Genomic DNA, 118,916 nt, shown 5'->3' with positions numbered 1-118,916 from the left:
AATGTCTGATATGTGTGCGTTTAATAATTCAGAGCATAGCCGGGGTCGTGTCTAAGATGTGTTGTGAAGGTATCGTCCTCAGGGAGGAGAGATGCAGCATTGGAGCAGCCGGTAAAATCAAATCAATGCAGTAGTGACTAATAAACCACTCAGTGGTCTAATAAAGGCATAGCAGCATCATGACTGTATGGAACGGAGCGTGTTATCATTCTCCAGGGTTTGAGTGCTTGTCTGTTGCAAATGATAAAGCAAAAAAAAGAAATGTGCTGAAGAGGCAGATAGTGACACTTTGTGTTTTGGTGGTTTTACAACTGCATAGCATCTCGGTCAACGTCAGTGGAGGAGTGACGCTTAGGAGGAGATGGCATGAAGATGTTAGTTCCAGCACTGATTACCCTCGGTAGCCATGAGAGGGGGAGGGGCTCCATATGCCGCCCAAAAGCAGAACTAACTTATTCTATTTGAGAGGCCGTTTGGGGAGGAGCAGAGACAGTACTGGAGGGATGGAGAGAGTGTGTGTGTGCAGGGCAAGTGTGTTTTCTGCTATTTTCTTGATGTTTTGAACTGTACCTTTTTCTCTTTTCTTAGTTTCACTCGAGCCAACAAGGATATTGAAAATTGAGTGTCTGTGAATGAGATGATCAGAGCAGAAGAGAGTTTGAGTTTAGCAGTGAACATGTCAGGTGGGACGTACAGTAGAGTCTGCACTTTGTGCACAAATAGATGCTGCAGCTACAGCGTGGGCACTGTAGAGCTGGAAACCTCCTTAAATTATCCTATATGTCTGGGTCAAATTGATAAGTGTACTGTGCATCATGAAAATATGCTGTAATACAGTAGAGCACTGTCTAAAATATAGTTTACTTAAAAGCCTTATGAGGCAGCAGCCTTGAAAACGATATTGTGACGTTAACAAACAGTCATGTCAGTAGTGCAAAAAGTGGTTAAACAGGTGACAAAATAAACTATTGGCTATCATTGCCTACTGTAATAATATAATTAATTATATACATATGTTGTCGCGTATGAAAATCGAATTCAACATTATAATTGTAATTGGACTACTTAATCACTAAAAGCAAATTGTTTAAACGTCTGCCTGTGCATGGGAAGGATTCGATCCCAAGCTTTTTGATCACGGTAACAGTGATCACTACAACGATAAACAATGATGAAATAATATTGAAAATGATAGTTTCATTTAAATCCTATATTATACAACTGTTGAATATGCAATAACCATTTTTTTCTGCACAAACATGTCAGCAGTGGAATTTGTGTTTAGATTCCTCAGAACAAACCCAAATGAGAGAACAATGGGCCTCATGCCAGCAGGGCTCGAACAAGCGGTTTAGGAGAACTTGCCTTAGTCCAGTTCCTCATATTTTAAATTTAGCATTCCAGACCTGTTGTGGGAGTCATGTGCAAAATACTCTGCTGTAATAAAATAATAGGTTTTCACTAATGGATTGTATAGTTCATTATTTGAAGCAAGTAGCATTAAAAAAAAATCCCTCATTAATTACACTTCATAATTATATTGACATTAGCCTGTTTGACTCTGCAATTTAACTCGAATTGAGTAAAACGTTTAGCTATTGATGCTATTGTACAACACTGCAATATGAATATGAACATCTCGCGGTGCAAAACGACTTCAATGAGGCAACTAACTGAAGGTTCCTTTGTCTCTGTTCACGATGAGGTCAGTGGGAGGAACCAGGAGTCACGGAGGCCTTAACGCGTCCGATGTTGGCAGACACACATGGAGGGTTCTTCACATGCAGGTTTCCGCACGTCGCTGTCCAGGTGTACGTCCTCCGTTGTAAAGCCTGACAATGCAACTCCACCCACAACGAATAACCGACCCACGTCTCCTTTATCCCAGCAGCATCAACAGCTCTGCTTCTCTTTCTCCCACTTGAGCGGGCACCTTAATTCCACTGCTGACGCTCCTAAAACGTAGAGATTTCCCTTTTATGGACCTCCGAAAGGCGGGACTACAACCTCTAAACCTGCAAAGTTGTCTTTTGTATGGGTATATGGTTTAATTATGCTCTTTTGAAAGCGCACGCTCAGTTACGCACAGGTGGCAATCAGCGTGTTTCAGCTGGTGATTACACATGAAGTCAGATGCGTTTGCTGAATCTGATGTGGCTTACCCCCGATCAGAAGAAAGTAAGAGAAATGTAGGATGAAGACGAGAGAATGCCGTATGTCATAATCTTCGTGAAAACTGGTTGTCATCAGCAATAAACTCAACTAGTGCTAGCCAATCAGAGGCACAGTAGGGCGGGTCTTTGCAGAATGCAGGTCTGGGGGAAAAAAATCTTTTATGACATGGTATGCTATTTCAAGACATACTATACAAATATATACACACTTTTTAGGAATATTTGTATGGCTATAATATGACATTTTATTATGAAATCTTTCTGACATGTAGTTTGACATTTTATACCAAAATGTCTTCAAAATGCAAACATTGAAACAGTCTGTAAAGAGAATGAGACAAGGTGATGTAGTTATCATCAAATATGAGTTTATTTTCATTTTTTATAAATCATTCTTACAAAATTGGCATTTATCTATTTCATTTGTGACCTCTATAAAAGTCTTCTGTTAATTACAAGGTAGGAGGGAGGAGAAGGCATCAGGACAGCTGGGCGTGGCCGAGTCTTTACCGATCGGCAGTCGTGTCTGCCGATCGGTAAAGCCGAGCGGCCGATTCACTGATAAATAATCCCAAACAGGAAGTGGTCATACGTTGTTGCCTCAGCAACCGTGTCCAAACACAAAGAGGAAAGCGGGGCGTTTATAATACGGGAAATGGAAGCGGTGACTCATCCAGTGTATGAAAGGCGGGGCTGTCCGGGGGCCCCTGTGTACGAAGGGCCCCTGCTGCCCGTCTACTGGAATGAACAAGTCTGGGACAGACGGTGCTCGGCATGTTGATAAAAAGGCACAAATCAAGAACAGACTAGTTTACAGCACACACGCCATCGCCACTATAAACACCAAACTGCCCGGCATATTTGGGGTAAACCTCAAAGCACGCAATGATAACTTGCATAATGTTCCCGCCCCCACGATCAAATGACAGACGTGACGAGCGGTTTAGAAGCAGATGATAGAGGGGTTTTTTTCCCCGGCGGCCCAAATCCCATCCACCGCGCTCGCTCTCGGGTTCTGGACTCGATGACGTAAATCGTGCGGCGCGCCAACGGAGAGAGAGCTCCTCCTGCCAAGCCGCCTGACCTGAAAGCTGGCTTTTTGAAAGAGGCAATTTAAACACAACTGTGTCACAGCCTCAGACCCATTATTGTAATGCATGTGGGGGGAGAGATGTTACAGCTGAAGCTGAAAACGTTTCCATCTGGTTCAGAGGACCCATCTGCTTATTATTTTCCGCGTGTCAGTCGGCGGAGTCTTTATTGGGACTTTGCAATTTGACTCCCGCGGAGAGCCGAGATTGTGCATCCCAATCCAATTCTAGACCACTGGTGTATGCAATCTCTTAGAGTTAAAACCCCAACTTTATGACTGTTACGTCTCTCGCAGGGGAGCGATGTGTTCTCTCTCCCCGGAAAGGCAACGCAGAGTGAAAACATAACTATGAGCTGTGTATCGGCATCTTTTGTGGATTAATGTGCACAGCGTGTAGAAAATAAACTGAATAAATACCATTACCTCCCCTCAGCGATGCGGGATCAGTCTTATGTTCTCGGATCGTACACTGTCTTGTTTTTCTCAAAAAAATAAATATATGCCTATGTATGTACAGTGCTGAGAGAGTGGCGGGGATTTGAAATGGGCTGGTGTTGTTTTTCCATGAAGTATCTGCAGGGCTCGGGGACGTGGTTGTCTTGAGATGACACACACACACACACACAGATTCAAACGCTCACACATTAAAGGCTTGATATGGATTCAAACAATATGGTTCTCTGCCGATGAAACCGATGCAGACCGAGGGAGGAGCATGTCTTGTTCCAGGAAGCACGTACACTTGTGACTCTCCCGGCAAACAAATAACACTCCGGACTTGGAAGCCCCGTAACGTAAATACGAGCGCGATATTTAAAGCGATGACGTGAGGAGACAAACTCGATAATCCCGCTGCTGCGTTTGATATGTGCGTCGGTGGCGTTTGGATTATGATGACGCGCCGAAGCGTGAACCGCACCTTCGTCCGGACTGAAAAAGGCTTTTTTTTTGCGATACATTTTATAGAAACTGTTTGCGGAACAAAATGAGAACAAATCAATGACAGAAAGAATACAACTTGAAACTAAAAAACGGAAATGAATGTGTGACACTGATATTGAAAATGGCGAAGACAGCTACTGATCAACACACACACACACACACACACTCACACACACACACTGAACAGCTTTGGCTGAGGCATTATGCTGAATGCCTGCTCGACAGAAAGGCCACTAAAAGCATGCTGCTTCTTTTAAGTGTCTGCAAACTAAACTATGAGGGAGCTGCCTGAGCTCTCGGCCCGCATGCCGCATGCAGACCACACGCCGATCAGGTCAAGTTTGAGAGTCATTTTATAATTTTTTTCCTGATCCGGTTGTCCAATACCAGGAAGATCATATAAGGTGCAAAAAGTCAGGATGGTTGGACGTAGGACACGATGGCGATGGGAGCAGCCGCTTGAGTGACAGGCAATCAGGGGAGGGCGCGTGCGAGCGCGTCCTCCCAAGGCCGGCGTTGAGCCTCCGCAATACAATGGTCCTTAATGTTGGCGTCCCATCAGCGGGCCTGTCTCCTGGGAATAAAACAGCACTCCGGATGAAATGGAGCCACCTAATTGAGGCCCGGACGTATATCTCTCGGCCTGACAAATGGAGGAGAAAACCTTCTGTCATGTTAACGGCTCTGAGGTCCTCTGATGTGTCACCGGAGGAAAGAAAGGACCGACGTGCTCGAATATTTCAACGCGGGGAGCATCCCGGCATCTCAAACTGATGGAGGCAACGTGATGTGCAATAACAAAATGATAAAGGCAGACCCTGATGTCAGAATGGCACTGATGCGCTCAGCGTACAAAAATAAAAAGATCTCTCTACAAGCACTACTTTGAAATGACGCTGGACGCCGGTCACTAAAGACCTGCTATGGACTGAAATTCTATTCCATTTCCTCTCTGCCAGGATAGTGCTGCGGGGCCATGCAGGAGGAAATAAATGGGCAGAAATGAGTTTGGGTTAGAATGCAACGTTCTGCTCCATTTCATCCAGAAATGTTCATTTTGCTCATTCCAACAGAGGGGAAATGTACTCCGCTGGAGCTTATGGTTGGATGAGCCAACTTTTTAAGGCTCTGTACACACAACACACACACGCACACACACAGTACAGACAGTTTAAAGGGGGAAATAAAAGATGATGAAAGTAAGTGAAAAAAAACAAGATGAGAAAAGTACAACTGCCTCGCCGAGTATGAGAGGAAAATGGGATGTGAAACAAGAAGTTTTTGTTCAAACTTATCTCAGTGATAACAGGGATGCAGATAGCCGTATCAGCACATCAAGGAAGCAGCCGAGGAAAGGAAAGACAGGATGTTTTCAGGCTCAAGGATGTGTGTTTATAGCCGAGAAATAATGGCTGCTTTGCTATAAAAACCTTGTCAGGCCACTATAACAACAGACTGGACACTGTTTACCTCGGCTGCCTTGAGAACGGAAATATTAAAGTGATGACGCTCTTCCTCCCGGAGAGGACAAGCGGTCAACAGCGACACCGGAGCTGATTTGTACAGAAATCAAATCAACCAAAGAACAGGGTCTCCTGGGCTATAAAGCAGGGGTTTTGGTCGTCCGGTATTACGTCCTGATGCGGACTGGGGAGGGTTGCTAGGGGCGCCCGGTAGGATTTATGACGGGCGGGGCGGGGTGGGGGTTGCCAGGTTTGCGATCGTGGACGCCTTCCCTCTTCTACCGTCCTGCACATGTGCCGAGAGAGCAGGAAAAGTCGGCGTCGTCCGCATTCGTGTCGTACAAAAAAATATTCTATCCAAGAGTTCTCGTCGTCAGTAGTGTGTGCTGTGTACACAGCAACTGTTTGGCACGTCCATCAGTTCGTGTAACCCCTCTTTGTCTGTCTGTGTTTGCGGGTTTTCTGTTTTCATTTTCCATATCCAAACACCATCTGCTTGTTTCCTATTCGTCCCGCGGCAAGTCCTGGCGGCGGCGGCGGCGTCCCGCTCGTCCTTCTGCTCTCCACAGAGTCTCTCTCTCGCGCCTCCCCCTGCGCGGGGTCTCCCCCGAGGGGGCGCCGGTCCTGTCAGAGTCTCTCGATGTCCCTGTATTTCTTGCGGAGAATGGAGACCTGGTCCTTGAACAGGATGGGGTCCAGTCTCATCTGGGAGTGGACCAGCGGCATGGCGCCAAACCAGCTGGCGAACTTGTTCATGCAGGTTTGCCGCTGGGCAAAGTGGTCCGGGTCGGCCCAGCGAGAAGCTCTCGAAGACTGTGGGGAAGACAGGGAAAAACAATTTGAGTGTCTTTATCGACGTGATTAATTACTGCTTTAGATCAGGGATTCACACTTTCCCCCATTTCACACACTAAGTACATGGAAAGATTGCGAGTGGCTCAATTCAATTGAAAAAAAGAAGATTTTTGTATGTCGTCCAATATGTTTAGGAGGAAAACAGACGTGTAACTAGGAGCTGATCTTTAGAAAATGGTTTGTCACATTGATCATTGAACAGTTGAAATGATGAGCAAAAAAAACGGGATAACCAGCTGATGTAATGAAGGTAAAAGCGATGGATCAACAGCTGAAAGAACTACCTAAAGGTAGTGAATAAAAAAAATCCAATAATGAGCTCAAAGCAATGGATAACTGTTACCTTATCGACCTCAACACAAAACATTCGACTGTGGGAGACAACATTCTCCACGTTTAGGTACTACTACAAAGATAGTAATTGTAGTGAACTTTTTTGTAAACGTGACAAGTGGTGCTGATGAGAGTGGGATGTCTGGGTGCGCCGCACATGAACCTCAGCTTTCCATCATTAGCAGCAAAAGGGCTGTTCTCCTCATATGAAAAAGAGCGACAATAACAATCATCTGCCGTCTTCCTTCATTCCATCATAGTCACAGTTCAGATACTGTGACAAGAGAAAACCATTAGTGAAGGACGGCTGACATTTATGCTCCTCAATAAATCATCAGCTGGGTCATATTCTGTGTTTGAGGGAACACGATGACGTAAGCCAAGAAGAAGCGACACAACTCCTCGCGGCGCTTGTGCGTCTCTGCCGTACAGTAAGTGGCTTGTCCTGTTTACCCGCGGGTTGGCACCAAAGAACCTTAGGAGAATAATTCATGTTCATAAGGCAGCGAGAGCTGAAAGGCCGTGACACACGCTGATGATGGGGAGGAAACAATGCATGAATCACAGTTTTTATGAAAAGGAGGATGCAATCCAAGGGGATTATAAAATGAGTCTAAGTCTGTTACGAGTTCAGCCATGTCCTGGAATGTGATTTTATTTAATGCAAAGCAATTCTCTCAACTGGGAGATGTGGTTTTTGGTGTAGCAGCCAATGAGTCACCTCAAGTCAAGAAATACATTTTTTAAATTCAAAACTGACACGAGAAGGCTTCAGTTTGCTCCTACCTGTCCCATCATGGTCTCCTTGTACTGTTTCTTCTGCGTGACCTTGATGGGCGGCAACTTGGTGACAGCGGAGACCAGGAAGTTCATCAGGATGTCCTCGCAGTTGGCCAGCTGGTCCACCATGCCCTTCAGACTGGTGGGTAAGTAATTGGTGTACAGGTGATGGTAATACCTGCCAGAGAGGGAGAGAGACAAGAGTTAGAATGCAGGAGTGGATCAGAAAATGAGAATAAATAAAAGATCAGGATTAGTCTAGCTGGTGAGGCGTTTTCCTCATTTCCGTTTCTTTCTTCCCGATTGCACACAACAAAGTGCTGAGTATGTGTACAAACGTTTAGATTTTCAGTTTTTGGATTAATGCCTGAAAAAAGGCAAATGCACAGTGGAGGTGAATAACCCCTCGGTCTCAGGCCTTTATAGGTGGATGAAGAAGAGTAGCACCACACATTTCAGACACCTTTACAGGCTGAAGCCTTTCGGGCAGAACTCCGAGTTCATCACCAGACTGATGGCTCAGGTTCCAGGATGGATTGAACGACCGAGTTATTGAAAGTGATTAAGCGTTTTGGCTGCTGTGATTGGCTGACTCCGAGCTTAATGGACTGCTCCCATCACGGCTGAGTGAAGCCATATTAAAGCTGACAGGGCTGTTGTAAAACTAAACGCAGGAACTATGAAACGGCGTGGAGCAGACAAATTGACTTATTTTTTTGGCGAGGAGGGGGATAAAACATACCCTGTGTCAAAACACTGATTTCCTGAGGCTGTGCAACACTGAACAAGGCGGAACACTTTCATAATCTGCAGATGTCGGCATCAAAAGTGTTGTATCAAAAGGCAGACGACTGAACACCGGAGAGCAGAGCGATCACACATGAAGTAACACACATGAAAGCCAAAGGGCCGCGCGGAGCAGAGGACGGCGGCGGGCACCTGTGGTAAATGGCGGCCCCGGTCAGCACCATCGAGTAATCGTTGGTCCATTTGGAGGTGTAGCCCCAGCGCTCCTTGTTGCTGTCCCAGAAGTGGCTGCGAGCCGGGTAGCCCACGATGCGTTCAGGGAAACTCTGCCAGACCGTGAAGGCGAAATCCACCTGGACAGACGCAAAACAGATTTTTAGCATATTAGGATATCACTTCCCAATAAAAATGCAAACAAAACACTGTTATGAGTTGTGACTAATGTATTCATTTATATAACTCATTTGCTAATGCTTTATTTCAATTATAAGCAATTCACTTGTGGTTGCCAGGTTGTGAAAAATCCTTTTTACATGGTGTTCATCCTGGGCCGAATGAAATGAATGGATGGGCTTTTTACAGTCCTGCAACAGCCACAGGCAGTTTTTATTTCATTTTCAGAGCATTGGATTTATTGATTGCTGTCGAGAAGAAATGACAATTTCAACAAATATAACAAAAGTGTTTCTAAAACACCATATTACCACAGCTTTCAGAAAACTATTTAAAGTGTTTAGACATTACTTTGACCCATCGGCACCAAAATCTATTTCTCAACAACTTATTCACTTTCATAATTAACTCTATAAATGACTTGATGGCTTATTAGAAAGTGTGAAACTCACAGGTGTTTATTAATGGCCAACCTCTACAACTGCATTATCACCAAATTGGATAAACACCAGCCAACTTAAAGATTGCTCTGATTAATGGCTTATAACTGATATACAAAGCATTAGCAAGTGATGTATTAGCCATTAATAAAAGCTTTATTACAACACAATTTGAAAAATGGGAGTATAAAACATGGGAGTATTCCTGCAGGTATTACTCCCACACACTGTCCTTTTATCTGTAATTAACTTGTATTGATGAATACAACATTTCGTTCCTCAAAGTTCATGGCAAATAAAAGGACAGTGTGATGCAATCCCCTCTTCTCTTGCTGATGGATATTTCCTCCCACGAGACACTGAACACACACACACACACACACACACACACACACACACACACACACACACACACACACACACACACACACACACACACACACACACACACACACACTGAGCCTTCACAGTTTACACTTAAACATGACATATTTCCTTTGAAATGTGGAGAAATCAAGTTTTGTTGAGATTAATGTTCTATTTAAAGGCATACATCGTGTTCGGGGGGAAAGAAAGAAAGAATCCAGAAGGGAAAGAAAGCGACAACAGGGAGAGCCGACAAAGGAAGTGCACACGCAAACAAATACAACAGAGGCGAAACCTCATCAAACACAAGCCGTCTGTCCCGAGCAGCTGCCTGCAGCAAACTTCTGTGGCGGCGATCAAAGCGTTCAATCAAATAATTAGATGAAAACATCAAAAAGGCGTCAGCTGCTCCACAAACAGCCCTCTCTGCATTACACGGCGTATTACCAGCCTATCACACTGAGAGAGCGCTTATATTAATGACACTTGTGTCAAATACAGCCGTAAAGCACAATATACATCAGGTGGATCTTCTCTTCCTGCCAGAATTCAGGCTTACAAACGAATCCCAAGAGGGAAGAGAAGTCGGACTCCCTTTGGCTTTCCAGGCAGGAGGAAAGATAGTTACACAGTAATAGGGGAGAAAAAAAAAATCAAAAGGAAGTATTGCTGGGGAAAAAATGGGCATGTTGGACAAATAACAAACAAAACATGGAAAATCATTTTGAGGGAGCTGGATGCCAGTTAACTGTAATTTATTGTGAATGTGAAATTGGCATTTCACTTAAGGGTGAAAACAATCTGAGGCGGAAGAAGAAAACGCTCATTTAGAGAGAAAGGAAGACTGTCAGGAATCGGCGATGGTATTTTTGCCTGAATTTTTTGTTTAGTTAAATCAGTGCTGGCATTGATGCTCTATAACTTGTTTATGTTCATGATCCAACAAGTCTTCATGGATGAAACACGGGTCGCTTTTTTTTGGAGGCTGGATTCTCTTCTCCCAGCGCCAGCTCTGCCGCGCCATCTTGATCCTCCGCACAAACGGCCTTTACGAGATCTAATTCTACACTGTTCAAAGCAGCATCTGGCTTCCCGTGGTGCTGCGCCAAAAAACGTGTGCCCGGGAAGAAGAAGAAAAAAAAACAGGAACAGTCTCGACAGCGTGAGGAACAAAAAAGCACACAACAGTGCTGCTCTCGTGTCGGGGATTCGGGAGGTACGGTGAAGGCAGGTGCCAAAACATGAGGGGGGAAGAGAGAGAGAGAGAGGTAGGTAGAGAGAGAGAGAGAGAGAGAGAGATGGAAAAAAAAGTAAGGCGCAGGGAATAAAAGTTGGAGTAGTTTAAGTGATTTGAGAATAGAGCTGTGGAGCGATAACTTGAAATCACCAGGGGGCCAAACAGAAAGAGAGATTACAAAAAAATGGAGAGAAAATGCAATCACAGCTTTTGGGACAGAGAGAGCGTTTGGATCTTTGTTTTGTCTCAAGAGGACCCGACTATCGGGACAGGGAAGAGGCAGCTAGAAAGAAAGAGAGAAATGTTATTATATTACAAAATACCTCTGTGGTGGACAGCACCGTGTCTTCGTCCAGGCTGAGGACGGCGTCGGTCACGATGGTGTCGTAGGGCAAGAACCGGCTGCTCATCACCTGCACGGGGACACACGGACCACAAAGGGTTAATAAGCACACCATTAAAGATGAAAATATTGGATTCCCTTCTTCACACGGCATTAATTTGTAATCATTTGGTCGCCTGAAACATTAAAAAAGCCAGAGGGAGCAAATGTAGATCTGAAAGTTGTCGGAAAAAAGGAAGAAAAGAAGAAAAAATAAACCTTCCTGTACATGATGTCCCATTTTTATTTATTTGTTCTACAAACTAACAGTGCAGAGGAGTTTATTCACACAGATGACAGCTTCCACTTAGTGTTTCCATGGAAACATTAATGACTCCATCTCATCCTAAATTTGTAGGTTGTTTTGAGGGTTTTGTTCCAAGTAAAAAAAAGAAGGTATTCAACACCTTGGAACCGATGCATTTTCAACAACAACCACTTTGATCCTGCTCATGATTTTGAAATAAATCCGTCAGCCTTCCATTTCCTGCCACTTATTCGGTTTCAAGTCGCGGTGGGCAGCAGACCGAGCGAGGTAGTCAGAAAAGCTTCTCCCTGGGCGCCTGGAGACGTTCCCAGGCAAGACGGGATGCTGGATGTAACTCCTTCTGGCATGTCCCGGGTCTCTCCTGGATCTCATCCCACTTGGATGTGCTAAAAAAACAAACCCCAAAAACCTCAGAAGAGAGTCAACAGGGAGGCATCCGAAGAGCGCTTTACCCTCCAGGTCAACGTTCACACACCGACGGCCTTTGGAAGTGGTTTTGGGGTTCAGCATCTTGCCCGAGGACCCTATGACGCGCTCACAGGAGGAGCTGGGGATCTTTTGACTGAAAGCCTGAGTCACGGTCGCCCGAAAACCAAAACCAACAAGCTGTAAACACAACACTGGCAGTATCCCCTTCAACGTGGATATGGCAAACATAGAGAAGACACGGAGCAGCATTGCCAATTACTTGGATTCCTGTTTGCTTCCACCTGACAAATGTTACGTCCAATATTCTGTTCAGCTCTGTTTTTTGGCCTCGACCAACTCCTGGGGGAAATATCTTTAAATGCCATGTTCGCCGGCTCCCAGCTCACTCTTTCTGTCGTTTGGTGCCGGTAGGCGGCGAGCAGTCACTTCATCGGGGGCCAAAAATGACACGGGGGGGAAAGCGGCGAGCGTGAATCCAAGCGGTGAAATTGTGGGACAGAAAATCAAAAACAATGAGCAGGAAGACGCTAAACTGAGATAATCACTTGGTCATCAATCACTCGCCCGTCCTTTTGCATAAAAGTCGTCATGACACCCATAGTTGATGATCTTGATATAGATGCTCAGCCACTCTGAGGATGAACCCCGACCCCCACGTCTTCCAGTCGCTCACGAGTGTGACATCAGATCCACGGGTAGAGCTTCACCTTGAGATACATTTTGAGAATAAAAAAACTCTTTTACGCTTTAATGTCTCCAGTAGACATCCTATACATTTTTAATGACGCCTTACAAATTCATGGGAGACAAAAAGCCATCCCACCAACAAACAGCAGCAGCGCACGGAGTAGAAGAGAAAAGCCAATATTCTACGCTTTACTGCCGCCCCACATTGTTTTCAAAAGTGATGGAGTGCTGATACAAGTTTCCATTACGGCTGCAGGGTCGTCTTTCTCTTTTAAAATCAATAACGGCACATAAATGCAGCCAGACACATGCCGCCGGAGTCACATGTCTCTCTCTCTCTAGATGTATATAGATATATGTGGCACACATTTACCTTTCCTCTCCACCTCTGTGCATGTATTTAACAGCAAACGAAACCAAACTGTGTAATACATAACGGCCCTTGAATATTTACTGGAAGCAAAGAGAGGGATGGTGGCCGGGGCCTGGTGGGTGGCTTTGTGGGTTTGTGGGTGGGTAGACCAACATCTTGAGGGTATTTAGATGGGAAGTCTTTTGGTCTGTTGCCGTGATGAAAAGCGCTCGGATGAGAAAACAGCAGCTTCTCGCCGAGAGGAAGTCGCTCCAACTCAAACAGCCTCCCACACGAGCGAGAAGCGGCTGGCGGCGCTTTACTGGACGCAGACGCACATCCACACACGGTATGCAAATACACAAACTAACAGCCTGTTAGTCTGTTATTCAACACGGGTCACGAAGGTCAGGCCTTTGAGAGAATACTTGTTCCGTTAGAAAAAAGGTCCAATTACATTTACATTCCACAATAGTCAGTGTCGACCCCCTTCCTGGATAAACACCTGGCATTGAGAGTGCCTCACTCTCAACGGGTCTCCATCACTCCTCCAGCCGAGGCCAGCAACAAACAGCGAGAGCATGACGTCACCGGCGGGCTGTGTAAAGCCCGTTATCCATTCCGGTGCTGCAACTAATGATTCCTCTTTATTATCGACCAACCTTTTAGTGTGGGAAATGTCATGAAGTATCGAAAAATGCCCAAGGCCATGTCTCAGATTGCTTATTTAACACGGCTGACAGTCCAAGAACTCAAAGATTCAATGAAGTAACAACCTGGAAGAGTATTCCTCTAAATAAAGTTGTTGCACATTGAGTGGCGGGTTTTCCCCCATCGCCCAGCAGCGGTTGGTCCGCCAGAGATGGGAGGCGAACTGACAACTGAGCCAACTGACGCTCTCTTCGGCTCGCTTACTGGTTTTCCCCGGCCTCTGCTGGAAAACGGTTACGAAGGTCAAACAAACGTAGACAAGAGCGACGACTACAGAGGATGAAACATAAGAAAACAAGTGCAAGAAAGATGAAATAAATAATATTACAGCCATTGTGTAACAGAGAACAAGACGAAGATCTCTGAGGCTGCAGCTTTGAGTATCGGATCAAACGGCGAGAGTCGAATCACAAATGTGAGACAATTGATTTTAAAAACATGCTTAAATAAACTGCCGTCGTGACTGCCTTCAGTGTTTGTGAGTCGACTGTTGCTGTGGATGTGGATGTTGCAGACCGTGGCGAAAGAATGAAGACGTTGTTTTGTAACTCATCATTTTTTAAGGTCACCACCGGGGAAGAATTCACCGCTTTCCCGTTGCATGATTTATGTTTCCTGTGCCAGGTGTCCACGATACAACACTTACTCACAGGTATAGGATGGGAAGGAGTGAGAGAAAAGCAGCTAATCCTTACAATTACACAAGCTCAAGCCTGACAAATGACAGATAAATGATTCATTTGTTATTGTTTCATCACTAATCTGTCCGGATTCAGGAATGAAGAAAACATTGTCTGGTTTTTTTTGTGCCATTGTCGGTCGTAAGGCTCCTGATTATGATTTGGATTTATTTCCTTTACAAATCTTAATAAAAAAAAGAAAACAGTTTGAACTTACAGTAGATGTTTAACACTATAAATAGGCAACATCATTTGAAAAGAAAATGTATTTAATACTAAATTATCATCATGCTTTTTCCTCCCCCGCTCCCCGAAACCCATCCAGAGGCAAGAGGCAGAACGTTGGGCTGACACATATTCCTAAGCGGGGCGGAGGAGCCGAGGTGTGTGAGTGCCAGTCGCATTTACAGAAGAAGAAAAGAGGAGCGAAAATGAGAGGAGAGCACCTCCCTCTCATTCCCATCGTCAGCGTTACTGCTGCGATGTCCTGCGGGCAAAGAGAGAGAAGCCAAACAAGCCCCGTCTCTGTGCTCCATGTTTCCCACGTTGTCTTTCCACAGAACGCGCCAGGGAGAATACCAGCGAAGAAGAGGTGGAGCGCGAGAACCAGACAGGACACAGGAGGGGAGAAAGTGACGAACAGAAGAAAACAAGGGAGGGAGAGAGAGAGAGGATGAGAGGCTGGTGTTTCCAAACCCCAGATGGTTTGTAATGTTAGAAGTGCGACATATTAGCCCGGGGCTTCCTGGTGCTCTCCAGGAATGTGAGCTCTTACAGCCGGAAATCTGCCTCCAGCGCTTCACCTCCTCTCTAAAGGACAGCGGCCGAGGAGGCAGGAGAGAGGACGAGCGACAGTTTGCGTAAACTATATCAACGTGCTGCTTTCTTTGGGGCCACGGAGACGGTGACAAAAGGAAGGATAGGTGTTCTTCCATGTTCTTTTCAAACTGTCAACAAATCCCCAAACTGAAAACAGACGGGCACAGTAGTTTGTTTTTAAGATAACTTTTACTCAAGCTGGAGTGAGTAGTGCATTTGTGAGGGACTATTTTCAGCCGCGGATTAATACCCATTTGGTGCGTTGGTGAGAATTCGTGGCAGCAAGATGATTGAGAGTAACTCAAACTACTGTACACTCAATTGTGTACTGGCAGTCGATGTTGAAGAAGACAAGAAGAAGAATACATCAGGCCCTATCAGTGCATGCTGTGTGTCTTGTCATGTGCAGATAAATACGCAGCTAGTTCGGGTAGCTGGCACGTTTTCCCTGGAAATAAATCCCAATAATGTTAGCAACAAACGTGGTCTGAGTGGTCTTATTGTTTAGGCGGATTCTGGCAGGTATTTGAAAAGATGTTTGAAAAATTGAAGTGTATACGGTAATAATTAGACGACCCGAGCCAAAAAGGCTTCTTGTTAACTCTCTTTAGACTCACTTCATTAAACAGGCCTTTGTGGCGCCTTCTGCTGTAAAGTGTTTGTGATTTTGTGCGTTTTTAAAGTCTGATGTTGCTTGTGTTTTATTGTTTGTCTCTTCACCCTTTTTATGATCATACATAAATATATATATATAAAAAAAGAAAGAACGTTCTATTCTTCTTCTGATCTTGTCACGACACTAAATCAACTGAACTTACAATTTTCACTTCACTGTTTCGCAGAGTGGATCTTGTTAAACAGACTCTCACCCAGGTTTGTTATGTCACCCTGCATGAAGCAAGAGGACACATTATCCTTTACGGCCAACGTCGTCTGAGCAGCGGAAGATATTAAAGAGGAATAAGCGAGGACGGGAAATAAGCTCAGGGTCGCTGCTGAGGCTGAGGACATGTCCTCTCTATTTTGTCCCTGGGAATTTGGGAATGTTTTGATAATATAGTGTTGTACAAATTATACACATGGCGGGTTTTCTGTATCTACTATTTTAGTATGTGCAAAACTAAAATATTTTAGGTCAACAATAAATTTAAATATCAAGGATGCAGCTTTTTTTAAATTCCCGGCAGCGTGGAGAGAGAAGTTAGGTCTTCATGTTTGGGAATAAAAATACACAGAAAATAAAGTTGAAATGTTGACTGAAGAAATAAAATATATCTACATCATTTTAAAGATTAGGGAGGAAGGGTGCATTGGAAGGAGTTTAAACTCAGTATGACCTCCTTATTTCTACATTCCTGGCCACAGTCCCGGGGAGAGTATACAAAAAATATAAAATAAAGAGGAGAAAGGAGACGACGATGCAGTGATAGAGAAGCAAAAAAGAAGAAGATGAGAGGAAGAGGAAAGTATGAAGCGGGGGAAGAAGAGAGGATCTGTGAGTGAGGAAGGGGATGAAAGAGAGAGGGGATAAGCAAGAGAGAGGCAGGAAAAAAGGCAAAAGGGATGAAAACTCTCTCTCTCTCTCTGTGTGTCACTTCCTCTGTAGGGTGGAGGAACACAGCTTGGCTCGCCACAGTCAACAGAGAACCCGCCGCAACCACAACAAACCACAGGCTTCCTGGCACACACACACACACACACACACACACACACACACACACACACACACACACACACACACACACACACACACACACACACACACACACGCACGCTAAGCCTGTTCTGCTCGCTTTTCACTGACACACAGTTACACACAGAGACTTCCCGCTGTGATTGACAGCTTGGGAGAAACCACTCAGAGCCACGGGGGGAGGTAAACCATAAACTCAGCCTACCGCCGGGTGACTGACACTGATGTGAGAACCACTTCCTCTGATTGGCAGGTGAAGTTAAGTCCTTGCGTGCGTGTGTGTGTGTGTGTGTGTGTGTGTGTGTGTGGGGGGGCATCGGATGAGTCTGATGTCTCGGAATACAGATGAACGACCAGATCCTGTTTACTTTTCCTCCAAAAAAACAACCTCAAACCTGAGCTTGGACATGGTAAAAAAAAACTAAAAAACATGCTTGCAACGGCAAATAACCCTCCCGTGTCCACGTCCGCCCATTGACTTTGACAAGCAGAGGTCATGGGGAGGTCAAGAGAAACACAGCCACCTCTTCCAACAGGGCAGAGTCTTCAGCCTAATCAGGTTGTCATAATAAAAGCCACGAGTCTCGCTCATCTGGCTGGAGGCGGAACTTAACACCTGTGACTCGAGTGATGGTGTCAAAGGCACAGAGGGGAAGAAAACTAGATATCTCAAGACTGACGTGCTAAGAACACTTTTATATGCACATCTCATGTCATATTTACACAACCTTTTTCCCTGTGTCCTTGAAAATAATTTGTGAAAAACATTTGTGAAGGAAGTAATAATAATTTTAGAGCCTAAACGCTGTCGTTGTTTTATGATTGCAAAGTGACAATCTTTGGGTTTGTCATTGTTAGTCAAACTAAACCAGCTTTTTAAGAAGATATCACCCTGGACTCTGTGAATTAAAATAGGCATTTGTCCCTTTCTCATTTGCCGTTTGTTCTTTACTTACTGAAAAACGAAAGAAACAAGTCGCAGTTGAGACCAATATGCGCTATAAATATCCACAATAAATAATGATAATCCCTTTTTTCCTTTTCGGCACCATTTAATTTACACGTTGAGGAGAATATTCATAGCATAATGAAAATAATCTTTAGTTTCATCCCTAATAAACAAATATAGATCTTGTAATTATGCCTTTCAAATGGCTGCGTGGATGTGAGGTGTGTGAGTTATTAAACACAGAAAAAATCATCCAACCTAAGCATAATCAAATCAATGCTGTATCTCATCTTTATTATGCATTTGCCTGTTCAGAACGAGCCAAATGATTGACCTGTGATGTTGCTGTGATACACACATCTTCACTCTCAACACTGTGCTTCCTCGGGTCCTGAATAAAGTTGCGTCACACTCTCAAGTCGCAGCAACCTTCGGTTTTGCAGAGTGAAGCTAATGCGGGAGCGTCTTAAAACGTGCATTCTCTCCACTGACCAGCAGGGGGCGACTCCACCGGTTGCAAAAAGAAGTCAGATTGTATAGAAGTCTATGAGAAGATGACTACTGCTCTACTCTACGCTTCTTATATACAGTCTGGGTGCTACGCGCTTATCTCATCTTCGCTATGATGCTGACCGCTGAGTGCTTGTTAATTCAAAGTTTCTTAATATCGCTGGGTTCAAATTGCACCAAATTCGAAAAAAAAAACAGATTCAGAAATGGACACAGTGTTTCCATTTCCTTTCTAGATATATTGTCACAGCTTATTTCTCCGGAGACGTTTTGTCACTTTCTTCTGTTAATTTGATATTTAGTTCTGATTAAAGTAAAATATAAACAGCAATTCATTTATTAAAATGCACCCTGCAACTACGCACATGCACTTATCCATTATTGCCTCCTTATCCTCCCTAACAATATGCATAAGCCGTGCTCCTAACGACGCCATTCCTATTACTGAGCTTTAATTGAAACCGCACAAACTGTCCTTTAATGGAATCAGCGCGGCACAAATCAAAACTCACTCACTCCCAGGCACTTGAAATGAAAAGTGCCCATGTACAGCAGCCGTACAGTGAAGAGAGAATAGGAACAAGATGAGCTGCGGCGTTAGAAATGACAGGGACATCTTTGGAGGACATTGCTCACCTTATTCTCTCCCTCGATCACGATGACGGGCACTGAGGTGACGGGCCAGCGGTGCTTGGCCGGCAGAGGCTTGTCACAGTTCCACAGGACGATGATCTGAAAACACAGAAGTGAGACATTAGCGCCTGCAAAATGACTCATTTGAACACATGACCCTACCGGACTAATTTCCCCCTCACCCACAGGCCGATTCAAGGGGTTAAAGAGCCGGACGAGCAATGAGGGGAATAAAAATGTCTTCAATTACGGCCCCAGAGTGGTTCGGACGACTCGGCCCGTCACACTGTCAGGTTCCATTTCTCACGATGACATGTCGCTGAACATCCCATCTCAAGCGCTACACAACCAGATTATGTTTTTACATGAAGGACTCATGTCTGATATGGCTTGGACATGCAGGTCAGCCAACAGCGATATGGGGACCTCATACATGTTTGATGAGGAACACACGCAGATCCACACACGCAACACACAAACATTTACTTTGCTGTATCTCGGCCTGATCTCATGCATCTTTAATTGCAACAAAACAGGGTTATGTGAGAGAGAGATAACAGACTGGGCATCTTTTCAGCTTAATGGTCAATACATTTTCCTTTTCATTACTCGTGGTTTGTCCTCGTCTAATGTTATATAATACTCTAAAGTGTACATTGACGTGGGCAGTCTAGTATTCATGCAGAAATCTATCTGAAGAAGACGAAGACAGATCGTATACATCAAGTGGAACCTTCACAGCACACGAAAAGAAAAGAAAACATTACAAATAGCTGGTGAAAAATGTATTTCCAAAGATGTATTAGTTCGCCGTTTTTTTCCTGAGCTTTGCCTGGAGCTGTAACACCACCATCTGCCGTGCGCTTTTACTTCCAGTTCATCCGTTTCTGTTGGGCACGCAGCTTTCGGGGGGGAAGGTCGTGCTGCTCAAAACCACGCTCCAAGTTCTGTATGCACTCTGGCGATTTTTCAGCAGACTTATTTATTCAGAAAAAGAAAAACATCTGATCCATAAAATATCGGTCGATAAATGATGACATAAACTGAGACACAAACAAACACAAACAAACAATGGCCAAAGCACACAAACTAATTTGAATGCATCCAAAGGAACTGGCTTGCCTGAACCTGAGGGCAACAAATGCCCGATTGGTGATAAGCAATGTGATAGGAAGTCATCGTCAGCATCCCATCGTGTTCGGTTGCTGTGTGTAGCTAACATCTGAAATGTCCTTGAACAAATTAATCCATCCCAGTTGCAGAGCAGAGCTGTAGCCGACACTGCGCGCAGACGTCCCCGACCACAAGCATTTCCCTGCAGGGATCAATAAAGTGTCACATGATGTCATTAGCCGCGTCGCGCCCAGCAGCCCTCTAGGGACCCTGCACCCCTGACTGGACCTGGCAAATTATGAGGTGGGAGCCATTTGGATGTCTGTGTGCGATGACACTGCAGCTGAGTGGAAATATATATATATATATATATATATATCTATACGACACCGGTCCTGAAAAGAGATGACACCCAGCTGTTTGATGGATGGGCACAAATGATCTTCTCATGTTAAACACAGTTTAACCCAAAAAATTAAAATAAGGAAAACAGGCTCAGGTTCATGAGGCTGAATCAGCCCGAGAAAGTGTTTTTCATTGCACTATTACAACAGGTACAGTCTGAATCTCTGCACACACACACACACACACACACACACACACACACACACACACACACACACACACACACACACACACACACACACACACACACACACAGGGCTCTGTTCCTTGATTAGAAAGACAGATGGTGTCTCTGTCAGCCCACCAGGCCTCTCAGGGTGCCGACGGTGCGCATGTCGCATGTGCGCGGCTGGAGGAGAAGCGGTGAAGACGGCGTGGATCGGTGGCCGTGTCAGAGCTCGCTCCAAAGCTTTCTTGCATCCAATTTAGCCTCCTCCGCCCCCTGAGTTCTTTCATTCTCCCCCCCTCCATTCATTTATTTATATCCCTCTCCTCAGCAACCTCTCTCTCTCTCTCTCTCTCTCTGTCCTCTTTTCTGTCCGCCGAGTGGAAGAAACCCGCTCACCCCCTCTCCCCGACTCTCTACTTTCGAGTGCACAGCCCGAAAGAGTACAAACAAGCAGCGCCCACCATAAAGATGAAGAAGGAGGCGAGGTTGTCGTGAAGTTAATTCTCGACCTTGAAACGGTAATGCACCAAACTATCTGCACCCGAGCTCTACTTATTTGCTTGTTCTGGAGCAGTCCTTTTTTTATGTCAAGAAAAAACTGTCAAGATCAATAACTTTGTTCAATCATGCGCGCCATTTTATTCAAGCAACGTTCTTGTGAGGCTGCTTGTGTTTGGTCAACGTTCAAAGGGCAATTACAAGTCACCTGTCTGGAGGAGCTTTTTTGATTTTTTATCTGAGAAAATAACCCTGAGGACGTCATAAGTGATGTCATCGTGGTGGGGGTGCAAACATAAGGCGGAAAGTTACGAACAAAAAAGCGTAGAATTTGAAAGACGTGCACATTTATCCGGCAGGAACGGCATTATGGGAAATGTAGGATTCAGTCTCCCTTTAGCATTTGAGAAATTCAGCTGCTGAAAATAACCCGAATGACATCATAGTGATATCAGGAAGGAAAGGTCTAACAAATATATTCTGCTGAATTGCATTATGGGAAATGTCTGATCCACTGTCCCTTTAATATTTAAGAAACTTGTTTTGCCTCATGCAGGAAGCGACATGAGGCGACAGATTCAATTAGTTCTAAACCCATTGATGTCTGGGGTTCACCAGAGATTTAACGAGTGGTCGAGAGCCAGAACATCCTGTTGTGACAGGCCACCAATTGTTTGTCGAGACACACAGAAAATGAAGAGAAATGATCTGTGTGTTGCACGAGGCCTGTGATGTTCACGTCACACAAAATAAGATATGCAACCACGTGGTTTATTTTTTTTGTGGCAAACGTCATCAAAACATTTCAAATAATAACCAGCCGTACACGGGACACCAACACACACACTGTACCAACATCCTGCCTACGCAGACACACACATATATATATATATATATATATATATATATATATATATATATATATATATATATATATATATATTCCATTGCTCAAACAATCGCACCTCCCTGTCGTGCAACACACAATCGCAGACCTGCACTCACACGGAAACTCGTACCGCCCACGCGGAATAAAAACCTGCTTACTCATGCACCTACGAAACAAACAAAAACACACATACACACACACACACAAACACACACGCGCATACTCAACCACACGAAAAATCCGCCATCGGGGAGCAAATTCCATTTCATTTCCCGTGCTGGTAAGGAGCAAGCAGGGGAATCAATACATGCCGTCTCCAGCTGTGCTGAAGGGGGTTTCGCTGCCATGGAGACAGATGTAGCACTGCTACAAATTGCTGCTCTAATTCAATCCACCCGAGTTAACACACACACGCACACAAACTCTCTCACACACACACACACACACACACAAGGATGGAAGGTGAACACCGTTGTTTGTTTGTGGAGTCACAAGATGGAGATCAGTGGAGGGCTCTGCAGTGAACACACACACACACACACACACACACACACACACACACACACACACACACACACACACACAATAAATAAGTCCATTACCTGTGCACAGTACTGGGACTTGGCCACAGCTACCAGGAGCTTGAGTATGGGCTGGGACTGGGACACCAGGGGCGAGACGGCGTGGATGACCGCTGTGAACTTGGGGTAGGGTTTGATACCTGAAACACAACAGAAAGACGGTCACTCTCAAATGCAGCGTCACAAATCCACAACAACAAGGCCCGGCCGGGCGGCGGCGAGCCGACAGCCAGCCGCCAGCGTCATTTTTAGGCGTCGGAAGAGAAGAAAGGAGACGGAGAACTGAAGGCTCTCATTTACAAACGCCGTGCATATATCTATTTTCAGTTAAAGATCTTCCTTGAAACGAGTCTGTCAGCGGTTCACAAAAATATAGATGATATAATTGCACGGGATGTGCGTTTTTCAAGCCCGTCTTAAAATATTCAACGACGTTAATGTGTTTTGAAAATGCCAAATCTCCTTGATCGCTGGGTATTTCATTTTGGAAACTCTTCAACTGTGTCTGGAGCTCACTGAGCAGACAACTAAGTGCTGATTTTAAATTCAGCCCGACTTGGAGGAGAGTAATTGAGGCTGAAAATGAGCAGGAAGTAAGATATTGAGAAAGACGGATCATAGAGGACGTTCAACTTTTCCTAATTTAAATCTAATCTAACCGAACCAACAAAGCGTGGCGCGGAGGAGACGCCATTAAAGGAGTCTCCTCTCTCTCGCCACCGAGCAACTTTTCATGAGGAGGGATATGCGCACTCTTAAAACTCGCCCCGTGATTCGTGATGGGAAAAGTTATGAGTGCGCAGAGTTTTTCAAACCCCTGAGATGTGAATTTGTAACAAACTCATAAACAGACTTCCATGAAACATTGAACGAAACCTGGAGCCGAATTACTGTCGTGCAGCTTATTTTAAATTTTGGATGTGCATGCTGTTTTCTGTCCTCGGCACATGATTCTCAGGGGCTGTTTTTGTCATCGCATCCTGTATCAGCTCATTACGCAGCTCACACGCTAAAGATTCACAGCAACACAAAAGGCCATTAAATACTCTCAATGATACTGGCCAAAAGTATGCGGACACGCCTGTTTTACATATTTGTTTTTGTTGTTAATTTTAGGATGTGTTGTTGAAAATCGAATAATAACTGACATATTAGACCAGTGATTTCCAACCTATTTGGCTTGTGACTACTCACAATGCTCTGCTACCATCATCACAAGCTACGCTGAAGCCACGTTTGAAACAGCTGCTGCATTTTGAAATTCAGAAATTGAAATCACGAAAAATGGCTCTATGTTAGTGTAATAATCATCCGCTTCTGACATGATAATTAAAAGAGGTTTCCACTGTCCTGTTATTTACATATATTATTACACATTGACACATATTGTATTCACCCAAAAGTTTTTTCACTCAACTGTGTGACATCTTTACTTAAACCTGCTTTTACTGCAGGATGTTATTAATGTAACACAAATAACTGACAAATAAAAACAAGACGCAAAAGCACCCCCAAAAAAATCCATCGTCTTTCTACCTCGAAATGAAAAGTCTATTTAACTGAAGCGGCAAAAACAAACCCTGCTTGTGCGTTTGTTAATACGCCCGGCGAGTTTGAGCGTCTCGTTATTGGCTCTTGGAGAACAAGACGCCATTTTTATTTTTATTTTTACTCAATTACCCATCAGCGACAAGCCAGCCGTGTTTAATTGCGTCCTCTTTGACAAACAAATAAACTTGCCGGTGCTGTAATTCCGCGCCTGTCACCGAGCCCATCCATTTCCACATCAGCCCCTCCACTCCGGTGCTCCATCAACTGACTGCGCGTTCGCACTATCGCCGTCTCCGCGTGTTTGAGTGTGTGTGTGTTTTGGATGATGATGGAGTGAAGTAGTGAGGGATGGAGAGGCTCCCGGGTCACAGATAAGTGGCGGTGGTGGGTGGGAGGAGGGGAGGAAACTCCGCGCTGCTGAACCGTAGCGGGGAGGAATTGGTCTCGCCACAGCGGCAGCACCGGTAGCAACGCGGACTCAAAACCTCCCAATGATGGACGGGCCGGTGTGTCAGCGCGACCGACACAAACATCCGTCAAAGGCCCGTTCCTCCACTCCGCCGGCTGCCGGTCCCGCTGGAGGAGGGCAGTAGATCAGACGAGCGCCGAATGCACAGCTTGACCAAAATCTACTTAAAAGTCTTTCGGACTTGGACCCTTCACCCTTTGTGGATACAGTTCATCACCACACAGGTGTGTTGAAGCTTTACGCGGCAGCCACTTTGCTGCGCTCCAGTGTGGTTGGTGTGTGTGTGTGTGTGTGCTACTGACCCAGTGTAGCGTAGTAGAAGGGGAAGTCTCCCAGGTATCCGGAGTACTGCGGCAGGGCGAAGAGCCCCCCGGGGTGGCTGTTCCACATCAGGCTGCTCCTGGAGCCGTGCTGCAACACGCGGTCCTGGATGATCTGCAACAGCAAGGAAACAGAAGAGGAGCCCACATTAGACGAGGAATAAACTCCTCATCAAGGCTGTTTCCAGCTGGTAGCCACCCTTCCAGATGAACTGCAAATTATTTGCTAAAATATAAATAGGAAGATTGGATTGAATGGACAACTAGTTATGGGAAATATGAACATGAACTCACAACCTTCTGTGTTCTACTTTGTACATCTATTCTTGCTTGTCCTTTAAAAGCGATTCAGCTTCTGAAGTTTCATCCTTGTTTTTCTGTTACAAGGTTTTGTTTGATTTTCCTTTCCTGGATCTGAGGGTAGAGTTGGTCTTTATGTTGGAACATTTCAGTTAGGTAATCTTTATTGTCCCACTAGGGGACATTTGTTTTGCAGCCAGAGTTCACATGAAAACGGAATATAAAAAGACAAAAATCAATGACACGTCAGCAACAACAAAAGAAACAAGAGCGAGAGCAAAGACATGAACATGTGTAACAAGTACACACACGAAATAGTGCAGATGTGCAAATATGCAAGTGTGCATTGGGGAAAGTAAAGAGCCCTGAAACAACGTCCTGGGGGCAAAAGGTCCTGGCAGTACAAAATAGCATGAGGCCTTCGGAGGACCTGCCTGCTGGAAATGTTTGAAATCTGGACAGATGTTGATAACCAAACTAAGCAATTATATAAACATTTTAAAACAGATTCAATGACACATCTGTAAACAAAGGCTTTCAAAGCGCAGTTTAACATCGAGAAATAAACCCAAAATGTTTGCAGCCGGCATTGACTTCCTGAAGTTAATCCTCATGTTCTTTGTTTGAAAAACAATGCGACGGAGGAAAGAACCACTAAATCATCCAGCACACGTCCACGACCCAGTTTGAGACAAACTTGTGATTTTGGACGACACAAATAAACTTGACCTTTGGGGTTTTGGGGGTACTGCAAGAGAAGCGTAACAACTGAATGGACAAAACTAAACCAGTAGAGGCCGAACTATCCTGACTCATGTTCCCCAAAACACTGGATTGGACACGTTTCAATAATGCAACCAACAGCCTCCATTTTTTTGTTGTTGCTGGTTTTCATTGGTTTTTCATTCAAAGCTTCATTAAAAAGTACCGAGTGCTGCATATCATGCTGAATCACAGAGGGATGCACATAAGAGGACATCCGCGATGTTCCTTAATCACGTTCCCGATTAAACGGACGCTGACAAGCTGCGGCTGACGATCCGCGTTGCTTTGACAGCCGCAAAGAAAGAAAAGAAAAGGGACACACTGTCCGTTGCCGGGATCAAACTCGTGTCATTTTAATTACAGCAGGGTCTCCGGATTCTTCCGGCCTGCCTCCCCTTCGCCAGGCTTCCTTTTTTTCTTCTTCTCCAAAGCAGCTCGTTAAAACGAACACAAAAACTACCTTTGAACAAATAACATTTCAGTCTGATCTCGGAGGACTCGTAGCAGGCGGGAGTTGAGGGGGGTATTAAGGATTTGATCAATGAGCCTTGTAATCACACCTAAAAAATAATTTAAAAAACACATTTCACACTGCGAAATTGAGTTTTCACACACAAACACCAAGACGCAGAGAGTCATAAATGTGAACGAATATCCACACGGCTAATGTTCCAATAACCCCCATTTCCATTCAGAACGGCATTCATTGTGCAATTTCAAACCCAGTCGGTGTATTAGAGCAGGTGGAGAACTGTTCTGAAAGTGAGTCTGCGGGCATCGCATGAAGTTAGAGCGCTGGCTGAGCTTCCACAATGTTTGGCTTTGTATCGCCTGAATAGCAGCTATTGATCGTGTCAAGAGTGAGTCGCTGTGGCGCGAAGCGGAGCTGAAATAAATCTATGTTATTGTGTAATATTTCATCCGCAGACAAAACCAGACTGATAGAGGCTTTTTTTCTTCTTCTTCTTTTGTATTTTATTTTTTGAGTAAACAGATCAGCAAGCCAAAGGCATTGGTGCCGGTCTCACACAGACAGACGGAGGAAAGAAGAAAACGCAAAGTCAGTATTTAAGCACACCGATCCTTTCTGTGCCCCAAATAGAGCGGTCAGTCACACCCCGCCCCCCCGAGGACAAACAGAGGAAGGAGATATTGCCTCCGTGCCCTTGAGCCATGCTAAATTGCCGCAGTAAAAAAAAAAAAAAGCGACACAGGTTTGCGATCGTGTTTTATGGCCACGATTTGAAGCTCAAAAAGGATGTGAGAGGAAGAAAGCAAGAAGGAGAGGGGGGCGGCTGAGCAGCCAGCGGCTTTTCCAATTGTTAAAAGTTAATAACATAGCCGGAAGGGAGGAGGGGAGGGGGGCTACTGTAAATATATTGACAAAGCAACATAAAAATTCATCACAGGGAGGTGTAGATATGTGAATATAAAAAAAAAAACAGCACTGGGTGAGTTGTTGTTTTTTTCGTCCCTGAGGGCAGTCAATAACCATTTGCCTCAGACGAAGAGATTAACTCGGAATCCGTTAACATCTCTATAAAAAACACCGCCTGCCACCTTAAAAACCCGCAGCCCCCTTTGCGCCTTATGAGGGGCAATTTTGCTCGCTCGGCTGCGGCTCCTCCCCCGTCGGCGGCCCTCAGTCGGGACATGATGGACGACTCAATCTCCCCTCCGAACAGCCACAATCAACCAATTAGAGCATGATAGATAAATCCCGCTTCTCCGGGAGCACATTGTGAGCTCGGCTTTAATAGGTGCACCGGCAGCACCGGGCCCTCGGCTGGATTGACCTTGTGATTGGTCGAAATGCGGCCGCTTCCTGACAGGAAACACTGCATGATTGGTTGAACTTGTGTTTCCCCGCTTGCTCGCACGCTCACGCACACACACACACACACACACACACACACACACACACACACACACACACAGTAGTACGGATGTAGGGAGTCAATAAAAAAATAAAATAAAAAAAAGCATGAGTTTGTGAACGTGCTCGAGGAGATTCAATCTGTCAAGATATATGGATTGTGTGCGTGTTTTGAATGTGTGTGTGTGTGTGTGTGTGTGTGCATCATCACAGATCTGCAGTGAGAAGGAGGAGGAGGAGGAGGGGGGGGGGGTGCTGGCTCGACAGGATGAATAAACCATGTCGCTCGTTATCTCGGGGGCTGCAACGGCAACACCATTTACATATGCCACCCCTTCTCTTCATCACCCTTTTTTACCCCCCTCCCCCCCCTTTATTTTTATACAGGACAGTCAGTCAGGATTAAGCGTTTAGCCCTCCGCCTGTATTCAACACACACACACACACACACTCTGAGTCACAAGCTTTCGCCGTGTCACCTTGCTCTTTAGCGCAGAGTGACAGCGCGTCAGCAAGGTTATGCTCGGGGTGGCGCCATGTGTATCTGGGCTGAAACACCTCGACATATGGAGATGTGTTTCTGACTCGGCGTGTGTGTGTGTCAGTGTGTGTGATAGTGCAGAGTGAGACGGGGGCTGGATAACAAACGGACCCGAGCCGGCTGTGTGTGGGGGAAGTGGAACTCAGATGTGAGATGTGGTGACGCGGCAAGAGGGGAAATGAAATGCCTGACGGGACGCTTGGGTGACATTTGGGATTAGATGGATGAGGGGGGGGGGGTATGCAGTCACATCTTCCCTAAACTAGAACACTAGTCACGAAACACTTTTTGTGGTTCCGTCGTTCGCCCCCGAGAACTGCAGCCGCAGTCGAACCACTAATGCTCACAAAGTCAGACTCGCTGAGGAACCAAAGCGGTGAACTATGGGGACTTGAAACGTGCTGCCGGGGCAGTTTGAGACTTGAGAAACTTCACAAAAGCTTCCAGGAAAACGATACGTTACCATTGGAATCCGCTGGAACGGATCCCAGCCTCTGTTCTCAGGACCAAAGGTTTACAGTCAACTTTCAAGCCGACTGGAGGCGGGTGTTTAAAACTCATGAAACTGGATTTTTTTTTTTTGTCACTGGTTTGGATCGATCCCCCAAACTAGCTGGCAAAATATACATTCACATACATACAAGGTACTTAGTTTCTTCAACTAATACCACTAGCACCATTATAATACAACTGCTGCTGCGACCATGAATGAGGATGTTTATATCCAACATGTTTATATTCAACAGTAGCATACAAGAAGCTGTGCTAATATAGTGTTTTACGCACTTTGAGTCAAGAACAAAACTAAATCAATAAAAAGCACTTTTTGATCATCTGTGATACATGTGCATAAATGTCCCTTCTTGCTCTCCGTAAACGACATCCACCCCTCGTTTGTGTGTGTGTGTGTGTGTGTGTGTGTGTGTGTGTGTGTGTGTGTGTGTGTGTGTGTGTGTGTTGCTTTTAGCCTTGTACCAAAGAGAATGAAGCAACGACTGCAGAGCCTCTGCAGCCCTCTGAGAGAAAGATTGATGATGGACGACAAGCAGAGTTGGGAGGCAGAGACGCCAAAACGGCTTGAAAAAAATTCTCACCTCTAGCGTGGTCAGCACTATCTTTTCCACGGAGGAGAAGTAGGCCTCCCAGAGGAACTGAGTCTGCTGTCTGAGGGACAGGATCTTATCCTGGTGGATGGAGCGCACCGTGGTCGGGATCTGCAAAGGACAAAACAGCAGCCGGTCATCACTCAGTACTGATCCGGGGCCCTGAAGGAATCAAATTGGCCCCGTGTAAAACTCCTCAACAGGCAAAGCACATTAAAGGAGGAGACAGCAGATTGTAACCGCAACTATATCCAAGTAATTTAGGTCGAGTCTGAGTCTCAAAGCAATTCTTGAGTCCTTGAGAGAGTCGGGTTATAATAAATAAACTGAAACTCAGTTAACGTTTTCAGTCTTTGTACTAAGCTAAGCTAACTGGCTTATATTTAATAAACTTTGAGGGATTTACGAAAACTATCAGTCATCAAACAGCATTAGGGGAGGAAAGCTAAAAAGCTGCAGCAGCCTTTGGTGAATGCTTGTGTACTTCTGTTTGAAGAGCTGTGTAGTTTAATCTGTGTGTGAGTTTATTTGTCATAGTAAAGGAGGGATAAATGGCAAATAAACACATTTTATCCTCACTTTAGTTAATACTGCCATATCCTGCAAACTAGGAGGGAAATGTTATTGGCGAATAAAATATACTATATGTGCTGCATCCTCCACATTTATTTTTCCTGTTTAAAAAAAAAAAAGAGTATATGCTTTGGATGTACAGTCCATATATCCCACATTTAGTGAAAAACAAACATTAATTCATGTCTTGTGTGTTGTCGTACTGCTTTAAAATACAGAAACCCACAGACGTACCGAGGATGGCTCAGGCACTCTGCTGCTGCACGGAGTTATAATACTCAATGTCAAACAATATTATTACACACTTCATTCAAATTAAGATTTAATGGGCATATCATTACTTTCCCCCCCCCATGAAGTTCAAGCAATTCCAGCCAAATCCATTTGCTCATTCTATTTATTTGCCCTCTCATATAACAACGTGAGTCTTTGAGTGGCCATATTTCAAGACTTGGTACGCCGCTCGCATTTCGTTCAGTCGTCGAGAACTCCTCTCCAAAAACAAAACAAATAAGGATTTGGTGAAATTTAAGGGAGTGTGTGCTCAGGACATCTACAGTTCCTCTGTCGGGTTGAGTTCTCAGGTTGTCGTGTGTGGGCGTGGTCATCCGGCCCTCACCTGCAGCAGGAGCCTCTCATCGCCGATCACTGCGGCTGTGTTCCAGTCGATGATCTCGGAGAAGGGCAGCTCCCAACCGTTACTCAGCATCACCGGCACACACGCAGCCTGAGACACACACACACACACACACACACACACACACACACACACACACACACACACACACACACACACAGAGAGAAAGGGAGAGAGAGGGTCAAGTTTGGACCAGATTCTTTACAAACACAATCAGAGCTGCGGCTAAATCATGCCTGCTTTGCTAAATATTGATCCGGATAATGAACGCTGCACTGTATAGTAATTGATCCGTCTGTGTTTGTCTGTGACCCTTTGTGTTAATGCCTACTCTCCCCCCATTGGGCAAAGATTGGATTTTCTTTGGTTTTCAAGCTTCCTTGGTGGGATGTGGATACATCACACATAAAATCAATACAGAGGCGTGTAGCAGCGACATGCGCAGCAGAAGGCCCTTTATCGTCTTCATAGATGCCAACTTTATCGGCCTCAGACTCGATGCTGTTTCACAGTGGAAATCTCATCAAAGTGCTGAACTTTAACCGAGAGGGAGAAGCAGCTCCCGATAGTGATCATACTACATCAGAACAAGCCGTAAACACTAACATATTATCACCATTTATGTCGCAAATGGGTTAGTGAACATGACAAGCTGCCCGCTTCCAAAAACAATTAATCATAGCATTAAAAACACTAAAGTCTCAGGCCTAAAAACCCAAACAATTAACTAAAATGCTGCCTGGCTTTTTAGTACGTTGGAAAAATCTGCAAAGAAATTGTAATAGAGTAGAGCTGAGACTGTCTGTTGGAAACTCTGGTAGTCCATCACTTCATTTGACTCATTGTTTATATACAGTATATATATATATATATATATATATATATATATATATATATATATATATATATATAAAAAAATTAATTAGTGCTGCTTTAATTTAGAAAAACAATGCAGCCGTAGAGCACAAATATGAGCTCAAATGGAACAGAAACATGCATACGTGTTGCTTTGATCATAGTTACAAAACAGGAGATGCAACATGAGCGGAACACGCTGCGGCTCACCATCAGATAAACATAAATAAGCTTGAACGTACAATCTAGATAAGCAGGCGGCGCACAGCCACGAGAGAGAGTGTGAGAGAGAGAGAGAGAGTGAGAGAGAGAGAGAGCGAGTGAGAGAGAGTTAATGAGAGAGAGAGAGAGAGAGAGGAATTCAGTCTAACAATGACTGATACAGTTCTGAAAGAACAACAGCGCCGTTTCACACGGAGCAGAACCTTCTGGACTTTTATAAACCAGGAAACATTTTTTCCCTCGGCTGTAACTTTGGATCCACAACTCAAACATGCACAAAAAGAATTTCCTAATCATATCCGTTTCTGATTCTCTTTGAGTTTATTTGATTTAGAAAGAAAATGTTTAAATCACTAATGAGCTTAAATATAAATATATATATATATATATATATATATATATATATATATATATATATATATATATATATATATATATATATATATATATATATATATATATATATATAAACACACTCTGTCTATTCAAATTGTTTTGACTTTATCTTCATTTCTATATATACATATTTTTAGAAAGTGTATAAATAGATGTATCAAAATAAATACAAAATGAAAAGATGAAAAGATGGGAGGCAGTGAGGCTGAATGTGGCCTTTGGCAAAGGAGTGGCAGAGGGATGAGAGGAGAGGTAGAGGGAACAGCTGGCGAGTGTGTGTGCGTGTGTGTGTGTCCGTGGTGGGAGTTTGACGTAATGACGGCCCCGTCACTCCCAGGTCATAAAGGTGTCAGCTAAACCAGAGCTGGCCCCTCGAGCTCTGCTGCCTGACTCCTCCACACACACACACACACACACACACACACACACACACACACACACACACACACACACACACACACACACACACACACAGAGTTGACCTCTATTAGCAATTGCTTTCTCATGCGACGACCAAAGCCTGTAAATACTCTCTCTCTGTCTTCCTGTAAATGGTGCGAGTCGATGGATGGAGTGAGTCAGAGAAATGGAGAAAGAGGAGTGAAGTGTGCTGGAGTGTGTGTGTGTGTGTGTGTGTGTGTGTGATAGTGAGATAAGCGCACTTATGTGTGTGCACTCTGTGGACGGTAAGGAGAGGTAAAGGACAGTGCAGTGGTAATGCGGAAGAGCTCAGTGCAGTTATAGAAATGGATGAACGGAGGGGAAAGAGGGGGGGAAAGAAACGAGGAGAAAAGTGTGTCGATTTCAAGAGGTTTTGAGAGAAGTGGAGTGACTCCAGATGGGAGGAATTCACCTCACAGGTTATTATGGTCATACCGTACGGTGAGTGCGTTACGGTACATTATGTGCAGCGATTTTAACTTAATGTGCACTTAACCTTGACTAACTGTTACACTTGGGAAAGAGATCTCACGATTCTACCTCTGTAAACCATTTTAATATTCCCACGTCACTGCGACAATGTTTTTTTTATTATTATTTAAAAAACCGTGGCTAGATGTGATTTTGCTATTATTCTTAAAGATAAACTACTAATAAATTAATCTGCTGTGCTTTTATACGCCTGCATACTGTGTCAGTTCACCGAGTCTGTTTAAAAAGTGTGAGACAGAGCTGCAACAGTTATGAGCCCAGAATAAGCCCCGTTCTTTTATTATCAATTATTTCCATCTGAGCCCTTTGGGACCCCAAAAGAAGATTTTTTTTCCCTCTTGGTCTGGACCAAATGAACTAAGCAACAGGTGTGAAACGCACCCGGAGAGCGTCACATCGAATATTTTGCAAATATTTATGAACTGTGTCTAATAAGTGCTAGCAGGCTACCCAGCTGGGAACATGATTGGGTTCATCAGTAACAATAGCTCCTTCAGTTTATTTAGATTTTTCCCCACTCCAGGGCCAGTCACTGTGCTTTTCCCTTGCTCCCAAAGCATCATCCCATCATTGAAGCTACATAGAAACTAGGCAATGATAGTTGTTTCTCTGCAAAACGTGTCACAATAAAATTCTAAAAATAAACAAAAACAGTTTGGAGGCAGGACAAATCCTCTTAGCGAAGGTCTTGCTTGTTTATGTAAATTACACTAGTAGTCTGAGAAGTATGGCGGTAATGATTTAGTGATCCTTTAATGCGAGAAGTAGCCGAGCTAAAACAAGTGCTAAGTGGAAGCTTTGAGTGTGGAAAAGGATCCTTTTTTTCTCTCTTCCTGGTTATATATCACCGGTGGGCATATGCAGTGCTTTCTCATAATGGTTTGTGTGTGTGTGTGTGTGTGTGTGTGTGTGTTTATGTGCTACTTTGTTTACCTGCAGCGCCTCGAGGAAGCGAAAGGAGCCTAGCCGTCTGCCGCGGGGCACCAAACAGAAGGTGGAGTTGTGGAGCATCTCCTTGTAGTCGTACCTGCAAAGACACACACACACACACACACACACACACACACACACACACACACACACACACGAGTGGATGAGTTCACTGGCATGAGCGGGAACATGTTATTTACTGCAACACTCTCGGAAAAAGAAAAGTATGTAATTACAGGAGTGCCTACAGCACATGCATCCCAGTAACTTCTTGTAATGAGCTATATAATTGAGTAGTATATCACAGTTGAAGGAAATCCCCGTGAAGTTTCTCTGCCCCGTACGCACACGTATGTGCGTACAATGCACACGGCTTTGCACACATTCACGGGGCAATTCGTTTTGTATGACACACCAAACCAGCAGAGACGAACACACACACACACACACACACACACACACACACACACACACACACACACACACACACACACACACACAGACACACAAACTAGAACCGGAAATGTGGTCTTTGCAGTGTTTACAACAAACACAGTTTTTGGGGGATAATGTTCCCCTTCACCTTCGTTTTTCTCATCCAAATGTGTTCGGGCAAGCCGGGGTTTGTTGGCAACCTGTCTCCTTTCCCTCCAATATCAATCCGACTTCTTCTTTCTTCTTCTTTCTATTTTTTTTGGCAGCACTGCCACATCTCAGTGATTAACGTGTTCACTACGGACAGAAACGATGGCCAAAACTAACACATGTGATCCAAATGGTCTCCTTTACTTTCCGACCAACGAGCCTCTCCATCCATACAACGCCCCCCTCCTCCTCTTCCTATCTCATAAACCATACGCTCCATTTGCACACCGCCTCTTCTTTACTTGCTACCTCTCTCGACCCCTCTATCTCCTAAAGCAGGAGGCCGATGCTCCATCCCTCCCTCTCCCAGCTCTCCAGTGAGGTGTGTCTTATTGCTCTCCACACAGGCTGATCAACCCTGCCAGGGGTAATGAGCTGAGAGTGACACCTGCTTCCACCACACAGCTGGCTCTGTGTGTATGTGTGTGTGTGTGTGTGTGTGACAGAGAGAGAGACAGTGTGTATCAGTGCATCGGCCTGTTTGCACACGCGCTGCTTTTCCTGCGCGTTTTTACAGTGCGCTTGTGCTGCTAAATACGAGCAGTGGAGCCGCGTACGTCTGTAATAAAGCGGTTCCTTTCTCCTCCACTGCGCCAACCGAAAGTCACCGAACGCTTCAATCTCACGGGTTCTGTCGATTCTTTTTTTCCTCTTTTACTTCAGTCCTCTTCCGTCTTCATTTCGTCTCGCCCTCACGCTCACGCTGATGCAGCGCCGTGTGGATTATTCTGCCCTATATCTCCCTCACACAGACGCACAGAGCCGATAAATGCCACCTGAAAAGCTAAGGTGGCAGCTGACAGTGCAGAGCCAGGCATTACGGTGTTGCTGTGTTGTGACGTCTGATTCTCTTCTACTTTTTACATGTTTTCTCTTATAAGTGGTTTTCTAAAAAAAATTAGAGAAAAAGGGAGCAGATCTGTTTGAGTTGATTTTATGTCACCGTGCACCCGAAAGTTATGTTTTTGGCTGCGAGGAGACACCGATCACAACAACTTAGAGCAAACTAAGTCTGCTTGCGACAACGGGCTCAGAAAATATGTTTCGCTGTCGAAGAAAAGGAAGAAGAATCGGGAGAAAGCATAAATGAAAAAACAACATTTAAAAATATATGCTGCTATTGCCATTTTAGAGAGAATACAATATACATATATATATATATATTTATTTATTTTATTATTATTAATGATACATATTAAACAACAATAAAATAAACTAATGACTCAGCAATGTTTTTTTTTGCATGGAAAATTATAATGAGCCCTAAGGGTTGTCCAGGTTGGGGGTTAAGAGACTGGTGAGGCAGGAAATCATTTCTCATTTAGCCATCGTCTATTCAAGGGGAAGGTTACAGAACACACACACACACACAGACACACACACACACACACACACACACAGACACACACACACACAGCTGTATTGATGATGCCGTGGATGTACTGCTTGTACAGAAGTGTGACAGCGAATGCTGATGCTGCCTTCGGTGTGTGTGTGTGTGTGTGAATATGGGCCAAGCTGACGGGGCAGAGCTGGAGGCAACACACACACACACACACACACACACACACACACACACACTTTGTGGTGATGGTGATTGCTGATGTTGCTGGCGAGATGCCGCCTCGTCTCTTCTTCAGCGGTGCTCTAATGAAGTGCGGGGAGACTTGACAGCCTGTGATCAAAATCCCACCCTCATTCACACCTACATGCATAACGTTCTGTGCGGCGCATAACGCGAGCGTTGTACGCAAACAAGCACACACACACACACACACACACAGGCATGCTCGCAGACACACACACGCGCGCGCGCAGGGGCAAACAAGCGACAGCTGCACGCCCTCACATTGGCGTTCCGTCACCTGTCGATGGAGACGGAGGAGCTTTCTTAGCACATATTTCCACACCAGCTGTCTGCCTGGACGGTATCTGTTTGGGTGAGCGTGTGCATGCGTGTGTGTGTGTGCGTGTGTGTGTGTATATGCATGCATGCAACAGCCCACAAAACAGGCCGGCATCTGATTGCAGTGAATATCAATGTGTGGATTTAACATGCAGCAGCCCTGAGAAAAAAAAGAAAGAGAACATTTTATCCAAACACAGCGCTTCCGTGTGTGTGCAAGATCTTCTGTCGTCTGCTTGCTTAGCGCTAATCTTTTATTATCTTCTATTATCTATTTGACCTTTTGTTTATATATAAATATTTAGGTATGTCTTATACGCATGGCAGGGAAGTAAAATAAAGGCACCTGAGCAGATCCACGGTTCACAGGAAGAAGATTTTGGCTCCCACATGACTCACCCCGCTGTGCATCCTGATCCTGACTCGGATTGTGCCTTCAAGAGAGGGCTTCTCTTTAAACGAGGGCGTTACTGAGATTTGAATGACTGGAGGACGTCCTTTGTCCTGTGAACCAACCTTTACCTCCCTCCCTCTGTAAAGTGCCAACCTCCTGCTGTTTTTGCACTTTACACTGGCTTCAAGGGACCACAGCTAGCTCTCGCTATCTTCCTAATTCTTTGCCCTCTACCTTCACTTCTCCTCCTTTTTCTGCCCCCATCCAACAACAGCTCCTTTATGTCCTTGTGACCTTGAGCTGGCGCGGTGGGAACCGCAGCCGAGCTGCGAGAGCCTGCGGGCTGTGATTGTTTGGTTCCTATTATTTTTCCTTGCATGTATATGTGTGTGTGTGTGTGTGTGTGTGTGTGTGTGTGTGTGTGTGTGTGTGTGTGTGAGAGAGAGATAACAACAGTGAGAGCTGGGTGAGAAAGAAACCGAGCGAGTGTGTGACCGGGGGAATGGCTGAACTTAAACGGCAGAAAAACAAAGTCAGCGTGCAGAAAATATGAAGCGGGCAGAAAGTGGGCGGGGCCCCCTGGAATAAAGCAGCAAGGGGGTGGGGGGCTGTGTGTGTATCACTCGTGGTTTTGCATGCACAAAACGGGGGCGACGTCCGATACGAATTTAAGTACATGGGATCAGCGCTTCATCTGCACAATCAAGGGGGTAAGCGGGGGAACGAGAGTATTCAGATTCTTTAACCGGTACGTATGAGTAGTAATACCATGATGAAGAATGACTGAATTGACCCTTCCCCCTTAGTTACCATTGGTGCGTCTGTCAAGCTTCCCGCTCCAGGATGACACACGTGAAGTTTACGGTGAAGACGGACAATATTTGATTTGGGTCCTCTCGGGAGTTCAAACTTTCATCTGTGGTTCCCGTTTTAACGTTTCCTGCCAAAAGGCGTCATAAATAATGCATCTAATGTCTAAAAAAAGGAGAGAAAAAAGTCTGCATCCTCAACAGCCGATGATGCATGTGGAGGACCGGCCCAGTTGCCAGAAAGTGTGTTGTTCATTTAAGCTCCTGTTACTGTTGTTGCATTCCATCATTGTGCTATTCTTTCACACAGACCATGATCCTTTTTTCCCGAACTGTAACCGAGTCATTTTGTTGCATTTGTTTCACTTAAACAAGATGCAAAAATGGAGGGTGAGGCCCAAACGATGAGTTTGTGAAATGTAATGCAACCTCAGGTGAGTTTCGCTGGGGTTGCTAAAAAAATGGAAAATTAAATAAATGTCCCCTTGAACTCTGATGCAATCATGGCTCTAACACAGTGATCCTGATGAAAGGCTTTCTGCAACGTCACATACGCAAGCGTACGAATGACGTCCTCGGCCTCGTTAGTAACGCTACTGCGTTACAACTGTGGGCTGCAGACTACTTAGCGTGCTGACAGTTGTGGCTTAAGTCAGAGCAGACGAACCCACTGTTTTCACCAAAAAGAAGAAGAAAAAAAGAGCAATATCGGCCTGTGACTTGTAGTGGAGCATGAAGCACAAAGTGGCACGAAATTAGTAAATGTATTTAGTCGAGGCCGCCCAGACTCCCAAAGGTGAGCACTTGGTGGGCTGCCACCTGGACTCTGTGGTGCCGTGTGGGCACCCAGCAGGCGCCTGAGCATGCAGCCTCGGGGGGTGATGAAAACACGAAACCAGCCTCAGTGTCTTCCAGGGAGCAGAGACAAGGGATCCAATTTACTGCTTATTGAGACTGGTGTTACATTAGCCTCCTGGACCTCTCTCCTGTCTCCCTCTGCCACCGCCTCACTAATTTCTTTGCCTTCCAAGATGGGTTTCGGAGTGTGTGTGTGTGTGTGTGTGTGTGTGTGTGTGTGTGTGTGTGTGTGTGTGTGAGAATGGTTGTCTGGAGGTTTGCTGATGGCTGGAACAAAATCCAGTTTTTGTTGTTGTTGCACTACATTGTAGTAGGGTTTGTAGTGTGCAAGTGTGCTCTTGATGATTTGTGAAAGAAAAGAAAAAACCCTAGTAAAAAAACCATCAAATTATACATGTTTGGGGGATAAAAGACAGCTCTGATTTCCTCTCGCCACGTCCCTCTGCACACCCGGACGAGAGTGAACCTCGAGATGTTGTGTCTCTGCATAGAAAAGATTATAAAAATGATTTATCGTCACGGGTGTCGCGCCACAGATGTGCTCATTTGTCTCGTAACTATCTCCCGAACAGACTAAGGACAGATTCCAGCAGTAATTAAACAGAAGCCTCGTCCTCCCCATAAACACGAGTGTCTAAGCTGAAGCATATTGTTTCGCCCGCTCCCGTGAGAGTGCGACAGATGTGTAAGCTAAGAGGGCTTGTGGGCAAAAAAATCCATATCCAACATTGAGTGTGTTTGGTATGGGGGGAGAGTGTGTGTGTGTGTGTGTGTGTGTGTGGGTGGGGGCGATACGAGGTGCACACACGTGCATACAGCGCATTTATGAGTGGAATCAGTAGCGTGTGACTGGAAAGTGTGTGTGCTAGTGTCCCCTAATTTTCATTTTATTTGATCCCATCTTCCTCCACCTCCTCCTCCACAACGCCTGCTGTACACGCTGAAACTAATTCATTAGCTTAATTAGCGCTCATTAGCCAGCTTATGCTAGCTCCGATCAGCATTCTGGCATGGAGTGACCCAGAGGCCCGCCTCGGCGAACAAACACAGGCTTTCTGAGGGTTCGAACCCATGATGACCCTGAGGTCCGTCCATGTGACTGCACTCAAGAGGACTGTGAGGAGCTTAGCCCGACCAAAGGCCATCATAGTCCTGTGTCGATCGGTGGGTAGCCGAGATTATAAAACGCAGCCGAGTGAGGAAAACGACGCCATGGCGGCTGGTTCGACTTGAGGAGCAGACCACATTTAAAGAGTTAAATGTATAAAAAAAGTGCAGTACAGAAGCTACGAGCCAGCTGAGGACAAATATATCTCTGGAGCTGTGATGGGCATTGGATAAAAGTGTCCACATATGGGACGGTTTATTGTAACGTGACAGCACAGCTGCGCTGGGACAGCACTTCTAGTGAATTTGTGGGTTTCTGAAAAGTGAAGCCATCGCCTCAAACCTTCAGTAAAATAGACCATAAAGCTATGCTTTAGGGCGGGGCTACCTGGTGATTGACAAGTCGCTACCGTTACTAGAGTCATATACAACGTCTCTTGTTCACTCCTGCGGACTACAAATATGGTCACTTCCTATTCACTGTTGCAAAAAGCCAATATGGCGATGGCAAAGAAATGCCGAACTCGAGGCTTCAAAGCGGCAATCCAATGGGCAACGGCACGACGACCACTTCCCCTTCCACTTCTATACAGTCTTTGTGTTCCAGGCCGCGACAACACAGAGTTAGACAATTAACGTAAATCACAAAATCTAATTATTTCTAAATCAGGATTATCAAACACAAAAGTCATATAATTTCTCTCTGGAAACCTAAGAAGAGCTATGAAACCATCCCATAATAGAGACATAAAGCAAACCCATCCAGATGCAATGCAATCTGAACAATATTAGCCAGATGAGAGCGCATCACAGGTGGACAGCTGTTGGCACAGGTGTGGCTGCAAACAACAACAACAACAACAACAAACCGAGGATGCGCTGGGATCTGCGACGCCTACACAAGCGGAAGCGTACTCCGGCGAAACGGTTAGCGGCAACAGTTGCAGGCCTCTAATGCCGTGTTCACACCGGACGCGGCGCGAATTTGCGGCGCGACCAGATTACATGTTAAGTCAATGCACAGACGCGTTAGGTTGCGAAAAAGCAGATTTTTCGCCGGGCGTCGAGATAGAGGCCAAACGGCCTTGCGAATATTCGCAACTCAGCTTTTCCGCTGGCGTTGAAATATTTCAACTCCAGCGAATAATTTGCATGACGCGGAGTTGCGAAAGCCAATCAGGGTTGAGAAGCTCCGCCCGGCATCACCGCCGTTACTGAATGAAACTGCTGGTCCGCTGAAGGAGCGCTGGAAGCGGCTTCATTCAGACACTCGTCCTGGAGGAGTTGGAGCTGTGTGCGACTACGGATAATGTTATGAACCCAGACACGGGGCGGTTGATGTTCCGACGTGTGTGGGACTTCCTCAACAAGTATAAAGCAGAACTAGTGGCTATTTACCTGGTGGATGAAGGAAATAGTAAATGCTTTCAAGACACAGAGATAAGCCCCGCCCCCTTTCCCCGGCAATGAGTTGCGATAAAACGTGATTAACCACATAGCGAATTTTTCACCTGCGGCGCGATATAGGCGAAGTGGCGTTGTGAAAATTCGCAACTGTTTTGGTGTGAACACGGCATAAGAGGTTGTTTTGAGGGTAAAAAAGTAACTGCATTGATCCCCCTCCCACGGAGGGAGCGTAATTAAGCGCCGATGACAGCCTGTGATGTGTTTGTTTTACTCTGATTGGGAGCTTTTCCGGGGGACAGAGTGCGGCGGCATTATGTGGCTATTTTTCATAATGAGCTGTGAAGTGAAAAGCCACGGCATCCGAGAGGGGTTCCCATATTGGGGGGGGGGGGGGGGGGGGGGAGTCCATGTCGAGATATCCGCGTGTGAGATCTGAACAGGGGCTTAATATGACAGTTCTTTCTGCCCCATCAAGAACCATTTCTAGAGGGGAATCTCTGACTGATAGGTCTGTGGTAATACATCTGTTATTATCTCTCTCTCTCTCTCTCTCTCTCTCCCTCCCTCCCCTTTCAGTTTCAAAAACCAGGAATCGTGAATCTTTCCAGCTTGACACAGAGGCCCTCTTCTACGCCGGTGACCCGCAAGCCCGCCGTCACGGCTAATGTACACCAAGCCTCGTCGCGCTGCCGACAATAAATGGGCCACACTTGTTGGGAGTTTCGCTCCGGAGAGTCCCGGCAGCTGGAATTCAAAAGTGAGACCTTTTTTTTTTTGAAATTCCAGAGATGTCACGGTAGTTTGCATAGCCGCGCTGGATCTCCATTACTATTCAAATGAGGAGCGGGGCAGTAAGTATCGCTGCAGGTGGGAGGTGCGAACTGCGTAAGCCTGAACAACAACAACAAAACACGTCCGCCGATAAAGATGGGGCTCATGTTCATGCAGAGTCACACCCGGTTCGCTCGCGCAAACTTCTGAATCAGTTCAAGTCAGCAGCCTGTTCGTTCCCTCCGGCTACCGCCACCCCCCCTCCGCCCCCACACGTGTAAGCCTGAATATTTTACAAATACCCTGATAACAAGAAGTCTTCCTGCCGCGATACTAATTCACTATGACGGCTTTATCCTTGCAATCTTTTCAATTTGTCCTCTCTGATTTTCCCCCCACTGCCAAGAGATGGAGGCGAGTTACATTTAGTGTCGGTGCCCCCCCCCCCCCCGACTAGCACACGCACTCAGCTCCAGAGGATGGAGGTGAGGTCGACTTCAAACCAGGCGACATCTATTCCAAACACTTTTCCGATGATTTTTTTTCATTGGCAGCTAGAATCTCGCTTCGCACTTCCAGCCGGTTGATTGGCGCCTCGCTGTGTGATCTTGCAGATGAGGGGTCCGGGCTCCGTGGATGTTCACTGGAGACCAGCTGTGCCTCGCTCCGCACTTCCAGATGGCCCCCGGGACGCCTCACTGTGCCTGTGCATCGTATGTGTGTGTTGTAGGTCCCATACGTGCGAGACAGTCTCAGATTTGAGACATGTCAGCACATGTTCTGCGGTGGCCTCTTTTTTCCTTTTTCTTTTTTTTTGAAACACTGACACATTTTGTCATCAGAGCAACTGAAACGAGAGCGCGGAGGAGGCCGGAGTTACCCCTCACGAGATGTCCTTTCATCTCACACACTCACACACACACACACACACACACACACACACACACACACACACACGCACACACACACACAGGAGAGGGAGAGAGAGGAATGTTTGAATTTGTTCCGTCCACATTACGGTCGCTGCAGGCTCTTTCATGACGAATCATTCTCCAAAATCTCAAAGAGTCTGAATAACACACTCTCTCTCATAACTCAAAACAAAGACACACACACTCTTGCAAATGCACATCTAGACGCTCTTGAATCCACGTTAATATGCATGTACGCACACACACACACACTTCATTTTCAAAGCACCACCGACCATTATCGGGGTCCCATCTGGCAGTAAAGACCAGCCCCAGTCTCTCCTCCAATAGGTGAGTCCAGACTTAATCTCCTCTAATTTCTTGTCTGCGACCACATTCTAATGTATTCCCTCTGAAGACTCCTCTAAATCAAAAATATGAAACCCGGCCACATGGGACCCTCAGCACACCGCCACCATCAGCACAGTGACTGGATTTTCCCCGTGAATGTGAGTCATAATGTACATCTGTTTGTCTTTCAGTTCTACAAGATTTCAAGTTGGAAAGTTAGAAGTGGCTCCAGACAATGACACATTGAACTAAAACAGACATTTAAGTTCTAATCCCACGTTATGCTCGGTATTTTATACATATGTTTTGCATTGTTCACGCTAAACATGTCAAAAGGTATTAAACGCTGACATGATTTTATCCAATGGACTCATTCATTAGTCCTGCCCCTTTTCACTCTGGGCTCCAATAACAGTTGCTATACGCTAGCTAGCTAGCTAGCTAACGCGACATCAAGAGGAGCCTCACATGAGGTCAGCCGGATTTGCTTCCTCCTTATTTCTGTGGTAACGTTGAACAAATTCGGCAGAGGACAGATGGTTGCTGACATATTGTTACAGGAAACGGTCACGGTTAACGCTTTGTTTTAACGCTTTTTACACCACAAAGAGACTTCATTCAACTAGCTGACGCTGGCCATCGCATGAAACATAATTTATATGCTGCTCGTGTAGCAATGTATCATAGCTATTATTTTGACAGCGAAAGTCCACTGTTGACCTTGGACAAAGAAAATAATACAAATCTGAACTCAAGGTCCACTTTGTAGCTTTTCCATGACTTAAAACCAAATTTCCATGACCAAACATTTTGGGTACATGAAAAATACATGAAAAAGTGAGAAAATGTAGTATTTAAACTAACAATAAGAATTCCAAAGCATACATTAAACCTTAAATGACCCGAATGAATGAGAGACAATAGTTTGATTAAAAGAATAAACATTTATATAGATGCCTGTATGTCTGCCTGCTTATATTTTGAGCATCTTTCTTTTAAAAGCATTTCAATTATTTTAAACTCAGCGTAAATGAACGTCATGAACATGTGAATATAACAAATTTCCATGATTTTTCCAAAACTTTTGGGATTTTATTTTTCCCAAGGACTTTTCCAGGCCTGGAAATAACCATTTTAAAAATCCATGACTTTTCCAGGTTTTCCATGACTGTAAGAACCCTGTGATGGGAAAGAAGAGCCCCTCTTCCCAGAACACGTAAATGTCATAAGCAGCTTCTTAATACATGTGTGTATAGGATGGGTTTCTATTGTCTCTTTCCACCCATAATCATAAAAACCCCAAAACCAAAACAGCACGCTTTGGTTTGCATCTGTTATTGGCACGTTGTACAGGAACCGTATCTCAGTTATAATCCCTGTTCATTTAAAATGGATCCCCCCCCCCCCCCACACACACACACACACACATTTATGCACGATCATATGAGAGTGAGTTTGACATCAACATCAAACAGCAGGGTATGTCGACGCTGGAGAGCAGCGTGATGTCGGAGACAGTCGGTGCTCCCGGGGTGAGAACGAGTGGGAGAGCGAAAGAGAGGGAGTACAGCTGTCAATCACGGGCGGAGCGCAGCGAGCAAAGCGATACGCTACCCGGTGTGTTCATCAGCACCGCGTGTGTCAGTCACACCCCGAGATCCCATTGATTGTCTGTCGGCACTCATCTGAGAAAGTGTGTGAGTGTGTCTGTGTGTTTGTAACGCACGTGTGTGAGAAAGTAAAAGTATATAAAAGCATGTTTGGCCTTGAGAGAAATGTCGTGGGAAGTGGGGTACAAAGGACAAGAAATATAATGAGGGAGAGAGAGACTGAGAAAGAGCGGACTCAACGTCCACAATGATGCAATTATGATTCAATTTAAATTACTGCATCAATTATGCAAACATATTCAAAAGTCATGTCAAATATTGATAGGCTCTTCAACTTCTCCAACTGTATTCATTAAGGAGCCCAAACTTAACCTGGACTCTCTCATTAATCATGGATGAGTGTCAGCTGGAGGTCTGCATTCAAATTCAGACAATCATCCAGAGCCTCTGTACCAGCCAGGGCCTCTATGCTCTCTCTCTCTCTCTCGCTATATATATATATATATATGTGTGTGTCCAAACTTGTCTGCCTATCTGTATGTGAGCTGCCACCGGCTGACCCGTCACATATATGATAGGCTGTACCCGGTGTCGGTCGAGGAAAACAAAATATGGTGAATTGAATTCCATGTATTATACGAAAAAGGGGCAGGTGTAAAAATGCGAAACTAGCTAGTCCTGATGTCAAACCTCGTGCTGAGGATCGTTCCTGTGAGCCTCCATCGCCCATGGGCTGTAAAGCCGAGTCGCTAGCATGGACGTCACATCAGCAAAGCCTCGCATTCAGGATGAAATAAGAAACACTTGGCACAAAGTAGCTGTAAAATACCTGAATAACACACAATCTAATATGAGCTAAAGTAAAACAAGCTTTCTAATATGAGAAGACTTAGCATCTTACTTAGTATTCAATGGTTTTGACAGTGGGCGTTTTTCCACACTTGATTCTACGGACATGTTTTGGCCATTTTTTAAGGGGGGGATTGCAAGCTCCAATTACACCCTGCATTCATTATTGATTTATTCTCTTTGATCTCTCATTTGCTTGTCTAACAAAAAGGTAAAAGTATTAAATATGAATGTAAAAATTGCAATATAATAACAAATACTAAAATAACTAGAAATATAAGCAGCTTCAGTACCAATATACTGATATGATAATGATGATGATAATAATAATAATAAGGCATTAGCCTGTGTGTGTCTGAATTCTTTGTTGTCTGTCTACATTCCTTTGTATCTCTGTTATGTCACCACAGGGAATGGCCCCTTAGGCTACAACCGCTGCATCTGTGTCATAAGGAACACTTCTGAAGGGCCAACCTGGTCTCATATGACTGAATTTCGGCTCCGAAGCTGGGTGGGGTCACGGCGCTCGGGTCAAAGGTCGCTGCGGTCCACACCCTGATGAACAAAAGGGAGGACTAAGCCCTTTCAGTGAGGGTCTTGGTGGCTTAGATTTAGGCTGACTGGGGGAGTCATGCTGTCTGTGTGTGTCTGTCTGGCCGATTGTGTTCTCAACACAGGGGTTATATGTCATTTGTGTGCGCAGCGGGTGCACACACACATATATATATATATATATATATATATATATACACACATATACACACCTTTGCCTTACGATATACAGCGTATATATCTCTGTCTGAGAGCAAATTGGTGAGAGTTCACGTCCGTGTCAGACCGCATATGTTTGTGTCTGTTGTAACTGTGATGATGAACCCAAAAGCGCAAACCCATTGCCCCTTACTGCAGGCTTCCCCCGGAGCGCTGCACTTGGCTGGTGTGTGTGTGTGTGTGTGTGTGTGTGTGTACAGGGAACAGCTGTTCTCCAGTGCTTCAAGGGGAGGTCAGGGGGAGACATGGACGAGCTACAGCTGTGGCCTCGGGGCTTGTGGGAACTGTGGCTTGAACAACGTGGGAGAGGAGGAGGAGGCGGCGGCGGCGAGAGGAAGGACGAGAGATGAGCAGATGAGAGGAGATTCAACAGGGGGTGGGGGGGATTTATTTGCAAGATGAGACAGCCAAACGAAGCTGCAAAGAAAAGAAAAAGGAAGAAGAAAACAAACGAGCATGGAGGACTAAACAAGAGCCGGTATAAAAGAGGCGACAGAAGAAAGGGAGACGTCCCTCTGTGCTCATGTCGTCCGGAGCAACTAAAGCCACAGAGACCAGCAGGCGGCGTGGACCCAGCGGCATGTTTTGGCCACGAGGTCAGCTCAGCGAGACACGGGACGAGAAGCACGTACGAGGAGGGCTCTTCTCCAACAAGCTAATCCAGACTCATCAACCCACAGCTACTTAGCATTCCAAGCAAAGCCCTCGCGTTTAAGGAAATGAATCACGCCCGTGAGCCCGTAAACAAGTTGACTTTGCCGGTTACGGAGTCGTCCCGCATAAAGACCCGCTGCTGGAGATAACGCTTATTTCGGGACAGCACATAATGTGATAAGTCGGAGAAATCACTTTATAGTTGTGCACAGACAATCATGAGCTGCGGTTGAGAGCAGAGGCCCCGCTCCAACAGAGAGAAACTGGCGGCAAGGGAAAGGAGGGGGCCCGACAGTGAAAACTAATAAGCCTCGTGCAACGGGAGAGAAATGGGCTCATCTCTCCGAGGCACCGAGAAAAACTATTGGAGCACTTGTACACCGTTTCCAAGCACAAAAAAACAAAAGGAAACCCGCCTCATCTAAGCTGAAAGCCAACACTAAATCCCTTCTGCCTGACAGATTCGGCAAAAGAATAATATCTGCAGCAAGAATAATATTTGCGGCCTGCATTATAGAGGCAAATGAAGTTTATCGAGAAAAAGATGGAACTGGGCCAAAAGCCAATTAAATTTTTTTTGTGGAACCCTTAAAAAAAAGAAAAAAAAGAAATAAGAGAGAGAGACAAAGTTGTTCAAGGTGCTACTTAAAATCCTCTCTGGAAACTCTCTCATCCTCTCCCTTGCAAGTCTCAATTAAACACTGCCGATTGCCATCTGTGAGGCAACTGAACCCAGAATCATTAAAAGTCTGCAAAGATTAAAAGCAGACGTGGCCGTTGAGAAGGAAAAAAATTAAAATAGGGAGAGAAAAAGTAACAAAAGGGTGAAAAAAAAGAAGAAGAAAAAATAGGAGGAGAGTGTTAGAGGTGACCCTCACGGCAAAAGTTTTTACTGAGCTTTTGGTATTAAGCGAAACCGTTTGAGCTCTGAAGATGTAACGGATAACGAAAGGCATGCAAAGGCTGTAGAAAAGGAAGCCGTGTCTTTCTCTTCGACTGCTCTGTGCATGCGAGCGAGAAGTGTGGCTTCCTGGGTTAGATTCAATAAATAATATCCTAGCAACATCACGTATCAGAGGGCAGGTTGTTCCTGTGTGTGAGAGAGAGCGTGTACGCGGGTCGGTCTTTAAGCCAACGGGTCACGTCTCTGTGACACCAGAGCGCTCCAGAGGCTCGTGCACATGTACCCGATGTACTGTCAAAGCCGCGGCATGTGTGTTTGGCAGGACGGCGCTGCACCGGCGCCAAAGAGATTTCCTCTGCCTTCGCTGTGCCCGGGGTGTCAACAAAGTTCAACAAGGCAACTCGTCCTTTTTTTTACTTTATGTAGCCTGGAATTAACAGGGGAAAAAAAGCTACTTCAACAAAACCAGGGGAGGGTGTGTACAAAATAAAATATATGACAATAGGGGATTCTTGTTAAGCGTCAAGTGTGTCTTACCGTCCACTCCTGTGGCACAACTGACAGCCGATCATGTCGCGTCTCAGTGTGGACATGCAGCTAAAATTATTTTCACCAGCGCTTTATTTTCTCAATTAATCAATCAATTTTGGGGCCTGTATTTGAAATGTCAACAAATATTGGAAAAAATGCGTAAGTACAACCGGACGCTGAATGGGTCATTTTTAGGCGACTAACGGGTTGCAATCCGCTTTCATGAGCTGAAAGTAGCGTGAAAGGGTTAAAGTTGCATCCCAGACTGGATAACATCGTGGAAATGACCCGTCAATCAAAAAGGTAGCCACGCCTCTATTGTGCCTTGTATTGAACGCTGCCTCTATTGTACTCTAAATGGATCGTCATTTACTAAATGAACATCATGCTGTATTGAAGAAGACTTGAAACTAGAGATTGAGACCATAAACTCATGTTTCCAATGTTAATAAATCAAGGGAGAAGTCGGGTCATTTTCTAAACAATCAGACTAAGTCTCCCCTGATGGGCATTAGGAAGAATGCAACTTGAAGGCACTCATATATTGGCTTGACTCTTCTGAACCAGATGTTGCCAGCTGGTCCAAAACCCGAAATTAGTTCATTAAATTATCACAGAAAGAAAATTCTCACAAATGAGGAGGTTAACGTTTAGCCTAATTGCTTGGAAAATGCCTGAAAGGATGGATCGATAATCTAAATTGCGGCCTACTGTCATACTATCACAGAAGTAGTGCTTAACCCTCACGAGCAGGTTTGATTCACCACATGTGAAAGTGTGCTCTCATAAATGCCTCAGCACATGGTATGCAGTGCAAACCAGTCATTGTATTGTGAAGAAAAAAAGTTATTTGATTACTATCCCGGTCCTTCTGCTTCTCACATAAATCCTAATTTTCGTTTGCAAAACTCAACGGAATCCTGAGAGAAGTTCATGTCCTTTGAACAAAAGCAGCATTCTTATCAAAAGCCCTCTTTTCTAATATAATATGGACGAGAGGACAAGAATGAACATGAAGAGGCAGCTCCGCGGCAAAAGTCACTGACTTTGACGCTCGAAGTCGAGCGATACATGCCGGAGTACGTCTGAGCCGTGGGACATTCCTCCGCATTCCTCCCTAATCCCCGAGTCCTTTTCTGACTTCTCCGAATGATGTCTCACTTTCTGCACGTCTCCTCGAGCGCCGTCCTCAGGGTGAGCATTTCCTTCCGCGTGGCTGCCTTTATTTATATCTGTCTGTCTGTCTCTTGGGGTCGACATGAAGACAACAGTGGTGAACAGTAACAAAAGAAGAGGCAAGAAACATTTTTGACAGAGATGAATAGGTGCGTCCCGTCCAGAGAAAATAAGCCACAAAACCCCACTCTTGCCTCGTAGCTCGATGTTCACACGTGTCTCACACGTCGATCACTCCTCGCTCGATGTGGGCGCCATTTTTATTTTTTATGCCAGGCACAAATGGAGTTGTATCCGGACACAATCTGCGTACCAGGACAAATGTTATGTGGGGTGTAAAGGAGGAAGGGAATGTCTGCGGTGCAGCGAAGCAGAGCGGCCGGCCTTCATCCCCCGCGTACCTGTAACAGAGGGATATTGTTGCAACAGAACCGTGACTTCGGTTACCGAGCATTCCTGCCTCTTCATTACAAAAGACGGAGAGCGTTAAAGGGGGTAACGTGAGGCGGGAGAGAGAGAGGACACGAAATAACAAGGTGCGGAAAGGAGCGAACAGGGGGAGGGAGGGGAGGGAATATTAGCGCCGATTACGACCGTGACTCTCTCCACTCAATGGGACGCCGGACGCAGCGGGTATGTGTAGTCAGTCCCACCGCTCTGGCAATGGCACTATTTCTACCTCATGAAAAGTCTCAACAATCCCACCGCTGCTGCTGCTGCTTTAACCGCCCGCGTCAGAAACACACACACACACACACGGTTTGATAGGTGTTATCCGTGGCCCGTGGGCAACAATGTCGATAATGTGCACACACGTATGGGACATGGGGGGATGATAATTCAGCAAATCATTTCATGAAACTCACAATCACACACATTTCCTTATTCCTTGTTCCATCCACACACACACGTGAGGGGAGAGTTACTTTTTGAAGAGCCGGGACACCATTTAATCCCACAGTATTGGATTCATCGCCGACCGAGAGTCCAATTACCAGAGCGATAAATGCTAATGGCGGCGCTAATCATAACAGTAGCGTCACGCTTTAAAAGCGCTAGCTAGGAACTCGGCGCCCGGTTGGTCCCGGCAACAGCGCCGCGCAATTACAAGTGAGCACATAAAGCGGGGCGGCTCCAGCTGATTTAATCTGTTTTCACAACAACTCCTGCCTCTCCACTCATCACTTCCTCCCCACCAAGACATGCTGCCTCGGGTTTGTTTCATCTCTACTCTTAATAGTCAACTTAAACCTTCATTTGGGATTTTTCTCGGCTACAAAACAAGCTGTGAACAACATTGACATATTACATCGCCCGATAAGGCCAACGGCGTTAGCAAAGAGAGAGTTTTTACACATGCAGCCAGTTTGTTAGCAGAGCATCGCCTTTCTCGTTACACATACTAATCTGACCTATCGTTGATATTAAAATATGGATTACTGCAGCTTTTAAGTTATAATCTAGTTATAATAAAATATTTGTTTGTGTGTCCCGCGCACTATTCAGGAAATGATGCACGCATGTACAGGGCTCAACAATAACTTTAAAAAGTGGTTGCCAGCCTGGCAGAAGTGCAGCTGTCCCTCAAAATAAATGAGCCCAGCAAGTCACTGGTTGCTTGATCGTCCGCTCTTCAAATGTTGGGCTTCTGGACCTTCTGTGCCGATTCCCACCACAGATCCATCGGGGCTTTGGCATTGAGGTCTTTGGACAAGCTGATGTTGGCGTCACATGAGGGGACCCATAGCCTCATCATCAGCATCTCCATTTTTAGAGATGACCTCTAGCTGGATTCGGCTCCGACAGCTGAATCCCCTCTCGTGTACACAGCTGGAGAGACCTGGAGCGCCAACACCACAGCATGTGGGCAGTGGATGTAGTTATTTTTGGGGTGCGAGCTTTGGTGTGGGCCGTCCCTATTTATTTATTTTTATGTTAAAAGCCAAAGGCCAAAAATTGGTTGCCAATTTCTCAAAATGGTTGCCAATGGCAACCTGGCAACAGTTACCGTTGAGGTCTACTTTGTCAGTCAGACAAAGACAAATATCACCAAGATCTAAAGTGAAACATAAACTCACAAACAGACTAAAATTGATCAATCCGACTTTCAATTTCTAGCTCAAACTCAAACTAACTAAACCAATAAGCTCGTGTTTGGTCGAAGTTCTGAATGAGACGGAATAAAACATAGTAGAGTTCTGTGAGTGTTGATTGATTTGTTGCTTGTTTTGGCACTTTTTAGGAAGAAGAGAGTGAATCTCAACAAAATTAATAAAACAGCTACTTAAATCTTAGTAGCCGTCTGGTCATCAATCCAGCCTGGATATCTCTGGCTCACCTCCCATCCTTAAAGCTAACTGGGTCATCTGTGGGAGGAGGCATGCTGCATCTCCCAGGACTCACACATGCACACACACACACGTGCTTTCAGTCGGAGTAGTTCAAAGGAGGGCAATAAAACATTTACAGCTTGGTCAAGGCTTTTTTTTCTCTTCCCCTCATCTTCACTTTCAATCTGCTTCTTCGCCTTGTTTTGCATCTTCCCTTCTCCCTCGGCCCCCCCTCCCTGCATGTGTGTGTGTGTGTGTGTGTGTGTGTGTGTGTGTGTGTGTGTGTGTGTGTGTGTGTGTGTGTGTGTGTGTGTGTGCCGCAGTTACGAGCCGTGGACTTCTCTCGGAGTCTCGTCCCTTTCTGTCTCTTGGCTCTGCGGACGACCCTGGGTTAAACACATTTAATTAGCGCTCACGGGATCTACACGCCCCCGCCGACTGGCAGCTGAGAGCTGAGCCCCTTGGACCGACCAGCTTGTGTGTGCGTGTGTGTGTGTGTGTGTGTGTGTGTGTGTGTGTGTGTGTGTGTGTATATATACTGTGTATGTGGGTTTGTTTGCTTTACAAGTTGAGATGGTACAGTAGTAGACGATGATCAAATATCTAATGGGCGCACACACTTTCCTCTGGCTTGATAATTACTCCGGTCTGGGCCGAGGTCTTGTGGTGCCGACACGCACACACACATAAGTTTGTGTGAGATGAGCAGCCCTCTCCTCAAACGCGAGGCCTGCTTCCTTCCTCATATTAAAACCGAGTCACAGTGGAAGCCACTCGCTTTGAAACCCGCCGCTTCTGCCGAGTTTGTGCCGCCCAAGACCCGCCAAGGTTCCCCACACAGCGTGGGTCAGGGGTGTCAATATGTATACACGAGCGCATGGTGGCCTTTCATGTTATTTCATACAGTGAGAGCGAACAGTTATCTGGTGAGGCACATTCAATATGCTTACAGAGAATATTCAAGGAGGCGGGGGCTTCGGGGTGCCTGCGCTGCCGGCTAATGAGCGGCGCGCGGTGAGACGGACTACAGAGGTCCTCGGAGGCACAGCGGAGCACAGCGTGGCAGGTCGGAGCCCTGTTTTTTTTCCCAGGCAGGTGGGTGGAAACAGAATTCCACAGTAGGAGAAAAAATAAGAAATATGAAAAGCACCTCCAGTGATTTTTACACACGAAGTTCAACGTATTCATAAGTGTTTGACCACGAGGCTGAGCCTGAGCCGCAAGAGGTCGATGAAAGATGCAGTCAGGCTGCATTATGGGAATCGTAGGAGTCAGCTTTCTTTTGGTGGGGAGCGGGTTGATTAACCCGTAAAAGGGTCTAAAATGTGTGATATTTTGGCTCTGTTGTTTTGAGTTTAACCTAAAAAGTTCAATAGCCAAAAGGAAAGTTTACAATTTAACATATAATAATGAAAGGCGGTTTCAATGGAGCAGTTCTTTCAAGACATTGAAACTCTCCCTTGTAATGTGTAACAAATTACATAGTTTCCCAGTAGATTATTGAGAAATAATTGACCACAGAAACTAAAGTGTTGCCAACACATGGAACAAGCTAAGAAGAAGACGGGAAGACATTCAGTCGTTGTGGTGGCAAGAAACCAATGAACAGCGTGTTATAGATAATAATGAGTGGAGGTTCTTGGTAGAACAGAGCAGATTTTTCCCCTGCGGGTTATGAGACAAAAACAGGAACTTTGGTTTGACAAAAAACAACTGTTTTGTAGAAGAACAAGAAGAAAATACAGCAGCAATTTGTGTCTTGAAATCTGAATAAAACTTTAAGGTTGCTATTTTTTTTTGCCTTTTTCTGGAACAACTAGAGCAGCAAAACAAATCACCCTCACTTGGTTTCAAAATGAGAAAAGAGCAATTTACCAGACAAGATGAGAGAAAATAAAGCTGTGGCGCTCTGTTTGAAAGCTGATGCAATCTACCTTGCAGTGGAACATCTGGGGAAATAAAAAGGTCACACAGATTTATATTTAGATGTCGCAGAGGGAGAAATATGCCTATATGCCTCTCCAGTCTGCTCCGCACCCACAAGCTAACACTGGCCCCGCTATGAAGATGCAAATTAATGTAGCGTTAATGGCAGCACACTGTACAGCTGATGGCTGCCAGTTTGGTTTCTGTAGGCCGTCTGACATCAGCAAATGGTACACTCTGTCTTTACTTTGAGTTATCGCACATGTGCTGTTTTCGGGGTTACAGGACATCGTTTATGTGAAGAAAAACTATTCTGGACGGCCACAAAGCACTTCAGTGTCTTTCTTGCCGACAGTTAGAGGAGGAGAGTGACATCGCTCTCGTGTCTAGACGCTAAATATGAAGCCAACGCCTGCAGCCGGTTAGCATAGCGTAGCTTAGCACAAGGATGATGGTTATGACAAGATGACACACTGGCACGGCTCAAACAAGTGAGGTGTACCGCGCTAATTAGCCAGTTTAGCTTGGATTGGCTGGTCGGCCTTTGTGCTAAGCTAAGCCAACTGGCGGCTGGCTGGAGCTTCGCATGAACCGCGGTGAAGTTAAAAGTGCCATCAATCTTCAAAAGTGTTTAAGGGCAGATTTATCCTCAAATGAAAAAGCTGTATAATATGTTCCGCTGCGGCAGCTTTCGCACATTAAACACATCTAAGGTGTATTCATTAAAGCTTCCTCCTATTTAAAGCTCCCCCTAGTATTTTATTTATTTTACTACTGAGTGCTCCATTTTCCAAATCGTCCATCTTTGATGTAACATTACCCTTTCCCTGTGAGCTGAGGGTAATGCTAGCTTAGGAACCGATAAGTGACATTAAAGCCTTGTTTAGCTGTAGGTACACGAACATTAGCTGATGGCGCCGCCTGCCGCTAATGTCTTCCCCCTTGCTATGGAAGCTGAGATCTCATCCGTCTTCTTTATGACTATTTGTGTTGGAAATCCAACTCCCTTGAGGATGAGAGAGAGAGGGAGAGAGAGAGGGGAAATATATTGCAAATATGCAGGAGGAAAACGAGACTAACACCACGGGGACTAGGCTGAGGAGAAAGCCAGGGAACATTTCAGGCAAATACAGGATTAATTAGGGTGCATGAAACCACCCGAGGGCGCCCCTCGCTTCCCCCTCCTCTGCTCCGAGAGGCTTAGAAGGTCTCCGCCGCTATCTCTCCAGCAAAGGCCTTGTAGACAGACCGTGATTAATGCTCAACACTTGCCATTGGGCCTCTTTTCTGCTTAAGATCCGGGAAGGGGGGCAAACTGTTAACCTGTGATTGAGCTGCGCTGATTCCCCTCTATAAAGCCAAAGAAGGTATTCCACCTCCCGAGCTCCTTTGGGCGAAGCAACGACATCGGTTGATATCAGTCAGGGGACTCAGGCGGAGCGCTAACCCCGACGGGGGCACCGTGTCAGGCTGTCGTTTATGGGGCGGGAAGGCTCTCCGCTGACAGACGGGGGAGGCACCGTCTTACTGGCTCCATGGGGGGATGAGAGTATACTGGTACTGCAGAGGAAATTAATCTGTTTCAATATTTGTACGCCGCTGTGTGCTGTTGTATATGGACACCTGAGGAGCTGTAGAGGATATTGGCCGATGCTGATTCGGTGTAGCTCAGCCTCGAGTTTATTACAAAGCACCATGGCATAAAGAAATGTATAATGAGATGCTTTTTTTTATTTTTATGGAGAGCCCAGAGTCCTCGCAGAATACAATGAATAACAAACAGGATTTTAAAAATGCAGCAAAGATGTTGTTATTTGTTTTTTAAATAAAGTGCACCTGTTCTTTAACATGTGGCTTGAGCAGCAAGCCGGTCACACGAGATGTGATCTGATCTTTTACAGCACAGTGTACATCTGCAATCAAAAGTACAAAAGTATTTGCATCAAAATACACTTTAATAAGTACCAAAATGTTTTTGTTCTCATTATGCAGATGGCCCATTTAAAAAAATATATAAATCATGATACTGGATTAGCATTAGTAATGCATGACGTTGTAATGATGACAAGGCTTAATGATGTAATGATGTTGCAGCTGGTAAAGCTGGAGCTAATTTTCAAATACTTTTTGGTAGTTTAATCCATATATCTCTGAGCAAATGTATATCTTATATTAATCATTTTAATCTGAAACCAATTGAAGCTTTAAAATAAACGAAACCATTTGCAATATTGTCCTCCAAAGTGTAGTAAAGAATAAGAAAAACATTAAAATTGTCAACTGAGGCTATAGGTACTTGAGTAAATGTACTCGGTTATATTCCACCACTGCAGTTAGCGGATGGTTTGCATGAGGTGATGAAGCAACAAGGGAAGTGATTATCGCATATTCATGTATATGAAACAGATTAGGTGGTAATCCAATTACATGGTAATTCCGTTTGGAAATGAATTCACTCGCTAATCAACTTAAATGCGGCTTACACGCGACGAGAAGACGTTGACTGACATCAGTGACACGCAAGGGGTTAAAAACTAGTTTCACCATATGACGTAAACCCTGTATTAAGAGCTCCCCAAGGGTCCTCCTGCAGTCACTGTATTTGCTTAATTGAGAACACGCAGTATAAGAATACGACCACGGAGCTCATTTGTCAGCGCGTCCCTTTATGTAAAAGTTTTACAGCTACTTAATTCACCAACGCTGGTTTTACAGTTCGCTCATTTGTCCCAATTTCTTTAATGCGTCAGACCAAGGTCGGCCTGAAATCATAAAATAAAAAAAACCTGCGTCTGGTGTGTGTTCGTGGCGAAAGGCTTTATCCTTTTAACAAAGCTCCAGTCAGCCTTTCCAGACGTACTTTCAACACGACACAGTTGTTGCTGCTTGATTCATGATTCCCCGTGTTATGACAACAACAATGACTGAACAATGACTTTGTATGGACTTGGCAGCAATCGGAAAATCAGAGGTTCTCCCTAAAACGCAGTGTGAGTGAATGAGCTCATCTCGGAAGACGGGTTCGAAGTGAGCGATGCCAGCCTCCTGAGCTACGCTCATTATGGCCGAATTAAGCTCCAGTAATCAGACTACCTCGGCAGCTCTCCTTAATTGGCTCATCGCTCAGCCGGCACTCACTCGACGCCCGTATAAAAGATAAAAAAAGGAAGGAACGTTTGAAACAGCAAAAAAGAAAGAAAGAAAAAGAGCAAAAATACAAAAGGATGCTGTTTTCTAAAGGTGTCTTTCATGATCTGAAACAAAGGCAACAGTGAATCTGGGTCAAAGCGAAACCAGAAAATAATAAGGATATTGTAGTCATCAAGGAGATGTTATATCACTCATGTTTTAACCACCGCTAGCAGCAGCGTAAAATGGACCCGTACTTGTTTAGCGCTTTTCTAGTCTTCTGACCACTCAAAGCGCTTTTACGCTACATGACATCATTCACTCATTCACACACTGATGAGAGGAGCTACCATGCAAGGTGCCACATCAGGATTATCAACCATTCATACACCGTAGGCGCAAATTAGGGTTAAGTGTCTTGCTCAAGGAGACAACGACATGGGCTAGCTAGCGGAGCCGGGGATCGAACCGCCGATCTTCTGATTGAAGGACGACCCTGCATCCCCGCTGGAAAGTATCCCCCTCTGCTGTATGAAAGAACCGAGAACACTGTGGAGTTGAAATAACCTTCAACTGCATGTGTAAAACTGCTGCTCTCAATTCAAATGGAAAAAAAAATATATATTCTCATTCATCTAACGCAACCTTGTATGAACAAAAAAAAAAAATCAACAAAAGCACCAAGTTCGCAGTAGCCTCGACCACGTACGCATCATGCCTTCCACGAGAAGCGGCGTGCGTTATAAAAGAGGGCGGGGCTGACTCACGGCCCTGACAGAGGCTGCTGAGTGCAAGTTCGTCCGTACGTGAATCCGTTTGGAAATTATGGGCCACGCACGCTCACACACACACGCATATACGCACGCACACACGCACACACACACCACTTCCATGCCAAATGTCAGCCCCCCTTTGGCAAGAAAATGAAACCATGTGTGATTCTAGCGCTGCTGCCTGTGCACTTAAAAATAAACCTGCAGGTGGATGCAGCGCCCTGTCAGGGAATCACGCACCACCAGGAAGACAAAACGGGAAACAGATGAGCGAGAGAGATTGGAATCGCAGCGGAAATGAATCAACGAGAGCGGGGGGAATGCGACAGAGGCCGACAGTTTGTTTTGTTTTTGGCCAGCTCGGGCCTCTCTGTGCCAGCCTCTCCGAGTAGCTCAGATATCCATCAGGCCTCTCACTGTGCTTGACAGCGGGTCCACAGAGGATCCTTTAAAAAAAAAAAAATTGTAATCAGGCCTCTCCTAGCGCTGGCACTGCTCCAGATCAAAGGCCCACTCTGGAGGGGGATTCCTCGCCGACCCTCCCCTCTTTCCCCGCAGACCTCCGCTGGGAAACGGCTGGGACGGACCAATGAGCGCTTTTGTGGAAGGGAAGAGCAGGGCACGGCGGTCAAGGAGACAGACAGACAGAGAGGAAATAAACAAGGAACTGGGGGGGTGGGAATGGGGAAAAAAAACAAAAACGCACACACAAACAATCGCAGGCAGTGAGACACAAGCTCGATAGGGGGCCCTATGGGGACCTATTCGACATTCGTTCAATGCGTCCTATAGACATTTGTGCCACGCATCTGAATGCGTCCCCTTCCCTCCAGAGGGGCGACGGGACTCACACTGGGAACCGGGATGTGATTAAGAGCTGCAGCTATGCATTAGTTATTTGGTTTCAAAGAGCGAGAGAGAAGAAACAAAACCTCAGGATCTGTGTGACCTGCTTACAAATGAAGTTGGGTACGATCACACCTGTAGTTCAGTTCACCAGGTCCCAACCACAGAAACCTTGAGGCTCGACTTTGTTTTCGGATTCTCGTAGTTCATGCGCATTTGTCAGCTTTGGCGACCGTTGTCCTGCATCAGTGGTACAGGGTTTATTCCACGTGATTAACGGCACTTCACTCCGCCTTTTGGGATTAAATAGCTGGCCATCGGCCGGGCAATGCACCAATCCAATCCACTGGATCGGCAATACGGTTTCTTCACAAATGTCCTTGTAAAATGTGCTGTTTGACATGGATTAGGAAGCAGATCCCTTTCCTTGAAGCATTCTAGCAGTGCTGTCAGCTGTTGCATCCAGTTGTTCACTAAACAAACAAATGTACACGCCGCTTTGCTTGGAGGTCGGACCCCAAGGTGCTTCCTGAAGCTGTGTCCAGTGTGGGGTCTACAGTTCACACCAGCTGAAAGAAACTAAAACAATCAGGCGAGCAGAAGCGAGCGGTTTGATGGCCCACCAAAACGCCAGCCAGCGACATCAGGGGAAGATCTAAAGGGGTGACGTTTTGGAGATAACGCACATTTCGGATAAAGGCGTCCCCCGATCAGAAGCGTGGTTGTCCATCACACAAAGCCAGACCAGATTAAAGCTGATTCGGGGGAGTCACTCCGGGGAAAAGAAACCTGGCCCCTTTGCTCGAATGAATGACACCTGTAATACTGCTTAACAACCACTTTCAAGGCCCGCGCTGTACTTATCGAGCCTTTTTTTTATTTGGAGCAGCAGCGTAGAGCCAATCTGGGAAAAAACACTCACCGCCGTGCTCCCCGCTATCTCAGTCAATGTGACTTGTCAGGCAGCCCCGATTCTCAGATGGGCCCTTCCCCGAGGGATGACAAACAGCCCTCGTGTGGACCGAGGAGGCGCAGCGGGGCCGTCGGACGCCCCACTCGGCTAGCTCGCCGTCGCTCCCGGGATTGCTTTTGGTTATCTGTTCTTTCGCGTCGACCACCTGACAGCCGGTTATGCCGGAGTCAGCGCGGCAAAGGCAACGGAGGGCACATTCAGCTGCTGTTTTTTTTCTTCTTCTTCTTCCTTTTCCCCCTCGAGAGTGTTTACTTATCGGTGGGCACACACCCCTATCAGCAGGCCCTGCTCTGACGCACCGCGAGCGGAGGAGAGGACAAGGCTCTCTGGAAGGCCCTGATACCTACTCAAGAACACACATGGCTACTCCACCGGCTAATGTTTGCACTCGAACACATCTGTGTGTGTGTGTGTGTGTGTGTGAGTGAGTGTGAGTGTGTGGGGGGGGCAGCTTATGAGCTCCAAGGAGAGTAAATTCCTCACTCTCTCCCTTTCCCTTGAGACCCATTCTGCCGCCTGCAGATAAGTGTGGAATTCAGGCTCGGTGGCAGGCGTTACCGAGGTGAAACGGATGCCGTGGCTTTCGGCTTCGGCGGACCCGCGGCGATAAACCGACCGCCGGCCAAGACCGAGGCCTGCCGTGCCAGCGTGCGCCGGCCGCTGGAGCTTATGAAACAATATTCTCACGCCCACACAACGGGGTATAAAACCAGCCACCTATTGTGAGCGACACGGGCACAAAAAAAAAAAAGGAAAAAAAGGAAATATACAGGCTCCAACAATGTCAGGATGATCCTGTGAGCTGTGTGGGCTTCATTACTTGGCTCCGGCGAGATATCTCTCCCTCCCCCAAGCCACCGAGCACAATGCAGCGAGCACCGCTGACTGCCGTCTCCTCTCTATACATCTCCAACCAAAGCACAGTCACTTCTAATTAAATTTATAGTAATGGGACAGGGTGGCTTGACAGTACATTGTAAGTGAGCATGTGTGTGTGTGTGTGTGTGTGTGTGGCAGAGTGGCGAAGGAGAGAGATCAACACACTACTGAGAGGATTTGACAGCGGCTGTCCCTCAGCGATAGACTCGACTGAGGCGGTTCAGACACAGTGAGGGAGCATCGTTTGCTTATTGACACAGAGATGCGCAAGCGGACCCTGCGGTTGTTTTACAAAGAAACGGAGATAGAACGATACGGAGGGGAAATACTGGAGGTGAGTGCAGAAGCGTCAGAATACCGGAAAGCCTTGTCATTTTCTCTCATTAGTCACCAGCCGCTATGGCGGGAGATTGTACAGGTGTTCCCACTATTGTGTCAGAAACAAACAGCAAATCCTTGAACATTTGCTGCACTGTACGCTTGCAGTAAGACCAAAAGGCCTCTGATTTGTGCAGTAAACGTGTGACTCGCCTTCAGTCGAATGAAGAAAAAACGAATATAAATAAATAACACAAAGCGAGAAGGGGGCGCCGCCCCCAGCCGCCTAAAGCTGAGGAAAAACAAGGCTGTATGGGAGACCGAGCAGCCGCAGGGGGCGGGAGGGTCAACATGGGCGCGTGGGGGAGGCAGGGAGGCGGAGGAGTGTGTTGCGTCGAAAAAGGCCCGTGAAACGTCGCCTCTACCACCTCGACCGCTTTGTCTGACTGATGAGTTCAAACAGGACATGGTAATAGCCTGTCTCCAACATTCCCCTGACCATAAATCTCCCTGCAAGAAAAATGGGGACGCAATCAGGTGGGAAGATGGTTTTGTGTGTGTGTGTGTGTGTGTGTGTGTGTGTGTGTGTGTGTGTGTGTGTGTGTGTGAGAAATAATGTGAGTAAAATCACACAATAAGAGGGCATGTAGCAGGGGAGGGAGTGGTTAAGCCTCTTTGCTGAGGAAGGATCGCAAGATGAGGAGTTGGGCACTCGGGCACTTTGAGATATGGAGCTTGTTTCAGTGCGCATCCCCCCCAAAAAAAACCAAGCTGTCGTTCTTGTCCCGGCACTCAATATGATTAAAGAGCGGAGAGACGGTACGAAGCCTTGCCCTTTTCTTTACAGTAGTTAAACCATTAAACGGGGCAAAGAGGAGTTATTTTGGAGGGGCTTTTGGCAGGCGGGGCGGGTGGAGAGCGGCCAAAGATTTAGGGGCTTGACGGCGAGAGAGGGCGGAGATGAGAGGGAGATCCGCCTCGGAGTGGGGCCGGAGTATCGATCGGACCCGGACCCTTCCCGTCTCATCATTACACGCGTTTATCACGCCGGGGCCATTAATATGTGTCTCCAGGAGTCCGATTCGACCCCCGCTAAAAGGTGCAGTGTTTAAACCTGTGTGTTTGTCTCCATGACGTGCCATCAGCTACGCAGTCGCACACAGGGGCCTCATAAAAAAAAAGAAAAAAAAGAAGAAAGACCGCACAATGCAGCCAGTGTGCTCGGGCAAGCCGCATTCAGCCGTCCAGCGCTGTGCGAACAGGGCCGCCAGGTCTGCCAAACAGCCTGCAACACTGTGGCGAATGGAGTCGGAGTTTATTGAACGGGGAGGGAGGGGCGGAGGGGGGGAAGTGTGTGAGTGAGATAAAGAATGAGGGGAAAGTTCATTATTCACTGCAACGAGAGAGAGACGGGAGGAAGTTGGGTAGCAGGTGAAAGGGAAGGGGCCACCGAGCAGAACGTGCTGTGGGGGGAGGAGCTAGCGTGTTTGCTGCCAGTGAACCCCTCCAGTTTTTATCTCAGTGGGCTAAAACTGCGTAGGTATTGAAACTTGGCAGGTGGAAGCCCTGCTGAGTCGCTCCAAGGAGACAAAATGGTATTGACATTGGAAATTCGCCGGGTAAAAGTCCACAGAAAGTCCCCCCCCCCCTTCCACCCTCCACACCCCCACCTCGACGTGGGTGAGGACGCCCTGCTCCAGTCAAAACAGCGGACGACGTGACTGCAAAGTTTCGGCGTGGGAGAGGCCTTCAAAGCCTTGTTTGTCTGCAAACAGTCCGTAGAGAGAGGACCAAACACCCTCCCACCAGCTACAAACAAGCAGCAGACCTCACGCAGCAGAGAGGAGGAGGAGGTAAGTGTGTCGGAGGAAGGGCGGGAAGGATGGAGAGAGACAGAGAGAGAGACAGAGAGAGAGAGACAGAGAGAGAGAGAGAAGAAGAGAGAGAGAGCGCCCAGTTTGCAACGTGCAGTAACGCCGTCCATTTCATTACCGTTGTGGAGGTGTGTGTGTGGGCAGATATGCGTGTTAAGTAGGGACCCCGTCCTTTCCTCCCTTTGCAAGCTGCGTACAGTGCATACATACGAACATTACATTACATTAATGTAACATACGAACACACGCACTGCCTCGCTTCTCCCATGACAACAGATCCAAACGTGCACTGCTGTTCTTGGCGGATCTCAGGAGCATCAGAGGCAATCAATATGAAGCACACAGCGACTACCACCCCACTCCTGGAAAAAACAACAACACCAACAAAGAAAAAAAGCTAAGAATGTTGCCCTGAATTATAAATATCCCACGCAGCACCACGAGGGAGAAGGAGAGAGAGAAAAAAAGAGGCGTTGTGTGAGCAAGCGCCGATGATGAGTTTCAGCAGGTTATATTTTGAAGATACAACAGTAATATCAGTGGCGGCTGGCCAATAGAGAGCAACGGGGCCTGGCCCCACCCACCTTGAGCCAACAAAATATATATATAATATTGTTAATTATACGAATTATAATAATATGAATTAATTATACAAATTGTCAATATTTGTGTTTTTGAGCTATAGAATAAACCCAGTAATATTTGTAAAATAGGATATCTGCTCAAAAATATGCTTTTCTTGCTTGTCCTCCTCAGCTAGTGCACGTCTCTGCTGTGCCGTGCACGTGCTGGGGCTCGATCGATTCTGCCCAAGGAAGACCGGTCTAATACACAGTTTAGCCAATCACTGATTAAAGATATAAATGAATGACATACAATTTATCCAATCAGCGCCCTAAAAAAGACTTCCGGAGGGGCCATTCTCAGTTGGCCCAGGCTACGTGTTCCTGTGTCTCTCAGGGCTCGTGCCTCGTTATCGTCTCGTTCTCATCTCCCTTCTCTTCTATCGCAGCGCCATTTTAATGTCATGACAATGGAACATCCCAGCACTAGTAGAGATTCAACCCAAACTCGATCAAATCTCTCCTCCAAGACCCGTTTGAGAGAAGAACCTCGGCGGAGAAACTCCTGGTGAAACAACTGGTCCCAGACCAGCCTCCTGAACCCAGCAAAAGACAACAGACCGGCGTGAACGGGAAGCCGCACATGCGGCGCTTCTGTACAGACTGGTACACGAGGAAGGCTTGGCTAGCTGGATGCAGTCATGCTAACGCTGTATTTTGCTTTCCATGCCTGCTTTTTAAGTCGACGGGGTCAGATTCAGCATGGAGTAAAGAACGCTGAGACGACGGACATGTCCACCACCCACTGCCAGCTGGTGCTTGTGCTACATCGATGCTAACGGTAACGAACAAGAGAGTTTTTTCGAGTACATCGCCATCCAGAACGCAACCGCTGACACCGTCGCTACAGCGCTTATGTAGAGGCTGACACCGTTCTCCCACACGGACAAACAGACAAACCTATCGCCCAAGCTTACTACGGGGCTGCCGTCAACGCTCACTAAGTCCACTGCTAAGCGTCCACTGCTACGTGCATCAGCTGAACCTCATCATGCAGCAGCACGCATCTCCAAATGTGGACATGCTTTTCAACCAGTTGCAGAAGAGGAACATCGACCCTGTCTTCATTAAAGGACTTGTCCAGAGGTTCACAGACAGCATTAAAAAAAATCATGTAAGTGTTTTACCTGCGTTAAGCTAAGCTAACTGCTTTCCTGTAAGATAAGATGCTTTTATTTTGAAGGCAGCTCGCGATGATTTAAAGGAAGTCGACTTATACTGACTATTAATAATATGTCCTTATTATGTCAAAGTGTTGGAAAAAATCTTAAATATTTAACTGCAACGTAGTAATGTGTGATACCTTTTTTTTGCATTGAATCATACGGGGATGTTTGTTGAAATTGATTAGATAGCTCGACCCCAAAAAATTGCCACCATCCGCCACTGGGTAATATAATATACATAATAGCCTTTTTTTTATAACAGTTCCTTCTTTCTGTGATGCAGAATTAATACGACACTGGGTGTGCGGGGAGCTGCCAAGTTGACGGCAACACCAGTTCTCAAATAATAATAATAATAATAAGTATAAAAAAGTAATAAATAAGTTTTACAGCTGGGTTTTCTATCCAAAGGTTTTCCAGAAAACGAAAAGATTAACTTTCGGCAATAGCTGCCCACGTTTCCACCACGGCCCGAAGACCCACGAAGATTTGGGAAAATCTGTCTGCCGAACGCCGGACTTTTCCAAACGGCCGTTACTTTGATAAACTGACCAAACTTTGAGAAGCTTTTTGCCTGAAAACGGACCTTGTGGCAAAAACGCAATGAGTCCTTCTCAAGGTTCCTTGTTCAGGTAAAACAGTTAATGATTCATGAAACTGTTTGCAACACATAAATAATCATGCACCATAGCTGCAGTATAGCTTTAGATTTGACTCCCCTCCGTAAAAAAGTGGGCAGAATTAAAATTCCTGTTTAACAGATTTGCCCTTCCACTCAGTTTCCCCTTTTGTCTCTTGAAGAGCTTCTTCTCCCGCTCCCTTCTTTCACGTTCAAGCCGCTAATCTCTCTTCCTTGGCTGACAAGGAAGGGTTGAAAGTGTCTCTTTATGCGGCCCGCTGAAAGGCGCCCGTGAGAGGCCCGGCGGTGGCCCTTTGACGGGCGCCCCGGCCCTCTTACTGACACATGTCTGCTGTGTGTCGGGGAGCCGCTGGTGCCGCGCGTTCGAGTCGCTCATTGATATGCCGAGCCTGCTCGCTCTGCCACCCTTGCCAGTTCTCACGCCCCACCCAGCCTCCCACGCATTTCACACACACACGCACACACACACACGCACGCCAGAGGAATAGAAAAAAAGTGTTCTTACCTAGACGTGTGATGATCGGTGCGGGGGATGGGCGGCACAGGGAGAAGGGAGAGAAAACACAAGGAGAAGGCTTGATTAGTGTGAGTTCAGCACTTGTAACCTATCCTCCTCCGAGTTAAGCCGCTCTCTCTTGTTCGGTCTCAAACAGGTTGACGTCGGGAGTACGCCTTTACAAATCCACCACGCACTCCTCTGGGTGAAATGCTGTTCCACTTTTCCTCCTCTGCCTCTTCACCCCCCCCACACACCTTCCAGACATAAAAAAGGCCAGTTATTCTCTCCCATTACCTTCCAGTCCCACTGCAGCCCTCTCGTCCTCCCATTCCTCCTCCTCTAATGTCCTGCCGGATCTCCACTTTTAACCCCGCTCCACCTCTTCCTCCCCCGCTCTCCCTCACCTCTCGTACCAAACAGACAGAACAGCCCCGGTGGGAGGCCGGGAGCCGCTGGAAAACCCCCAATTACAAAGAAAGTGTGAAACGAGCAGGCGGGCCTCCTCGGCAGCGCTCCGTGTGACAGAGGTGACCCTTCACTACACCTGGCATCGTTTTGTATTCCCTTTCTCTCCTGTCTGCAGCCTTCCACAAAAGGTGCACATTTACTCCTCCCTCTCGCCAGCCCCCTCAAGGGGACGATACAAAAAAAACCAGGGACGCTAAAATACGGTGGGGTGGGGGGGGGGTTAGGCGGTAGAAAGCAGAGCATGGGCTGAACTGATAAGATGAAACTCCTGAGATCGAAAGTGAAATGTGTTTTGGATTTGTCATGAATGAAATCGACATTTCCCAGCCGGTTCCTTCCTGTTCGCAAAGAGGACGCCGCTTCTTGCCTCCCAGCACCACCGAGTGCGGCGATCTCATTATTCCTCACTTTCGACCGTAACCTGATTTCAGGAACATGCCGGCTGGAAGCCCGGCTTCCTCTTACAGACCGAGGGATTAAGAGAGGCCTTGTCCAGATTTCTGCTGGAGAAGCCTGATGACGCAGACACTGTTCTCCTTCAATCGGGTTTGCTCTTTTAAAAAGGGGTGTTAAGCTTACATTGTTAAGCTACTACATTCTAGGTTTTTCTCTTACAATGACAATCCTATCTCATCAAAATTATTTCTGGGAGAATATATTGCCAAAAAAAGGCCTAGCAGCGAGGCACCGTGACTGAATATCTGAAAACTAATTACTCGATAGTTCTCCACACCTAAACTACTTATTGTCAGCTAACGTGCTGATGCGTGGCTGGTAATAATTAGTTGGGTCAGCATGCTAACATTTGCTAATTAGCGCCGAACATAGAAGTAGAGCTGAGGCACATCATTAGTCCGTGGGTGGGAGTCAAAGGGATTCATCCTCTGGGGACCTGGAATAATGTTATCAAACCTCACAGCAGTCCATTACAAAGTTAGTAGTTGAGATAGCTAATAGAAGATATATTACAGCGAACCACCATCAAAGTGAGAGGATCCTCAAAAGCCAGTGGGATTTATCCTCAGGGGAACATGAACGACCACACCAACGGACTCCACCTATGAACGCATGTTTTTACAGCGAAGCTCGTCAACAAAATGCCCGACGGAAGGAAACAACCGCTTGCCATCTTAATGTAGACTGTGGTTTTAGAGCGATGGAAGGAAGGAGGAAACAACAAGGTAAACAGACGGGTGGGGCAGATATCGGATGGTGTACTACTTTGGGGTACAACAGAAAGCAGATTTCCTGTGAAACTGAACACTGCTTTCACAACGCCTCCTTTTGTCTCCTTTATCGACAACAATTACGATGATAGTTGTGGTCACAGTTTATAGATTTCAAACGCAGCGTCTGTAACCCCAGAACCTCTTCAGGGACACTTTAAAGCCCCGGCACTAACTCTCTCTCCCAAAACCCCCAACAGTCTTTCCAGGGACCGCTCACTCCGTACTGTAAATATTCCTAAATCTCCAGTCAGGGGGAGACGACGTTGGCAGCGACAACTTTTTCTGAAGGAGCCCTAAGCCTACCAATTACTGAAAAGTTGAGGATGCTTAGCAGCAGCCTACGGTCTGAAAGTCCCTTTCAAGTCGGCCGTACAGTCAGCGGCTCGGAGGGCCCGCGGCGACGGGAAAGTTTCCTGCGGTTAAAACAGGAAGAGAGAGAGACAGCAAGCAGGTCGACTTGCTGAGGAGGCTAACATGGCCTCATGTGGCTTACAGCGAAACCGTCAGATGACAGGGAACAGGCACGCGAGAGGACTCAGCATTTTCGGTTCCTGCCACAAGCAGGAACTGTGTGTGTGTGTGTGTTGGATGCAAGAGCTGTGGGTGCTGTGTTGTGGTGAGACGGCAAACACTGGTGTTGCTTTTCCATTTTCGGGAAGAAGGAGACACAGGAAGACTCTTCTTGTGCAGGAAGAAGTCTCTTCCTATGTGACTGAGTGGGCGGGCTTTACCCAGCATGCAGTCTGGTGCTGTAATTTCTTTCAAACCATGAGTCAAGTTCTATCCCTGAGACGTAAATAGCTCAGACTGCTGTGCACGCAGCTGTGCCTGTAAACATTAAATGTTACTGCCTGCCAAAGAATGACAATAGTCGTTACAGCTATGCATGCACCACCGGTATGAAGGGATATGAAAAATTCATACCCACATTCCCCTGGGTCCTAAATCCCTCCATGTTTAGCTTCCTAACACAACCTATGTACCAACGTACAAACAGCTGCTGGCCAGTTGCGAGCGAGTTGGCCAGTGAGCAGGTCAACAACTAAGGCGGCGGTCCTTTTCGGCGTCAATGAATGAATGCGTTATAAAAAAATACCGTGATATACCGTGAAACCGCCAGAATCTTACAAAATACCGTGATATGAATTTTTGGCCATACCGCCCAGCCCTACGTTAAACCCAGTGGGTTCAAAAGTGACGCCCCGGGGTAACCTGACACGTCCATATGTGACGAGTTGGTGAGTCAGAATCCGTTGGTTTATCTGAAAGTGTCATAAAATGGTGAAATAAGCCCAAGTATATTTTCCAAGGGCCCAATGTTACATGTTCAAATTGTTTGTTATTTGACTGTGGGACTTATCTGAAGTCTAAAAAGGGTATTCAGTGCACCCTTCAGCCCTGCAACTGATAATAAGATGTGGATAACGGCTGGAAAGACAAAGAAAAGCAGCAAAACCTCACATTTGAGAACCTGAAACTAAGTTTCTCTCAAACGACTCGGCATCTTATTATTTTCACTGTCGCGAAGCTGGAAAGGGAATGTTTTTACCGCCTTGATAATGGTCAACATTTAGAATCTCTCGCATGTAGTCTGTGTGCAGTTGGGCATCAGACCCTTTGGCCCAACAGAAGGCTGTTGCCTGCTGGGGCCGGGTGACGGCTGGAGTTGTGGGGTTTGCGAAAAGCGCCATCCCTTTAAACAAATCACACATTATTTTCCACCGTGATAAATATCACACAGCGGCACCAGCCTCCTGGATTAGGCCCTCCATAAATCTTCGCGGCAGAGGGAGAAACAGCTGCGCCGAGTGTTGAGCAGCATTTCTGCTTTAAGGCTTTGTTAAATGTCACGCCGACGAGCGAGGAGCGCATTGTGGGAAATTCATGGCCACTAAATATCAAGCTAGCTTCTGTCAATTAACATGCAAGGGGCAGTACAAAGCCCAGAGGAGCCGTAATGGCAGCCTTAATAGTTTTGCTCTTTTGAGATATGTGCTTGCCGTGTTTATGAGGCTCTTTCGCCGGCGAGCAGAGAGCCGGGTTGGCGGTGAAGAGGTGCACGAATCACAAAGTTCGCCAGCGCACCACCTGAAAGTGTCCCGAGAGGAGAGAACAGCATCGCCTAACATCATGTTGGTGTAAAGCAAAAGAGAGAAGAATGCGAAGTTGAGAAGCAAATAAAGGGCAAAGCGCTTACTGCAAAGGTTGGACAGCTATCGCCGAGGTTCCCAACCAGTTTTTGTCGGACTGCGTGAGGCACGGAAAGGTTGATAGTTGTCGGGCCTTGGCGTGGCCCTCAACCCCCCTCGGGTGTTTTGACATTTTGAAGTGAACTAAAGCGCGCCGGTCTTCTGCGGTTTGACACCTGCCGCCACCTCCAAGCCGGCAGCCAGCGTAGTCACCGTCGTCTCCCAGAACCGGCCCTGACATTTTTGTCTTTTCTTCGGAATGAAGCGAGTGTGTGTGTGTGTGTCTCTATCTTCACGTGTGCCTGTTCAAGAGCGGCCGTGCTGCACTTCTTCCTTCCGCCCACCACTTTCTTTAGATAATGCCAATCGTGAAAACCTGCACTCAGGTGTCAAACCGCAGAGGGAAGTCTGCGTGGGCTGCAGAATATGAGAGAGAGAGAGAGAGAGAGAGAGAGAGAGAGAGAGAGAGAGAGAGAGAGAGAGGGAGTCATCCTCCGACACGTCAGCCACGAAGCTCAGAGCTGAGCTTGTGAACCGGGAGAGCAAACAATGGGAGGCGCTTGGACCTGAAGCTTGGGCATTCTCGTGTTTAATTAACTAATAACACACAGCATTATCAGATCAGACCAACATTTTCCTTTTTGGAGCCACGTAAATCAGATCAGAAGACCAATTATCTCTTCGACCGATGTCATGTCTCCTTACTCTCGCGCAGTGAAGCAGCCCGGTGCCCTTAGCAGACGTTCCTCCGGTTAAAGGCGCGCAGACCAAAGAAATACTGTGTGTTTGATGTGGTTCAACATCTTTTTTACTACAATAAGTAGTACATAACTCGGTAGGTATGAATTGGGATATTATTGACCTCGATTCGTCACTGTGACGACTTCTTTGAAGCCCCTGCTGACGAGTGTCTTCACCATTGCGACCAACTATTTTAACTACTTGTCAGGACCGGGTGTGAGAGGTACAGACTCAGGAGCAGAGGAAACAGACCAGGTGGAAGGCAAAATCAAAAAGGCGCTGGTTAAAGTTACAAAGTACGGGAACCAAGCACTAGAAAACAGGCAAGCCAAGCACACGGGGAGACAAAGAAGACGATCTTGCAACTGACCTGGGAAAGACACAGACTAAATACACAGGGGAAGACAGGCAACGAGGCACAGGTGGAAACAATGAGGGCGGGGCTTTGCAATCACACAGGGTGACGGCACATGAGGGGGGAGGAGTCTGGAACGAGAACAGGTGAAGGGAATAAACAATCAGGGAACACTGGGACAACACACACAGAATACACTATTAATATATAGCCAGTCCTGTTCTAATTCGATGGTCCAGACATTCCAATGCCAACTTCCAGCAGCAAACACCTGCTTTTCTGTTGTTGTTGTTGTCAAAAACAACTTCAAGTAGCTCCTTTCAACGGCAGCAGAATGACTGTAAATACAAGGACAATGTAATGTACTCGTCAGTCAACAAGCTGGTCGGTACAACTGAAGCATATTTGATGTCATCCGCATCCAGAAACATCAAACCATTATATGTGTAGCAGACGCCTCAGACTTCCCCCGCTTGAAGCACATCAAAAGAAATGTGAAATAATGTACGGCCATTATTGCTCCCATTGCATTGTGGCCCTCGAGGTTTCCACGAGCAACATTTTCTTTCCGGCGCTGCTGTCAGACTCCAAAAGGATAATGGCGCGCTTCAGGGTGGGGGGGGGAGCGCACATCAGCATTTAGGGCTGCCGCACTTAAACGTGGGAAGTCAAACTTCTCCTCTCGGGCTCCTGTTTCCAAAACGAGGGTCTCTCTCTCTCTCGCTCTCGCTCTCTCATTCCTGTTGAAGGCTCACAAAACCGGAGCGGTTTCGTTAATGAAGCGCCGGCTGTTGTTTGTTTTACACCAAGACTTCAGAAAGGCCCTCCGCGACAACTACGGTGTGGATAACGAGGCCGCCAATTACCTAGTGCTCTACATCACCTCCCCGTTGTGGCGCCGAAGATTCTGGGGGCAGATTCCCCTCCCATTACAGCGAGGTCAGGCCCAAATCACAGCATCAGAGGTTTGATCTTGTAGAGCGGGGCCGGGACGCCGAAGCTCCTTAATTGGCCTCCAGAAACGCAGCGTCTCGTCACTCTTGACCCCGTGGCTTTTCACTGCAAGTGGTGTTTAAATAATTGTATTTAAAAAAAACAGCTTCCTCCACTGAGAGACACGGGGAAATAATAACACACCACAGAAGTCTGCCTGTTCGGTGTTGATTAAAATGGATACAAATGTTTATCCAGACACGTGAAGCTGAATTAATGTTGCAAACACAGCAAGAGTGCGAAACTGTAGCGCTTTCCAAAAACAGGGTCGCAAAAGCGCTTCACAGTTATAAAAGGTTGATACAAAGCCTTTAAATTAATTGATACAACAACCGAAGCGATTGTTTGACAAAAACAGAGCTACGGAAGCCCTGCTAATGAGATGAAAAGAAATCCAGGATAATAGTTCCCTAATATGTTTTTGCATGTGGGGAAAAATGTTTTGTCAGGTAAAGCATTTATTTGTGGCTGAAGCGCACCACTCCTCTTACTCATGTTCTTAATAGGGCTAAAAGCATTCATATCTTCTTTCAGGTGAGTGTTTAATCTCCCCATGCCACGTTATATTGTGTGTTATCGAGTTATATAAATTAAAACTAAATAAATAAATTAGAAAACCTTACTTTCGGCTGTGATTAAGTCATTGTTTCTTGCTCTCCTCTCAGGGCTTCCGTACAAACCAGTGCAAGGAAGCATAGACAAATGCAATGAATAAATGAAAGAAACAACAAGCTAAAATAATGACAGTTGAATGGTTGAAATAGCTCAAAGTGAAAGACGAACGGCTGATAACTGTGAGCTAAAAGAACCAGTTGAAACCACCAGGCCTCTGCTACTCCCGAGTGGCTGTAGTACAAATGCTCATCATCAACAGTTAGGTAACATCCAGGCAAACCGCTGCAGCACAGACCTCACTGTCCATCAGCCCGCTGTGTGGCTCGCCTAAAAAAAAAAAAACCCAGACGAACTGAAAAGAAAAGTAGTCCACCAGAAATTCTGTCCATGCAACAAAGAAGGCAAAGGTTGACTGATTACCATTAGAAAAGACTGCTGGCACCAAAACAGAGCCGGCATCCGAGTCTGCTTAAAATTGCAAATTGGGCCGAGGCCTTTTCAATGCTGCATCAAGTCTGACACTTAATTATTGTGTACCTTACATCTATTTCACTGGAGAGAGGGAGCTTGGCAACGAGAGGCTGATCTTCATCTGGCCCGAGCTTGAGTGTGTGTGTGTGTGTGTGTGTGTGTGTGTGTGTGTGTGTGTCTGCACATCCTCACCAGGCCTGTCTTGCTACTTTGGAATACAATAGCCAATGCAGACAGGAAGTTAAGCAGGGCACTTCCTGCGCTTGATCCAATCCGACACTTCCTTTTCACTTAATTTCGTGCTTGTGTGTGTGTGTGTGTGTGTGTATTTTGCTGGCATCCTGCGGGGGTCAGATAGCGATGTCCATGGGGAGGGTTGCTATAAAAACATCAAACAGCAGTGGCGGCAGACAAACAGCCAACATCGTGGGAGAGACGAGCGCGAGAATCAGAGGAAATCAAAGCTTCGCCGAGTTACCCTGCCTCAGCAGCGGCAAAACGAGCCGTGTGTGTGTATGTGTGTGTGTGTGTGTGTATGTGTGTGCGCGCGTGCGTGTGCGTGTGTGTGTGTGTTTGTGTGTGTGTGTGCTTTCCCTCCCCGCTCAGCTGTCGGCCCTCAGACACCCGGAGAGAGGGAGAGGTCGGCTGGTGTTTTCAAAGACGGGCCATGTGTGTGTGTGTGTGTGTGTGTGTTACGCTGTTGGAGATGACCTGACCTGGATATACGTAGAGGGTGAATAAATAAATGAGTCAGCCGCATGCTCAGAGCCCCCACACCTCTGTGTGTGTTGCGTGTGAGATGATTATCGATACAGACATTTTCTATGCATGAGCGAGTGGGAGTGTGCTCGACAGGTTGAGACCAATGTGCATAGGAGGTAGAGCAACAGCAGTATGGAGGTAGTGTGTGTGTCCCCTTCACATATATAATGTCTCTGTGACCACACATATGTGTGCTGTATGTCTATACCACTTATGTTGCTGTGTGTGTGTGTGTGTGTGTGTGTGTGTGTGTGTGTGTGTGTAATCCTGCTACCAAAGGGGCTTGAGGGCTGATATTAATGAAGCATTTCTCTCTGTGGAGCTCCGTCAGTACACCTAGCCCCTGACGTGATTAATAACTGCCTTGCTTCCCGTGTGTGTGTGTGTGTGTGTGTGTGTGTGTGTGTGTGCGCTTATGTAAGTAGCCTAGTGTATTTTGGAGTATATGATGCGTGTATGTGTGTGTGTGTGTGTTGGTGTTTTGTGATTGCTAATTAGAGGCCGGTCAATAAATTGGCTTTGCTGACATTCCATTTTAATCGTATTAACGTGTTTGCCAACACCACACTGCATCATCATATTGTCGGTTTGATTTTTGAAACAGTTATATGGTATGTCTTCTTTTAAGTCGTACTTTTGCTCCTCTGCGCTCATGTTATTTGTCGATACCGATGCACAACCTCGACCAGTGTTCTGGGATCCTTTTCAAAAACACATCTACGTTAGGCGATTATGTTTAAAAACACACATGGGCCAACATATCATCAGATTATTATCATAATTATCATCAAGTTGAGCCTAAGAAACCAAAGCACAGTGAACCAAACCTATAAACATATATTTTCTATTTAGATTTGTTTCCTGTTTCTTACATTTCAAATCAAATGTATATTAATAATAATAATAATAATAAAGATTGCAATGATTATTTTGTTGTTGTTATCATTAATTATTTATCATTATACTTTTTTTTTTTTTAGTATTTTGAGACGATGAGAGGGACGCACAGTAGCGATTATAAGGTAGTTTGATACTTTTCTGAGAAGTAACTCCTGTAAGGGATCACAATAACTAATAAAAAGTATACTGTGTGTGTGTGTGTGTGTGTGTGTGTGTGTGTGTATGTGTGCGTGTGCTCATGCGGGCCAATAAAAAAGCCCAATTCCCCGTTAATAAGACGAGCACATTAGCTCTCCCAGTTTCTGGCTCTGTGCTCTGCCACTCTGCTGCCGCCCCTCCCAATCCCAACGAAGCGCCGCGTCTTTCACCTTTCCCGACAGAACGCAGCGAAGGAGCCAAAGCGCCTGAAAGGCGACCACGGAACGATGATGCAGAGCTAGAACACGTCCACTTTACTGACGAGGCAAGATAAAAGGCACTCGTGCCGCTCTGTAAAACGTGGCACGACGCGTTCAAGCTACGTAGGTGGCAGTCGACGCTGTCCTGGGTGTGTGTGTGTGTGTGTGTGTGTGTGTGTGTGTGTGTGTGTGTGTGTGCGCAACCCGCTTTATCTGCTAAGCTTCTTGCAGCCCTGCTTAGCAAGGTGCTCATCATCCATCTTCATTTCCCAAGGTGCCAGCGCTTCTGTGTGTGTGTGTGTGTGTGTGTGTGTGCTTCTGTGAGGGCGGGGTGTGGGGGGTGGGGGGGATACATGAGATTCTGAAAAGGTGCAGTTGTTTGTGACTGGACACGTCTGACTGTTACAGAGATCCATTCCAGCCTGAGTGGTCTCACCTGATGGGCTGCCCCCCCCCCCCCCCCACACTCATGTCTCTGTAAAGCCCCTCGTTCCCCTCCCTTCCCCCTGCGCTGGAAGTAGACGCTCCACACACGCCTCCGGTATGCGAGACGCCGTCTGATGCACTGAATTCCCCCCCCCTCCCCCACACACACACACACACACACACACACACACACACACACACACACACACACACACACACTTCCATATGCCTGTACATTAACTCCCCTCTGCAACAAATCAAGCCTTCCCGGACCGCACGAGTGCGATCAGACCGCCAGCAGACACACGGATCCTCGTGAAGGAATACGTATGAAGCAAGAGGAAGCCTGGCAGCGGGAGGGGGGAATCAATCGGACAGGAAACCGAGGCACACATCACTCGCTCTTCTTTACACTCGGTGTCACACGGCTTCCGACGCCCCGAAAATACTTTTTGTCGCTTCTCATCCATTTTTCAAACCCACAGCCATCAGACGGCGTCAGTCTCGTGCGCTCCGCCCGAGGCGGCGAAGATTAATTGTGTCTAATCACGACTAGTTTCCGCAATTACTAATTGCGGAATATTAATGTATCAGCAAGAGGGAAATATCAAGTTCCCCCCCGCTGTAGGTCAAAACTAATCATCCTCATATCTGATGCAAAAGTGCAGTTGTTCTTTCGAATTAAGATGAATTATTCTGATTGTCAATATTAATAATCAGCCGAACTACAAAAAACAAAACAATACCGAGTGCCTTTGTTGCCATAATGAGATTAATTAACATAAGCTGTTGATGGATTTGTTTTATAACGAAGATCCGTTTATTTTTCTACCGGGTATGGCACGTTAGCAGACATGTTTGGCCTTGACTGTCAGTGACATACTCTCTTAAATTACAGAGCAATTCATCCAAAAAGAACATTGTTAAAAAAACAGAGAGGGCATCAGTAACATATGGCCCGTCTCGGTTGGCTGGGTTTGACCTCTCCATCTGCATCTTCACGGAATGTTTCACAGTGGATCTCAATTGATGTGTAAAGCTGCTTTGAAATGTTCTAACATTGGACTCTGTAAGGTGCCGTGTCATCGTAACGTCCAAAAAATTGCCATGTGTCCAACAGCCCCTTATTCTAAAAAAATATATACAAATACAAACTAAAAGAAGCACTAGGCTAATTATTAGGTGTAATGACGTCATTGGACCTTTATGTTAGCCAGAAGCAAAAAACAAAATCGGGAAGGGCTGATGATGTCATTCTGCATAATAATTAGCCATGTGCTTCTGTTTGCTGCAAGAGTGTGTGTATTTTCAGAAACAATGGCCGTTTGTTCTCGGGATCACGGCCTGTCGGACAAACAGGCTTTTGGTCTTCACAAAAGGTCAAAAATGAGCCTAAAGTTGGAAGTTCAAAGTTGACATTGACTTTTGACCTTAAAAAAAACAGCAACTGACAAAAGAGCCTGCTTCAAGGGCCATTTAGTAGCTGTAGTCTAAAACTGGCCACAATTTTGAGATGTTTGCATCGTACCAGACACACATACTTATTGATGCCTACTGACAGCACCATTGGTCGCTTCCAGTCAAGGGATATCTTTTTAAAAAAAAAGCATTTCTGTAGTTAAACTTTCGCCTTGAATCTTTGCCCGAACCCAAAAGAGCCCACCGGGTCCGACTGGGTACGGTTGTAATTCCTCATCATTTCCTCGGGTTTGAACGGAGTCAGGGTTTTTTTCAAAGCACATTATCTGTGATACGAACGTTTTTCAGCTGTGCTGGACATTGGGTAAGAGATGAAGACCATGTCACACATGTCTGTTACAGCACTGAAAAAGGCAAAAATGTATTAATTCATCACAGTGGCAATTCTATTTTCTAATTGGGCCCATGAGCAAAAGTGCTGCATGAAGGTTCAGGCTTGGACAGGAACCATGTGGGGTCACGTGGGGTTGAGCCTTTTTTCCCGGGGCCCGATAGCAGCTCTCAGTTCAAGTCAGCGAGAAAAATAAAAAATAAAGAAAAGCTGATGCGGAGACTGAGATCACACTTACATACTTGCATTTCCACAAGGGCTGATAGGCGTTGCGGAAACGACGTGTGACCTGAAGTAGCCTGTCCTGTCGAGTCGCTGCATGACCAACATGTCACGAACTGAATCACGGGATGATGCAAGATACTGATACTGATACTTAAAGAAGGGATTCATGATACCTTTTTACATTTCGGTGTGAGTTAGGAAGCTCGTGAGATCATGTTCTCTACCGTCCCGGCCTGCTTTTTGCGTCTTTCATTTCCTGTTTCTGGGAAAGAGTCATCCGTGCATGGGTCCGTGTGCTCGAGGGCTTCTCTTTTTAAACGGTGAAGAATCAAGGATCAAACAACGATGGAAGGTTAAAGGTCAACTCTACTGAAAGTCTCTAAAACTATCTCTCTGTATATATATATATATATATATATATATATATATATATATATATATATATATATATATATATATATATATATAAATAATAAAACAGTTTAGAATTTAGCAGTCATTTTGGCCTGATTGGAGCTGTATAGAGAGACAAGTGGATCACAGTGAATAATTCATCACCCCTTTTAAAAACTCAGTTGGGACTGAAGTAAGTTTAAAATATTCTGCGGGGGGATTTTTTTTTCTCAGTATTTTTTGAGGATGTAAATCATTTAATAAGTTGTCAATTCAAAGCTGTGAGCTGAGAAAGACTTCATGATGAGGGGTGTCATCTGGGGCGAGATGGGGAGGGGAGGGGGTTGTCTGCTGTCGGCCGTGTTTGTGTGTGTGTGTGTATGTGTGTGTGTGTGTGTGTGTGTGTGTGTGTGTGTGTGTGTGTGTGTGTGTGTGTTTGTGTCCTCCCCACCCAGTGGTCACCTTGTGTGTATTTAAATAACATTGCGGCCCATTGATCTCCATCGTTGGCTCTGATTTAGACTGCGGAGGAATGCTGGAATGTCTTTGGCTCTGGGCCAGCAGCCTTTTCCTGGCTTGACCTTTGACCCCTGCCACTGCAAGCAGAAGGGGGCGAGGCTAAAGCAGGCGGCGACCACCTGCTCTCCCTCTGATCTAATGACCTCGCCTCCCCGCGTACCGAGTGCACGGACCACAAAGCCCTCGGCCCCCGTTGGGCTCCTGCTTCCTGCGAATCCGGCCCACGAAGGCCTGTGGACAGAGTCGTGCTCCGGGGGCCGTGGGTAAACACACAAGCTGATGGCTGACTGCACATGTCAACACACACTGAGCTCGCCCGTTCCGGTGAGGGCGTAAACACACACACACACACACACACAAAGCTGCACCTGACTGACTCGGAGCTTTTAGGGGTAAACGCATCGTAAAGACCAGCGGCGTGCTAAGAGCGTGCCTGGTGGAGACGCTCGCTACTCATGCGGCAGACATTTACGGCCCTCATCTGGTTTCTGTACATAACATCACCACCACGTCGTCAGCCCGCTGTTAATGCGAGACTCCAAAGCGAGTTGGTGGCCTCCTTTTAAAAATAAATAAGAATAATCAGCTTCATTACATCATGTGGCCCGCGCTAACCTCGGCCCCGCTTGGCATGGCCGGGAGCGCCAGCGCTGAGGGAACTTGGAAGCGTTAAAAAAAATAAAAATAACCCGGAGTGGTAAAAACACTAAAAACACTGGTTGACTAATCGGTGCGCAGGGTAAAGCTGGGCAGCGTGACCGAGGAAAAGGAAGGGGGTGGAGGGGGATAAACTCTGCAGCACGGCCGAAGTAATCAGACTGAAAAGGAGCCTTTATGTCGGGAGATGAGAGACGGGAGACGGCGGGGAGATGAAATTAAGGAGGAATGAAAATAGGAGAGAGCGCGTGAGGGTGCCGGGTAAAGAGGGAGTCGAGGGGTAATTTGAGCTGATGACGAAAACTCTCGTTCTGGCGTTCCCATGCGAGACGCACAGACGGGGGAAATGTGATGCTCCGTGCGCTCGGTAAGTATAGGCAAGAGTCAGAGTGGATGTATGCAGATGTGTCAGAAGCCATGTCTCCCGTATTGAGGGTGCGGTAAAATGGTCTGACTGGGAAGTCAAATTTAAAAGTGTCTTCAGCTCTAAGCGCGGGGTATTCCCTCATCGCCCCCTCGCTCCGGTTTCTGTCGACGGGATGGAAACGGAGAGGAAGTCCTAACATTTAAAAAAATGAAATAAAAATAGTGCAAGACGGATACAATTATAGATCTCCGTCACCGTCTGCTCATGTCATGAAAAAGCGGCCGACCGCACGGCATCAGCCGGGGACGGTTCAGCGCACTCAGACATCGAGACGTGGTATTAGCAGCATGTGAAAGGCTTCGGGGGAAAAATATGGAAAAAATAAAGGGGGGAGGGGGAAAACAAACAAAAACAGAGATAGAAAAGAGAGCCAGGCAGGCTGGTTTTCAGTAAGCGGTGAATTTAAAAGCATGTGAGTGTTGTCGGAGAGAGAGAGAGAGATGACGGTGTGGTCTTTTGAGTGTCTTAACCGTGCAGTCGCTCCCACCGCAGATCAAAGGCTGAGAAGTGGCTTGGCTCTCAGCGGCATTAAGTCACGTTAAGCCCAGACGGAGGCCATACACATGCTCCCACAAATAAAGCTGGCTGGGATTAGACCGACAATGGCCCACAGTGAGTCACAGGCTTTTTAAACCGGGTCAGACCGCAGTCACACAGGCAGGGAGAGAGAGGGAGAGAGAGGCAGAGAGAGGGAGAGAGAGAGACACAGGAAACCAAATGGGATGAACTGCTTAAGGTGTTCTTGATTTAATTCACTTTGTGTACGGAAAACCCTTTGTGTTTAATCTTTTTTTGTCTCTTTTTTTCCGCTTCATTTGAGGCGAGGCGTTTAACATCCAGCATCAAACCTTTAATGTAGCGAGGCGGCGGGTCAAGGTGTCCAGGTCAAGGGTGGGGAATGCGTTCTTAATCGTTACCACGTGTTTTAAAGCTTTCGGAGAACTTGGCGTTGGAAAATCGGGAAGATTTCACACCCGACACTCGTGGTTACCTTGGTAGCGGTAAAAGGGGCGTGTTCCAGCATAACCAAACCAACGGATGGTTTCATAAGATGGTAAAAAGAAGAATGATAGGTTGGCGTTAGCAGTAGGTCGAAGAGCACGTCCATTCTTTTTTGTTGTTGAGGTTTTCAGCAATTAAAGCTACGGTATAGAAAGATAATTACTTGATGTGAATTCATGGACAGAATATTTATGGGCGGAAAAGCGAAGAAAAATTCCGAAAAATTGTTTCACAAATCAAATCAAATCACAACCACTCTCCTTTCCATTCACTCAAATTAAGAACATGTTTCCATCCGTAAAATAAATAACTATATAAATAACTATATCCTATAATGACTAGTCTAATTGTCAAGCACATCATTGCCACAGCAATTACAGCCTGGTCCTGTACATCTACTCTAGATTGGGGCTTTTTAAGAGGCCTTCATAGACTTGGCAGGTGAAGTAGCAAAAAAGAAGCAACAATTCACGTTAAGACCACTTTTATGACCGGCTGTGAAGGTAGACTGACGCTCACTAATCCACGGACGAAGGGGGGGAAAGCAAAGAGACATGGAAAACGCACAAAAGTGAAGTGAATAAAAAATATCTATCACACAAACTCATACACACAAAAAGGTGCCTCTGGTGTCACTGGGCTGTCAGCCTCCGCATTAGACACCCGAGATGCACTCGGACTCGCCAACTCTACCTGTCAGCACCAATAAAGCCCCCCCCGCGTAACACACACACACACACACACACACACACACACACACACACGGACTTGTGAAAACAGAGATGCAGGGGAGGGAGGGGAGAATGAACGGTGGCTTTAAATATCGATGAGATGAAAGGGCGAGGGCTCCCCGAGCAGATTCACGGGAAAGAAAGGATGGTGAGAGACAGTTAAAGGAGGGACACACACACACACACACACACACACACACACACACCGGGGAGATGAAAGAGGCCGTTACGGAGTCGATCCCTCGTTTGAGAGCTGGTGGCTGTCAGCAGGCGTGAGAGCGGACAGACTAAAGTGATGCAGGGACTGGTTTACACACCGAGTGTAGACACACACACACACACACACACACACACACACACACACACACACACACACGTATGCTCATAGGCCGATAACTGTATGAGCTAATCCCATGCGTTTCTCTCTCTGATTTACTCCTCTTGCATCGCTGTGACTTGTCCCTTTCTGATTTCATCCGATACGATTGGTAATATGGAAATATGGATGAGATCGTCTTCGAGTCAACTAAAAACGCTTCGGTTGCAGATTGTATCCAACAGACATACCCCTCCGCTCCCTTTCCGGGCAAACTACGGTGACCTTCAAGTAACGTCAAAATGCAAAAGCCTCTCTCTGGAGCTAGTTTTTAGTTTTGTCCATTCTGGTCCTAATTTTTTTTTATTTTTTTTTTACAGATATTATTTTTCATTTCTGCCAATAAATACCCCTAAATAAAACAGATGACTATATATCTGGCAGAGCAGATCAGCGGCGCACTAAACATTCTGTGTAGGAGTCAGGGTTGCACACTGTAGCTCGTATGCGCATCATTGTGTGTTCATGTGTGTGTGTTTTCCATGCACATTTCTCAAAGAGGTCAATATCTCATCTATTCGAAAGTGAAGTAAATCTCAAAAACAAAAAAGGACGTCTTGGCCGGCAATCAGAAGCGACGCTCCGGTTACGAGTTGCGTCCCGCCCCCACGCAAATAATCAATGTGAAAGCTGACATTTCCGACCCGCTCCTGGAAGGAAAACAGCAGCAGGTTGAACCGAGTAATTCAACCAAGCAGTTTGTGCCTCCCTCTTTTCATTTCCTCTTTTAAATATATGTATATATACATATACATACACACATGCATCTTCGCTTCCCATCGGCTGGGCAAACAAGTGCGGTCGTTTACCCGACACAGTCTTCAGACAAATGACCTCGATGGGAAGCACGACCTTTACTTTGTTTCTAACCTGCTGAGAGAGAGAGAGAGAGAGAGAGAGAGAGAGAGAGAGAGAGAGAGAGAGAGAGAGAATGCGTCCTTCCAGGATACTGTCCACATGCTCTCCCCTTCACAGCACACCACTGGCCACTTTTCCTCCAGAGGATTAGTCTATCTGTGTGTGTGTGTGTGTGTGTGTGTGTGTGTGTGTGTGTGTGTAGCAGAGACACGTGCTGGGATACACACAGTGCACACGTATAAAGCATCTGGCCTCACGCTGCTCGTTCGTGACGTTAAAAGCAAAGACACACAGACTGCATGTCGTGGAACACTGAGGGCCGAGAGCCAAGCGGATGACCAACCCGTCAGGTTAACGAGGCCGACAATGTAGTCGGACAATGCGTTGGAAATCCCTCCTTATTTACTGTGTAGTCTCGTATTCACGGTCGCCTCGCACCAAACACGGATATCCGTTTGAGAAATGTGCACAGAAATGTAAAAAGATAAGAATGCAGCTGGTGTGCCCTTGCTAATGTTATATGTTGGTCACAGAATAGGGCTAGCCACAACAGCTTTAGTGGTATATATTTACTATATATATATATATATATATATATTAAATATATACATAATATATAAATATATACATACACATTTTCACAGTCCAAATTCTCAGTGTGGAATATACACGCTATAAAATGCCCACACAAATTCCCCCACAATGCAACAAACAATAAGCACTGTCCGTCACATATCTGCTTACAATCCCACAGTTCAATGTGCTTGTGCTGCAACGGTACGCCCGTCAGAGGCGACGATTACCGACTGTCCACCGCTGTCTTCTACGCAGCCAGCGGTGTACGAGGAACAAGGGAACAAGGGAACAAGGGAGCCTTTTCAGATGCAGCCTCGGTGATTAACTCCCTCGTCTCCATTCGCTTCTTTGAACTTTGCCTCGCAGACGAAGTCCAAAACGCATCTGTGTGTGTCGCATCGCCATGACAGCAGACATCAGCTAATAAGGCCAAAGAGGAGCTCACTGGCTCACTGCAGATCCCAGCGGAGGAGCTTTTTCGGTTTTGTTTGTTGCGTATGTAACTAGGCGATTTATCAAATCACAATTACAATATGGAGATTGAGAAGCTACTTTCATGATTTAGTCCCTCCGCCCCCCATCTGGCACTGTGGGGCCAAATCAAGTTGCAGATAAATCACAATTGCATAAAAAGAGCCAAAGACGTATATGAATATACATTTACAGGACAGGCCCTCCAAATTCCAGAAGCGTTAAAAGCGGGTTCAGGATGGACCAGGGAGGCCACGTGAAACCCGCTCTGACCTGCGCACTGAAAGAGCCCGAGGTCTGGTTATGCCAAATTAGCAGGCATCGAAACCACGAACCGCAGCAGCGTTTAGCGCCTTGCTCTCTCCACAATTACCACATTAGAAACACAACATCCGCAACCGTAAACCTCACCGACCCCGACGTGATTCCTGCGCCGTTCGCCGCCCACGTGCGCCCGCCGATCAGCGGGGGCCCCACAAGGCGCCGCCGTCTTCCTAACTACCCATCATTACCACCTCACCTCTGTAAATTCCCCTTCGCCCTCAACTTCCCTCTCTCTCTGCCTCTCCTCCGGCAAGTAAAAAAGCAAGCGCTTGCACACCGGAGGCTTTAGTGTTTGATCTCCTCTCTCTGCGAGTGCTGGATTGTGTGGTGAGCGTCTAGGCATACACCACGATGCCGTCAAATCATGGCTTCTAAACAAAACCAAAAGAAAGAAAAGGGGGAGGAGTGGGGGAGCAGGAACATGAGGCGGGGAAAGAAAAGAGAAGCTAGATATGTAATCAAGCGGGGCAATAAATGGGGCGGGAACTGAGAAAGCGTGGACAAAATGTGGAAAGTGTAAAAGTCAAAAGCCCTGGAGGTGTGCCCCTCCACTCGTTACCCTCGGCCCACCGAGAAAACGCTTTCCAACGCGGCAGATTCTCATCATACCGCTTTTATCCCCGGAGGTTTGTTTTCATTCAGTCTCTGTTCTCCCACCGCCAGATACCGAGAACGCATTCCTGTTCTAACCGTCCTCTACCACCACCTGTCTTCGTCGCCTCTTCCTCGCACCTGCCTCCTCATCCTCCTCCTCCTCCTCACTGCCAGAGTCCCTAATGAGGCTCAGTGGGAATGCTCTCTGGCTCCCTCGCTGAAAATAGACCTGTTCGCTTTCTGTTGTTCCTGAGGACCCGCTGGAACGGATTTGTCTGCCGCTCGTACCATATGGCCGAGCCGCCCCGGCATTCATGCAACAAACACACACAAGCAAAGGATTTGTGATGCACGTGTTCAAGCTCACATGTTTTCTTTAGGAGGGTGAACATTGGTGGATGGACACACCATTCTTTGGCAATTCCACCCTCCTCCGTCCTCTTCCGTTTACAGATGTGGGGAAGTGACGGCCATTTAAAAAAGAGGAGCTGATCTACCTAAAACACCCTGAACATTTCCTAGGGCCGTGTGATGCTTACAGCTTCCCGTTGGGAAGGCACCACCGCCACGTTTTTTTTACGCTGGTGTGTTTTATAGCACGCCCTCCCGGCTAGCAATCAGCTAGCTGCAGCGCGCAGCCTCTGGTTGTTTCGCAGGTCGGAAGGGTGAACGCAAAAAAAAACAAGATGCCATTTCAGGTCAATGGAATCCTTGAAAGCGCACGTTCCCATTCACTTTTCTAATAGGAATGCTAGATTTCTGTCCGTGTAAACTCCTGTCAAATGTGAGCACTTATGTAACGTACCAGAACTCACCAATGCGACGTCCCGGGTTTGATTCCAGCCGTGGGAGCCTTTGTTGCATGTTCGGCTTGGGGGAGGTATCAAGGTATTCCGATATACCAGGATATTTAGAAACATGTGTAATACATTTTTATATTTAATTGTATGCAATGTATTTTAAACTAAAATACATTGCATACAAGTAAACCCCTTGAGGGAGTAACTTAATGAGTCTATTGTGTGTTAACGAGTTACCGAAGCTGCCAACAACTTCGGCCCTTAAAGGCATACTTAAGGCGGGCTGACATTTAAGGTGGACCAGCTATTCTCATTTTAATGGGAAGAGTTTTACAACGCATATATCGTCAAATACAAGAAATGTCAGGAAGAAATTAAAAAGAAAAAAGAAAAAAAAGACAACGCTGACCGCAGGGTGTACAGTATCACCCAACCGTGCCAGAATTCACATGGTGGACAAAATAGGAATCAGTTCAGCCGCATTCAAAGGAGGACCACACGGACCAACCACTGAACTGCTTCAGGCGAAGAGCTTAATGAGAAAATATTGGCTCTGCCGTTTCTGAAGTGAATGGAGAAGATGTTTAGCCTCTCTCTCCGACAATATGCCGGTAATTGGATAATAAACTCTACCTTGATGGAGAGCTGAGGATATTGTGTTTTTTCTGTCTTCAGCGCAGTAAAGGTCTGAGTCTGATGGGTTTAACAGGCGGCTGCTGGGGCTATTGAGTGCATCGTGATGGGTCAGCGTGGTTCTGTTTCTCACTTCCGCTCCCCTCACGTTCTCCATCTCCACCCCCTTCTTCCCCCAACCACCGCTTGCCCCTCACTTCTTTGTCTCTGAGTCATGCAGCTAGCGAGCGGACTGTTTTGTCCAAGTCTATTTTTGGATGTCATGCTGTGGAAGAGGAAAAAAAAAGAGGAAGAAAAAGATTAAAAACAGAGGGAGAGAGAAAGAAGGGGCATTTCCCTGCAGCTAAAGGATTGAGGAAACTTAAACCGTTTTATTCCCCAAAAAAAGAAAGAAAAGATAAGTCAGCAAAACTGACTGACCGTCACGATATATAAACACACAGCGACATTAAAAAGAGCTAAAACGCCAGAACCATTCCTCATCTCCCACACTCAGCGGCAGGAAGCCACCGACTGCATTATAGCGAGCCCACAGCCCGATCGATAACTGAACCTGATAACCATTTAACAAATTGATTTTTGAAATGGAGCTTTAAATGGATGAAGGCGGCAGACGCACACAGGCTTTATGCTTTATGTTTCATACTCAGTGAAATTTTACCAAGCTCCCCTCAGCCCCCTCCCCTCTCTCTTTTTGTAATCACTCTCAATCTTTTTTCCACCTCTCTTCTCTGACAATCCCCCAAACTTTTTGTTCGTGCCGCTTATGCAATTATCTCTGTGTTTGTGATGCAATGCCGTATAAAAACCTTCTTTTTTTTTTCCGCCGGTTGGAAAACACAGAGGCACGCAGAGCACATTCAACTCCGGCGGAGTTATGTTCTGTATTTAGGGAGACAATTTATTCTTTTCATTCGCGCTGATGGGAGCACACCTCATTGTCATTTCAGTGTTTGTGACATTTTAAAGTTTTCCTTTAAAACCCACATGACAAGTTTGGTGGAGAGGCGGTGAGTCACCGAGGGGGGAGATGGGGGCACAAAAGGAGGAATTGCCAAATGAAATGGCTGAATGAAAATAAAGTTCATTAGTCGTGTCCGGCGCTCTGGAGCCATCCTCTCTCCCGCGGGATCACTCCTGGCTGAGATGTGCTACTGTCTTCTCAGGCCACTAAGTTCCTCTTCCTCCGCTGCCAAAGAGGTCACGGTAGGTTCAGGTGTGGCCCTGTGACGAGTAATCTGACTCACAAGTGGGGCTTTGCATCCATTTGAAACCGCCAAGGTGTGTCTGTGTGCTCATGACTCGTGATTTATGTGGAAACATGAGGAGAGGCAGGGAGAATGAAAGAAGGGTGCAGAGTGCAGGATGTGTTTTCTCCTGGACCAGCGGCAGCAACAGCATCTCTTTCTTTCTGCTGCCGGGCAGCAAAAAAAAAAAAGGCTGGGTCCCCGCGGATCAGCCCAAAAGCCCAAGAATGTGACTTCTCACACGACGGCTGCGCCGAGCTTTGATCCCTGACTGAAGAGAAAGTCGGATTTTCCGGCACAGTGAGTGACGGGCTGGCGAGGAAGAAAAAAAAAAGGTTTGGGAATGGGGAAAAGCCGGGGTGGTTACCAGGGCCAGAGGCGATTGTGTGTGTGTGTGTGTGTGTGTGTGTGTGTGTGTGTGTGTGTGTGTGTGTGTGTGTGTGTGTGTGTGTGTGTGTGTGCGTGCGTGTGAGGGAATTAGGTAGGGAGAAGAGGGACATGGAAAGGAGGGGAGGGGGGTTGGTGGATGGTACCACAAATTCTCCTTTTTCCACCCCTGCTTTCCTCCCTCACCTCCCCAACCCTAAGTCATTTCTTTCTTGGCCACTGCTGGCTAAAAAGCTTTTCTCAATAGAGAGGCCGAGGGGCTCAGACTTGTCTGTCGTCTCTCTCTCTCTGGGGGCTTTTTGAAGGAAGCTCTGTACCAGAGACGGAAGGAGATAGATTCCCTGGACAAGCGCGGGGAACAATGGCGGCGACGCGGCGTAACTAATCGATGGGAGAAAAGGGCCAACTTGGGTACGGGGTCAGGCTGGCTCTGGCTGTGACAGGGCCCCGAGCTCTCCCAGGCGGTTCCACTCCAACCCCCGCCGCCCACCCCCCATCCCTCCTCATCCCCCCCCCACACCCTTCATTTCCTCCCCCAGCGCACATCCTTTGATACGCGACACAATCGGCGGCAAACAAGTCCACACCTCGGCTCGCCCCTCGAGACTCCGGGCTAATTGTCGTCTGGCGCGGCGCACCGTTCACCCGGGCCAGATGTTTTTCCATCACAGGACGCTAGTGTTGATGGAAGGAAAAGAGCCTGAGGACAGGCAGATTAGGGCAGCCAAAAAAAGTAATCTGTTGTGTTCCCAATCGTTATTAACAGCAGAAGACTGGCAGCTTGGCAGCTCTAAAACGTTTTTCTTTTCTTTACCAAGGCCTCGTTTGTCCTCACGCCAATTAGATGATGCAATTCATTTGCACTTGACAGCGATGCCAAATCCTGTGCCTGAATATAAGTTCTTACCGATTAATTGCGTGATATCAGACTATTGACTATGCTTGACATGTTGTACCTTTTTGTATACTTTAAATGTCTATGTGCTGTTCCAAAATATTTCCCCCGACGAACCATGGATGGAAACCAGTCGTGTGTTTTTATTCACATTTTTTAAGTTATATTTTCGAAAACGTAAACGGACAAAATTTGATGAAACCAAACCTCTATAGCAAAACGCTTGCTTGAGGTGGTCTTTGTGATAAAAGAGTCGATGCACTGAATGTCGGATAGGTTCTGAAAGAACCGTTCAAAGTTCAAAACTCATTTCTAAAGACTCAATTTAATTTAGAACGGTTAGATGGCAGGGGCGACTCGCAACCTCTACTTCTTCTACCGTTTTCTTTTTTGGCGGATTGCAGCCTCGGGTAGCCTTTATAGCACCAACTTCGGACCGAGCTACGCTGCAGACCAGGTGATGGAAACGCGCCTGATTCACGTCTTTTGCGACGTTTCAAAGGCTTGCTTAAAGTTAGCCTGACAGCTGAATAAAACCCAGCTTGCAAAATCAATTTGACGTAACAAGGCGATTCCTTCTGAAATGAAACTGATTGAAAGTATGTCATGATGTCATGTTCCCCGTGTTTGTGTCTTCAAAGTAGCTTGTGTGTCGTTGTGTTCTTGGAAGTCTCTCCATTTGCCTCCTGCTCTGGATTCTCATCATAAAACAATCTCCGCAGAAATTTCTGGCTTTGCTGTGAAATATTAAAGATCCAACACTCCTTTCATGTTTCCGTGGGGATCGTCCTTCCCCAGCTCCCCAATTTATAGCACTGCTGTAGTTTATTTTCTTTCTTTTCTTTTCCAGGAATCGCTTTAGGAACTCTGCTCTGAGTTTTGGTTCCTGGGTCGTGGTGACTGGTACCAGCTCCTGACAAAGTATTTCCAAATCTGTCAAAGTGGAGTCTGCAATGTCAACGCTTCCAACTGTGTCAAACTTGTGCTGTCTTCCTTCAGACTGAAAGTAGGCAAACAGGGTACCGCTACTACCAATATGTTGAAATGAGTTATGTAGCCGTCTGCCTGACTGGTCTACAAAAACAAGTGCGATGAAGAAGAAGTGTGGGCGAGCGAGAGGTGCCGAGTGAAGTAATGTCATTTGCGCATTTCCTCGATGTGGCTACATACGAAAAAACAACGACCACACAAAGCACTCTGAAGGTCCGCGCTACAGAGGCAGCTGTCTTGGCCGCGTCTCCTTCTTAACACCGATTCAATTAAAGCCGTTTGTTGTTTTCTGATATGCGTAAGTAAGTCATCAAAGCGAGCTCTTTAAACCAGTGGCAGTGTGATCTTGGAGGTTTTCGAGATGTGGGCGAGACGACCACGAAAATGTGCTCAGGCTCCCGAGACTTTAGGTTAAAAAAAAGAAGAAAAAAGGCCAATAATTCCCTTAGGAAAGCCGGATTTTGAACCAATGGTTCCAGCCAACAGCGCTTGACTTTGGTACTTGGAGTACCGTTGTCCTGTTTTCTCAGCTGTACCCTTTGCGGTACTCTTCTGAAAGAAAAAAAAACTAATTAATATGACCAGAGCAGGGGTGTCTGGCTCAAGTAAAGAAAGAAAAAGGAAAAAACACCCCAGAGAGAAAAAACATAACCCGGACGACGCTGGGGTTAGCGCCGACCACACTGGCTAAAACAGCTGTTGGCCTGCACTGTGTCGTGGCTTTACACAAACACTGCATACATATCCACACACACACACACACAGGCCGAGCCTCAGTGGTCTGGTGGGGTTCGGAAACACACATGCTCTCTGTTTATGTCGAGCCCGGAGGCCTCCTGTGGTCTGCCTCGCTCCGGCCTGACACGATCTGCACACCAACCCTCTCAGCACCCCCCCATCAAATAATGTTCTCAAAGTTTCAATGTATTGGTTCTACTCTCGAGCTATGGGCTGTTTATATTTGGGCTGCAGACGCGGAGATAACCATGTTTTTGGTTACGCCCAGCGCCACGGGCTCACGGTGTGTAGTTCTGTGTGTGTGCAGTCCGCCCGTTTTATGCCTCGATTTATTTCTCTTTCTTGCCTCAACCCGCTGTTAATCTCTCCTTTTCCGCCATCTCCCCTTCTTTCTCTCTCTCTCTCTCTCTCTGGCGCGTCTCATTTCGCAGTCTATTGTTGGAGGCCAGCGAGTTTACTGGGTAGCCGGCCGGCCCTGGAAACACAAGCGGGGGTCGGCACGGTCGCAGCCGAGCGTGACGGATACAATAACCCCTGCAGCGGAAGCGCCCATGTGCTAAATTACTGCCACAAATGTTCTTCCATCAGGCCGGGATCGTCAGGGGCCACTCTGCTATCTCCAGCCCCGACGCACTTTCCCTTTTCCCCGTCACATAATTGCGCGCCGACCAAGTGCGTCCACCAAGTCAAGCTCCACTTAGAGAGGTGGGAGGAGGTTGATGGGAGGAGAATAGGGGAGCGGAACACTCCGGGAAAAAAATAATAATAATGTAATTGGGTGTGTTTTTCTGGGAAGCTTGTGACCGTGACAGTATAAAGAGGGTGTCGCGAGGTCAGGTTTTTTTTTTTAATCTAGCAAGATATGAAGACGAAAACTCCATAAAAGTTTGTCCAGAATGCACAACAAGGATACAAGCAATAGTGAATGGAGGAGTTCTAAAGGGAAGCACATCCCCCCATTTTTCCGTAGCCAAAAAAGATAATATTAATACCGGTTTGTAATACTTTGAACACGCTGGAAGTCAACAGCTATGTTTCGCATATTTGGGAAAAGTTGAATATAATTCGGGGCTCTATAATAAGAGTTGCCAATGTCAACCAATTGGTTGCCATCAGTGGCAAACCGGTTATGACAAATAAAAGGGAGAGCAAACAGCCAAATGTGCCTCAGGAAATATATGTATATTTATTCATTTTTATGAGATGACAGTGTCATTTAACCCGTGTTTATTTTCCTGCATGAACCGCAGAACGTGCGTGAGAAAGCACGGCGAGCATAAAGCAGTTGGTTAAGAAGAAGAGACCGTCAGCGGCTTCTGCTTGGGCATTTCCCCCTGCAGTCATTCTCTGATTCAAACACGTTCACCTTCCTTCCTGCAGCCACAACACCTATTGTTTGCAGAGTGTGTGTGCCACTTCACACCTCCCACCCCACATCTCTGCAAACCCGTCCATTCAGCCGTGTGGAGGAGCTAAAATAGTGGAATATTTGTGTCAGCTGACTCGTCTTTAAATGTGAACATTTAGATGTCTTGCATTAAGAAAAGTTTCAATGTCCCTCCACAGAGTCTGATGGTAGAATCCCTGGCAGTGTTTAAAGCATCATGGGACATTGCACTTTTTATTTCATCTCCACATGAAATGAAAATCTTCGCGATCATTACTCCAACTCTGTTGGAAGACATGTTTCAACAGAGCCACTGATGAATGTCCCGACATTACCCTTTCATGCTCTTAGTGATTGCCATATTGATTCATAAATGCTTAATGTGCTCCCGCCGTCTGATTGGCTATTAACTGAACCATTAACACAACCTATTAAGGTTCTTTCGTGGCTCTAAGCTCGTTTTGCCATGAGAGAAACTTTCCTGAGAGGGAAACACATCCTGAGGGGAAGGGCCCTCTGCTGAGATGGTAAGTGCTCTGTAACAACAGGGGACTAAACATGATTTGATCACGTACCGAAAGGTCTCATGTACAGTTAAAAAGGATCTTTCACATTCACACGGTTCAGTGCGCAGACATGCAGGCTCACAAATCTACCCCCTCGTCGTCACGCCAGCAAATAAGAGCATGAATTACCATGCAGTAATGAGAAATGTCACCGCAACCGAGAAGAGAAGAAACAGAGAGATTGGCCATCCAATGAGGAGCTCACCTCCAAACAGGATGGGGTCTCAGCGGCAGTAACAGTGTCCAGCTGCTCTTGGCACGATGGACAGGCCTTTCATTGGCAGCCCGGGTTTTTTGTCTCTAATCTGTGTTTATTTTTTTGTGTGTGTGTGTGTGTGTCTGTGTGTGTGTGTGCACATGCGCATCCATCCGTGCAGTAACTAACTGATAAGGAGCGACAGCCTGACACATGTGGCCTTGATAAAGGTTACGTTGGGTAATGGTATCTGACAATCTTTAACTAGGCAGAGCGGTTACTACAACAGTCTGATCTGTAGAAGAAGAAGGAGAGGAGGAAGACACACTTCAAGGTCTAAACAGGAAGTGACATGAAGAAAAAGTGAAGATATAAAAATACAGTTAAATTATGAGGTTGAATGAAGAAAAGTTATGTGAAAAACATTGTTGTTGTGGCTCTTGAAAAAAAAAAGAAAAATCACAACCAGAATGTGAAAGTGCAGCGTATAAAATATGCATCCTGAGTGCACCTTGACTTGACACTCTGTGAAGTGGTAAAAATGTATAATGCAGCCGCCCCTCAAGACGTCGGGTGATGTTAGCAGCGTTGAAGTGATTAGCAGATAGACGAGCTAGCCGGCGCTAAATGGCGCCTTTTTCAATCCGATTAGCTTGGAAAATGGCGCTGACCCCAACTCGGACATATGGCGAATTTTCCATTGAAAAATAAAAGATGTTTTAATACATTATTGACGGTACAGGATGAGGCACCAACACTGTCTCCACTGATCCATATCCATATCTTATTGATGAACAGGGAGCGTTTGACACAGCTTTTTCTGCTCTGTTCACACACTCCAACATAAATGTACGGTTAAAGTGTCGTAGCTAACCTCGACACGACCTGTATGCAAAGTCCCCTCGGTGAGGGTTGTCAGTGCTAATGAAGTTGGCGGAAACATTGCCATGTTGAAAAACTGAACAGAAAAGGCGAGCCTTTCGTCTGGTTCCCTCTGAAAAAAGCCATTCATTTGCAAGTTCATATATTTTTGTCGAACTGTCGCCTGTGTCACGAGGACTTTCACACGGGAACGCAATTGTTGGGCTACGCGGCGAGAAAGCAAAGTCATTTTTCCCTCCGGGAACAAGATAAAAAGGCATCAACCAATAACGTTAGTTACAGCTAGTCAAAGCCTTCACTATAGTGTACAAGACATTGAGGCTCTGTCGCAGCTCATACCGGTACCACGCCTTCTTTCCTTGCCTTTCACAATAAAAGCCCTCAACATACACTAGGTAACTGTTTATCAATGGAAACATGCAACCCACTCATAAACATCCTCACAGTAGCTCAGGCTATAAAACAATATAGCTCACCTCTGGGTCAATAGGATTCTGGGTAGTTGGTCCTCGGCCTGCACAAATCCATTCTAACCTTTATTTATTGAAGTGTTGCATGTGAATTGGCTTCAACAGAGCAGATTTGTGTATACTGTATATATAAAAACAGGGGCAGAGTTTCTTTAAAAAACATTTTGGAGTAAAAAGAAACACTGTAAAGGAGCTATGCTTTAGCTTGTGAGTCAAAGGGAGAAGAAGACGTGGTCTCACACTGGTGAAAGTGGTTAGATGAGAAGGTGCGGACGCTTTTTACGGCGCGAGAAGCCCTCAAACTCCCAACTTGTAACGAGGACGATTGCAGCCTTTTCTGTTTCTGTAAACGCCGTGTGGACTTTCCGAGGGCAGCGTGCCCAGAGCACGGACTCTGATCCCAGCTGCGCCGAGCTGTTTGTAAGGCATACGTGCACCAGCAATCCTCCATGAGGGCGCCGCGCGTGCTACATGAAAAGGAGACGTGTCAGATGCGACGACCATCGGTTCAGACGGGGTGCAAAATCTACGAGAGGCTTCACAGAACAGAGTGGCTTTCCCTCTTCCATTTCATCTCTCCGAGCACCACAGAGACCATGCCGGCGTCTGATGCGCAGTAATAGTTGTTATAATGGGATTTGTTGTATTAAAGAAAAAGGCCTGACACAAGCGCTGCTGCTGCGGAGACGTCTTTATCACCAACATCAACGAGGGGAAACGGGCTCTGATCAAACCATGGAGGAAGTCAAGATATGCAAGTGGTACGGATCAAGTTCTTACGATAGATGGAATGAGAAAAGGAGATGCTTAAGATTTTGTTTTTTTGGGAGGGAGGGGGAGAGTTACGGATTTATTTTAGGGGGATTTAAAACGGAACACGCACTGCAGATCTGGCAGCGGCGACAAAAATGACAGAGCCCTTAGATGGCCGTCCCAAAAGATACGGCAGCTGGGAAATGCAAAGCGATGCATCTATTTTTTGGTTCGGGGGGGAGTTGATGTAGTCCGTCTGTTCCAGTTCCCAAAAAAAAAAAAAACTCCCCTGTGTCGGCCCCTAAAAGCTTATCAGCATCCAAAGATGCCGCCAGGCTTTTGAGGCTCATTTCGGTCTCGCTTCATCCTCCACATTAAATGCAATTTATTGAATAATGAATCTCCTCTGCTCCTCCGACCGTGTGAACTCGGTAAATTCACTCAGCTTTCAACCCCCCCCCCCCTCAAAAAAACAGACCTTCAAGGTCAGTTTCTGATCCTGGATGGAATTCAAATGAAATTCTCTCCAAGTCCAAAGCGTGCTGCTTGGTGAAAATATTGATGAAATCCTGAGCATGACTGTTCCCGTTACGAGGATGGTATGGCCTGTGCTGCACTGCACGTCTGCATGGTTATATGTGGACACGCTACTTAATATGAAGACCCCCCCCACCCCAAAAAAGACATGAAGAAAAAAATAACTCTTGCTGATACATAATTCATGTTTTGTACCTTCTGGGGGTTCCACATGAGCGGCCACAGTTAGAGCGAGCGCCGGGTGTCGGCCAAACAAGATGCTGCTGAGTGTGTGTGTATGTGCATGTGTGTGTGTGTTTACACCTGGAGGAAGGAGCCGGCCAGGGGAGGGTTGCCCGTCGGCTTAAAAAGACGAGCATTCACTGAGGAAAGTGGTAGAAAAAAATAAAAAATAAAGGGGAATGGAAAAAGGCGCCACTGAATCAGCGCTACCTTGCTAAAGGGGACAGGCGCAGGCCCGGCAGCATTGCACAGCCACTCACATATGTAGCCGTCGATGCACGATTTAACACACACACACACACACACACACACACACACACACACACACACACACACACACACACACACACACACACACACACACACACACACACACACACAGATCAGACCTAACACGTACTTGTCTGGATTTCTGTCTGTCCCCTTGTCGGCTACAGTGCAAACACTTTGCAGATACTCAGACAGGGAAGGGGCTTCCTCCACTGTCCGAGACAAAATACACACGCTAAAAAAGGAAAAAGGTGACACACATGCAATAAATAGCAGGTATATTCAGAGAGTATTAGCTCATGCTCTTCTTAAGCTCCTGGAAAAATAAGAAGGTCCCAGTCGGGTATAAGTGTGTGTTTAAAGATAGCAAACTATGTAGCTGTGAGCAAATAGTCTCCAGTCACCAGATACCCCACAAACTCCACACCGGGCCCACGAGCAAATAGAAGAGCTTCCTTTCTCACACTCACACTCACACACACACACACACAGTCTGGGAAACCGGAGGAGAATTTGACTTTTCACCTCAATATAGAAGCGATGACACTAAAAAACACTTTGAGTGGATCACACGGCGGGCCGGCGCTGTTGATTAAACGCACTCCGGAAAAATCATTTTGGCCATCTTCTTCACAATTCACGGACATGAGAGAGAGATAGAGGCGTTTGAAATTCATACGCGCAGACATAATAATGAGGGGGAAAATGGCCCTTTTGGACTAAGTAGATTGTGATGAAAGGCCATAGGTACTGGTTTATCCAGTTCCATACATTTTATAATTATCTTCTTAAAGGAATACTTCACCCACAATATGACTGTGTGTGTGTGTGTGTGTGTGTGTGTGTGTGTGTGTGTGTGTGTGTGTGTGTGTGTGTGTCAGATACTCAAAGTGGGAAGTCAGGAAGAATGCCTCCACAAAGTGAATCAGAGAACGGCCGAAAAAGGAGTACGTCCTTTGTGAATTGAAGTAAATGGGGGGGTGGGCAGGTTTAACAACTGCAAAGTATCAAAATATCCATTTACATACATTACCCAAGCCTCATTTATCCAGATGTGGCTCTCTACGTCCCAAACACATGCATCTTCGCTAAAATCTCACTATTTAAAACCTTTTTTGTCCATTGCCCAAATGGCTAGTGAACAGTTCAATTTTGGCAGCCACTCAATAGATCACCAAGACGCATCTAATTTTGTATAATTCTACATACGCCATGGTGTCACTTTCCTGAAGAATTTAAAGTCATCTAGGGTGAGGGTTTTAAAAACGGGCAAATTTGGCATAAATTCGAACGATACAAAAACCCACCCCCGCATCCTTTTTGGACGTGCCATTCCTACATTTGTGTTTGGTACAGGAACTCTCAAACTGATGGCCACTCAAGCCCTCTTACAGAGCGGGAAGATGAAAGTGCATCTCAACCGTGGCTAATAATAAATATTGCCAATTAAGTCTGGTCCCATGAATTTTGCCGCTTCACAGACAAGCTGCAACTGGCACATCCGTCATAAAAAAGAATTCTGGCACCGCCACCGCTGGCTTGACGCGTCTGTCCCCCCGGCTGCATGTACAGTAAGGGGGACGTGGCGACGCACAGTCTAACAACAGACGCCGTTACAACCCGACTACGGGCGACTCAGAAGCCGAAGCATCTGGAAGAATCCCTCCTCGCCGCGTTCACCTGTCTCACTTCAGACAGCCGGGGAGCCGAGCGAGCTGCGGAGGCAAACAAGATGCAGACGCTTTGGAAAAACAAAGTGCTGTCTTGTCACAACTTTCCGGGGGAAATAAACACTTCAATTCAACCCCCGCGAAAAAAGGAAACGCACACCGTCGAGCTGCTAAACATAGCGGGATGCTCTGCTACAAGGTCTTCCATCTTTAATCCCCCTGTCGTCTTGGTGCTCTCCTCTTCTCCCTTTACCTCACTGCCTCCGATTCTTGACGGGATCACTGGCTTTTCCCACCGAAGCGCTTTCTCCTCGTTTTTCTTTTTCTTTTTTTGGGGGGGGCGGGCGCTTTGATAGCAGGGATGCGGTTGGATAGAGACCAGTTAGGAGGCAGCAGGGTAAAAGTAAAGCCACTGAAACAGGAAGATTGTCCTGCTGCTCGGCGAAAGAGCCACAGAAAGGCAGTCGAATATCAGCTAAACAGGAATATATATATATATATATATATATATATATATATATCCGTAACTGCTGTGGAAAGATGCCACCAAACCACTGTGGAAATGACTCATAAGAAATGCCCTTATTCTTAAAATGTTTCCATGAATGACGCAATGAGATGGTCCAGAGGGGCCAACGCTGGCAAGCTTCTTTTTTTTCAGAACCCTTTCCACATGCATGCAGAATTAAAGAGTTGAGTAAGTGGGCTCTTTCAGGCGGTGGGAGTGCGAGACAGAAGAAGAGACGACATAAAAGAGAAGAAGGGAAATTGTGAGTTGGGAATAGCGAGGAGAAGAAAAGGCAGGAAGAAATCGTAGAGAAGGAGAGGGGGCGTCAATTTTAAATATCCACCAGAAGCCGCACTTTGTCCTACATGACCGCCCCAAAAACAACCATCCTTCTCCTTGAGGTGAAAAGGAGGCCCCGTCAAGCTCTTGAATGAACGCCAGCAAACAAACTGTCAGCGGAAACTGGGAAGAATCGGCAGAACACCAAAAAGATTCTTTCCTTCCTCTATCCGCTCAATCACACGCCCACGCTCTGGGCACACCGAGACTCGCCTCGGTGAGACCAGATGCCTTCTTCCTCCTCCTCCTCCTCCTCCACCTCTTCTTCCCTCTTAGTTAGATTTGGCTCAGCCTCCGATCCGTGAAGGGCCGTGGACTCTGCCAAACCGGGACATGGCTGTCGATGGCAGGGGCTGCGAGAACGGCCATTGTTGCCCGTTGTAGCCGCCGGAGTCCATTGCGGTATAGAGGCGAGCGAGGAAGAGAGGCCAAGGCGGGCGGGGAGAGTCAGGGTCGGTGGAGAGGGAGTGACACACGAGGGAGTGAAAGGAGACCGTATGGGGAGGCTGCGGTGTCAACAAGGCACAAGTGATCCCTCTGGAAAGAGAGCAAACGTTGGCACAATAGGACCCCTTTTGGAGCACCCGGGGGCCAACCCCAACTTTTACACCCCACATGAGTGCAAGTCAAAGCGAGCCATAAAGCATGATGAACTAGACGGGGTAAAGAGCTCTTCCATCAGCCTGCCAGGCAGCCAGATCTGCTCCAACAAAACCCCCATTCTCTCCGCCGAGCCCTGGCCCCTTAAACGTTGAGCCAGGCACACATTCTTCAGTGACATAATGCTTTTTTAAGCTATTGCCCTCTTCAACTCCCCCACCTCACCTCCTCCTCTTTACCCTTACTCAGATCCACCCCCCTCCTTTTACCAATTACTATTTAAATATGAATACCAGCCGAGGGGTTGAGTGTTTGTTTTCGCTCCTGTGGCGGAGGAAGGTCAACGCGGAAGCTGACGTCAACGATCTGCCGTCCCCATTGAAGTGACGGTAGTAGGTGCTCGCTGAACGGCCTCTTGGGGCCATAAAAGCTGCCATAAAAAAGTAGCTACTACTACTACTACCCCACAACCACCTTCTCCTCCTCCTCCTCCTTTTTCCCAGCGGAGCTGCTGTAAAACTCTCAGAGGGAGTCGCGGAACTCACAGGAGGCGAGGTCCGCGACGACTGCCGTCACCGATGAGTCTGTGCAGATCTCTTTATTAGCAGCGAGTCCTGCATGTGTATCACAGAAGATATATAAAGGCTGGAGTTTCTGCCCACTGCCCCTCATTGATAACCCTGGTCAGGTGCTCCACACCTCTGGGAGTCATTCATGAAAAGGGACAAAGCCACCATTTTGTCGTTTCCCCACGGGTGTTTCTTATGTATTCAAACGCAAACATTGACATTTTGGTCGGTACGTATAAGCGTCAAAATGCTATTTTCCCCCTAGCGCTTCGGGAAACGTTGTCCCAAGTGACCTGCTGTAGGTTTCTGCATGACGACGCTGCTCCATATACAGCACGTATACTTCCCTATGGTCGGTGAATTGTGCATAACCGCGTCCAAGTTTGGAGAAGCACCAGAGCCAAGTTTGTGTGACTTCCTGATTTCGTTCGGGTCGGGAAGTCCCACAGACAAACTGATCGATGCAGTGGCAGACCAGCAACTCCTGTGTTCCCTCAGGTAAAACTAAAGTTTTTTTTGAAGTCTTGTGGCTTTGAAGCAGGCTAAGCTGTGAGAATATTCTACCGTTCCTAAAACTAGCAACTCTGCATGTACGGCATCACAATGTGTGGACGACAAACACATGTTCTGGACGCTTTCAGGTAAAAAACAACAACAACAACAATGGAGACCAATTGCAAAACCCTGCAGCAGCTGAACGCGGGAATGCTGGAATGGCAGAGTGCGCTCAGAGCAGCGTTGCCCCCTGTCTCAGCATGCCCCTTGCCACGGAAAGGAAAGCAGAGATTTTGATTTTTGTTAACACTTTGTCTCTCAACATAAAATGAAAAGAAAAAGACAGATGTCAGAACTCATCGTGCTCTTCAGAACCTGCAGACAGCAGCCACATCGTCCCCTCATCCCTCATCAGCCCTGATCAGCACTTTTTTTTTTTGTTGCCTCGGCCAGGCAGTCGCACACACACGTCTGGTTTAATTGAGTTCACAAGAACCCGATCGGCTTCCCCTCCGTCTCCTCTCTGCTTTGCGCTGTCGAGAGCCTTTCAAAACAAACTGCCTGCTGCTCACTTACCTGTCCGCGAGCAAACTTCCTACATCGCCGTATCGGCGCTAGTTAAGGATGATGGCACTTCAAGAGTGACAGGGTGTTGGTGCCAATTATAAATGCATCCCTCTAAAACATTTCCTGACAGTTCTCGGGAGGGACGGAGGTTTGATGCCTTGTTATTCACTCACTCTTTCAATTACCGCCGCGGCGAGCACAACAAGCATTCGGGCCAGCTGTTTTCTCCAAACGGGTGCAAGTGGGCAGCTTTTGATAGAGGAAATGATTCCAGGGGGGCCGGCCCACTGCTGTGCTAATACCTCTCATCGATTTATTGTGTTTGTGTGTGTGTGTGTGTGGTGGGGACACTCCCAGCTGATCAATCTCAACGCCAACTAGCCGGCAGCTGGCCTGGGAGGGGGTTATGGTACTGGGTTTCACAAGTTCATGCCCCCCCCCCCCCCAGTTCTGTCCTTCCTCCCCTCCACGACCGCCGCTACCTCTGAGCCAGGGGCGGTTTGGCTGTGCTGGTAATCCCTCAATGAATGTGGGTCAGTGCTTTGCCTTCGTCACTCAGCGATGGGACAGACAGCGGGGTCTCGACCCCGGTCATCCTGCACGTGCACACACACACACACATACACACAAGAAGACAAAGACTGAGACGCGGGGAAGCTCTCTCTCTCACACACACACACACACACACACACACACACACACACACACACACACACACACACACACACACACACACACACACACACACACAAAGACATGGATGGATGAGCAGCCACAGAGGGACACAACTCGCACAGACGAAAACAACTCAAACTTGAATGCCGATCAGAGATTAGTCGAGCCGGAATGATTAGAAGATTAATGGAGTAGTTGACTGACAGAAAATAAATGAACAGCTTACTTGTAACAGTTCTGATCATCGGTTGATTGTGCAACTGACTCTTGAAGCAAAGAAGCCCATAATTTGCAGCGTGTCAGATGGGAATGTCTTGTGCTCGTCTCAGTCGGCTGCGACAGTAAACTGAATGGGTTTTTTGTGGCATTTTGGAAAGCTGGTGACAAAACGAGACATTTGAAGACTTGGGATCTGGAGACGTTTTTTGTGTGACCGAACAGTTAATCGAGAACATGATCGATACCATAACAAATAAATAAATAATACAAAAGGTATGATAAGATCGAGACACAGCAATACCTAAAATGATTAAAAACGGCCTGTGTCGTTTAACAAGCCAGAAATATCAAATGTTTTCTGGCTCCAGCTCCTTCAACATGAGGATTTGCTGTGTTTTTGTCTGTTTCGTATCACTGCAAATTGAATTTGTATGATTATATATTTTTAAGACACTGTTCTTTGTCATCTTTTAGATGAGATGATTGTGCTAAAACCCTAAAAGAGGAAATGATTAAGAAGCAAAAAGATCGTAACTCCCTCACTTAAGTTCATCACCAGAGACTGTGTCTGCTGAGAGACACAAGTTATGGAAGAAACAGACGCCGCGCCGGACGGGAGCCACGGCAAAAAAATATATATATACTGCCAAGTTGACTTCTCTCATGTAACGGTGACACAGTGACTCGCCCCAGATAAAAAATAAAGAAACGAGGCTGACGCAACTGGAAAGCACAAACGAGACGGTTAAAATGAGGCCGGAGAGAGACAGAGATAATGAAAGTCAGGTGGGGGTTATGAGAGATGTATAGATGGCCTGATAAGATAAAAAGTCACGCGCCTAAAATCTGTCCCCACACGCACTGCGTTTAAACTTATTATCCTCATCATATCATTAACATGCACCGTCACGAGCTTGGGACGTTATCTAAAAAAGGCAGAGCAGGCAATCATGAAATATTCATGATTTATTCATTTGGACCACCGAAACACAAACAATGGCAACCCGGGGAGCAGCGACGCCCCTCTCCAGCGAGATGGCAACGTGACTGCGGCGCTCTCCAAAATCTCCGACAAGGAGTCTGCTATCAGGCGCCGCCGCGCTGGAGTTCAGGTGGATGCCGGTATTCCCACTCATAATAGTGTTTGACTGAGATAAGGTGGAGAGGAAGTGTTGCTGGTTTTCTTCACTTGGCCCAGATCAGCTACTGCCTCTCAGCGTGTCAACAAAATGTCAACCGCAGCTTCGTCATTAAAAGAAGGGGGAGGAAAAAAAAGAAAAAAAAGGGAAATGGAAATGTGGCGGGGAGCCATCTCCAGCTAAATCACATCAGTGTTTCCATGTCGTTGGGAGAGAGGGAGGGGAAAGTAAAGAAGGAACCAAAGTGAAGGGAGGGAGGGAAGGTATGGGAAAGTAAAAACAGGAGACGTGGAAACAAAACAAAAAGGGATGACGGGCCTCTTTCCTCCTTCTCATGACCACTCGTCACGCTTGTGAGAGGATTTGCTCAAGTGGGGGAGGAGGAAAAAAAGGAATTCTGCCGATGACACAGTTGTGTAAATGAAAGTGCTGCGGCGCTTGGTTCGGAGTTACCGTCGTTGAGTCCTAATGGAGAAGAAGGAGGAGGGCAGTGCACCCCAAAACACGATTATCACACAATCTCACACCCACTTGCTCTTCTCCTTCATCTCCTTCCACACCCACTTCCAGGCATCTTCTGCATCTCCTCTTAACTTTCTCATTTTCTAACCCCCCCTCCACACACACACACACACACACACACACACACACACACACACGCACACACACACACACACACGCACACACTTCCCGTAACCGCCCTACCACTCTCTTTGAGTCCCTCGGGTGACCTTGAGCGGCGGCTGCCAGTGAAGTAGCTAAAGTACAAAGTCAATACGTGCCAACAATGCTGGTTAAGTATTAAATGGGGGATGATGACGCTGCTGTTAGCCAGAGGAAGGCTTAACAGCGAGCAAACAAAAAAGTATGTGTGCAGCCGGCCTTTAATGGAATACTTCAGTTATAATGATGCCACTCGTGACATTTGATACACTTTTCAGTTTTGCAGGACAATCTGCCCGCCGGTAGAATATGGAGCGCTCGCTGTACTTACGCCCTGGGTTTACCGTCGGGCTACATGCATGAAGTAAGCAAGTCTTTGTGTAGAGGGGATGTGAACGGCCTTCTGCCCTCTCGAGGTGACACAGAACCTCGAAATCTCAGCGCCGGAAGTGATTAAGTATCAAAACGGGGAAGTCCACAAACGGGACTTCCTATTTAAGAAATAAGGAGAAGTCAATTCCCCACAAAATGAGATCACGAGGAGCTGGAAACTGTTACGGATCTAGAAAAAGTGAGTGTGCACCAGAAAAGGAGGTTTAGTCACCACGGGGCCTACCGTCGCGCTTCCCCCCCCCCCAATTGTCGGGCCTGTAACAGCCTTTCACTGTCCGCTGCGGAGGATCATTGTCAGCCGTGCTGAAAACTCACTGGATAATGTAGCAGTGAATGGGGCCTTTCATCAGCGCTTGGCCATGGAAGTGGACTGGAGTGACTCCAATTGAAAGCTATTGCAGCTAAGAAAATCAATTGAATAAATGCACGCAGCGTGGCTTATGTGTGTGTGTGTGTGTGTGTGTGTGTGTGTGTGTGTGTGTGTGTGTGTGTGTGTGGGTGGGAGCTGATTCAAGTGCCTATAGACCGGCTACCAGTCCTCCCTCCTGCTGCTGCCGCATTCCTTTGTAAAGCAACATTCCTCTGCAAGGCAACGAGGTCAAAGGTCCCGAGGCGAAGGTGAGCCTGGACGTAGCATGGCCACCCGCCGTGGCAGAGCGCATGTGTGGGAGTGCGTTTGTAGTCGGCGGGTGGATGCGTGCGGACCGTAGACAGCGAGAGAAGAGAAGGCCAGAGCGCCCCCCGCGTCCCTCGCTTTGCAATCAAACGTTACGCTCCCCTCAAAGAGCATCCAGGTCTGTACGTGTAACACTGCTCAGCCCGGCCGGCCTGCCTGCCTTGGCGATGCTCCCTCCTCAGCCGCAAAACAGCTGCTCTGACACGTGTGTGTGTGCATTCCTGAGTCTGCACCACAGCGTTCCCCGCGGGGCATCGCCTGTCCGCCCTCCCGCCTCATGAAAACGGAGCGCCAACACCAACCGGGCTACATGTGGATCCCGTGCACCCGAGGGAGCTACGTCAGGGTTTTTAAGCAAAAGCACGGGGCTGGCACCCGAAGGGGTTTGCATTATACTCAAATGAAAGGCATCACTTTGATTAAATCTGAACAGGCTGCTAAATCACAACAGGCGGGGAAAAAAGGAAGGGGCTTTACGTTTTATTAGTTTCACTGTGTTGCCAGGTGCCAAAGTAAGATAGCAATCTAAATTAACGAAAAAATAAATAAAAGAAGCAGCCTCCTCAATTCTCAAACACAGAAACAACGAAGAAGTGGTCGAAGTGTAATAAGCATGCCGAGTGCAGTAAAAGTGTTGCGTAGAGAAGAAAATGGATTCGTGGAGTTTGAGGCGGGGACAGAAATCAAATGCAGCGTCGATGCTGGAAATGAAATGACTAACAGGCGGCGGGTGGTATTGATCAGAACTAAATCAGCCGTGAAGCTCACTGCAGTGGAAAGAGCGGGCCGCGAGAGAGCTCGGGTTCCCTGAACTCACCGAGGCACCGAGATACGTTCCAGAGACGACGGAGGGACGAGGGCCTGATCCGCCGGGCGAGGTGGGAGGGGGGGACTGCACTGTGAGCGGAGCGGCGGTGGGCCGTCCGGTGGCGACTGGAATGTCAGATAATGGATGGCGTATCTCTCCAGGTGACGCCGGAGCCCAAGGCATCCGGGGAGACGGCGAGGATGAAGGAATGACGGATGGATAGACAAGTGTGTGCTCGTAAAGTTTTGTTAGAGCTGCTTTTTTTCTCTCCTTCTTCCCCCCACATCAAAAAGGGGATGTTTTAGAGTTCAGTTTGAGTTCAATAAGAGTAACTTCCACTTGCCTTTGGTTAAACCCCACCCTGCATGGAAATATGTGGCGGTTAACTTTCCCCATCCAGGATGACATGAAGTATGTGTGTGTGTGTGTGTGTGTGTGTGTGTGTGTGTGTGTGTGTGTGTGTATGTATATACAGGGAAACAAACGCAATGTCGACAAGTGCTGTTAACAAACGTCCGAGTCCATCTAGGCCCGGGATCCACGGGACAGGCCGATAACCGCAGATCAAACCGCTGTCACTCAGAGAAGTGAACCTGACAGAGGGGTTCTCTGCGTAAACCTCACACAACAAGCGCCTTCGCTACTGAAACATAGCCAGCGCTCAGCTGCAGCTGCTGATCCCCGAGGGAGGAGTGGGGGGGGATCATTAATTACCACCTTGACATAACGGTAGACCTCCAAAAATTAGAGGTAATCAACTAGCCCCGGGGGCTAAGTGGGAAGGATGGCACTAACGCTCGGGGATGAAGGTGATAATGAACCTATTACGGCTGATTTATTTGCACTAAATCACTTCCTACTTTCAACCAAACTCGTTCACACGCCCGCTGAGCGCACAAACTTCCCTGGGTTCGCCTTGGTTTTTTTGTTTGACCTATTTTGCAAGGTCACCAGAGCAGAGCAGTGTTCGCGCAAGAGCTCCCACCTGGACCACTTTTCCCTTCTTTTGCACCGATCTGCAAGGGTACGGAGTTCAAATGTGACCCCGCATTATTCTGGTGAGGGGGCCCACAGTGGTCCCATGGAGTGGAGGTGGAGGGTGATGGAGGAGGAGGGAGGGAGGGAGAGGGGGGCGAATTCCTTCATAGGAAAGGAGGGAAGGGGAGGGCTATCCAGGGAGCTGATAAGACTGGCTGGAGAGCTTTCACTCCGCATTTGAAAGGGAGCACGGAGGGCCAGAACTAGACCGGTAGTGGGGCCACATGCAGCTTGGTTAACCGTGACCCCGTAGCTGGGGGTCCTCACAAAGGCTCCCATTCGCTGGCGGCTGATAGGTTAACGCTGCCATTTATGAGTCTAGATTTGATAAAGAGTTATATAATTGGTGCCATGTTCAGTTTGGGAAGACATGGCGACACACACACACACACACGCACAAATAAATAAATGCGGTGACAACCAACAAGGCACTGTGTTGGGGGTGTGACAGCTCCAGTCAAAAGTTTGAGAGCATCAAAAGAGACTCACTTCCCCCCCTTCCCAAAACCAACCGACTTACTTGTCATACTCCGCGTTGTCCGTGTCGCAGCGCGCGTCCTTGTGCTTCTGCCAGTCTTTGCCGTGCTTGCAGGTGGTGAGCAGCACCACGTCCTCGGCGTTGTGCACGTGGTGCAAGGCATTCCGGGTGTCCGAGCCGATGCCCGTCAGGTAGCGCTTCCCCTTGAACACCAGCACGTACTTGCGAAACGGCGGGATGGCGTTGTACTTGAGGAAGCCCCGCTCCCCGCCGGTCCGCGCGTGCTCCTTGGAGAAGAGCGGGATGGACACGTCGAAGCTGGGCCGGAAGTTCTCCGTGCTGATGCTGGCCTTGGCCAACATGGCCTGGCCGATGTCGAAGCCCAGGTCTTCCGTGTAGTCCGGCCACGTCCCCGAGTACAGGTTGAATATGAGGTGGTTCCGCCCGTCGTTCCACAGCGGCAGGCTCTGCACCTTGGTCTTCAGGTTGTGGACGTACTGCGGGGACAGCTGGTCCCGGTCCAGAGTGTCCAGACTCAGGATGAACAGACACGCCTGCCCGGGGTCCGAGGTGTAAAACCTGGAGCCCTCGATGGTCGACAGGATGTTCTGGTAGCTCTCGGAGATCTTCTCCCCCTTCTGCTGCGGGTACACGTACACTTTGAATCCGTTCTGTTGGCACGGCGCGAAATCGAAGCAGGAGTCCACGCGGCACCGCTTGCCCTTGTAGACGCTCGCGTTGCCGTCCCTCTTCTGCCGCGGCGATATGTGCAGGTTGTACTCCTCCGTGTCCGTGTGGTCCCAGGGCGAGAAGAGGTGTAACGGGTCCGAGAAGTGCGGCCAAGGCTGGTCGGGCCGGTACCCGGTCCGGCTGCGGTCATGCCGGCTCCTGCTCGCCGCCGGGAGTTGGACCCCTCCGAGGTAGGAGAGAAGCAGCAGACATGCGCCGGCGGAGAGCAGGATCAGGTAGCGTTTTTTGGCCTGCATGTGTCCTGGCAACGGGGGCGACTTGTTTGGGAATAAAAAAAGCAAAGTGGCCCGAAGTGAGGCTCTCACCAACCCCGGCTACACCGCTCCATCCTCCGGCAGCCTCCACGGATCCCCAAACCCCCGTCTGCGTATTCGGTTCCCAAATCCAGCAATTGATCCAGTGCATGTGGGCGATGTGTTTGTGTGTTTTTTGTGCGTGTGTGTGTTAAAAGTACTCTCCCGTTCTCCCTCTTCTGTAGAGTTTCACCATATCGCATGCCTAATAATAATAATACAAAATAAAAGCTCCGTGCTGGCCGGACCCACTCGGACACAATCACACGCGGCGGCGGCGGCTCTCTTCCCCGGCGCGGCTCCTCGCCCTCATCCGGGCTGCCCGTGTGGAGCTGTTCAGACGGGGGAGAAAAACAACTGTCCCCGACAGCCGTCTGGGAACTCTTTCTCTCCCTCTCTCCCTCTCTCCCCCCCGGACGAGCAGCGGCAGGGGTCCCCGAGGCTCTCCCAGATTCGGGGTGAAGGTCTACCCCGGTTCGGACGTTAAACTCGGGAACACATTGACCGGGAGGGGGAGCGTAAAGACCCCGTCGGTGCGGCCGCCGCGCTCGAATCCAAATGCCTCCTCCTCCTCCGGCTGAAATCGTCCTATTCCCCCCCTCTTGTATCACTCCATGGTCCCGTGTGAAGAAGAAAAAGACACACACACACACACCAAAAAAAAAAAAAAAAAAAAAAAAGCCGGGGGGGGTTTAGCGATGCAGCTCAGCGGTACAACTGTAACCGGACGAATCCCTGCATTTCTCTTCTTGTGTATCACAACCTCCACACACACTGCCCTCGTACGCGCCGATAGAACATGGGGAGGAGGTGGTGGAGGGGAGGGGAGAAGAAAACAAAAAAAAAACACACCGACGGGGTGGGAGCCACGCAAGCACGCGAAGTTCTCCGGTCCGACACGAGGCAAACAAACGCCCGGCGGATAGCGGAGGAAATGTTGCGGACGGACGGGGTTCCTCGGTTCCTAGTGTCCAATTACGGAGTGCTCGCTCGCTCGTCCCCGGTTGTGAGTCCGTAACATTCCAATCCCGACACGACGGCAGCTGACGCGCAGTCCCATCGATGCCCACCGGCGCCGCTGATTGGTCCGTCTCCGGGAACGGAAGAGGCGGGACTTTTGTGTGGGAGGGGGGGGGGGGGAGAGAGATGCACCCATTCATAACCGGGGTCCTCCGCATGGGTCCAAATTATCTAATTGTGAAGTAGTTTGGAGACGCAAAGATAAACTTCAGTGAGAAATATGTCCATTACATTGTGATGTTATTCATGCCTTATGCTCATAATATATGGGTGTGGTAAGCTTTTTCTTGTGTTATTACACACATATGTGCTTCTTTATCTCTGTGCTATATTTCAATTGTGTTCTCATCTTGTTTTTATTGTCTCCATAAAGCAGCCTATACTTGGGTTATTGTTATTATTATTTATTTTTTACTACAGCATGCTCTATAAACTGTCTTGACTTGACTGTTTCTGGGACTGATATTCACCGTCTCTTTAACCTTTATGTGTTTTGATCTCGCAGCCATAAATATTGTAATAAAGAGTGAAGCAAAACATTTCTTTTTCATATTCACAACCATACTGTGTATGCATTTAATTTTTTTTTTTTAAAACATCCTTTCTAATAACCCAACTATAGGCACATTGTACATTAACAATGCCTATTCATATTTACCACATTGGGTATTGTGGGTTGCACCTCATATTGTGCACCCATCATTCATTTATGAATTCATTTGTGAATAATTTTACATTCCATTTTGTGTCTTTCATGTCAATAACGGCAATAGGATTACAAGGGAATTTCTTTTCATATTCAGCAGCACACACAATAGCATGCCATATTATCTATGTATTTGTTTGTGTCAGACCTTATTGTCCCATATGAAGAAAGGATTGCATGTATTGCCTTTATTGGATCGCTGTGGAGACCGACAGGAAATGAGGACGAAGAGGTATTTTTATATATCTTTTTTATTTTGGATTGTCATGCAGTTTTTATGGGAATCCAGAATCACTGGCATGCAGGCTCGATGACTGTGCAAAGAAAAGCACAAAAGTAAGATTAGCCCTGTACAATTTGCCTGGAACATGCTGTAACACTGACATGCCTGCAGGACCGTGTGGAAAAGAATTATGTCATCGGGTAATTTGTCTCGTAAACTGACACAGTAAAATGAGTTAAGATCCGAAGGCCCTCCACGAGAATAACTTTAAGTCGAGCCCGGACTAAAGTTTCCTTTTCGCAAAGTGACACTGCATTATTCCCAACTACCCCCCCCTTTTTTAAATTAATAGCAGAGGAGTGTTTCTTGCTGAGTGTCACCATGCCTCATAAACCCGCATAATCCTCCCCATCGCCATTTGGTGGCAAAACACTCCGGCTGGGTGAAGAGGCCATCCTCATTTTTTATCGGCCAATTAGCTCAGAAGAGGGGGACTAATTAGCGGGGCTGGCTGGGAGACGGGCCAGGATCCTGTGGTTGGCCCGGCGCTCATCGTCGGAATATGCTGGTGATGAATGCGGTTCCGGAGGGCTGCTCCTGTCTCACTTGTCCTGACTAATCCAATGTCAAGCGGTCCATATATAGGAAAATATGAACCGTGAAGTCTCTGTCTATGGCTATTTGCACCCCATAACAGGTAGCAGGCCTTGTTTTTTCTCCTTGGTTTCTTAGAAGAAGAATGTTAGCTCTGCACTGTGATGGAAAAGACACACAGCTGGCCGACTCACCACCACTGCCTCACTGTTGATGCCTGGGGTACTTTGCTCTTAAAGGTCCCATATTGTAGAAAGTCTTTTTTTATTGTTATGATGAAGCAGGTCTTGGTCCTATATGTATAAATACTGTGACAGCATCAGAAGAATTTTTTTTTACCAACTGTGCCTTTAAACGAGCTGCCAGTAAAGTTGTGATGTCACAACTTATGCAGTTAATGGTAGAAGTGTCGCTAAACTCCTTGTGTAGTTGACAAACACACATAGTGAGTCCCCGACCTGCAGTGATGCTGTGAAGGCTCCAACAGCGCAGACGATCAGTCAGAGCAGGCTGGGCCTTTTATTTTTGTTAGGCGGGGTGGGCTTAAAGAGACAGGCCCTAAAACGGAGCGTTTCAGACGGAGGGTGAATACAGGTATATTCAGACAGACGGTGTGAGAAAAATATTGTGTTTTTCGAACATTAAAGCAAGTCAACATGTTAAAGTCGACACCCAACATACAAATATACACCTGGTAATGAGCACAACGTGTCTCCTTTAATTGCCTCCAACTCTAGTGGGGTTAACATGTAGTTGCTAAATGACTCTTGGAAAACCAGGTTTTTGATATTTCTGAATAGAAATATTCTCTTTAAAAAAAAAAAACGCTTGTGTCTTTGTTAATGTGTCGTGGGTTGTTAACGTCATTACGCATTTTTCTGGATTACAGGTGACACATGTAGGGCTTGAGTGGAGAATGTGGGCGTTAACTGCTGCACCATCAAAGGCCCCATACCAGTTCATCCCGCAGTGTATCCCAACATACTTTGGAACATTTTGGAGCTGTGTGGTCTCGGCACAACAGCGGTGTGGACTGGGAGTCATTCCAGGGAGCTCACTCACTCACTCCCTTTTCCTTCTTCCTTGTGTACACTTCTAATATTTCCACCCCCCGAAAAAATCTCCCTCTTCAACCACTGCAGCAGCAGATCTGCGATTTGAGACGACGAGGAATCCTCACCAGCTGGGAAACGGTATAAAACCTGGACAAAGCCAGATTGTTATGTAAAAGACAGATTTATTTTTATGAATGAATCAGTGTGTTTAAATTAGACAAGAGCACACGTATACTGTATAATGGCTGTGTGCAGGAAATTGCTCCACTATAGTGGAGGAAGAAAGTGATACATTCTTCCATACAGGGAAAAGCAAACGCTTTGTCCAAAGAGATCATTATTTTTTCTTTGATGTAAAGCGCTTACACACACTGGCTGGGATGTTACGTGTGTGTGTACATTACTTTTTGGCACAGAGAGTGTTAAAGTTCAAAGTTTTAGTTGAAATATCTCCCGGTGCCAACGTGTATACGTTGAAATCCAGCAAGATGACTTCACTCGATATCTCACGTTTGTATTGCTCCAGTTTGTGCTTCTCGTGTGTTACAATTACATTTGAGTCACAGATACGGAGTACAGAGCTAGTATTACCGTTTGAGAAAAAAAATATTATCAGCAAGCTTTGCAAAACCCCAATGTCGTTTGAGAACGCTTACCGCTGGGTTTTTAAGGTATTTCCAGATTCCTGAAAGACTTTTCCAACCACTTGGATGAAAACCAACTGGCTGTGCAATAAAAAAAAAATTGTGTCATTTGTTCTTGCTTAAATTAGTTTCCGTGAAGCTGAAAATCTGATTCCTAACCCTCATATGGACTCATGATGGGGGATATACTCCCTTTATTTCACGGTTGGGGTCCTGCTTTTCTTTTTACCTGTTGGTTACAATTGGTAAGGTATAGTTTCAGCAGACTGAGTCATTCATGGGTAAAAAAAAAACAGGAATTTGGGGCGCCCACGTAGGTCACCAGGTAAGGCATATACTATTAAAGGGGAGCACCACCTAAATTATGAAATATTATGTAATATTTCCAGTTCAATTAAGTTCAATCAATATTAGTGAGCATTAGCTACTCCCACTCAAAGACAGACACTTGAAACGTCATCAGGTATAACATTTAAAACAATTATATTATATACTTCTCAGGGGTAAAAGAGAGTGTCAGTTATCTAGAACACCTCTCACAGTTATTTGTCTATGGAGCAGGTCTGCACTTATATAGTTGAAAGCACAGATTTAAGTTTTAGCACACTTGAGAGAAAAGTTGTTCATGTTTACTAATATTTTTGGACTGTTTTGAGCCCATATGAAAGACATGTATGAATTTTGAAAATGGGCGTAATTCCCCTTTAAGGCAAAGTTCTTACCACAGCATGAGACCGGGGTTCGAGTCCGGCTCAGGGCCCCTTTGCTGCATGCCATCCCCTCTCTCGACCCTGCATTCCCTGTCTGTCTCTCTCACTATCAAATGAAGCAGCAATGCTAGATTAATGAACCTTGAGGTAACTTCTACACCCTATGTTGACAAAACAATTAAATAATAATACCACAACCAGAGCCAGATAATAAAGTACTGTTAATAGTTATATGTCCTGCCTGAATAAACAACCTAAAAACCTTCTTCTGCTCCTGCAAAGCGCTTCCCCTCAGTGACGGCAGGCAGCCATGATAAAGACTTGCAAATCCAGGCCGCGGTAAACAAATACCCACGGCTGCAAGGCAACCTGTGGGTTCAGGGAGTTTCAGGCAGGAGGAAGACAAAACAGCCTTTGAGAGTCTTCAGGCTGCTGCTGATCAGTCGCTGATAAACTCCCCTCTGGATGATGTAACAGGCTGGGCTCCTGCAAACACAAAGGCCATGTGTGTGTGTGTGTGTGTGTGTGTGTGTGTGTGTGTGCATCAAGGTGTGCATATGCCCAAAAATACTGTATCTCATGGGTGCTGTGTGTGTGCGCGTGTGTGGGTCCATGCACCTGGCTTGGCTATGCACTCGAGACTGTATCTTAGTTGTGTGTGAAAAAGGAGTCGCACATCCAATTGAGTTGACTTCTTAAAAGGCTTGTGAAGTTCCCTCCTAAAACCCGAGAACGGAGCGCCGCTGATGTAGTGTGTAATCTTGTCTGCGTGGTCTCACAGGGAGTGTGCGCTCCTCCCCAGAAAATAACACAACAGGTTTTCAGTTTCTAGTCCCGTCACCTGTGCTGCTGTTTCCCAGAGATTATTCAGTGCAAACTGTCAGAGGGTTAGGGTTAGGAGAGAGATGCAGGAATGTGTGTGTATTGTGATGGTGGCACACAGTGGCCCGGGCCTCAACCTGAGGCGATGAATTCATTTCATACGGTTGTCTCCTCTCATATCTGACAACAGCAAACGGGTGCAGCGACAAACAGGCCAGAAGTTTGTTTGTTTTTTCATGCTGAAAAGACCTACGTGGCTGATGCAGCTGTGGCAAGTGAGTGGGAGCCAATCTGGACTTTTGTTCTCAGACTGTCAGCGTCGTTGCTTCAGGCTAGTGCATGCTAAATGGTGTAGCCTTGGCTATCTTTTTCAAAGTGCTGCTCCCTCCATGTGTGGGATGCCTAGTGATCTCCCCGTTCTTTATTTATTTAAAGTGACCTTTCGACTCCGGAGCTGAGATTTGCTTTGGGCAAAGTGAGCTGGGTTTAAATGTTCGGGGGTGTGGGAGGGAGGCCATCGCTCGTTGCCAGGGCTGCGAGCGAGCTGCGCGGAAACTCAATGGTTTTAACCCCGGAATTCTACTGGGAAATCCCGGCTGGCAGGCGGCGGCAAATGAAGCGTTTCAGGTTAGATGCGGCGATAGGTTTTTGTCCTCATTAAAACAGAAACCCCTGCCACTGCCTGCTCATTTGTATTCCGCCGCAATCCACTCGAGGTGGATTTTGATTTAGTGGGGGGGGGATTTTGAGGGTGTAAGGCCACTGAAGCCTGGAGAGGGAAAAAGAAAGAAAGAATGTGTCTTGTAATTTCGTCTTTACTCAGAAGGTCCTGAAAGAGCAACTTTACATAGGCTTTGTCCTCGCTCACTTTCCAACTTTGTAATTAAAAGGCAAAAGCCTCCGTCTTGGCTGAGTGGGGTGAAAGCACTCCTGCCGGTGAAAGGGTGTTCGGCACGTCCTTGCCAAACACCTATTCTCAGGCGCGCCTGCGGCTGAGCGCGCCGTTCCCTTGAAGCGCAGGCCCCACTTCAGGGAGCCCAAACGTAACGACTGCCGGTATCATTAAATCTACCGCGGTGATATTAAATCAGTATCAATCAAACAGGCTCATGCTGGGATCATTGCCTCAGAAAGTGCTGATGCGGCTGTGGGACATGCTGGATGCTGGATTTTGCATCCATTCAGAGATTCTCTAATTCCCTCAGGGACTATACTGCACGGTAATCCACTTAATTTACAATTACCCAAGCAAGCCACACTCATATGGAATGATAAATGGACTGAAGTAATCCCACTGAGCCGGTGAGCGTGGAAACCAGACCGTATACACTCTATACGGCCTGTTTTCTATCCATCAACCATTTGTTTGATACAAACAGCACGCTGTCTGACGTCATACTCCTCTCGGATTAGAAACACAAGCATGCACACACACATATTTATGAATACTGTATATATGCTGCACATTCCCTCTGCATACTGTATGAACCTCCTCCCTGTCTTTGAGGAGATGCAGGGGTAAAGCCTGGCTGTGCAGGGTGAATGTTAATGGTTTAACTCCCCTGCCAAAGATCACAGTGGTGCTCGCTCTCCTCGGCCCTTTGAACTCTAACCCAGTTTGCACTGTAGGCCAACCAACCTCGGTCCTCGCCCCGTCTATGCTGTGGGCCGCCGGGTATTTGGTATTGAGTGAGGAGATCGTGAGATCGTTGAACACTAGGGGTTGTGTTCTTGTACCTGGGAATGAGAGTCCACAGCCACGCTAGTGACTCTCTGAGGCTGTAACGAGGCACGGCGATGCTTTGATCTTCGTGGTTCTGTACTAGAATAAAGATTTAAAATCTTTGAAAATCCCACTGGAATTTATAGCAAGGCTAACAACTAAAAATCCAGCCCTGGAACGGCGCCTCGCTCCCCAGTATGTCATGTGTTTGAATTGTTTGAAAAACAATGGTTGTTTATTCAATATTTTGTTTCTTTTTTGCAACCTTTAATAAACATCATTTGCTGTAAATCCTTGACACTTGCAGGTTAAATGCCGCAGGCTCAACAGAAGAGACGAGTCCAATAGGCGAGTCAAGGTGCTGCCGCTAGTTCAGACAGGTCAGCAGGATAAAGCGTGTTGTAACAGTGTGGAAGTTCTTAGACGGAGGAGATTATGACAAAAGAATCGAGTGGTGCAAGGATGACGTAGTCTTTGGAGGCCGAACGCGGAATGTGGCATCAAACGGGCTCCCTCGACAAAAAAAGCCTGGGATGGGATTTTGGGTTATTGCAGAAAACAAGGTCCGTGGCAAACTGATACTTTCACGTTTTCTTCAGCAAGGTAATTCTTTTTACATATTTAGACCCCTTTTATGGTGTTATGCGATCAGCAGAAGTAAAAAGCTAATTTCGGGCTATAAACGAGCTACGCCGCTGTCACATGGGGGAGAGTCCACACGGGAGGCTGTGAAGGTGGACTAGTTGGCGTGATGACGTTTAGTAGTCACGAGTGCGGTATTTACATGACTGATCTAATGCCATCCATTTCGGAGATATTTAGTGAATAAATGTGTTTGAAGAATTTCAAGTTTGACCTGGTGAAAACTCCACGGAGGTCGTTTTTGTGGACCAAATCAGGTTTCCGATTTTATCCTAATTCAGCCCAAGATGGACATGCTTTGGTCAACATTGAACCCAAGTATATTTACATTACAACATAAAATTGTGATTAATATCTTAAATGATGTCTAATTGCAAGCATCGTTATTACAATGCTTGGAAATACAATAACACATATGTATAGTAATATTTAATAATCACTGTAAATACTCTGGGATCACCACAGTTGAAACAATTAATTAGAGGAGAACAGTAATGTTCATCCTCTTCATCCTCTTCTTCCTCTCTGGACCACGAACGTCTGCACAAAATGTCCTCACAAGCCAGCCGCAAGTTAAGATATTTCAGTCTGGGCCAAAGTGGTGAACCAACCAAATGACCACCATGCCGAGAGCCACACGCCGCTAGCGTAGCTAGAAGCACATTTTAATTTCTCTCCACTAAGTTTCCAGTTGAAGGCAAACCAATCTTTCAATCTCATTCTCTATCATTCGATCTGTGTCTATATTGGTCCCGTGTCTGATTTGACTCTCTTGCTCTTACAATTCTCTCACTTTACTCTCCCTCACACATTTGATTGGCCCTTATTTCAGTTTCTCGTCAGAGACACGCAAATCAATCTCCTTCTTTCACGTTTTAATCACCGTATCTTGCTCTTTTTCTTGTTCCTTCTTTCTCTCTGACTTACCCCTCTGACCCTTTGACTCAGTCAATTGCACTTTCTATACCTCTCTGCTTCCTCTGCTTTGATTCATACATTTTAATTGCCCATTTCCCCATCTCCGGAATTAATGAAATCTGTATTCATACAAAGAAGTATTAAGATTTAGAGAGATGAGAAGGGGGAATACAGAGAAGGAAACAGGAAACGACACACTATACTTGGGTTTTTGCTGAGAACAACAGATGTTGATAGCAATGATTACCCTACGGCCAAATAGCTCAATCACTTCTTACTAATAGGGAATAAATCACACGAATCACCCTCGACAAAAGCTAATGAGAAACACATTTTTCTTCCTCTGTTCCCGAATATCATTTGCCGTCCAAAGCCTTTGAGAGACACGCTGTGAAGGAAACGCGGCAGATCAAAGCCTGCTCCCTCGCCCTCTCTCGCAACAGTCCTTATGCGGGGAGCGACAGATCTGGGTGATGAGTTGATGCTGGAGAAAATGATGCGGGGAAAAAGGTTAGAATGACATGTGAGGACATGTTATGACTGCTGCCTTGACTTGACAGTGCGGGGTTAATTATGGATGGCCTCCTCTGTTGGAGAGGGCTCAACGCTAAGTCGCAGAGACGACTGAGCCCCGGCTGCCTTCTGGCTATGTGCATTAGGCCCCTCTTATGTTTTATTACTGCTGGAGGTTACGTTGGGCTGGTGGAGTTCCACTTGGGATTTGAAACGAGCTTTATGACATGAGAAGTTAACAACGGCTTCAGCTGATGTTTTTATGGCTGGCCTATTTCACTCACGGGTTATTAGCAAAACACAGCCTCTGAGCACCATGGAGCCGATATTAGAGGAACCAGAGTCTGACAGAGGAACACAGCAACTTCCATCGTCATAAGTCAGAAATCTCCCCATGCCCTTAAAACAATAGTTACATTAGACATTTTGGGAATGTGCGTAATAGCTTTCTTTTTTGAGAGGGAGATTGATATCAACTGTGTGTGTCTGTTAGCATCCTTATCCCTAGTTTAGCATTAAGACTCACACTCCTCTAAACACAAGACCAGGTAAAACAACACGATAAATAAACAAGATACAGTATCTTAATAAGTCAGGGTTTGGCGTATTGTTAAATTTTTGACTCAGTCACACTACCTGTTCGACCCCATTTGAGTTCCCCCCACCAGAGGTCCAGAAATATCTAAAAGGCTGAATCCTAGTCTAAATAGAGTGAGCATGTTGTCCTGTGTAACAAGTTTCACAAACGTTTTGTTACGGCACAAATAATGTCTTTAGATACCTGAGCGTGAAAATGCACTTGAGGCTCACGCTATTAGCTTGAAGCTAACGCTATTAGCATGCCCGTAGCCTAGACTCTTCAGAAAGCAACAGGGGCAATGAGAATAGGCACTGATAGTGGAAAGTGGACTTAAGAGGACAGAGGTACCACCCTGCTGCGTGCGTGCACAGTGCACACATTTAAGTGTTAAGTCGAGCCGTGGAAAGATGCATTTTTATTAACCTGGTTGAAGAAAAAGCGGTTCCCTTCCTGTGCTTTATCTCGTCCCACTCCGCTACTCATTCTGCTGCTTCATGTTCAATCAGTCAAAGAGGCCAAGCTGACATTGCTGCCACGGCGTGATGAGTTGCATTGATTTCTTAAAGGATGTCAGGCCGCTGTGGCTGGTAAATGCCCCTCTGAAGGATCCGTTGTGTTCTCACATCATCGTCGAAGTACTGCGGATTCATACCCACTTGATTGCCCGCATGCCACAATTAGCTTGGTCAGGCAAACAAGCTGCTCTGAAGTGGTTCTGCCTGAGTGTATCTATTTAAGAGACCTTGGTTGTTGTTGTTTTTTTCCAGAGGGGTATGGATTGGAATAAAGTGATGTCAGCATGAAACAAAAGCTTGAAACATTTAGTCGATATACTGTCCTGCCCTGGCAAGGGGAGAGTTGCTCAAGCCAGGAAGTACTGGATTTGTCTCTATTGTCAACAATCTGGAAAGTAATTTTCCTACTGCGCCTATGTTTGGGGAAATGGGGGGTCGTTTCTGCTTTGTCATGGGGGAATGCGATGATTCATGCTAAAAGAAGCGTAACATCTGGCCTCATTAATCATTTCTTTTCAGGTCTGGATATTCAGGGAACTTTTATTCTTTTCATCATGTTCTCTCTCTCTCTCTTTCTTACTCCCCCCCTCTCACCTGCACTGCTTGTCATCTGTTGACATTCTGGCATGACTCATCACCCATATCACTCCTCCCTCCTCATTTGCTCCTAATTTGTTTAGATGGCGAAAGCAAAGAGTGGGCGGAGGATGAAAGTGACTAAGGTGTGTAGGGGAGAAAAGGAGGGAAGGAGAGAGTGTGGGAAACAGAGGAAAAAAAGAAAGAAAGAAGAACTGTGGAGTAGTAAATCAAGTTTGATGAAAATTTGTTTGCATGCTGTTTAACAGTTAGGGAGTTCCTCATTACTCACTGAGCTCCGAGTGAATACAGTGACACATCCACATTAATGCCGCATGTTCGATTGCCTGGGGGCAGCCGACACAGTGATAAGAACAACGTTTTCCAGTCACTGTGATGACAAAGTTCCCACACGCCACCCATCAAACATGTACAGGGTTCAGGAACTGCAGCTTTCCAACAAAGTTCCCATGACCGCCTTCGTGTCAGCTGACATGTTTCTTGCTATTTATTACACTTTATGGCTCAACTGGCACTCCTCAGGGACGTGCTGTGTATACAAGTGTAAGTATTCAAAAACTGAACTGAGGATCTCATTGAAGAGAGAAAGCAGGGTGAAG

General features: G+C 46.5%; 1 protein-coding gene across 1 annotated transcript; it reads right to left on the bottom strand.

Moving 5' to 3' along the window:
- Window positions 1–6,299: 6,299 nt before the first annotated feature.
- On the bottom strand, window positions 6,300–106,998 carry ext1b (exostosin glycosyltransferase 1b; the record flags this gene model as incomplete). Its single annotated transcript, XM_079231996.1, has 11 exons — window positions 6,300–6,485; window positions 7,647–7,818; window positions 8,580–8,740; window positions 11,147–11,236; window positions 18,940–19,035; window positions 22,613–22,731; window positions 24,914–25,046; window positions 29,508–29,627; window positions 30,709–30,816; window positions 34,066–34,159; window positions 106,055–106,998. The coding sequence occupies 11 exons, from the start codon at window positions 106,996–106,998 to the stop codon at window positions 6,300–6,302; spliced, it is 2,223 nt and encodes a 740-aa protein (XP_079088122.1).
- Window positions 106,999–118,916: the final 11,918 nt, after the last annotated feature.

Source organism: Taurulus bubalis, assembly GCF_910589615.1.
Source record: "Taurulus bubalis genome assembly, chromosome: 16".
Classification (NCBI taxonomy): Eukaryota; Metazoa; Chordata; class Actinopteri; order Perciformes; family Cottidae; genus Taurulus; species Taurulus bubalis.
This window is presented reverse-complemented; position numbering and strand designations above follow the sequence as displayed.